General features: G+C 35.6%; 2 protein-coding genes across 5 annotated transcripts in view; one reads left to right on the forward strand and one right to left on the reverse strand.

Annotated features, from left to right (window-relative positions):
* LOC131028180 (uncharacterized) overlaps positions 1-1,503 on the reverse strand; it is a 1,987-nt gene extending 484 nt beyond the window's left edge. The window contains exons 1-2 of the mRNA XM_057958417.2: positions 1,333-1,503; positions 314-1,225 (exon numbers count right to left, since the gene is read on the reverse strand). Coding sequence (XP_057814400.1) covers positions 314-1,225; positions 1,333-1,475 — 1,055 coding nt within the window. The 5' untranslated portion in view covers positions 1,476-1,503. The remainder of the gene's footprint in view (positions 1-313; positions 1,226-1,332) is intronic.
* Positions 1,504-27,683: 26,180 nt separating this feature from the next.
* On the forward strand, positions 27,684-95,086 carry LOC131028178 (vacuolar protein sorting-associated protein 20 homolog 2). Of its 4 annotated transcripts, none has more exons than XR_009372625.1 (7): positions 27,684-28,595; positions 72,807-72,959; positions 73,312-73,464; positions 80,464-80,547; positions 85,022-85,298; positions 85,489-85,661; positions 94,743-95,086. XR_009372625.1 is itself a non-coding variant. In XM_057958416.1 (6 exons), the coding sequence occupies exons 1-6, from the start codon at positions 28,494-28,496 to the stop codon at positions 85,512-85,514; spliced, it is 795 nt and encodes a 264-aa protein (XP_057814399.1). In that variant the 5' UTR covers positions 27,684-28,493; the 3' UTR covers positions 85,515-86,000. The 4 variants fall into 4 exon arrangements, 1 of the variants encoding a protein (XP_057814399.1); XR_009372626.1 differs by having other exon boundaries at positions 94,746-95,086; XR_009102576.1 differs by lacking the exon at positions 94,743-95,086 and adding an exon at positions 85,781-86,000.
* Positions 95,087-144,179: the final 49,093 nt, after the last annotated feature.

Consider the following 144,179-nt stretch of genomic DNA (forward strand, 5'->3'; position numbering starts at 1 on the left):
AAAAAATCTTATTAGATCTTATATGAACTGCAGAAAACTCATTTTTGTATACAATATAAATCTTCAGATAAGAAAGCATGTATTCAAGGACAATAAATTTTTCTATAATTGCAAACATTTCATTTTCATTTACAGAGCCCTAAAACAGAAACAGTATAGAAATGAAATATAGCAGGCAGGTAGATCCGGAAGCTCTTAGTAAAGCAATGAGCAGCAAACTAACTACCTAGAGAAAATCAAATACAGAAATTCCTGGTTTACACTCAACTACTTTTTGAAACTTGCAAAGAATTAGACTGAGAGGATGACATACCGGATGTAGGGCTCTAAATCTTGCCATTCCCACCTTGGTCTCTCTCTAAAAAGAGCAGCGAATCGCTCTGCAGGAGTTGTGGGCAGAAATGAAACACTATATGGATGAACCCACATCTCGGCACCGAATCTCTCCACCAGAGCTTCACCCCTGAGCATCTCCATCTGGGCCTGCATGCCAGAAGGCAAATTCTGCATCCAAGCTTCCATAAAGTCATCTAACTTCCATCTCCCAGCATTCAGGAGCTGTTTGGCATAGTGCAAACAGACAAGCCTCTCACTTAGAGCCCAAACTTCAATCCCTTCTCCATTTTCTGCGGACTCGCCATTGGAAATTACTCTGCTTCCAAAAGTCTCCAAGCAATGCAGAGCAAGTTTATTTGAATACCCATCTTGCTCAAGCACAGGAAGAACAACCTCAGTTCTCAATGCATTGAGAGGCCAATCATGCTGCACAGAATTGAGAATAAGTACATCCAGAAGACAGCCCATAAATGCCTCATCAACAATTCTCCAGTACCCACCAATTTCAACCGCTGCCAGAGATTTCAAACCCTCCTTCAATTCCTCTTCGCTTGCTTGAACATTTTCTAGGAGATCTTCCCACCTGTATAAGCCCCCTGAGTTCCCCATTTCTGATTCACCTTCTTCTTTATAAGGCCTCTGTCTGAGAAGGGATCTGAGCTTCTCCAGCTTGGGCGCGACATGGGTAAGCTCCATGTGACCAGGAGCAAGTTTAATGGCAGTGGCAATGGCCTTCTCAGGCTCATTATGTGGGTTACCCTCTTGAGACAGAAAGTTTTGAGGGGGAAGCAATAAAACAGAGTTTGTAGTGGAAACAAATTTGATGGCATATGTTTTTGAGGAAGTGCAGAGAAGAGCTTCCTCGTCAGGGCTTCCCCGAATAGTTACCCTGCCAAGACACAAACAATTCAAAACAGCAATACTCATATTGCTACTAGCTATAACATAAAACACAGGAATTACAGAATAAAAGCCCGTGAAACAAAATAATGGCACCTGTTATCCAAAATTTGGTCGAAGATGACATCGTCGACCTCAAGCAGAGTGAGATCGTCGTGGGTTCCGAATGATTTTCCATACTCTACTCCAATCGATGAACTGGGTTGTACATTCAACAGCCCTTCTGCCCCTCCTCCCATTGCATCCAAACTTCCCCCTTCGATCCGACCCCAAATTATATCTTCCTTCCATATTTAGTATTTTGGCGCCAAAACACCACGGTCAGTTTTTTGCAACTACTTTGCCTTTATCGGAATCAGGCCGGAAAATTGCTGGTCTGCTCATTGGATTTGTTAACTAAAAAGTCTATAGAAAAATAATCTAATAGGTCAATGGTAGTCTGGAAAAAATGTTGGTGGCTAGATCAATTATACATCTTTATTGGTGCCCCTGATTATTGGAGTATTTGTGTATAAGTATTAGATCAATTGTGTAAATTTTGTGGTGGTCAAAGGGAATGGTCATTGGAACAAAAGAGAATATGTAGGAGACATCAACTCGAACTAATCAATTTTTTATCTTGACATGCATAACAAATCCAACAACATTGGTTTTAACTGCCAAGAAACCAAAACAATAGCTAAAAGCATTAAGTCGCATACAAAGACACCCAAAAAAATCATCAAAATATGCCCCATTTAACAGTTTAGGATGTGTGAAGTTAACTATAACCACTAGTGGTACCCTTCTTCTAAATTTTGAAAATCGAATCCATATTTTGTAGGCATTAATTTTTTTTAGTTCTAAATTTTATCTTTTAAACATTTTTTAATATAGTTTTTGGTGTTCAATATTTAACCGATAGCGTATATTTAGTGTGAGGTTTCTATTGGTAAATTATTTATTTTTAGATTGTCAGTAAATTGGAATGTTGTTTGTAGATCACACCATTTGAATATCAAATATGGTTTGATTTGCTTTTAATGCATATTTTCGCAACTAGCAAATGGATTTATGCATTATGCTACATATCACTATCTAAGTTGTGTATAAATACGATGAGCAATGTAGAAAAAAATAAAAAATAATTACAGTATATAATTCCATAGACAATAATATGAAGAATATACACAGATTTAAGATAAAAATCATTAATATGTTTTTTGTTTTTTTTCTTATTGTCTTTGTAATATATAGTATGCATTTATGTCCATAAAATATTAGTTAGTTTGTGACGCTCGTACCCTTTGACTTATCCACAACTAGTGTCTTTGTATCCCTTGTGGCAATGAGTTTGTTTACACCTTTTTATTTGTTCACGTGTGAATATTTAGACACATTACTTTGTATGGGAAAGTCGCTTCTAAAAAGGTTCATACCCCAATACTAAATGCTCATACCTATGTTTCACTAAATGAAATTTATTTGTTTCTTTTTTGCATAAGTAGTAAATGTTGGACTTGGTGTGACCTATAAATAAAAATAAATTGTATGTGTATTTTACTTTTTTTTAAGGTAAGTGCTATCTTATGGGGATAGCGCCCTATATTATGCTCAGAACAGAAATTTGAAATACATCACAAACAACTAGATGGTTGAAACAACGGACCATCCAAACACATATTGCAAATTGTACTACTACAACTACCCACCCCAAGATCATCTACCCCACATAACTCCTCTCTACCCACCTATCATTAAATCAGACTAAATTTATACAAAAGTATCAAATTCCTTTACAGAGCAGTAACAACTTCCTAGCTTGGTTAGTAGAGAAAGGTGTTGATCTAAGAAGATCACTTTACATAGCCTATTGTATTCCTGCCTCTAAATGCACTCCTTGAAGATCAACCATATAGTCGAGGTCAAGACCTTATCCTCTCCTTCATTGCCTCGAGGACTCTACTTCCCTTCTTCATCTCTGAAATGACCAAAGAATGGAGATAGTGGTCGATCTAAGTTACCTAGATCGATTTCGTAAATATGGTCAGCCACTTTGGGCCAGAATGCTTGGGTAACAAATTCATTACCTACTTGATACCCTATCTCTATCAAACTCGTGGCTTGGACAATAGCATGAAAGAATAAGTTGAATATGCGACCATCATGATAGTGCCCTTCTCCTAAGCACGAATCCAATATCATTTCAAGGGCATTAAGAGTCTGGGCATCACCAATCATGAACAACCTTCAGTATTGTTCTTCTCTGGTCTCCTCTTCACATCTGCAGCCAAATGCTTCAAAAGCCATTTCTACCCCTACTTGATTCACTCCTATCAGTTGCTCAAAATAGATGGTGAAAAGCCCTTTAAAAACACTCCTCCCCACCGGCTCATACGATTTTTCTGAGACCCAATGAACCAATCCTTAAGAGAGTTGCATTGTTCCTGTCAATATCCTGCCAATATCTCCCTGCGTGACTCAAAAGATTGGTTCGCATGCTCTATCGAACTGGATTCTCCTACGGAAAATTAGATTTGAGATGAGGCCTTGTCCAACCTAACCTTCTACCGATGGTCTAAAGATTCCCATCTCACTCTCAATTCTCAGTCTCCTATCAAAAATGTTACGTGAAACTTGGAGGGTCGTTGATGGGCCAAAAAATCAACCAATACCTGTATGAGGTGAATCCTCACCCTACCTCAAATTCTCAACAATGATGGTATTAAGCTCCTCTATCAGGGGTTCCTCTTCCAAAGCTATCACTTCCATACAGAGTTTGATTCCCTCGTTGGCAAGCCAGTCTGCCACTATGTTCCCTTCTCGATAGGTGTGGGATATGGAAAAGTCTACGAACTTCCCAAGCTTATCTAGAACAACCATTAATCTTTGCTTCAATCTCCAATTTTCTATGTTTGACTTCTACACTGCTTTGACCACTAATAGGGAACCACCTTCTATGTTTATCTGAGAAGTTCATTTTCTGAGGCATAGATCTAGACCACTCTCCAATGCCTTCAGCTCTGCTTCATTATTGGTGGTGGATCCCATGAAACCCATGATTACCAAAATCATTCTCCCTGTGTGATCCCTAATGATAGCACCAAAGCCCGCATCCCCTGGGTTTCCCTTGCTAGCTCCGTCGAAATTCAGTTTAAAACAATTCCTCCCTAGAGCCTTCCATTTGATATAGTGTCTTTTGACTCTATTGCCAAGTACACCAACCAACTCCCACCTCAATATCATCCATTTCTCCTCCATCAACTTGTCCCACTTAGTAAATAACTTTACTTTATTGTTCGTCATCTTGTCATTAACAACCTCTGCAATTGATACTTTTATCCTACTAGTAATCATTTCTAAGGAAAGATATTCATCTTTGAACACCCTCATGTTTCTCTCTTTCCAGATTTGCCACACAATGATGGACGACCCAACAGTCCAAATGTCTCCCCATTTAGACTTGGATCTCTCTAGAGGCCATGATTCACAGAAGTCTAGGAGTGATACATTCCTAGCAGACTATCACTCAGTCATCTCCATGAACCAATCCCAACATCCTTCAGCTACCAGGCACCAAAGGAGTAAGTGGCTAGTGGTCTCCTCTGCCTTTCTACACATTGGACAACAATTCAGACCTTCTATACCGATAGATTTCAACTTGGCCCTTGTAAGGATCCTACCGTGGAGGGCAATCTATAGAAAGGCACCCACTCTGGGGAGAGTACTTTTGTCCCAGCATAGTTTGGTCAGCCAACTGACATCTCTTCTTTTCCATCTCTGAACAGCATATCCAAGATTCACCTTGTATTCACCACTTTTGGCAGCACACCAAATCACACAATCTTCTTCCCTGATTATAACGACTCTCCTCTTTGCTAGAGTCTTCCTCAGCTTCTGCTCATCCCCTATGCTAATCCCATAATCAATAGCTCTCCAAACTGGTTGATATTGTATGATATCACCTATATAGTCAAAGACATATGCCCCCATTCTTTGTTCTACTACCAAAATCCAAACTGATCCTCGAACAAATCTATAATGGCTACTTCCCCATCCCATGAATCCCACCAAAACTTGGCTTTTTTCCCATTACCAATTTTCCAAGTAATGTGCTCCAAAATAATTATCCTACTCTCTCATATAAACTTCCACACTTCTAATCATTTTCCTGAATTAGCCATGGTGAATGTCCTTTCTGGATTGTTCGAGTCCAAATACTTTTTTATCATGATTTTGCACCAAATTTTGTTAGGGGATTTATATATTTTTTCAAACCAATTTGGCTCCGAGTGCAAGGTTTTGAAGATTCATTTTCCTTAGACCTGCATCTCCCTCTTCCTTGATCAAAAAATTAGTCTAACAGTTGATCAAAGGAATCCTTCTGACATTTTTAGAGCCCTCCCATAGAAATCTTTTTAATAGACTATCTGTAGACCCAATTGCTCTGGCTAAGAGTCTAAAACAGGACATAGTATAGATGGGAATAGTTGACAGGATCGATTTAATCATCGGTATTCTCCCTGCCTGTGAGAGTCGCTTATTCTTTGAGGCTTGAGCCTTTGTCTAGCAGCAATTAATAACATCTTCCCAAATAGATGATTGATTTATCCCAGGAAAAAGAGGAATGCCCAAATATTTAATAGGAAAGGAAGCAATTTGAAAACCAAGAATATCTGCAACTCGCTTTTGGTTACTTTTGCTGGTATTGAGAAATAAAACTTGGGATTTATCTTTGTTCATATGTTGACCAGAAGCCTTTGTATATTCTTCTAGAGTGGATTTGATTGTCATTGCCTCATTTACTGTAGCAACACCAAACAACACCGTGTTGTCCGCAAATTAAGAGTGAGATACATTGTCCAAGGCCAAACACTTTGTCTACACTTGGCTTTAATATTCTTACCCAAAACTTCAGCCATCAACACAAACAGATAAGGGGATAATGGGTCTCCCTAACACAAACCATTACTCGCCTGAAAAAGTCGCTAGTTGCTCCACTCACTAACACAGAGAATTTGGTAGAAAAAATACAGTGGTGAATACATTCCATCCACCTCTTATCAAAGCCAAATCTCTTCAAAACAAACAAAAGAAAATTTCAGTTAACTTGATCATATGCTTTACTAACATCAAGTTTGACCACCATACCTTTGCCATTGTCAGCTTTGATTGAATGAATGGTCTCTGCCGCTAAAATAATGCTATCAATAATCTCCCTCCCAAGCGTGAAGTCGTTCTACTCTTCTAAGATAAGCCTTCCAATGAGATCCTTAAGCCTATTCACCAAGGCCTTGGATATGATCTTATAGATGGAATTACATAAGGATACAGGTCTATAATTTGCCATAGATTCACAATGTTGCTTTTTGGGGATCAAAGAAATGACAGTATTGTAGATCTCCCTCACAAACCTCCTCTTCTTCCTAAAATCCTCTACCACCTCCAAAATGTCTCTTCCCATGAATTCCCAACACTTCTAGAACAATTCCACCATTAAGTCGCCTGGCCCAGTGGCTTTATTTGGGTGTAATCAGAAAGTTTCTCTTTTAACTTCCTCTAGTGAATATGGTTGGACAAGGAAATCATTATCTACCTGCAGTACCTACTCTTTAATGACCTATGTCACCTTCTTCCATAGATTGCAGTCTTCCTCTATTGAACCTCCTAGTAGTTTTTGAAAATGATCAACCACTGGTTTTTCAATATCCTCTGCCTTGGAGCACCAATTTCCATTCTCATCTCGAACTCCTTTAATCCTATTAGCAGATCTCTTAGCTTTGACCAAAGAGTGAAAATATTTAGTATTCAAATCACCTGAAGCTATCCACATTTCCCTAGACTTGTCTCTCCAGTACATCTCTTCTCTAGCCAACAAATTTGATAATTGCTCCTTCAGTGCCTCCTCTCTTGTGAAATCTGCATTATTCATAGCTTCCAAGATAATCTTCTCATTAAACGCTCTGAGCTCCTCATCCGTATTGAGTTTTTCAAGAAAGATGTTTTTAAACTTCTCTTAGTTCCAAATTTTAATTTTATCCTTCAAAAAATGAAGTCTTTTCACAAGGCGGAAGCTAGGTGTACCTAAAAACATATTGCTTTGTGCCCACCATTGTTGAATATTGCCAAAGAATGACTCATCCCTCCACCACATGCTCTGAAATTTAAAATATCCCTTCTTGTTATAATCACCCAAGTCCACTTTCAACTATATCGGAAAGTGGTTCGATACCAAAATAGGCAATATAGTAGATACCAAATAATGATAGCCCTCTGACCACGAAGCCCCAACCAAGAAATGGTCGAGTCTCTCCGCTATGTTGGTGAAATTGACTCTACGATTTGTCCAAGTGTATTGACCATTCTTAGGAGGAATGTCCAAAAGCCAATTATTTGAGACAAAATTTCTGAAGTCCTCCATAGTTCTGTTAATTTTGGACAATCCTCCCCTCTCTCCCTAAGATCCAAAATGGCATTAAAGTCCCCAGCAACAATAACCTTTTTTCCCACAATATTTTGAATACATAACGACACCTTCTTCCACACCTTAGATTTATCCTTAGTTTGGATTGGACCATACAAATTAATTAATGGGAATTCCAAGTTCTAAGCATTAGAATAAATAGAGCATAACATCCAAAAATCCTTAGATTCCACCAAGTTTATCTTAACAGAAAGTGGGTTCCATAAAATCCCTAGACCCCATGAGGAACCTCTAGCTTCCTGAAAAACTCCTTCCCATTTACCACAGTATTTCAAAAAGCTAAGAGCCTTGTCTAAATTGAGCTTGGTTTCCTAAAGAAGAACCACATCATTAGAACAATTCTCTAACGTGCATTTAACCAAGTGACACTTGTCAGGGGCCGATAAGCCCCTGACATTCTAGGAAAGCAATTTCATTGCTCTCCAAGGTAGACCTTCACTCCCTTGGATCTTTTCATAAAATCTATCACGTTAATAATGCCCTTTTCTTTGGCTTTGTCCTCCCGTTTTTGTTTATTACTCCTACCTCTCCCCAATTTTGAATTCCCCAATAGTACATTGTTAGATTGACAAATACACCTGGGATCAATAATATCCAGATCATCTCTCATGTACCCCTCTAAACATATCTCATACTCCATCTCAGAGTTAGAAATACTCTTATGCAACAAATCCTTGTTACCAGTGACCTCTTCCCGCACTATTGATTTGGAAGAGCCACAATCAACTCTTGGGGAAGAAATTTGTTTCCCATTGTTAACTACTAGATTAGACTCTGCAATAATGTTCTCTGAGTCATTTCCTGGACCTTCAATAAGCAGCAAAGGCATAACTACCTTCGTAACCGTATCCTCTGGCTTCTCCTCGGGGATCCATTTTTTGTTGGATCGAGCCTTGGCCCTCCAATCCTTTTCGAAATAAAATTTGTTTTCACAACGCAAGCAAAATTGCTTCCTCTCATTGACCTCTATTTGTTGAATCCATCTTCTTCCTTCTGAAGATAGACTTATCTTATCAAGCACCCTCTTAATAGCCTCTATGTGAAATCTCACGTATAAATACAAGTCCTTTTCTATCAAATCTTCATCTATATCCAAGAGGGTCCCCAAAGATCTACCAATTTTCTCCAAACTTCCTTCTGCCTAGTACACAATTGGTAAATTATACAGCCTGATCTAGATTGGCCTATCATATTGATCCAAAGGGATCAAACCAAAGTTCGAGAACCAGGGTTGCATGTAAATCAGGTTATTATCAATCCACCAAATCCTGTGTTGCATAATCTTGCTTTTTTAGACTCTTTCGTGAAGATCACAATGAAAAACCCCTTCGAAATAAATTTGAGAATCACATTAGTCTTCCAATGATTAACCACCCATGCCCTAACTGCTCTCGTGCCATATCTAGGGCCTATAATTCTACAAATTATTGCCAGATTCTCCCAAAGTTCAATATCTTCCTCAATCTCCTCTAATAGCTCTATAGAGGGAAAATTCGATTCTGCTCTTGATTTCCCAGGGATCCTTGAGTTGGATATCCCGACATCCCCTCAAACATTGCCTACAACATCTGCATGATTCCCCTTCATTCTCTCCTTTGAAAAAACCTACCATGCAAGAGGAACACTTCGTAGGTGTATTTTACTTAAAGGTCACACATAGTTAAATAATTTTGAACTTGAATTACATTAAATATGGCTAAATAAATGGATAACTTTTCTTGAAGTAAGCTCGTGAAGAATGAATTAAAATGTTAGCAAATAAAAATTCTTAATCTAAAAAAAATGTAGCTTTTATGTTTACTCATTTATCAATTCATTTTATTTCTCTTGACTTTCTATTAATTACTATCCTTAAATTATCGTGTCCTTATTTTTCTGAAGCCACAACTAGAACATTTTTAGAAGACATTATCACAACAAGAATCTTCTTTGGAATTGAGATTCTCATAAATTAAAAAATAGCATTAACTTTAGTTGAATCCCAAAGATATAACAAATTCATGTTTTCTTTAAAGGGGAAACAAAGTAGTACTTTGATTTTTCTTGAATAAGTTGTATACTATCATACCGAGCATATAGTAATCTATGATGGTCATATATACTTTAACCTCGAAGCTTTGCATTAGAAATAGAGGAATACAAATTCTCATCAAATCACATGCATAGTAAATTTTGTCCTTGTTTTTCTCAAAGCAATTTATTTTGTGGCTCTTACCTATCAATCTAAGCTAGAATATTTTTAGAAGACATTGTCACAACAAGAATCTTCTTCAGAAATGAGATTCCTAGAAATTATAAAATAGCATTAACTTTAGTTGAATCCCAAAGATAAAACAAAATTAATGTTCTCTTTAAAGGGGTAGCAAAAAAAAACTTTGGTTTTCTTGAGTAAGTTATATCCTAACATACCAAGCATATAGTAATCTACGATGAATATATAGACTTTAACCTTAAGGTTTTACATCATAAATAAACGCATATAAATTTCCATCAAATCACACATTGTAGTAGCAAATCGTGTCTTTGTTTTTCTCAAAGCAATTATTTTATGACTATTACTATCAATCTAAGCTAAAAAAAAAAATAGAAAACATTATCACAACAAGAATCTCCTTCACCACTAAGATTCCTATAAATTAAAAAATAGCATTGACTTTAGTTGAATCCTTGAGATAAAACAAAATTAATGTTTTATTTAAAGGGGCAACAAAATAATACATTAATTTTCTTGAGTAAGTTGTATCCTAACATACCATGCATATAGTAACCTATGATGATCGTATATACTTTAACCTTAAGGCCTTGAATTAAAAATAGTCGAATATAAGTTCCCATCGAATCACATGTTGTCGTAGCAAACTTTTCTATTTTACAATCTACAATTAGAGATACACTAGTAACAAGAGAAGCATATCAAATCTAACAAAACAATAAACACGTCCAATGTACAAGTCAACACATGGAAGACATTTAACTTACAAGTGTTTGCTTCCTTTAGGTTTTAATACTATAAATTTATTATATTGCTTTGTTGTCCTATTTATCATTATTTTACTTGATATTAGGTCATTGGGGTGGTCTTATACAATACTAGGGAAAACTACTTTAATTTTATAAAGTTGACTTGGTAGTAGAGCTTTAATAAATGGCGATTTTTAAAATCATGACCTATGGTATGTTGGGTCCCAAAACCACTACTCTACCTCCTGGAACATCTTCTCACTTTCATGGATATGATTGTCATCATGAAAGTAAAAACCTTCTCATCCCAAAACTACGGTTAGGTGAAGGTCAATTTTATGAGAGTGGATGTTTTATCCTATGTTTTGATCTTGTACTTAAAAGTTTGTTCCTAGAGGTATATTTTAACAAAATCAAACCAAATAAACAACTAAAAACAATAATTGCTAAACCCAGATTGCTTACTTGACTTGGAGCCTATCAACATGTCAATTAAAACTAGTTATAAGAAACCCTTATATAGCTGATGCGATTGAATGAGTATGGCCCACATGAAATAAGTTCATTCAAGGCTCTTTTGAGATTGATTCCCTGTTTATAATACAAGATCATGAGTGCACAACAAATTTTTGTTTCCTTTACTATTAATTAATATTTTTGGCTTGTTTTGAAGAGGGAGGAGGGTCAAGTGAGTCTCAAATCAATGCATATTTATTGGAAAACATAAATATGGTTCAATGAGAGGAACACAAATTGAAATCAAAAGGGATATGAGCTATGCAATTTACCCACACCAAAGATTATGAAATTTATATTATATCATGATTAGTAATCCAGAACATGGTTGCATACATCCATAAATAATGGGAGAAAGATCACTACAAAACTCGTGATGTTTTAAAAATATCATTACATTCATTCAACATAAAATTATATTTGTGATAATAAAATGTGGCAAAATAAAATCCTTGTATGTAACCGAAAGACTCTCTTGGAAACACACACAATGCCATGGAGATGTTCTATTGCACAAATCACTAGCAATGTTGATCTACTTTAGTTCCATGGGCTTGTAATCCACCTAATGAAATGAACTGGCATTTCATGGTTGACCTTTGCCACATTAGCAACCTATCAACATTTGAATAGCACCATAAAAACCCACCTCCAAAACCCTCTCCAAAATGATCAAAAATTTCTCCTTAATAGTTGTAAGACCAATTTGAAAATCAATGAAATAGATGCATTCCCTCCAAAATTATTGCCTCGGGTAAAGAGGAACCTAGAAAAAATAATTACAAATAGCTAGGAGATGGCCTACAACAATGGCGATAAGATGGAGTGGGTGAACAAGGGTCACATCATTCTCATTTAGTGCTTGTAATTTTTGAATATATATTCATATATTTTTATTTCGTCATGTTAAAAACACAAAGTATGTGTTTTTACTCAAATAAATATAGGAAGCTATATAATTTTACTCTTAAAAATATATGAATTTGATTTTTATTTATTTTTACAAACTCATTAAGGAGTTATAAGGGTTTTATCCAAAGTGATAAGGATCCTAAAAAAAAAAGTTACCAATGCAAAATGCTTCCCAACTCTCAACTTTTGAGAGGAAATAATTATGCCACCCAGAAAACAAAATTCTAAACCCAACTTCAATTTGAAGACCTTTAAGATTTAGTCTTTGGGTACACAACTAGACCTACACATACTTGTGCTTATTAAACTAAATTTGATGAGACCAACCTGATCATTTTGTGTGGAGTATCTGATGAGGATCAACGCCACATTAGAACAACCACCACTATAAAACATGCTTGGGATAATCTTAAAACAATTTATGAAGCAAAAAATTATAATTTTAAATTATCCACTTACAATGATAGTTATATTGTCTATGAATATAAAATGGTAAGAAAATAGAGACATTTCTTACAAGAGTTATAGATATTAGGACATCACTTCAAGCATTAGGAAAATAAGTAATTAATGCTTCTCTTATACCCATAGCCCTAGGAGCACTGACCCTTTTGTTTCATGTGTTGTCACTTATCTCAATGTGGTAAGTAGAACACGCTCTTTTGAAGATTTGCCAAGTTTTATTCAACAAGAAGAAGCAATTCATGGCGAGAATTGAAAATCCCAAGAAAATAAAGCCCTCATGATAAATCAAAAGGGAAAAATAACCCAAACATTGAAGTGGTTCATGAGGATCATCAAAAGCAAATAAAGAGAACTCCTCTATAAATAAATTTAAGAATGTCTCATTTGTGGAAGAAAGGGGTATAATATCAAGGATTGTTGGTACAATTCTTATGCCAATAGTGAATCCAATCATAGAAAGATATGGAAACCTTCTTAGGAGAGGCGAGAAGAAGAGTTCCCATTTGTATAGATATCCTAATAAACAACATGGTAATGTTGCTTTTAGGGGAGATTCAAATGGAGAAAAAAGTTTGTATGTTGTAGAAATAAAGGCTTCCACTTCAAATAGTTTTACTTAGTATGTTAGGTTCTGTGCATTCAAACATATGATAGGTGAATAAGAATGTCTTATGGTCTAACTCTGTTTGCCTCCTATGGTCGAGTATCCCTCAATGATGGCACAATCTATAAAGTTTAGATAATTGAAAATAGTTATTTACCACTTGAAACTCACAAATTTGAAATTAAAATGGTTCTATGTGTTTTAGGGCTTACGAAGAACTATAAGTCAGTTACTTTAGCACAACTTGAAATTTGAATTTTATCATCACAGTGGGAGAAACTTTATCTCACGGTAGATTAGATTAAAAATGTTAAAGTTATTGATCTTGTTCCATGGGTCAAAAAGACGTTTCAACTTGTTTATGTCACACATAAAGACAAGGCCCTTGTAATGAAAACTAATACACCCACAACTCTCTGGCATAAAATATTTGGCCATTTTAGTTTTGGATATCTTCTTGCATTGAGAAAGAGAAATGTGGTGCAAGGAATTCCCCCCATGCAAAAAATAGAAGTTCTTTGCTCACATTGTCTTACTAAAAAAGCAATGTTAGGCTCGTTTTCATATTGTAAAAATAGAGCCTCAAATACCTTAGAATTGGTTCACATTGATCTATGTAGGCGATTCCCATCAAGTCAATACAATGTCAAGTTTATTCTACTCTTTATCAATGGACATTCTAGGATAATGTGAGTATATCGCTTGGCTCACAAAAATAAAGCATGTGAGACATTCAAGTAATTTTGAGCCCCTGTGCACAAAGGTCATCAAGTCAATCACTCGAAAACCCTTCACTTAGACTGTGGCAAGGAATTCACAAAGAATTTTTGAGCCACCTTCATGAACATGGGATCTAAAGATTGTTGATCATTGATTACATCCCTCAACAAAATGGTGTTGTAAAGAGGTGTAATCACACTATTATATAAATGGTGCAATACATGTTGAAGGATGTAGATCTTACTCCTACATTATGAGTTGAAGTGGTTCACATGGTACTGTACTGTTAGACAACTCAGATAATCGGAGGACAACTGAGAGGGGGGGTGAATCAATTGTCAACAGATTATAGAACTTTAAGCATTAAAACCTTATTACCGTAATACATAAACCAAATACCAGAATAACAGATATAACAGTTAAGCACAAATATAAACTAAATAACATTTACCAACCATCCACAAAAGATAACACCAAGATTTGTACATGGAAAACCCAATAAAGGGAAAAACCACGGTGAGAAGCCTACCCACAGTCAGATAATACTTCTGCAGCAAGTATGTGATTACAATAAGAGGGGCCCGCACATGCAGGAAGGCCAACAACCTAGAGCGCATTGCTCATCACAAAAGGAGCCTCACTGACTACAAAATAAATCCAGACTACAATCCGTAAGAAGAATGAACTGCATGATGAAAGAATAAGTATCCGACAAACTATTGAGAGGGGGGGGGGGGTGAATCAGTAGATAGAAAAACTGATACAAACTTCACCAATCTCAAAAATCAATCTCTCAAAGTAAACTTAGAACTAACAATGTAATACCTCTGTCAAGATAAAAACTCATAAGATAAACCGATTGACTGTTACAACAAATTAACAGTAAACGACTTCTTCATTTCTCAATGCTTTCGGTTATCATGACTTATCAAAGTAGTTAAGTAAATCAACCATGAAAACATAACCACAAAACACATTCACCACTTGACACAAATATTTTTGACATGGAAACCCAAATAGGTAAAAACCATGGTGAGATGAGACTCACAAGATAACTATCTGAACTCTTCTAAAGTTCACCCTGTTAGGAGCCTAGTTTGTTAAAGCTTTACAAAAAGTCCTGTTAAGAACTGATCCTATTAGGAATCACCCGGTTAAGGGATTGACTACAATGCCTTGTTAGAAGCAATACCCTGTAAGGAGTAACCTCGATAGAGGATTTGAAAATCCAAGCTAATGGATCACTTTGTTAGAGGATTTGAATAACACCAAGCTTGTTAGAGCTTACTCGGTTCAGGGATTTCAATTCTGCTATAATTGTTAGAAAACAACATGAGTTTGCTGATATATCTGAATAACACTACACTTGCTTGATTAGATCCATTTCATGCTCCTATCTGCCTTTACTCAAACTGTAGATACATCATCTGGTTCGGCAACCACACACTCAACTGATCTGTGCCAACTCTTTGCGAACTCATTAAACTAAACAACTTCATCGACCTTATAAACAAATCAATCAGGTCGGTAACACAACAAAAACCTAATTCTCATAGAGATTACAAACAGATTGGTTCAAGTATGATCGTTGGATTACATAGCAATCTCTACACATCAATCAAGAAAACCTTGATCGCTCCTTGATCACCACTTCATCGAACTTAGTAACTCATCACGTTCTTTGCATTAGATGCAATACATTTTCTCATTCCCTAGACAAAAACCGTTACAACAACTCGCCATAATCTCTTGAAATTGTCTTCATACAGTAATCATATGTGTCATAATCATTACCGTTCATCATCAGATCATAAACTAATATAACCAATTCACCAAACTTAATTGGTTAGGGTTTATCAAAGACAACAGGTAGGGTTTACCGGTTACATCAATCGAGAAGGTTTACACCGGTTACCGGTTCACTCCATAAATTCTTCCTACCGGTTATAGTAACAATATTACAACAATATCAACAATATCATTACCGATTAATTGACATCAATGACAACATAACATATCATTAATGCAATCTTCATGCAAATGCCAACACTACAAGAATAACATCTCCTATGCCTGAGTATAGTTCCAGTTAAGCTCTATACCGGAGGTCTTAAACCTCTTTCACCAACCCAATTCGATCACCTATGATCGACCAAAACCTCTCCATATGATTACAAATTTATTCGCACATAAATAATCCCATAACCATAATCCCCACAATCTACAAAGAGATCTTACATCATATTTATACTAACCCGGGACCTAAACAATTAGGTCGGCCACCTAAAATATAATACAATAAACTCACAACATAAACCTGTAATCCAATGATAAACCAAGTTGGCCTAATTCTGAAACAACATAATCCAATCAATAAATCCAACCGGTAACGCATCGGGATCATCCACCAACATGTTACATAAACCGGTCCATAACCTAGCCGAATAAGATAGCATTAGGTCCGGACCCAAATCCAACAACACCGATCAACATGAACACAAACAAAATAACCAACAACATCCCGAAAGCCATCTAGAAGCCGCACCAACACCACTTATCATGTGCATCAAAAGATCTTCAACAAAGCTCTGTCGGTAGAACCCTTACCGGTGACCAAAAGGCTTACTAGAACAAGTGATAGCTCTCGAGTCATCAAATCCAGAACCAACTAATCGTGATACGCATCTGGATAACATGAATGAAAGATCTAGACCAAATCCATAAGCCAAAGCATATCGGAGCATCCGGGATCAATATCATAAACCAACCACTCTACCGGAGCCTACCGGAAGTCGGTAAACAACCAAGACAGTTGGTGTTGCCATCAATGACAAAACATCAATGGAACACACAATCAATTCCTCCAATTGCCAACAATCTCCACCTTTGGCATTGATGACAACACTAGATGTGAAAAACATCCAAGTGCCAAGAAATACCAAACAAGTCTCCCCCAAAGGAAGACAACCAACAATCTCCCAAAAGATGATATAACAATGAAGTAACAAACTCCCCTTGTGAATGATATCTCTGTTAAGCTCTGATCTCTCCCCTGGATGATATTCTGTTAAGCTCTGTTTTTCACATATATCTTTCCCCCTTTGACATCAATACCAGAAATCTGACATGAACATCAAAGAAAAATCATAAATCCACTGAACCACACAGCTGACTACTCTTCCTGAGCAGTAGCACCATCACATCAATCTAGAATGAATAGTAGCTTTGTAATTGCATGTCGAACTGACGCCAATCAACATTACTCAGGTCTCTACCAGAGGGGCAGAAACCCCCAATCCGTCTCTGAAGTACTCAAATGATTCCTTAGGCAATGGTTTAGTGAAGATATATGCAATCTGCTCTTTAGTGTTCACATAAACCAGTTTGACTTCATTTGCTTCCACCTTCTCCTTCAAAAAGTTATACTTGATAGATATGCACCTTGTCTTAGAAATAAATTCCAGATTCTTTGATATATCAATAACAATAGAGTTATCACAGTGAATAATGACTGGTTCATTGCAATCCACCCTTATATCCTTCAACATTTGCTTCATCCATAGAACTTGTGTATAGTTAGTAGCAACAACAACATACTCAGCTTTAACAGTAGATAAAGATGTACACGACTACTTCTTATTGATCCATGAAACAAAAAGTTTCTTTCCAAGAAAGAAAGTTCCACTGGATGTGCTCTTCCAGTCATCAACATCTCCAACCCAATCAACATCTGTATATGCACATAATGTAAAATCATCATTTTTAGGATACCACAAACCAAATTCAGTTGTTCCCTGCAAATACCTGAAAAATCCTTTTCACCGCACTCTCATGATTCTCTCTAGGATCACTCTGATATCTTGATACAATACAAACTACATTCATTATATTCGGTCTAGTCTGAGTCAGATATAACAAACCTCCAATCATAGATTTGTACCTTGTAAGATTTACCAGTGCTGATTCATCTTTCTTAGTCAATTTCTCACTTGTAACCATAGGTGTACCAATCGATTTAGAAATTTCCATACCAAATTTCTTCAACAACTCTCTAGCATACTTAGTTTGACAGATGAAAATACCTTTATCAGTCTAAGTAATCTACAAACCTAAGAAAATTTTCATCTCCCCGATCATGGACATCTCAAATTCATTCTTCATATTTTCAGAGAATTTCGTACATAACTTATCCTCACCTCAAAAAAAGATATCATCAACAAAGACTTCAACAATCAATATGTCATCATCAGTGATGTTATAATATAAATTATTGTCAGCATTACCTTTAGTGAAACCAAGCTTCAAAAGATATTTATCCAATCTTTCATACCAAGTTCTAGGGGCTGGTTTCAATCCATATAAAGCTTTCCTTAACCTGGAAACCATGTTTTTGTCATATTAAAGTGAAAATCCATCAGGATGCTCAATGTAAACTTCCTCTTCAAGATCTCCATTCAGAAATGCACACTTAACATCCATCTGATAAACCTTGTAGTTCTTATGGGCAGCATAAGCAAGAAATAATCTCACAGCTTCAATCCTAGTTACCGGAGCAAAAGTTTCATCATAATCAATTCCTTCCTTCTGAGAATATCCTTTACAAACCAATCTAGCTTTAATCCTCACAACTTGTCCATCTTCATTCAATTTATTCCTAAAAGCCCATTTAGTTCCCATAACATTCTTATTTTTAAGTCGGGGAACCAAAGTCCATGTGTTATTCTTTTCTATCTGATCTAGTTCCTCTTCCATAGCTTTCATCCAACATTCATCTTTACATGCTTCAATAACTTATGCCAGTTCAATTTGAGAAATTAAACATACCTCATCAGCTTCCAACCTTCTTCTTGTCACCACTCCTTTGTTCTTATCTCCAATGATTTGATATTTTGAATGATTTAACCTTACATACCGAGGATTCTTCTGACTTTCTATTCCTTTGCTCTGATCTTCATTTACTGTTGAATTTTCTGATACTGCCAGAGTAACTGGTTCAACATTTTGTTTTGGTTTAGTTTATGATCATCTCCATTGCCAGTTCTCTCTCATAAGTTATGATTTGATTTTTGTTCTGCTCATCCACCTTGACATTAGTGCTCTCTGCAATTCTCTGCAATCTTTTCTTATAACATCTATATGCTTTGCTTTCATTAAAATAACAAATAAATGTCCCTTCATCACATCTAGGATCAAACTTTCCAATGGAATCATCTCTTTTGATATAGCATTTACTATCAAAGATTTTGAAATACTTAACTGTAGGAGTATGACCAAACCATAACTCAGAAGGTGTCTTACCGGTGTCTCCCTTGATATGAACTTTGTTGAATGTGTATACTATCGTGCTCACAACTTCTCTCCAGTAGATATGAGGTAGATTAGCTTCCATCGTCATAGTTCTAGCCGCATCCAAGATTGTTTTGTTCTTCCTTTCCACAACTCCATTCTGCTGAGGTGTTCGGGGTGCAAATAATTGTCTCCTTATCCCATTCTTTTCACAATAACTATTAAATTCATCGGATGTGAATTCTCCACCCTGATCTGACCTTAAGCATTTAATCTTCAATCATGTCGCTGTCTCAACTTTAGCTTTAAAGATTTTAAACTTTTCAAATGCTTCAGATTTTTCCTTTAGAAAAGTAACCCACATCATTCTAGAATAGTCATCAATGATTAGCATAAAATACCTATCACCATAAAAACTCTTGATTCTAGCAGGACCACACAAATCAATATGAATAAGATGAAGAACATGATTAGATTTGTCTTGTATACTCTTGAAAGAAGTTCTAACTTGCTTTCCCATTTGACATTCCTTACATACCGGGTTATAGGGCTTCATAATCTTAGGTATATCTCTAATTGCCTTAGTATAACTGATCTTTACGGTGCAATCAAAATTCACATGACACAACCTCTTATGCCATAGCTAACTCTCATCAATTTGTGCAATCAAACATGTCTTCTCACCAGAGTTCAAATGAAAGATGTTACCTTTAGTCTGAGTACCGGTTGCAATCTCCAAACCAAATCTGTTGATAATCTTGCATTTTCCATCCTTAAACTGTATCTGAAATCCTTTATCCACCAACTGTCCTACACTCAAAATATTATGCCTTAAACCTTCAACATAATAAACATTATCAGTATCATTCTTACCATCCAGTGATATAGTTCCTCTTCCCTTGATCATGCATGCTTTTTCATCTCCAAATCTAACCATCTCCAAACCAAATCTGTTGATAATCTTGCATTTTCCATCCTTAAACTGTATCTGAAATCCTTTATCCACCAACTGTCCTACACTCAAAATATTATGCCTTAAACCTTCAACATAATAAACATTATCAGTATCATTCTTACCATCCAGTGATATAGTTCCTCTTCCCTTGATCATGCATGCTTTTTCGTCTCCAAATCTAACCAGACCGCCATCAAATTCTTGCAAAGATAGAAACTTCCTTTTATCTCCAGTCCTATGATGTGAACATCCATTGTCTATCACCCATTTGTCCTTGTCTTCAATTTTAGCAGCAGGAGCCTTTTCTTTAGGTACCAGATCATCTTCCTTGATAGCCAAAAATACCCATTCCTTTCCATTTCCAGATCCACTAGCTGAATCTTGTGTCGGTTCATCATCAGAATCAGTCACACCTTCCTCATCAGCATAGTAGCATGATTTGTCTTTGTTTCTCATGTACTTATGCTTGTTTTGATAATCATGGTTAGGCCTAAAAGATCTTTTAACTCTTTCCTCAAAGCTTGAATTCCTCTCAGGACATCTAAATGCAAAATGACCTATCTTATTACATGCAAAACATTTAAAAGGTGATTTTCCTTCATACTTACTTCCTGCAGGACCTTTAGGTACTCTTCTAGCAAATAGGGCTTCAAGTTGCTCAAACTCTTCATCTTCTTTCTTCATTTCCTCCAATTTCTTAGCATATAACGCTTTCCAATCACTCTTGCCGGTAGATGATGTAGATGCATGAAAAGCAGGTTCAAATTTTGCAACTCCAGAAGGACCGAATTCCTCAAGCTCAAAAGCAGATAACTTCCCAACCAAGGTATCCCTATTAACAGAGGTGTTTGCGATAGTTCTCAACTCATTAATTGTAGTAGCCTTCATCTTATAAGCCAATGGAAAAACTCCCAATACTTTATAAACTATTTCATCTTCGCTCAAAGATCCACCACAACATTGAATTCCCATGATAGTCTCATTAACTCTCTCCATAAAAACAGTAATCCTTTCATCTTCTTCCATATTTAGGTTCTCATATCTCACCCAGTAACCATCAAGTTTAGCAATTTTAACAGTAGGGTCACCTTCATTCAAAGTCTCCAATTTATTCCATATAGCCTTTGCAGTTGATTTGTCAAATAGTCCCATAACTTGTTGATCAGAAAGTGCACACAAAAGGGCTTCTCTAGCTCTACAATCATTTTCAATGTCCTTATCCAAGCCTGCCAGAGGAGGATTGTCAGATGCCAGATTATGAGGTATATAGACATTCTTAGTGATCTCCCAAATCTCCTTGCCAAGATATCTCAAATGAGTCTCCATCTGAATCCTCCATACTTTGTAATTTGTTCCATCAAGCCTAGAAATTTCTCTCCGGAAAACAACAACAGATGAACTTGATGAACTTGCACTATTAGATGCCATAAGATCTTCCTCAAGTGGTTAAGCTTCTGTAGAGAGGACCAGACTTTGATACCAATTGTTAAATAGCTCAGATAACTGAAGGATAACTGAGAAGGGGGGGGGGGGGGAGGGGGGGTGAATCAGTTATCAACAGATTATAGAACTTTAAGCATTAAAGCCTTATTATCGGAATACATAAATCAAATACCACTATAGCAGTACAACAGTTAAGCACAAATATAAACCACATAACATTTGCCAACCATCCACAATAGATAACACTAAGATTTGTACGTGGAAAACCTGATAAAGGGAAAAACCATGGTGGGAAGCCTACCCACAATTAGATAATACTTGTGCAACAAGTATGTGATTACAATAAGATGGGCCTGCACATGCAGGAAGGCCAACAACCTAGAGCGCACTGCTCATCGCAAAAGGAACCTCACTGACTACAAAATAAATCCAAACTACAATCTGGAAGAAGAATGAACTAGAAGAATAACATCTCCTCTGCCTGAGTATAGTTCTGGTTAAGCTCAGTACTAGAGGTCTTAAACCTCTTTCACCGACCCAATTCGATCACCTATGATTGACCAAAACCTCTGCATATGATTACAACTTTATTCCCACATAGATAATCCCATAACCATAATCCCCACGATCTACAAAGAGATCTTACATCATATTTATACCAACCCAGGACCTAAACAATTAGGTCAGCCACCTAAAAGATAATACAATATACTCATAACATAAACCCTCAATCCAATGATCAACCAAGTTGGCCAAAGACCGAAACAACATAATCCAATCAATAAACCAAACCGGTAACGCATCAGTATCATTCACGAACATGTTACATAAATCGGTCCATAACCTAGCCGAATAAGATAGCATTAGGTTCAGACCCATATCCAACACCACCGATCAATAGGCACACGAACAAGATAACCAACAACATCTTGAAAGCCATCTAGAAGCCACACTAACACCACTTATCATGTGCATCAAAAGATCTTTAACAAATATTTGTCGGTAGAACCCTTATCGGTGACCAAAAGGCTTACTAGAACAAGTGATAGCTCCTGAGTCATCAAATCCCGAATCAACTAATCATGATACCCATCTGAATAGCATGAATGAAAAATCTAAACCAAATCCACAATCCAAAGAATACCGAATCAATATCATAAACCAACCACTCTACTGGAGCCTACCGGAAGCCGGTAAACAACCAAGACAACCGATGTTGCCATCAATGACAAAACATCAATGCAACACACAATCAATTCCTCCAATTGCCAACACTGCACTTGTTGAATAAAGCACCCACCAAAATGCTTAAAAATATCACACCTAAAGAAGATTAGATTGGGAAAAATCCTTTTATATCACATTTTAGAGTGTTTGGATGTATAGCCTACATGTATGTTCCCAATGTTCAAAGCACAAAATTGTGTGGTAAATCTTTAAATGTATTTTTCTTGGGTATAATTCAAAGTGAAAAGGATATAAACTTATGGATGCAATAACACATAAAGTGTACATTAGTAGGGATGTTTTTGATGAGGAATCAAGATGCAACACCCTTTCCTTGCCATTTGCTATTAGTTCTCAAAAACCAAAGACTCTTAAAGGTCTAAAGATAAGAAACTTGATGAAGAAGCACGAGAAGAGGCTTTATTTCACCTAAATCAGTTTCCCCCTCTTTCACCAACTTCGTCTTCATCTTCCATGCACAAAAAGTTTCCTAAGTAGTACTAGGCCACAAAAAAAGGATGTTAGAGGTGATGCACTCGTAGACAAATCTATCACTAAGGTCAAAAATTGTAGCAAGTCTTGTGAGGAGGTAAATATGGCTCTTATGTCTACAATTATTTGGATTTTAGAACCAAAACAAGAACACATAACTCTTGAGTCACCACCTTGGAAAGATGCCATGGATTTAAAATATCAAGCATTATTTAGGAATAATACATGGTAGCTTATTGATCTTCCACCAGGGAAGGCTATTGGATGCAAGTGGGTTTTTAGAATCAAATATAAGGTAGATGATAACATTGATAAGTAGAAGGCCCAACTCGTGGCTAATGGATGTGAATAAAAAGAAGGTATTGACTATGATGAAACATTCACCCCTATAGTAAAGATCAAGAATATCCATTTGGTATTAGTAATGGTAGCACATTTTTGGCCATAAAGTTCATTATATGAACATTGAGAATGCCTTTATTAATGGATACCTCAAGGAAGAAGTTTGCATGACTCAACCAAATGGATTTGTTACACTTAGAAAACAACACAAATTACATAGACTTTCCAAATCCATTTGTGACCTTAAATAGGCTCCCTAAGTTGGTATATCAATATCAATGATCATCTCATTTGTCATGGATACATCAAGAATCCTTATGATCTCAATCTTTATCTCAAAGAGCAAGGGGGTGAATTGTAATATTGATTATATATGTTGACAATATGGACATTATATGAAGTTCTCCATTAATTATTTATACAACAAAGAATTATCTCAAATGATCATTTGATATAATGAATCTTGAGCTCTTATATTATTTTCTCGGACTTGAAGTGTGCAATAGAAAAATTAGATTGATGTCTCTCAAATGAAATATGTTAAGGTATTGATCTAAAAATTCAAATGGAAGATTGCGAACCTATGTCAACACATATGGAGATAGGCATGCAACTTTATTCCCATGATCCATCATCTTAGATGAATGCTTCTCTTTTATTTTAGTTGATTGAAAGCCTCGTTTACTTAACTTTCTTTAAATAGGAGCTAATCATTTCACAAGTTGGTGTCTCAAAAGATACATCAATATATAAGCCAACATTTGGGATTGGTTGCTTAAAAATATGGTTTATGAAATAAATGGGATTGGTTTCTTCATATCTGTGTTGATAGTTTCTAATAATCTCTTCTCAGTAAATGTGATTATACTAGTCCATAAACTTGGCAAGTAAAAGATAAAGATACTAAAATTTACATAATATGTATACAGTGAATGGAAAATATACACAAATAGTGCACACAAATTTTGGGGGATGTACCAAAGTAGGCAACCAAGGTTTGTCTGGAATCTTAATAAAGGAACTTAAAACCAAGCCTTAAAGGGACCCACAAAAGAAGTTCTAAAATGGAAGCTTTGAACGTGAGCTTTTGGTGGTTGAGTTTAATTGTAAAGGTCTTTGATTATTTTAACAATGTATGTGCATGATAGGACAACGATTCAACATAATGCCAATCTATTTGAAATATTATAAAGTTGTCATTAAACTTGAGCTTAATTGAAAATGATATGCCTTCATTTCCAAGACAATCACTAGGATAACCTCTCAAAATCACATTGTTTTATTTATGTTGATAATGTAAATGTCTAAGTTTTTAGGTTTTGTTTGGCAATCTGGCTTGTTTTAGTTGATCAGATTAATAGCATTAATTGAATTATAAAATAAATACTAAAATAAAAGGAAAAACTATTGTATCGTTCTAATGCAAGCAACAAATCAATCTATACTAAGCAATAAATTAAAGTTAAATTACAAAAAACAAAATTAACTAAAACTTGACCTTTAATCGAGTGTCATTAGCTAAGAGTGAATCATAGAGCCAAACTTGAAGTAAATTCATATAATATGTCCTTAAAGGAACGATGACTCTATCTTTATCATTAAAGATCTAAATAATTTGACACCTTGGACATGGAAAATTGTTTGGAGGTATGGAAAGCATATTGCGATGGGTGAATTTGGGTGTAGGGGAATAAGTTGCACACCATATGGGGAAATATTGCACAATAAATGCATCCTGAAATTAGACGAATCTAGATGAATGAGAGAAACTTAATTGTGTTATCTTAGGTGGATCAAATGTACTAGTAGCATTGATAATTAATAGATATGATTATGCTCCATTTTTAGAATAGTCATGTAAGTGTGTGTAATCTTACCCTCTATCCTCCTAAAACACGTATCTACCTTCCATTGAATAAATTAAATGAAGTTATATATGTGATAAAGGCAAATGGAACATGAGTGGATACATCTTTGCAATAGTTTTACAATTGCTACCCATGGAGGACCAATGGTTTTGCCAAAATAATTGAAAGATGAAATTTGATAGGTTATAAAAAAAATAGATTAAATAGAAAACAAAGATAACTAAGTTCACATGTGAATGGATTAAATAAGGCTATTAGAATGACTAGGCATCATTATTGTTATTGCTTTTTATGTCATAATGGAGTTTTAAATGGTTTCAATCACCACTAAAATTTTAAATTTTATCCATGCTATGACATGCAAAAATGGGTACTTACAATCGCAAATTAGAAACCTTCAACATTTATTATTGACTTTCCCTCAAGCTCACAATACTGAGAATTGGATACATAACCTTTTTTTCACTTTTATTTCTTGAATTCTTTTCCTAAAGAACTACTATGACTGGGGATTTACCTCATGGCTAATAAATATTGCTATAATATGAACTTTTTATGAGCTTTTTTATACTTCTAACTTTATAAATCTAGAAATAATGTCACATTTAATGTTGAAGTCATTGATTGTTTTTTTTTCTACATGAGAATGTTTCTCTACTTAATGTTTTTTTGTAACTATACTATATATATCAATTAATTACTCTCTTTTTTTTTGTGGAGATACTTCAAAGAGGTCCCCTTTAGCTAAGAGTCAAGATTCGAAGGTTATCTATTCCACCAAAATCCACCTAAGACATGATTAATTAATTACTTTTACTTCACAAGATGACGATGGTATTCACTTGGGAGAGCATGTGATTAGGCTTCTCCTCTATGCGGACGATCTCATTTTGATTGCTAAATCTGCTGTTGGCCTCCAAGACCACCTTTATGTTCTTGAAAGATTCTGCAAAGTGGTTGGGATGCAAGTCAATATTAGCAAAACTAAAATCATGATTTTCTCTAACAGAAGAAAACAAAACTAGCATAGGTTTTACTTTGAAGACAAAATCCTTGAAGAAGTCACTGATTACAAATATCTTGGAATTGACTTTGGCAAAAACTTGAGTTGGGATTGTTGTAGAAAGAAGAGGACTTTGGGCGGTTGGAAAGCATTCTATGCTCTTCAAAATAGATGTTGAGAAGCAGAGCTGTGGGATTGAAACACTACCCAAACTCTTTTTGGGCTTCTTGTGCTTCCAGTGGTTCTTTATGGTTGTGAATTGTGGGCCAGTAGTACTTCAGATTTACAATGGAAGCAAATTGAGCAAATTCAGAAATGTTTGATTACAAGCAAGTTCAAAATCAAAAGCACGGTTCCTTATGATATCATGCTAGCTGAAACTGGGGCTGTCCCAATTGAAGCAATGACTATGATTCGTCTGGTAAGGTACTTAAAAAGAATTCAACAAATCAAAGAAAGCAGATGGCCTAATATTGTTTTCAACGATGTTTTGTGCAAAAGAAAGAAAACTTGGATGCGACCAAACAAAACTTGATGAGTAAATGGAATATATACTTGAATGCTTGTCCCATGACCAACAAGGAGATTAAGTCTTTTGTGATGGATAAGTTTTGTAAGTGCATTTGGGGTAAAGGACAAGGGAGAAAGAAGCAGTATTATATCAACGAGTTCAATCTCACTTTTGACCTTCATCAAAAAGTGTCCATTGGTGCTAATATTATTTGGAAAGCTAAAAATCTTATTGCTCAACTTAGAACTAACTCTCATCAACTTCGTTCAGAAACTGGGCGTTGGAAAAGGCCAAAAGAAGTGTGGGAAGAAAGAGTGTGTATTTTTTGTACCTCCGAAGAGGTGGAAACTGAAAAACATATCATTTTGGAATGTGATGCATATAAGGACAACAGGGACAGTTATGCAAATATCTTGATAGCTGGCTCTTGGTATAATTTATTTAACGAGGGATTAGTGGAGAAGTTGGGGGCGCTCATCATCACCTTACATAGAAAGAGATTGGAATTGCGGAAGCTGATTTGATCTGACGGTTTGTCCCATAGACTTTTGTTAGTCTCATGGACGTTAAAATTTATTCTTCTTCTTCTTCTTCTTTGAAGATTATTAAATTATTAAATTTATAATACTTATAAAAGAGTTTCCATTGAAGTTGAATTTACTTAGATTATTTTGTAGCAATAGGAATAGGATTAGGAGCTTGAGATAATGGCTCTATCCTCGAGACTTCACCAAATCTAGAGGTCGCGGTTCTTCTTCGGAGGGAGTACTCACCGTTCTTTGAGAAATTCGCTTCTGAAGTCTTTTTTAAAAATGGACATTTCATCTCCTTCTCTTTTACGGGTGCCAGTAATATTTGACATCCCCTGTATTTGAGCATTATTCAACTACCTGACAAAAAATATTTGCCTTGAACTAAACGGCCTTTTTACTTCTTTGCATGACCGGGGGCCATACTGATCACCTACGGACTTTATGCTTTTGGCACAACAATCTATCTATGCCCAATGATTGCTCACCCAATTCATGGCAGGCTTCGCATCATAAGATCCAAGAGAGGCCAAACACAAATTGGCTCGCTCAAAGAAAATTGCTTTCAATTCTGCCTCAATCAGGCCCCCCTTCAAATTTAATCAATTCAACCCCTGAAATCACTACTGAAAATAGGACGAGGCTCGTATAAAGCCCACTGAGTTTCTCCAATGAGTGAATCCCGTTTAATAAGAGGGCAATTCCGGGCATTAGGATCAACATTCATATGTGCCTCCTGAGATATGTAGACGAACTGTCGTGTTTCTGAAGACGTCGTGGAGAGTACATGTTACCGGTCAGATCGCTGAATTTACCATAACATGAGAGTATATTTCATCTTTGCTAGAATTATAATGATCTTGCGGAGTCCCTGTTCAATGGCATAATAGTCAATCTAGGGTTTGAATCTCGGAGGGGTTTTTATTGATATCATTGTTGGAGTGTGTTTGAAGAGAGAAATGGGTAATCTATTTACAAAGAAGCCCAAGGTAACAGATGTCGACAAGGCAATATTGTCTCTTAAAACTCAAAGGAGAAAGCTTGCGCAATATCAGCATCAGGTATGTCAATTCTATGCTATCTTTGTATTCCCTCTCTCTGAAGATTTGTCATTCAGGATTTTTTTTACCCTCTTTATTTGTAAACACTTAACAGCAGCTTTTTATGGGACATTTCGACATTCACATGATTGCTGCTTGTACCAATTCCTATAAATGATAGATAATGGAATTTTAATTATATATGAATTTTAGTCTTTTGCCTAGGTAAATGGGCTCATTACTTATCGGAGAGTAAATTATCGAATTGCTGTTTGAAAGAAAGTCAAATTTTGATTTTGTTTTATATATAGCTGCATTAACATGGACGGGCTTGCCCGCTGGGTTTTGAACTTTGCTCGTCATGGAAGTTGCTTTTTGTAAAACATTGGTGTCTTTGTGTTGACAATGCTTTGAAGCAGTGAATGCACTATGTTCTTTGAGGGATGCAATTTAGTGGAAGTTGAACTATTTACTTTGAGGGATGCAATTCAGTGGAAATTGAGCAGAAGAAGATAACTGTGGCATTGAATTTTATGAAATCTGCAATGTCAAAGAAAAACAGTTTGCTCATGCATTTATGGAAAGACGGATTTTTGTAAAACATTGATACAATTCTTTGTGTTGAAAATGCTTTGAAGCAATTAATGCACTATGTTCTTTGAGTGATTGAATTCAGGCGTTGGAAATTGATTAGGAGAATATGACCGTGGCCCTGAACTTTATGTACGGATTTGCTATGTCAAGAAAAACAGGTTGCCTATGCATTTATGCAAAGACTGGTATATCCTCACCTGACAATAGGGACTTCATAAGGATGGAAAGCCTTGCATCTAGTGTGGAAAAAATTATGTTCCAATTTAATTCAATTAAAACTGTTAGTTTATTGGTTTGAGGTTCATGCTGCAAGAATTATCATCCAGCAATGGCAGACTTATCTCGTCTAATTTGATAAGTGATGTGATGATGAAATTCTGCTAATATTGTGGCCAACATCAGTTTTTTAAAAAGGAAATTTAAATATTTTACTTTATTTGGTGTGTGTTGTTTTACATGCAATTCAACTGCAACTTGATGATCCCTTCTTCCATTTATTGCTTGCAGGAGAATTGTGTGCGCTCCTAAATTCTGCTTAAGTTTTGTTGGAATTTTTTTTTCAGCTATAGCCGGTATAAAAACTGATTTTTTGTCGAGAAGGGGTTAATGTTGACTTAGTCTCTCTCTAACCTTAGTTGACCCTCAATTGAAAATTCTATATTAAGGAAGTTGTGCATATCTTGGGATATTTGCTTGAAAAGATTTCTTTAATACTGTTTTTCTCATTTTGTCTCTAATGTATCGTTTTGATCAGTAAATAAGGGAGTTGGGTCTTTCAACCATTATATTAACTAAGAAAGACATTATGTTATTTGCAAGTTTCACAAAAACTTCCTCAAAACTGAACTGAGGAAAGCTTAACCACCACTAACCCTAAGATTACAAACCCCCATCTATCCCCTTACTATAGCAAATCAGGGAATACAAAATAAACTGAAAATTGAAAAAACCATAGCGTGAAGACTTGCTGAGTACTTGGCAAAACTCGCCAAACTTGCAAGTCTCTAAGCTGGCCGAGCTGAGTTGACCAGACCCCCGAGCCGAGTCTAGTCGAGTCTTGGAGAGTACTCAGCTGAGTCCTGCTACAAAACTCCGAAGTCTAAGTCTTAGGCTCGGACTCTTTTGGCACCTGAATATAACATAGTGACATAAATTTCAAATTTTGAGAGTTTGAGGGTCATATGACATGTAATGGTTGACTTATGACAATTTGATAGTCAAATTAGATTTTTATGTTCTAAATACATTGATTTTTTTTTTGTGTAATTATGAGTTATTTTTTGCCAAGTTTGTTTCAAGTTTTTTGTGGAGTCCAAGTCAAAATTTTGGGCTGCTGAGTCGAGTCTGAGTCCAAGTTTTTGAACTATGAAAAACCAGTTTAGCTAACAACTAGAATTCCTCATACTAACTAAAGAACCATGATACTAGAACTAGCTGAATCAACCCTGGACAACCCCAAAACATGCACAGACCCAGCAAGACCATGGACCTCCATGGACCTGGAAACCAGAAATCTGCAGTAAAGTCTTTGCAGCCTGACCAGCCCTGGCAATTCTTTCACCATTCTGACATTGAGAATTAGTTTAGTGGAAACTGGCCTGTAGAGAGCAGGGAAGTGAACGCTTCAAGGTCTCCGTCAACTTCTTCCTCTACAATCAACTTCTGAATAGGCACCACTTATCTGAACTCTGTGCCAGCAATGGTGAGAAAGTGATAGGATGCCTGTCCATAAGCTCCAGTGCCACTTGCAATCCACCTCTAAGTTCAGCTCGAACAGAACTTTCCACCAAATGAAGAAGTCCTCCTTGCAGGCAGTCAAAATAAAAATATTGGAAAGAAACATGGAGGCTATGCCAGAATTGACACAGCTTCAAGCTTCCATCTCTAAACAATGTCATGTCCCATTTTCAGTCAATCTAAGTCTGTACATATTAGGTGTGTACTTGTGTCTTCCTTGTTTCTGTTTGCTGTGTGTTTCCCCTTCCTGAGTATGTTTTCTTTCTCCAACTCCACTCTTCCCATCTTGTCAAACTTTCGGACTTTCCCTTGCTGGCATGCTTGTTGCTCGATCCTCTGTGCTTTATCCTATAATTTGAGTCTTTTGATATGACTGACCCTTGATCCCCCATATTTCTTTCTATGTTTCTGTTTCCCTCCCAACTTTTGAGCATGTTTTGTATTGTTTCCAGTAGTCTATTTTTTGCACAATCACTTTCAAATTAGAATATTTTCCGCCCATGATCATTGTTCAAGTTTGAAGTTGCAGGTACACGTGGCTGACCTGATCTATTTGTGGAGGATACAAAAGAGTGAATGTTTTCATTCAGGATCATCATCTACGCTTAACCAAATTTCTTTCACAATCCATTTTGAGAACTTTTGTTCGAGCATGGGAATTTTGGGATGAAAACCCTAGTGATTTTAGAGGGTGATCTCATACATACTTTTTATTTAATCTCTATTGGGCACAAATTTTAGTTGCATTGTATTAATTCAATTTGCCATTGCTGTTGTATGAGTTGTGTGTTGATGCAGAATCATTTGAATTTAATATCAATGTTCGATGGGGATGCGTTCCCTTGGAAAAAACCACACGTTTCTAAGACAGAGATGTCCCCAAGACTTGGAACTCCCAGGGAATGTTCCCTCCATTGCCCCTCCACCACCACCATGCACCCTCTGCCATTTCTAGGATGTTTCCTTTGATATGGGACATCTTTGAGACGTTTCATGCTGGGAAACACCATAAGGGGATGCTGGGACGTCCCCAAGACTCCCAGACATCTCTTGACCTTGGAGGGGACTTGCAAGTTTGTAGGGCTGTTTAGTATCGTTGAGTTTATCTCAGGCTGTTTGACATTGTTTGGGGGTGAACATGGTCGCATAGAGTGAGTTTTAGGAGGCTTTAAGGGGTTGTTTGGACCTATTTTCCAGTTGTATCAGACCTGCATTGCCATAAACAGTAATTCAAATGTGTGTTCCCTACTTGCTATGATCATTTCAGCTCTCTTTTCAGGGCATTTTCCTTTATCATTTTCTATTGGGTGCTAGTTATAGGCAATCTAGAAAGTGTCTTTTCAATGTGCTGCCCTGTACCAGCATTTTTATCAGCTTGTAATCGTTATCAGTACTTAAATAGCAGAGATAACATTGTTTTAGTTTGCATGGTTCTTATGCTTGTTAAAAAATATAAGATCATCTAGGGTGGTCAATACACATATAAAGATGTTTTTCATGATGACAAAATTGAAATAGATTTGTGCTGTTATTTTCTTACCTTGAGCTGAAATGATAGGGGTAATTAGAGCTTTTATTGTCTTCAGGGTTAGATCTTTTTAAGATACTCCAACACAATCTTTCTACTTATAACTTATTGTTCAAAGTTCAATGCAATCATTGCAATGTCTTTACTTATTCTTTATACAGTCATACATCTTTTTATAACTATTTTTTCAAGTACTATTTTTTCAAGTACTTTTTATACAGTCTAGCATGAATGGAAATCTTTTTATAACTATTTTTAGCACCACTCCCCTGCCGCCCACTTGCTGCCCCCCAAACCCTTGTCCCCAAAACCCGTCCCCCTGTCCCCACGTCCACACATCAGGAAACTTGGTGGAACACAGTGTAATATGGTCATTATTGTAATAGGAAACAGAGTGGGAATTACATTATAATAAGAAAATCAGATGTTATGTTGCCATTTATGATCAAAGTGTAATGAAATTGTTGATGTATTAACAATAATATGGGTCTGAGTTGTCTAAGATCTGATTAAATAATCGGGCTCGATAGTGTTGTTATTTAATTAACAAGTGTTTGTGGAAGGTTAAGAATTAGATTTGCATTATTGTTTGGGCTTGGTGGTATCAAAGCTGGTGATCTTGCTAGCCTATGTGTTCAAAATTCAACTTTGCGTGTTTTTGTTTTATCTAGTACCGTGATAGGGCAACCTAATATCATTTGAGGGAGATTAGTAAACAATCCGATCTATAAAGAGTGCTAGATATCATTTGAGGGAGATTAGGAAACAAATTCAATTTGTAGAGAGTTTAGAGACTCAATTATCTCCTACAAAACCTATTGTAGAGCATAGCAGTATGGCAGAAAGAGGGAGGAGAATGAACATAAATGACAATTCAGAGGGTCAAGCTGAAAGGAAGTTTGACTTGCTGATTGATACGATGCATGGTTGCTTCACAAGATGTATAGTATTATGAATGTGTAACAACCGCCCCTTGTTTGCTACCAATTTTTTCTTTTTACATTCACACGTACCGACTTAATCAACCAAGCTTCTTGTTTTATCTTAGAAGTGTCATCCTCATAATTTCTTCGATTACCAAAGTGGCAACAAACCTACATCACCAATTAAGCTTGCACTCAAAGAGGGTATGCTCTTGAGGTTTGGATCCCTATTAGACCTAAACCTAAGCCTCGAGGGTTCATTCTAGATGACCCTGCTTATGTATCCTTTCGAGGGAAGTTAGAGGCTTCATAGTTTGTCTCCAAAGGTTAGAGAAAGTTCATCCTCTCCTCTTGTATAAGATCCTTGATCTCTCTTTAAACCAAGAATATTTGTTAAAACTAGCCCGGTAGCAATATCCAATTGCTAACAAGTAACATTAAAACATACACAATTACCTAAGGGTCATCCTTTCACAATTTTCACAAATCCATAGAGAGTGAATCGAGCACACTTCCTATTAGCACATGGTGACTAGCTTATACACATCACACATGATGACTAGCTTTGGCTTACGTCACATATACAAAGTGACTTCCACATAAGTATCTGCCCAAATTTTACAAGGTTTGGTCCAATTATTATCTACTTATTCTTTATTAGAAATTCTCTTCCTTGCAGTCCATCGGATGGCTAAGCAAAAAGGACATCCATCGCCGACATGTAGCTGGCCCCCAGGCCCACATGCTCCTGGCAGAATCTATCCAATACCCTAGATCTAAGCGGGGTATCCCTCGCTTGCATGCAACTGTCGATCACCATCTGCTAACTAGGGGGTACGACTGATAGTCTACTGGCATAGTACGCTCCTTGACTACTATCAATCTTGAGCGGATAAGCTTATCTTATGCGGGCCATAGGATTTCCATCGGTGATCACCTCAAATGGAGAAGGGTAGCCTATGCATTGAGGTATACAACCTCTACCTATGCCCTCATAGGGCCCTTACTCCATCTGTAGCCGTAAAAGTCGGCACCTATACATGGCTTAGCACTATAACTGGAAGAGAGTTTCCTAATTCAGAACAAATAGATCATAATTGACTAATCTAGGAGTATACACAAGTCTTATAGTTCTAGAATTAAATCATACAACTGCATAAGAACACTTGGATCCAATGTAAGATTACCTCTACTTAATAGATAAACAAATTGACCATAAGGTGGTCTACCCTTACACTTTATCAACTAATTATTCAAAAATACCATATATATTAAATATGAGTTATAAGGCTTTCTTCTCTCTTCATAATCTTCTAATGCCTATTCGGCCTCATCTAAAGCCTACTAAAGAGGAAAGGTCGACAAGTTAGGAGCAACCCAAACCTTGGAGTTATTCCCCCCTTAGACCCTTCCCCTACAGACTTGAAGTCACATGGGCATCCTTCACCCAAGGACCGCCTACGTTTCCTCTTCCAAATGGGTCAAAGTCACACGTAGTTCTCCTGAACCAGCTCTCCCTCAAGGGCACCTACACATAGGTTCCCTAGGTTTATCACATTGACTTAGAGCTAGGCTTATTACTCAACGCAAAGTTACCTTGGTTCACACAACCCATAGGAAATTAGTTCTATTTTAAATTCTTATAATATGTTCTATATAGAGTTCTTATGCTTAAGGGGTCAGTTGATGTCTTGTAATCATATTAAAGCCTTGACTTCAATATCTCATAGCATTCCAAAATTATAAGCATATCTTATTATCACTAAACAAAGAGGTTAAAGTGACATTAAGGAACTTAATTCACTATCTTCATTGCAATGGATTTACTCAAATGGTCCATACTTATAGGCATTTTGATATCTTCTCCACTCAACACTACATCTAATATTTCCCATATCACAATTGTCTGAAATATCATAGGTCTTACAACATAAGTTTATCCTTGCCTTAACCATAATTCCTACACAACCGTACCATCATCCAACACAACCATAATGCCCTTCCTTGGTTCTCATGATAGTTGTCTTATCAAGATGTTGGTAATCAATAGGTCAATAAACCCATGTAATCTTAATATTGAAATTATGCAAAAATAATGCAAGGGTCTCCATAATGCTCCTAGTTGGTTCCCACTTTAGTATGGTTCAATAGTATCGTGTATCACAATAATATATGGCGTCATCCTAACCAAATAGCATAAAATCATTTTGAGCCTTGAAAGACATCTATCAATCTTTACAAAATTGCATTAAGCACGATCAATATTAGAATCATATAATCCTAAGACAATGAGCAATATCGTGGGCTCACCATATATCGTGGGCTCACCATATCTTCATGTAAAGGTGTATACTTCACAATATTAGGGGTAACTGTTAATGTTAGTAACTTCAGAAGATATCATTACCTGCGGTGTTTATGGAATTCTCTCATCATTGCTCTCTTCTATTTCGTGCTCCATGTTCGTTTTGGTTTCTTTCTTCGACTGTTGGAAACTGGAAGTGTTTCAGTTTCAAATTATATCTGCCTCTTCTCATATCGTGTGTATATTTATGTTCAACTCATGTTCGCTGGTTACTCCGTTTTCTTTTCACTTTCCTTCCGTATGGCTTCGCCTTCTTGTCTTCCATCGGTGCAGGAGTTTGTACCGTCAAATGTTGTAATTGCCGTTGTATGGTCAACATCGTGGCGTGTCACCTCTCTCTGTCACGTGATTATCTTTCGTGCATTGGTTCTTTCATCGGGTCGTGTTATTTGCAATGTGTGTGCAGTATATTTCTTAAGGAAGGCATCGTATTTATATGCCTTTTTGGTGTTCAGTTGTGAAGTGATTGAAGAATTGATCGTCTACAACTATCATGTATTTGTCAGATTTTCTGTATATTTCTTCTGTGTTCTTTTGATGTATGATCTCATCAAATTGTAGAAAGGGCTTATATTGAATGTATGATAGAAGTCATTTTGGAAGCTTTGTGTCTGATACTATTGATTGTTAAAGTGATAACAATCATTGCATATTAGGATTAAAAGCTTTGTATCAGGTTTATTTTGATAATAAAATTCAATTTTGGTGTGGTTGGGTTTTTTACCCTCAGGTGGAGGGTTTTCCCAGGATAAATCCTTGTGTTTCTTGTTTTGTGATTTTTCAGATTCTGAACTTTTATCTTTCTGGTTCTATTTTTAACATGGTATCAGAGCGGGTCTAAAGAAAAGATCCAGAGCCAGATTGCTTAGTTTTGAAATAATTTTTGCTTGAGCTTTAGTCTGTTTATTTCAAGCTTTCCAACTATGGTGAATGGACTCAAAGTTGAAGACTTATTGGATTGTGTAGCTAATTACACTTCATGGAAATTTAGGATCCTTATTGTGCTTGAAGAGAATGATCTTCTCAATTATGTGAAGTATGTTGTAGATGAACCTTCAGATTACACCGAGAAAGCACAATGGAGGAAGAATGATCTCACGGCAAGAAAGATTCTAATTGATTCAGTTAAGGATCATCTGGTACCTGTTATATCCAAGTTGAATTCAGCCAAAGATATGTTCGAGTGCCTTCAAAGTTTGTATGAATTCAACAGTACCAACAGAGCTCTAGCATTGAGACGTCAACTCCTGCATATCAAGATGGCTAGAGGTGAATCTGTTGTTTCTTTCTTTATGAAGATTACAAAATTGAAGGATCAGCTCAATGCTATTGGAGACTCTATTGAGGATAAAGTTCTGGTTATGCTGGCCATGAATGGCCTTCCTCACTCTTGGGAATCTTTCATTCAAGGTATTAGTGGAAGAAATGAACTACCCAAGTTTTATCGGTTGAGAATTGATTGTATTCAAGAGGAATACAGATTGAAGGCAAGAGGAATTGGTCAAAAATCTCATCATGAAGAAGATCATGTTCTTGCTGCCCATAATTCTAGAAGAAAAGGGAGAAAAGGTAACTTCAAAACAAACAGAGATAAGAATTCTGATTCAGCTCTTGAATCTAAGAAGAAAAAAGATCTCTCTAGAGTTCAGTGCTTCAGATGTGACAAATTTGGTCACTTTGCTAGAGGATGTCCTTCTAGGCCCAAGCATCAAGCTGCTGTAACAAATGTTGAACATGCTTCTCCTCTTAGAGAATCAAGTGAAAATTCAAAGGGTTTCTTATTTATTTCTGCTCTTTCAAGTAATGTTCCCTTTGATAGTAATATTTGGCTGATTGACAGTGGTGCTTCATGTCATATTACTGGATATCTTGAACATATCTCAAATTTGATTGAAAAGGATTCTCACTTGCATGTTATCATTGGTGATGATGCTTGTTATTCTGTGAAAGGAGCTGATACCACTTCTTTTCATTTAGATTCTGGAATTCCCCTTCATCTGAGTGATGTGCTATTTGTTCCTGGAATCAAGAGAAATCTGATTTCTATCTTAGCTTTGGAAGATAAAGGATATCGGGTTGCATTTGATGAAGGCAAGATCTTGCATGGAAGAAGAACACTAGCAGCAAGACAACTTGTGATATTGGTGTTCGTCATGATAGTCTATACAGACTTTCAGCTCGTCCTATTCATGCATTAGCTCATGAGTCAATGATTTCTAATGAGCTGTGGCATAAAAGATTTTGTCATTTAAATTTCAGAAATCTTTCCTCCATGGAAAAGATGGTCATTGGTCTTCCTAAGCTAAATCGAGATCATGATGCTGTCTGCAAAGGATGTGCTCTAGGTAAGAACATTAAAAGTCCTTTTCACTCTAGTGAAAATAGAGCAAAAGAAATTCTAGAGCTGATTCATTCTGACTTGTGTGGTCCTATGTCTATTGCCTCTTTAAGTGCCTTTTGGTACTGTGTTACTTTCATTGATGATTTCTCTCCTAAGTCATGGATATACTTTTTGAAATCTAAAGAATCTGATGAAGTGCTGTCTAGATTTAAAGAGTTCAAGGCTCAAGTAGAGAATTTGTCTAATAAGAGGATCAAAGTTTTAAGATTTGACAATGGGGGTGAATGTACTTCTGGTTTATTTCAAAGTTTCTGTATTGAAGTGGGGATTAAGAGGGAATTTTGTGTCCCTTATAATCCTCAACACAATGGAATAGCTGAAAGACAGAACATATCTATTGTTGAGGCAGCGAAAGACATGATTCACAATCAAGGCCTTCAAATATTTCTTTGGGCAGAAGCTTGCAGGACAACTGTTTATGTTCAGAATCGTAGTCCTCATCAAATTCTAGACAATATGAATCCTGAAGAAGCATTCACAAGTATTAAACCTGAAGTTAGTCATCTCAGAATTTTTGGATGTCCAGTTTATATTCATGTACCTAAAGATAAAAGGTCTAAGTTAGAACCTTCAGGCAAGAAAGGAATTTTTGATGGTTACTCTGAATCTTCAAAAGCTTATAGAGTCTACATTCCGGGTCAAAAGCAGATTGAAATTAGCAGAGATGTTTCATTTGAAGAAGATATAGCTTGTAGAAGATGTAAAGAGACTTCTATGGAAATTGATAATGAAGATCTTGATATTTCTCAAATTATGGATACTGCTGCTCCTGATTTCCCTTCTGAGATTCAGAGGGAGTCTCCTGATTTAGAAGGTCCTATTGATCCTGTTGATCCTATAGATATCTCTACTGAACCTAGTAATGTTTCATGTGGCAAGAAGAGACCTTTGTGGGCCAGGCATACTATGCAAGAGGCTGAAAAGTATTCAGCTCCTCGTGGTACTTTCAGAGAAAGTAAGAGACCTCATAAATTTGTAGGATATGTTGTTTTAATGAATCATATTATTGAATCCGAGCCTTCAAGTTTTGAAGTGGCTTCAAAACAACAAGTTTGGAAAGATGCAATGTTGGAAGAATATCAATCCATCATCAAAAATTACGTTCGGGACATTGTTCCTAGACCTCAAGGTAAATCTGTTGTTTCTTCTAAGTGGTTGTTCAAAATTAAACATGCAACTGATGAGAGTTTTGAAAAATATAAAGCTAGATTTGTAGCTAGAGGTTTTTCTCAAAAGGAAGGTATAGACTATGAGGAGACCTTTGCTTCTGTAGCTCGGTACACTTCTATCAGAACTATTATTTCTATTGCAGCTGTTAAAGGGTGGAAATTGCATCAGATGGATGTAAAGACAACATTCTTGAATGGTGTAATTGAAGAAGTTTTTATTGAGCAGCCAGATGATTTTGTGATTCATGAGTGAGAATCACATGTATGCAGATTGAAAAAAGCCTTGTATGGTCTCAAGCAAGCTCCGCGTGCATGGTATGAAAGAATTGATCATTATTTATTGAGCTTGGGTTTTCTAAAAAATGATGCTGATCCAAATATCTATTTCAAGGTAATTGATGATAAAGCTTTAATTCTAGTTCTATATGTTGATGATTTATTTCTTACTGGAGAAGATGATCTCATTGCTAGATGTAAGAAAGAGTTAGCTTCTGAAATTGAGATGAAAGATCTTGCTCTTATGCATTATTTTCTTGGTTTAGAAGTATGGCAAAGATCAAATGAAGTCATATTGAGTCAAGGGAAATATGCCATTGACATTTTAAAAAGATTTAGTATGCTAGATTGCAAGTCTATGGCAACTCTCATGGAAGTAAATCTGAAACAAGTTACATGATGTTGCAGCTACTTCAGATTTAGTTGATGCTACTATGTATATGCAATTGATTGGATCCTTGATGTATTTAGTCAATACAAGGCCTGATTTATGTTATGCTGTTAACGCTCTCAGTCGGTTTATGTGTGAGCCTAGACAGATTCATTTTGTTGTAGCTAAACATATATTGAGATATGTGTGTGGTTGTTGTTTCAGCTTAGGTTCTGCTATGATTTCTTGGTGCAGCAGGAAGCAATCATGTGTGGCCCAAAGTACAATAGAAGCTGAATATGTTGCAGTTGCTGTAGCAGCTCGAGAAGCAGTGTGGCTTTGAAAGCTTCTTTCAGGATTGTTTGGGCAGCCTTTGGAACCGACTGTGATATTCAGTGACAACCAAAGTTGTATGAAGCTTTCAGTTAATCTTGTTTTTCATGATAGATCCAAGCATGTGGAGATTAAGTTTCATTATTTAAGGGATATGGTTCAAAGGAAAGCTGTTGAGCTTAAATACATTTGCAAAGATGAGCAGACAACTGGCATTCTCACCAAGCCACTTCCTAGAGTGAAGTTTCTATATTTTAGAGATAAGCTTGGCATTGTGGAGAATGATGCTCTTGCTGAGAGAGAGTCTCAACTTCAGTGATTTTTCATTTTTATGTTGTAGTGCATTTTTCTCTGTGATGGAGAAATTTGAGGTGAAAGCCCTTGTTGCTCTTTCCACTCATGGGAGTAGCCATAGTGGATGTCATGTTGAGAGAGTCCATGACAATATCACGTTGAGTGACTCCGTGATGAGAGCCTGTGTTTATTTCACTCATGGGAGTAGCCATGGTGAATATCATGTTGAGTGAATCCATGATGCCTATCACGTTGATAGAATGCGTGATTAATTTTTGGATATTTACACATATGGGTGTAGCCATTGTGTTTATCATGTTGAGAGACTCCATGACTTGAAATCAGTAAATGATATTTCCTTTGTTAAGAGGGAGTGTTAATGTTAGTAATTTCAAAAGATATCATTACCTGCGGTGTTTATGGATTTCTCTCATCATTGCTCCTTCTATTTCTTGCTCCATGTTCGTTTTGGTTTCTTTCTTCGACTGTTGGAAGCTGGAAGCATTTCGGTTTCAAATTATATCTGCCTCTGCTCATATCGCGTGTATATTTATGTTCGATTCATGTTCGCTGGTTACTCCGTTTTCTTTTTACTTTCCTTCCGTATGGCTTCGCCTTCTTGTCTTCCGTCGGTGTAGGAGTTTGTACCGTCAAATGTTGTAATTGCCGTTGTATGGTCAGCATCGTGGCGTTTCACCTCTCTCCGTCACATGATTATCTTTTGTGCGTTGGTTCTTTCATTGGGTCGTGTTATTTGCAATGTGTGTGCAGTATATTTCTTAAGGAAGGCATCGTATTTATATGCCTTTTTGGTGTTCAGTTGTGAAGTGATTGAAGAATTGATATCGTCTACAACTATCATGTATTTGTCAGACTTTCTGTATATTTCTTCTGTGTTCTTTTGATGTGTGATCTCATCGAATTGTAGAAAGGGCTTATTTTGAATGTATGATAGAAGTCATTTTGGAAGTTTTTTGTCTGATACTATTGATTGTTAAAGTGATAACAATCATTGCATATTAGGATTAAAAGCTTTGTATCAGTTTTTATTCTGATAATAAAATTCAATTTTTGTGTGGCTGGGTTTTTTACCCTCAGGTGGAGGGTTTTCCTAGGATAAATCTCGTGTTTCTTGTTTTGTGATTTTCAGATTCTGAACTTTTATCTTTCTGGTTCTATTTTTAACAGTAACAATGCTCTTAGTGTCTTAGTTATAAACCTACTTAAGCATGATTGATACCTAAGACATCCTTATGATAATGGCAATATCATATTTGTCAAATCATCTTCATAACAAGATCGCATCCAATGGCAACAATAATATCCTAATCCTTAATTTCATTTATCCTTCAGTGCAACTTCATCTTCATGTTTTAGTATATTTTCTTGACTGTATAATATTACACTATCCACTTACAATTGATTGTGATCTTCATGATCAGTAATAATGTAATGTCCCCTACCTGATCTAATTAAAAATACTAAAATTGATAGATTTTCTTCAATAAGTTATTAACAAGTGCTTGTCTATTTTCCTCACTAGCTGATTAATTTCATTATTCATAGTTCTTAATATAGATATCAAACCCTGCTACTATTTCAATTTTAAGGGAGAAAGTTTACATATGTTACCAAAGCGCTTAGAGACCAACTACAATAGGTTCCCTCAAAGTTTACAGATCCAAGTCCTAACCTATCTTGGGTCTATACCCTCAAGGCTTATGGGTCGCTGATCCCCACCCTATCATGGGACTTGACCTATTGCTTGGATTTAGACTGCCCTTCTTTGGAACATCTCAATTCCATCTTCTTAAATACCAAAAGCAATAACATGATTCAGACTATAAGTACATATATTTCTTATGTATTATGAATAAATATATATGAAATTAAGTATGACTGTCATACATATTGCAGTCCATATTAGTATTACTATTTATTCTGCATAAGAACATTATTGGGCTTCATATATTAAGCATACTTATTAATAAATATAATTTTATCATAACTGAATACTATTCATTATAATATTTAACTTAAGATTCTAAAACTAGTTTGGAAGAGAGAACTTATCTGGATAACTTCCTCCAATTTGTATACCTGACGTATATGCCTTAATGTTACAATTTGTCGTCACGTATAATCTGATTAGTCTTCAGTCTGATATATATATATTCTGATTTATTTCTCTGTCTTCACATAATTCTCTTCCTATTATATAGATTATTAATACCCCATTGTCTAAAAGCATTAGTTATATTTAAAGGTTGTGAGGCCAGACAGATCTGACATACGTCAGATATAGTCTGCCACTGCATAGGAAATTAGGAATGACTGACATACTTATTGCAATCTATATTAATATTAGTATTAAATTCTGCATAAAATATTATCAGACTTATTACTTTTTTTTAATGCACCTCCCAGTATTTCTATCTTAAATGACATATATATATTTTTTCCTACCCTTACATGGAAGGGCCACATCTCTTTGCATTGTTCACGTATCACACCCCTATGTGAATGGTCATGTGCTTCATATTGTAATTATTGATTGGCATTGGTCAACCAATTCAAACCCAATCATTGAATACTACCGATTAGTTAATAACTATCGGTTAGACTAAATATCGCTGTGTCAATTATAAAGCGATTTAATACTGCTGATTGGTAATGACTATTAGTTAGACGAAATACAGATATGTGAAATTACAACTTAATACCACCAATTAGTTAATGACTTTCGGATGTGATGAATTGTTTTATAAGTATCGGTCCATTATGGTTTTAAGTTTCTTTGATACGTGTTACCTAGTCTGTTCGATACTTGTTACATATTATCATTTAGTTTTCTGATCTCGTCATAACATCTTCACAATGGCAATAAAGAGGAATCGGGCTGTATTGTCTTCAATTAAAAAGCTATGACGAACGTTTTGGTCTGCAACGTCTTCACTGTCCTTGTATAATCATAGTATATAGTGTTGTTTCTATCTATCTATCTATATATAATGATTAAGGAGGGGTCATGACAAATAAGATATTATAAAATAATGAAAAATATTACAAGTAATGTTTTTTAACCCAATCTCAACTACACCATTACATTAAAAGATAATTTCCTTATTTAAATCATGTGATATTCTGGTGCAAATATATAGGTTTGGTTATATTAATGAGGTCTCCATCAACTCTTTAAAACATGTACTTGATATAATGACTAAATATAGAGAGCTCGTGTTAAAACTTATCCACTAGTCTTGTACTTTAGACATAATGAATAAAACCTCGCATCATATACCATGGTCATAGTCTTCAGTTTCATTATCTTCAAGATAAATACTCCACATAAACTGAGTGCATTATCCACCTATAGGAATAAATACGAATGTTAGTTATAAAGTTGTTTAGTCCCAATCAATATCCAAGTTATGTATTTGTGGGATCATTCTAATGGATATTTACTCAATAAATTTAGTAAGGATCATCATCACTAGGATCATATGGGCTTCCCAAAAAAAATAGAGATCAACATGCTTCCCTTAATATAAAGCCTTGCTATGACAATCTAGTTGCTATATTATGAATTATAAACTAAGATGTTTTCAACATGCCATATAGTCTACAATAGGATAATACTAAATTTACAAACATAATAGCAGCCTTCTTATTACCATCTTAAATAGACATGCAATGATCATTTACCACACAACTAAAAATCAATAATTATATGATCAACATGTTTAGCTAACCCAAATTATTGAAGGTCTCTTATGAAATTATTGGAGGTCTATTATGTGGGCAAACCTACGCTTGGACATGACATCTAGGTTGCTGACAAAATTTCATTAAGAAAGCAATTCATAACTAGGAGAAAATATATAATGCATCATTGAGACAAATCCAAAAACTGAATAGATCCATTCCCTTTTCGAAAAGTGAATAAATTAGAATTAAGTACTGTCTTTAGAAAAGTGAAACATTGGTGAACGAATACTCATCTCATGATGAAGATAATTCTGTTGCAAGTGTGGAAACCTTCTACCTATAATTCCAAACATTTCTAAAGCCTTTTCTTTCTTACTATTTCTTCATGTATGTCTGTCTGGGTAGTTGCAATGCCTTCCACTCACCTGGTAGGCCACTTCTCCTTCCCTTTTTCTTAGTTTTCACCTCTTCTCTCATGTTGCATGGTCTTTTCCTCTCCAAAATAGCGGGTCATTTTCCCCCCCTTCACCGTAACCTTTATCCTCCTCACGTCCAAGCTTCCTCCTCCTTCCTTTGCATATCCCTCTCTTCCATTCATGTGCCCTTTATCCACGTTTCTTTTGCTCTTCTCCCTCGTGCTGTGTCTTTCTTTCTATCTTTTTCTTTTATGGATGCCCATGTTATTGTTCTTCTACACCAAACATTTTTCCTTAACCTTTTCATGAGCTCACACAGGCTATCTTTCCATCGCAAGTAGGGTGTTCACAAACAACAACTTGTGGTTTGGCTCTTTATGCCTATCAATCACCCTTGCTAGAAAGTTTCTAAGCCTTGTTAACAAATCGGTTTTGCAATCTTAACATTCTTGGGAAATACATTACCCTGAAGATATTTTCTTTTCCCAATCTGTCATGTCCTGTCCACGATCCCATGATCACCTTCTATCTGCCTGGGAATCACCAATGAGCCATTGGTCTCTTGATCCAACCTTCTCCTCTTCTGCATAGCCTTCAAATCCCCTCTCCTTTCCTCCATGCTCCATACTCTTCCTTCTCAGGCCGTTTTCTGTATTCTCCCTTTCATCCAGACTTGTATATATTATTCTGGAGGTGTCGTGGCATTTTAAGAGTTGCCGTACATACTCTTATCTTTTCCCCAAGATTTTTCATACAGAATGGCGTAAAAGACATGAACACCATGCCTTATTAATGTTTGGCCATCCCCTTCATACGTACACCCCTCTCCTCATAATTACAAGTCATCTCCTAAAGTAATAGATCTTCCTCCCTTTTGACTAGATATCTATGTGCTTAGATGGACAACCATGCCTCTTAAAGACGGTGCCAACAAGCATCATATACATATGATCTGCCATTTCATTAAATTTGCATTTATTTTGTTTAGTTTATTCCACCATCGTCCACCATGTAGGTAGATGATGTGGGGATGTGACAGAATGCGCCTAAACAATCAATGGGAAGCAAGTGCTTTTGAGGGTAATATTCTTCACTTTGAGCCACACACAAGTACTATTCTTGTTTCAATTGCAAGACCAACTTGACCTACCTTTGTGAATATTCAAAATGAAAGGTCACTCACCAATTATATGAACATAAAGAAGTCTCAAAATAGTTGCATTCCTGAGCCCATGCTGCAAGTCTTTTAGAGAGATGTGTAACAAGCTTTGGGGAAGGTGACACTCTCCTTGTGATGGATTTAATAGATGCTTAGCTCATGTGTGGGTACATAATCTAGACACATGCCTATCCTTCATATCGATGATCGAAGATGAAGCCATCAATTTTGCCACCTTGCATTTGGAGGCTATTGCGCATGAGTGGTGGTGACACAGTTTGATCACTTAAGGTCATAAATCCATCATCTCATACGATAAATTTTGCAAAATTTTGATTGAGAGGTTTGATCAGAAGGATCTTGAAGTGTACTTCAAAGATTTGACTTTAGCTCAATGGAGAACTATGTAACAAAGTTTCAAAAGTTTTTGGTGATGGTGCCAATCATCTTGGATAAGCATAGTAAAGTATTCAGTAGCATTCCTCTAGGGAGACTGCCAAATAGAGGCTCTGAGCATGTGTTTCAGCTGCAAGGAGCCATGGTCACTTGGACATAGATGTCTTGGAAAAGGACAAGTGCATTACACTGAGGTAAGGTTTAATGATGAATTGGGGTTTGAGGAATTCGAACCACAAAGTGAAGAACTCAAATAGGAGATAGATGAAGAAGAAGATCAACCAAAAGAGGAAGGGGTCATCTTGGGAGACACTCTTGCCACTCTTTGGTACTTTTAGGTACAATCCCTTTCACATCTATAGGGTCTTGCGAGGTCAAAGGGTGACTATACTCATTGAAATTGGTGCCACTCATTACTTCATTGATGAGGGATTGTTTGGCCAAATGAGGCCTCAAGATGGAGGACTTTGAAGGATTTAGTGTAATGGTGGTTGATAGTTTCACCATTTAATGCAATAGAAAGATCGTCCAATTGAATCTTAATTTGGGAGTATATAATATGAAGGATGACTTCTATATTGTTAGCATAGGAGATATGGATGCTGTCCCAGGTATTCAATGGTTGCACTCATTAGGAGAGATCACACAAAACTTCCAAAACATGGAACTGAGGTTTTAGTCAAAGGGAAAAGAAGTGGCACTATGAGGAATGCCAAATAAAGCGCCAAAGATTATATTGGATAAAAGAATGGAAAGGATTTTTTGTCACGGGCAAGTCGGGTGGGCAGCTTGGTGTTTGGTGATTGTAACAAAACTTGCTGAAGGATAGAAGGCATATCATGTGGATGCACAAAGCATCTTGGACAAGCATAGTGAAGTATTTAGCAACATTGCATTGGGGAGACTACCAAATAGAGGCTTTGAGCATGTCATGAGTTGAAGGGCACTAAGCCCATCATTAGTACTCCCTACAACCATTCTAGGTGACATAAGCAAGAAATAAAAAAAGTTAAGTAATTGCTAGAAATGGAGCACATCAAACACTGCTCAAGTCCCCTTTATTTCACTATAGATTTGGTGAAGAAGAAAGATGGCACAATGCGGAAGTGCATTGATTATAAAGTATGAACCAAGAAGACTATCAAGAATTGTAACCCCATTCTTAAGATTGATGAATTGGTAGATGAGCTTCATTGAGTAGTCTATTTCTCAAAAAATAGATCTTAGATTAGGCTACCGTTAGATTAAAGGCCAAGAGGAGGATATTCACAAGACAACTTTTGAATGTCACTATGGGCATCATGAGTCTCTAGTCATGCCATTTGGTTTGACAAATGCTCCAACAACTTTCTAGTCATGTATTAATCGGCTTATTCTTAAACAATTGAGAAAGTTGGTTCTTGTCTTTTTTGATGACATTTTTATCTAAAACTAAATGTGGGAGGATTGATGAAGTGTTGGGAATTTCGGAAGCACAAATGCTATTTGCCAAGGAGTTGAAGTGTGACTTCATTATGACAAAGATCTTATATCTAGGTCACATCGTCAATGCAAAGGTACTACATGTAGACATGGAGAAAATTAAAGCAATTTGGATCTGGCTTTCCCCAAGGACTTTGACACAACTATGAGGAATCTTCAACCTTTGTAGATTCTATAGGCAATTTGTTAAGGGCTTTTCCCAACTGGTCGTGCCTTTAACTAACCTAACAAAGAATGGAGTTTTCTTGTGGATTGAGGATGCATGATAAACATTTGATAGACTAAAAGAGGTAATGAGTTTGTGTCTTGTGTTAGCAACTCAGGATTTCACTCTTTCTTTCACATTGGCTTGTGATGCATTAGAAGAAGGAATTGGGGCTATGCTCATGCAAAAAGAACACCCCATTGTTTTTGAGAGTTCAAAACTCACAAAGGTGGTTCTCCATTTATGATAAGGGAATGCTAGCCATATGCACACATTGGCCAAATCCAAGCAATACTTGGTGGGTGTTTTATTTATTCACAAAATTGATCACAATAGTTTGAGATATTTTCTCAATTAGAAGGATCTATATGAGTGGCAACAAAAGTGGGTGAGCAAACTTGAAGCATATGATTTTGATATTGAGTACGTGAAAGTGAAGAAGAATGTTGTCGATGCATTGTCTAGAAGATGGAATCTATGTTCCACGTCTTAGATCTTTGCGAATTAGAAGAATGAAATCATAACAATGTGTACCAAGAGTGTGTTCGTAATTGATGTGTTGGAAGGGAAGTTGTTAAATGAAAAGTACAATGTCTACAACGAACTCATCAAGGATGAAAGGAAAGATTTTGTGGGCAGTTTACAACACTCCCTTGGGAGACCACCTTGGGTATTTTACAACCTACAAACATATCAGCGAAGGTTCACATGGAAGGGACTTAAGGATGGTGTTCTCACCCATATCAAAGAATGCATCATTTGTCAAAAGAATAAAATGGAATGGACATATTTAATAGGTCTTTTGCAGCCCTTACCCATCTTGGAGCAAAAACGAGAAAGTGTCTCAATGGACTTTATCACGGGACTTTCTAAAGTCCAAGGTAAGGATTGTATACATGTTGTGTATAGACTAAAAAAGTATGCACATTTCTTTACCATCTCGTCAAATTTAAGGTGCCACAAGTGGTTGATATGTTCTTTAAGGAAGTGATGCAACTGCATGGACTACCCAAGAGTATTGTGAGTGATAGAGATAGTTGCTTCATGAGCTTGTTTTGACAAGAGGTCTTCCTTTTGATGGGAACAAAGCTCACCCTCAACACCAACTACCACTTGCAAATAGATGGCTAGAACGAGATTGTGAACAAATGTGTGGAGGGTTATTAAAGAAATTTTGTTGTTGATCAACATAGGACTTGGGTCAAGTGGCTCCACTTGGGGGAGCATTGTTACAACACCACCTACCACATGTCGATGAAGAGCATGCCATTCATAGCCTTGTGTATGGGTATAAAAATCGAAGCTTCATTGATCTCGTTCTAGTAGATAGTAGGGTATGTGAAAAATTGAAAAAGTGGCACGATCAAACAAAGCCAAGACATTTTGAAGTCACTCAAGAATAATCTCCAGTAGGCTCGAAACCAATAGAAGATTTATGTAGACTGACGTAGGACCAAGAGAACATTTGAGATAGGAAACATGGTTTTTGTGAGATTGTAGTCATACAAGCAATCTTCTTTGAAGGCAAGTGGGTTAAAAAATCTCAAATTGTGTTTCTATAGGCCTTTGAGAATTTTAAGGAGGATTGGCGAAGTGGCCTATATGAGTTGTAGTTGTTGTAGGGTAGTAAGATACATATTGTTTTTTACATGTCTTGCCTCAAAAAGATGCTAGGCAAACATTTAGAATCCTCGGATGAGTTGCCTCTGATTGATGAAGATGGCAAGCTAGTTTTGATTTCTGAAGCAATCATGGATGTAAGGGAGAAGAAGCTGAGAATCAAAAGCACCAAGGAGTACCTGGTTTGGTGGAAATACATTGTGGTGGAGGATGCAACGTGTGAAGGCCCATAGATATTGGAACATTTGAACCTGCAATTGCTTGGGGACAAGCAATTTTGAGTGGAACTGTGATGTCCCCATCTAAACAATCAAAACATGATAATGCCGCTCTAAAATAGGATTTAATAATAAACAATAATACAATTAAAATATAAAATTATATATATATAACCAAATAAGTGAATAGAATGAATTAAATAAAATCTTAATAATAATAATAAACAAGATTTAATATATAATTTATATTTATTAAATATTAATATTAATTTCATATTTATCAAATAATAATATAAATTTTGCAATATTATATTATTGATAAAATAACAAAGTAATTAGAAAACAAATATAATAATAAATAAAATTCAGAAAAACAACTATTCAATAAAAACAATATAAATAGAATAGCAATCATCCTAATCAATAAATAAAGTTAATTATTAAACTAAATATAAATAAACTGCTGGTGTCAGAGATTGTCCCCTCACAAAAGACAGTGATATTCAGTAATATAATCAAAACTAATCATCACTTAGCACCAATTGAAGGGAGATAATATTATCATCAGTCCAAAATGGGTGATACAAAGAGGATTCGATAATTCATGATCAAACTAACCATCCATTGAATGAGTCAATGAACCTTGTGAAACAATAGTTAACATCCGATTTGACTTGATATTACAGCCAGTCAGAGATAACTATGATCCTTAAACTTGGCATAACGTGATTTCCCCAGCAGCATATCGAATCAATAAATCCTTAGATCATCGAGGCACAAGAAGATCAAACATGTCTATAAGCTAAAGCAAATCCATATTTAGAAGTTGACTAATTGAATGATTAATCATAAATAAGACAACAATTTAGAATAGTTAATGTTGAATGGCGATTATGATAAACAAACTGTTTGGAAAGATTTGAATGAGAAGACACGATTTTGAGCGGTGACCTTTAGAAGTGAAAGGTATAAATAAAGGAGAAGAATATTGGTAAGAGGGGATAGATCATCGGGTCTGACCTGGGCATCAGAATTAAAGTAAGGGAATTAAGAGGAGGCTACAGCAGATATTTATGTCCAATACATGATCAGATTTAATTATTCTATTTGACTAAGCAGCACTCAGAAAACACATATTAATTGAGCATCATTTATAATTATCTTATGATGTGGAAGCTTGTTATAAAGGAAGGAATACCACGTGGGGAGTCTTTGTTTTGACAGAGAAATCAAAGTGATTTCAGTAGAAACTCAGCAATAAGAAAAGGTTTGGAGATTATTATTGTGTTTTAGCAGCAGGCCCCACTTAAGCTTTTACAAGGAATTTGTAGATTATTGTTTGTGATTTGAGCAATCAGTATTACCAATGGGTCAACAAACATTTAAGAGGAGTCAACAACATGCTGAAGAATTTTGTTTGGGTGAATTAGAGAGAGTTACCAAGATAAGTTCTACTCTCTGAATCATTCTTAAATTTTAAATTCAATATTTTAATGAAATGTGTTCAGTTTTAATAAAGTTATGTTTATTTGTACGTTACCATTCTCATTTTAATTTAAAATTGATGTCTCGGGGATTAATTATGGTAAATCCTCAATGGGGACATTACAGGAACAGACTTTTCATGTCCCCTTTCCAGTTAGTCTAAGTTCGTACATATCAGATCTGACTTGTGTTTTCCTATTATTGTCTATTGTGTGTTCCCCCGTTACTGATTATGTTTTTTCTTCCAACTCTGCTTTTCCCTTCTTGCTATTGGACTTTTGGACTTTCCCATATTGGCATGCCTGTCGCTCGACTCCTGATGCATCCTTCGATAGATTGAGTCCTCTTATAGATCGAGTCTTGTGATATTGTTGACCCTCGATCCTTGATATTTCTACCTATGTTTTTGGTCTCCTAACTTCCTAACTCAAGTTGTATTGTTTCCAATAGCTTGTTTTTGGCACCATAACTTTCGAAGTGGAATCTTTCTTGCTCATGATCAGTTTTCAAATTCGAAGTGGTGGGTGTACATGGTGATTTACTTAATCTGTTTGTGGAGGATATTAAAGACCGAATGTTTTATTTGAGGTTTTCATCTACACTTAATTAAATTCTTTTCATAATCTGTTATGAGCACTTGTGTTCAAGTGTGGGAATCCTAGGATGAAAACCCCGGTGATCTCTGAGGAGGATCTCATACAAAGTTTGTATTTGTGCTTCATTGGATGTGGACTCTTGCCACATCACAGTGATACGATTTGCCATTGCTGTTGGTATGAATTGCTGTTGTAGTTACTAATATTTAAGAACTATTTGAATATAATACAATCATTACCATAATAAGGAAGAGATCGGGATTTACACCTGTTATTTTCTGTTCATTTTAATAAGAAGATCAGGAGTTATTTTTTTCATTTTCTGTTTGAATTGTCATGAAATTGTTGATGTATAAATAATAATTTTAAGCTGAGTTATCTAAGATTTGAGTGAATGCTAGGGCTAATAGTGTTGTTGTTCAAATAATAAGTGTTTGTGGAAGGTTAAGAATTGGAATTGTTTGTGGAAGGTTAAGAATTGGAATTGCGTTATTGTTTTGGATTGGGACATTAAAAATAATCAACTCCCAACACCACCTTGATGATCTGCTCAATCTGAATGTCCTGAATGAAGAAAACTTTAATCAGCCTTGAGTCTTTGATTAGATCCAGAAACATCATTTCTCTTTTTTGCATAGAGGTGGAATAGTGGATCCATGGAAAACTGGTAGATTAAATTGCAGAGAAGAAACTAGAAAACATTTACTGCTTAAGGATTTCATGGAGAAAACAACCCATAATCCATGCCATTCAAAGAAAAGCACACGACTACATTACCATACTAGGTGTAAATGACACACAATCCAAGGATATCAATCCATTACAAGGAAAGTAAATAATGAGCATATGTCAAAAGATTTCATTCCAAATCAAGGAAAGAATTTGCTATTTCATTTAGAGCCCATGGAGGGGCTAAAACTTTCAAACCTCCCCATCCAAATCATTGTCAATGATGATTTCATCTCGAGCATGTACACAAAAGTTTGCCAAAATCTTGGCCACTTCATCTATTTCTCTGATGTAGTGAGAAGACAAGAAGACTCAAGCTTATACAATAACACTCAATCTTGGCTTAATTTTTTTTTCAGTTTGCAATTGGGAGATCTCTTGTTAATGTTTAATGTCCCCTTTTTGAAAATGGGATTTAATAATAAATAATAATAAATTAAAATATAATAAATAATAAAATAAAATAAACATAATTAAAATTTAATTAAGTTTAATGAATGGTCAAAAGGCATGAACCGAAAGGTTGCGATTCCCTCAAGAGTAAGATATAAAAGGGAGATCATTTCCTTGGGAGGAGATATATAAGAAAGGAATAAAAAAACTATGGAGCATATGAATCAATGAAGGGTTAATAGAAAGGAATGGGAAGAAAATAAGGAAGTGACTGTTTCAAAAGACAGAAATTATGAAAGGTTGTACTCTTTCAAAGGCTGGTAATTGTGAAAGGTTGTGACTCTTTCAAAGGGCAGAAATTATGAAGTCTTTTACTCTTTCAAAGGGTGCTAGTTGTGAAAGGTTGTGATTCTTGCAAGGGGCAAACATGATGAAGACGTATGACTTCTCCCTCACATTGGAAGATATAAAGTGGAGAAGGTTTCATTTGTGGAGAACATGCAAGCAAGATCAATTTGGAAAATGATTTATTATTCTCAAAGGCAGCAATGAAGGGTGGTGACTCAATTCTTATGAATGGTGGTGACCCATTCACCAATAAAGTATAAAGAAGAAATCATTCCAAGCAATGAAGGATCACTTATTGATAATCACTCACCATTGCATCAAATTAACACTCATTCAATCATCACTCATCACTCTATGAATTCAACATTCATTCAATCATCATTCACCAATATATCAAATCATCAAATCAAAGGAAATCATTCAATCATCCATCAATCATCAATTGGGAACAAAGGAATCAAGCAAACAAACCAACAATCAATTCTTCCATCAATTCGGTAAGTGTAATATCTATCATTCAAATATCATTCAAACATCCATCATGCAGACACCCATCATTCACACATCAAGTATTCAAGCATGAACCATTCTATCATCAAATCATTCAAATATTAATCACTAAAGCATTGATCATTCAAGCATCAATCCATTTAAGTATCATTTAGCCATCAACTCATCAATCCTATAAGAAATGATGATAAAGAGAAATCAAGCTATCAGTGATACTCTAGAAAACTCCTTGAGAAATCAGTTTTGAATTTAAGGAAGTGTCTTGCAAATAGGAAAGATGGTCCCCCTTCCAAGTCCACAAGAGATGAGAGGATGGCCCCTCTCAAATGCTCTTATAAAGTATGCCATCTAGAGATTGAATGGATGACTAACCTTCCATGCTTGTGGGCCAAGAGGTGGAATGGATGTGATGCAGAGCATCCAAGGAACTCAATCAATAGGGGAATATCTTTCTCCCAACTCACCTATACAATAATGTGATAACCCTCTAAAACCTCACAGGACCCCTCACAAGGTTATTGGTACTCACAAGGTACAATACATCAAAACCACACTCATGCTTCCTAGCCCTCATCCACTCATTGGAACATGCTCACATAGACTTTTCCAACATGTATGAATCCAAACCCCAAGTCCTCCAACACTCCAACACCATAAGAGAACCTACTAGTCACTCACCCTTAGTACATGCTCAATTAGGACTTTTAAACTCCATTCCAACATACAAAGACTACTCCAACCACATATACTCTTGGAAATCCCTTCAAGGACTTCACAACACTCCTGCTCTTGACTCTATACCCGCCCAACCAACCCAACATGGTTACTCTTCATTCACAATCAGTACACTGCTCATTAGGACAGTCTTGACATGTTTTATGACAATCATGTAATTTGGGACAGTCATTATTACACAAAGTGTTCTCAACCGCTCAAATGCAAGTGGTGAAGATGAGAATACACCCTACTGCCCTCTGATATCCAATTCAAACCAAGTTCACCCTTAAACATGTAAAGTGCAGTAGTTACAAAGTACTGTCAAACTGTGACAGTCATCATGAGACTTAGGACAGTCACGGTTGTGGTCTTTTGAATTGGTTCTTTTGGTGATCATTACTTGGTTTTTGTTTGGGACACCTCCTTACACCTTCCAACTCTCTCACCAACCTGCCAAACCATTTTTGATGCCCTTACTTCATTCAACTTCATTTAACCACTGTGTTCTCAGACTGAAACACAGAATTTCAGTCCTTTATCATGATGATTACACGTGCCGAATGCTTCATGGTACCCTGCAAAACATAGAAAATAGAAAACACATATGTACAAAGCATTTCCACCCATTGGAGTGGCTTATTTGACGTGAAAGCAAAACAAAAGCATTTTTTAACAGTCTTGGTTTACCCTAGATAAGGGTTTAGACTGATTTTACAAAATTTGAGATATCTTTCTAAAAACTCAATGAAACTGAATGATACGAAAGCCAAATCAGAGGTAGTTCATTCCTCTCTCATCTCCAATGGTCAATCAGTGCAAAATGAATGAATTCTTCAATGGAAAATGCCTTTTATCAGACTATCACGTGGGAGTTCTCAGGAAAAGTGCAGTAAACAATGAAATTTTGATTGACTTTCTTCTTTCCAACACGCATCAACCCCTCCTCAGGCCGTGGAAAGGCTTATTTAATGGTCTTCATGCCTTCCCCACTGGTTATAACCAGCATTTGATCTTTTATTACTAACCAACACCTAATCACCCCTTTAAACACAAAAAGTTGCTTGAGAAATTTTTGGACAACATAAGCAACTTTGGCTAACTTTAATCCTAGACCCAACCTATGACTTCAATGACTCAACAATGACACAAATAGGTCCAAATAGTCCATAAAGACCCTTAGACATCATCAAACATCATATTTGACATATGGAGGCATACATCCCATATTAGGCCAATTTTGTCAATATGTGCCAACATGGCCCCCATTAAGACTCAACATACAAACCATTAGTCTCAATGACCTTATTACATCATATATGGACTTATTACATCTTGTATGGCCTTTCAAGACCTTATTACAACTTTCATACTTCAAAACACAAAAGATTCAAAATTTGCCTCAAAGAGGCTTGATGGTAGCCTAGGTGCATCCTGCACCAGGATGGCCCACCTTCCATGCTTTTGGGCTTGATCAAGGAGGATGGCCCTACTCCAAGGTGGATTTGGGAATTGTAATGATGGCCCCCCTTACTCTTGGCAATAATGAGGATGACCCACCTTAATATTACTATTTGCAAATATTTCTAAGAAATTCACAATATGATTCGCTATGAGGAATATGCTATGATGTCTTGATCCTAAGATTAATGATGCTATGATTTATTGATCTGAGTTTTATTGATTTTTGACAAGACAGCCCGAAGCAGAGTTATTGCAGAAAATCAAGATAAGTTCTATCTTATGAATTATTTGTAGAATTTCAAGTTGAATATTATAATGAAATATCTTCAGTTTTCATAAAATTATATATAAATATATTGCAATTCTCATCTTAAGTTGGAATTGTTGTTTTAGGGCAAAATTCAGGAATATCCCAAGAAGGGTCATTATATAATGATTGCTTTGGTAATGATCAACGAGTCACCTTTAATATGTAGGTTCAAAATTCCACACAGGGCAGCTATTTGAAGCATCAAAATCAAAGGTTGGGCATTGACCTCATTATTAGTGCCCACCACCAACCTCGTAGGAGCCACTCTAATTACAGATCCAGCAAAATCTCTAATTACTCATCCAGCCCCTAACACTTTGATTGCCCCTAGAGGCGCTATCAAATTCAGTTTGAAGATTGCAGCAGGTGGTGGAACCGATTAGCCAAAGCCCTACGAGCCTGAGAGGAGTTTATGTGTACCCTATGCTTACTTTCTTCTTCCCTTTAATGGGAGAAATATTTCTACTATTAATTCTCAAACTTTTATTTTAAAAAAGAAAACTTCTCTGGTTTTGTTTAGCAGGGCACACGACTACTATGTGTGTAGCATTGAAGTTGCTGAAAAAATAGGAAATAGGGATATTCTTTGAGATTTGCCTCCCATTTCAAGGCTGTGATTTCCAGCCATATTATTGAGACTAGGACTTGACTCAGACTTGACTGGCACATTTCAGATTTGGATTTGATCTCAGCAAATGCTCAGCATGACTTAGAAAAACATAAATCTTATCATTAATTTGATTTAGCCTTCAGCCTACAAGGGATTCACATACATCCTCTATGTTATTATTTTGGAAATGTATTTAAGATTGTATGCAGTAGAATTGCCTTTCAGTGTCTAATAATTCACTAGTGATGGCAGCAATGAAGACAGATGTAATGTCCCCAACTCAAATACCTTTGTTTTTCTGATTTCTTTGCACTTTATTGAAATCTTGCAAAATCAATGCTGATCACAAATACAAACTACTGGAAATGGATAATTCAGACAAATAACGGAATTTCCAAATCCTAGGTAGACGTTTAATACCCAGATCTGAATTGTAATGAATGCAACATGCAAATAGTCACACCATATGCCAAAAAATATGAAATAGGGAAAAAATAGGAAATAGAGATATTCTTTGAGATTTGCCTCCCATTTCAAGGCTGTGATTTCCAGCCATGTTATTGAGACTAGGACTTGACTCAGACTTGACTGGCACATTTTAGATTTGGATTTGAACTCAGCAAATGCTCAGCATGACTTAGAAAAACATAAAACTTATCATTAATTTGATTTAGCCTTCAGCCTACAAGGGATTCACATACATCCTCTATGTTATTATTTTGGAAATGTGTTTCAAACTGTATGCAGTAGAATTGCCTTTCAGTGTCTAATAATTCACTAGTGATGGTAGTAATGAAGATAGATGTAATGTACCCAACTCAACCACCTTTGTTTTTCCGATTTTTTTGCACTTTATTGAAAATTTGCAAAATCAGTGCTGATCACAAATACAAACTACTGGAAATGGATAATTCAGACAAATAACTGAATTTCCAAATCCTAGGTAGATGTTTAATACCCAGATCTGAATTGTAATGAATGCAACATGCAAATAATCACGCCATGGAAACCTTAGTTTTATTTATTGCAGCAATTTGGAAATTTGCAAATTTGATAAATGGACTGAAAACACCTCTGGGGTTTTGTTTTACAATGTACAATCAGTCACTAAGGCCGCACAGCTGTACGGTGAGCAGATATGAAAGGAAGAGTTGAAGAACCTGAATTTTTTGTGGTGGATCTGGATGGTACAAATGTGAACAGATTGGTATGGCAGGTGCAGGTGGCTGTACAACCACCAAAAGTGCAGAAATGGAAGGTAGGGAAAGCTGCTGGAGGTGTGGTGGCAGTGGATGACTGAATTAGGGAAAAAATGGTTGGAAAGTGGTATGCAGGAGTAGAAACTGGCCTCCCAGGTATTGGTATGGCTGGCACAGGTTTCTATGAAGCTGATTGCCCTTCACAACATTGAAAATGATGTATGAAATACCCAGGAATAGTATGACAGTGTCAGAAGCAGCAACCAATGACTGAAAACTGCCAATGATGAACATCCTTGATGTTGGAAAAATATTTGTTTGCAAATCTCAATTGCTGAACTGCTGGAAACTCACATAAACTTCCCCAATTGCGCTCCAATGCTCTTTGTGAGAATGCCCTTGGTGGATGCGAGGATTTTCACCCTTAAATCTGGAAATGAAGATTCAAGAGAGTTTTTATCCTCCTAAACCCGTGGAAACAGCCAATGGTTTTCATCCTTGGATGCCAACTTGAACGCGGAGTTCCAAATGAGAATGCCAAATTGAATCTTGATGATGAAATGAATCTAGGTGCCTCCTTGATATACCTTCCACATCAGGCCCTTGGATTTAAATTTCTCTCTAAGTATTTAAAAATACTTATTATTTTATTTAATTTTAAGCATTTAAAAATACTTTATTTTAATATTAATTTTCAAAAGCATCTTTTATTTTAATTAGAACAATATTATTGGGCTGCCTCCAAAATAAAAAATTACCAGACCCAATTTAAAATAATATTATTAACTATTTTAGTCCAAAAAAGGGGACATGACAACAGAGTTTCAAAGCCATAAAGATTAATCTTACAGCTGTCTTGAATTTCTAAATGGCAATTAGTCTACCAGTTGTAGACTGCCTTCCAATGCACTAATCGGAAATTGGTGCCCCTCAATTTACATTTAATGTCAAACCAGTTGGGTTCATGCTTCTCTTGATAGAGTAGATTATAGCAGACTGTACTGATCATACTGTTGAGACTTGGGAAATCTCGGTGAGGACTTGTCAATCTGAGACTGAGTCAAGTTCAGCAGGTCTGTTTTTAAAAAACCACAAAAACATTTTTTTATAGAATATATATTTTTAATTGCTGAGTTTGTATCTGGTACAGCCTACAGGTATCATTGTATAGGTAGCATCCATGTACAGATGTTTGATCTTGTTCAGTACTTTTTAAAAGGCAAGATTCCAAAATATTTTTTAACCGTTGAACCATAGTATTGAGTGTCTGCCTTTAGCAGACTAGCAGACTGCAGCTGATAGAGCTGGCAATGTAGCAAAGCAGTTAAGCAGTGGTGGCTTGAGAGTTGAGGAGGCAAAATTTACTGCTGTCGTCTCGCAGAGACTCAATACTAGGTTCCCAACTGACTATCACTTCGTGTGTAGAATTCTGTCCTAAATCATTTTTTTTATTTTAATAAAGCAACCAAATAGTTCAGTTAGTGTCCAAGCCTCTTTTTTTTGGCAATCAGAAGCAATTGTCAACTTTAGCTACAATTTCTTTCAGCCATATAGAATGAGAAATTGATATTATGGATTTGGGGTTGGGTTTGTTTCTCAAGGTCTGAGGCAGATTCAAAACTGTTTATGTTTGACTTCTCTTTTCAGCACTGTGACAATCTCTATTATTATGTCCCTTATTTTACCTTTACATTAGGACCAACTCCTAAGATGCAAATCTTATTTCTCTGTTCTCTCCTTTGGTGGGTTTTTAACTCTCCAGTGTCTACTGCTGTTCTCTTGAGTCTCGTTGCTATTGTTTGGAGGTAAAATAGTATTTCAATTGCTCAATCCAACAGGTTGCCACCTAATTATATTTTTATGGGTAACTTGATAGTGAATTCTTTAGTCTGTTTCATGGTTGAAAAAATCTCGTGCTTCAAAACCCTAGCCAATCCACTCGTGGTTTAACTCAGCTCCGATTTAATAAAAAACATGTGGCATTTATTAGCGAAAAAACTCACAATTGAGCGATTTAAATCCTAGAGCTGTGAAAAACTCGTTGGGCAGTAATAAAGTTAATTTTAATAGGAAAAGGGACTTTGTATTTCACGTTTTTGTCATTTTTCTGCGATGGACAGTTGGTAGATTTAAAATGATTTGTATTGAAAAGTGTTTAATTTTTTAGGATTTTAAAGTTATTTTCTACTAGCAAAAAAAAAGTGTGACTGAGGGCCGACGTGGGAGTGCGGGTTTACGATTGGCAAAAAGAGATGCAGTGACTCAGGGCCGGCACAGGAGTGAAGGCTTGATGATGGCACAGGAGTGTGAAGTTCGAAATGTGAACTGTGACCATCGTCTTTCTTTACCTTTGAAGAATGCCATGTTATGCCGCATCGTCTTTTGGCTTGATAATAACATCACCACTCCCAACACAACTATGTAAGTGAATTACACCAGTGACAACTGGAATTTTTTTACGTATGAGCAGTAGTGGAAATAACACATCTCACAAACAACCACAAAAACATTAAACAGCCTCTTGTTACCTACATGATGATGTCAAGGATCAAATACTATCTATCATGTGCTCTTTTCTAAATGGTACAATAACAATTATATGCATTTAAAATCAAAAGAGGTGCTCCCCATTTATCTCTGTAGCATCTAGACTGTAATTGTCCGTTTTATTTGGTTAAAACAATCACAAAAACCAATCTGCCCCATCATATTCTTGTTTATGCTTAGAAGAAGAGCATTCTCTTGTTAATATTCTACAAATTCAGTGTTTTTTTTAATTTATATAATAATATTTTCAGAAATTATGTATTTTCAAATGTTTGATAAATTTGCTGAGTTATTGTCGAGTCCTGAGGTTTTTAATTTTTTGGACCTGTCGAGTTATTGACAAGTCCATGTTTTTCAACTATGGTGGTCGGTCTATTGATTTGTTCAAGCTTCCAAAGTAGATTCATGTATAAATTTTTAAAACAATAGCCAAATGGTATAAAAAATACATTTTCTTACAAATTCATCATACATTGCTGGGAGCCTGGGAGGCAAATTTTTGCCTTGATAAACCTGAACAGTCATGTGTGGTACAGGTTTTGCCCCTATCAAATCTGGAGAGAATTTGCCATTTTAAATATTTGTTTTACATTTTTACTTGGATGTGTTTGTTGTTGGTCACGTTTTGCTTCAATGTCTGCCAAACCTTTCTTCATTTGATGTCATGGGTTTGCCCAAAGATTATTCCAAATTGAAAGACAATTATTTATGTTTGCATCCAATTTAAAAAGATGAAATATGTATAAATTCTTAAAAGTGCTTTTCTTTCTAAGAAACTCTGCATACAAATTGATTGTCATTTTGTTGTTCTTGATGAGTTTGAGGAACTTTTGCCACTGAACTTTAGAGCGGATGTGCATAGATCTTTGAAAGATGTTGGAAGACAGCTATATGCAGTGGAGTATAGAATCAAGAGTTTTTGATCTTACATTTCATAGAAAACTCGACATTTATAGACAGAAGTTCCAAGCAAATCCTTCTTTAAAAAATGCCTGCAAATTCAGAGGGTCCTTCTAATTACATACTTTTACATTCCTATTTCATATGCTTATGCTAAGCATCTCTGAAATGAATAGATGCTTACCTTGCATGATTGTGATTATTAGCGGCAATATTCAATAGGACTTATTAATCTGCTTCTTGAATGCTAATAGGTTTTGAATTGCACATCAGTAGTAACATAAGTACCTACAATGGGGCAGGCATTTTTTTGCTTATTTTTAGTGTTCCACGGGCGTTGGGGACGGGGGGATGCGTTTCCGGGACGGGGGGACCAAGGGCCTAAGTTTGGGGACGGCGGGGGGACGACAGTGGGGGGGTGGCGGGGTGGTGGTGCTGATATAGTTATACATATACATATAGTACTTGAAAAACTAGTTTTGAAAAGATGTATGCCAGTATTACAGTATAAGAATTACATTTCAAATGAGACTATAGGAAATTTGAAATACTAAATCTAAATACCAAGATTTCTAAGTTGTGTTGTTATATGGAGCCTAATCAGACTCAGAGGTTAGATTTCCCCTACTTCTATCGGCGCGGTTTCCCCCTATATTTTTCAACGGGGGTTTGGGGGCAGCACCCCTTGCGCGTGTTATTTTTCTATTGGTTCATGTCCAATTAGGGTTACCAACTTACCCCTTAACCCCCCAAAAACTTAAAAAGTCACTTTTTTTTAAAATTTTAATTTTAAACATTGCATATACGTGGGGGCGACAAGAGATGTCTGGGCGTCTCCCCGTCCCTTGAGAGACGTCTGCACGTCTCTCGAAGACGGGGAGACGCCCAAACATCTCCCAAGGAGACATGGAGGCGTCTCCATGTCTCCTTGGGAGACGTGGAGACGTCTCCCCGTCTCCACGTGGTGGGACGGTGGGGGACGTCGCGTCCCTGTCCCCCCGTCCCGGAGACGTCCCCGTCTCAGAGATGCAGCCAAAAAGGGGGGGGGACGCATCCCCGTGGAACACTGCTTATTTTCAAAGTAGGGTTGCATAGGGACGTATCCTTTCCCCCAAACCTCACATCCTTGACTCCTAGGGTTTCCTTGGGATGTGTCCCCTCAATGTCTTCTTAGGAGGCCCTATATCGAGGGGAAGTTTGGCTGTCTCAGTGGCTTCCAGGTCTCTCCTTTTCTTGGCTTAAAAAATAGTAAAAGTTTGTAAACAAAGGAAAAAAGGATTAGGGACTTCCCCAATCCCCCCATCAAACCCTCATAGCTAACACACACTCATTTGCAATGTCATGCCCAAAATTTAGGGCAAAAACGGAACAATTTTTTTTAAAAGATACTAATTTAATTAAAAAGCACACTCTTGCGACAAGCGCTGGAGAAAATTCCATTAATAAATTCGAGCTCATTCTGAAACGAACGAAGCATCGACAATCAGTTATATTCTAATTGCGGAATAACCTACTGGTTTAAATTTTATCTCCAAAAGATATTTAATTAATAGTTTTATTAAATTAATCATACTAAAAGTATTAGGAGAGATATTTTAATTTATTCCCCACTATGACTATATAGTCTTAGCAATTTTAATTAATTTCTTCTTTATAATTTTTTTTTAAATCAATATTGTGTACATATAAAATGTACATATATACATATAGATTATGCATATATTTTGTATATCAATAATTTAATTTCTTAAATCAATAAAACTCAAAAAAACATACATATATATACATATATATATTCCCATATAAATATATATGGAAACATATATATTTATATATAAATATTCTACTTATATACCAATATTTTAATCCTAATCTCCTAAATCCATTGCAATTTTCTAAAAATCATCTCTTAATTCCCTCAACCCTAATTAGGGTTCTAAATTCTTATTTAACCATTACCTAAACCCGAAATACATATTTTTTTTTTTTTATTTTAAAAAACTAAACTTCCCTAGCCCCTATCGGGCTAGGGTTTAACCCATATTTCTTTTTTTTTACAGGTGAAGATTCATGCCGGGCCGAAGACCCTACGGCGGCCATGTCCATATTTACTTGCAGGTCGCGGAGGTTTCAAGTGGAGGCTGGCCGCGCGCACCACTGTGTGAGCGCACAGTGGCGCCGTGGCACCACTGTGTGCCCACACAGTGGGCGCCGCTGGCGGCACCGTGTGGCCACACAGTGGGAGCCGCAAGCGGCTCCACTGTGTGTGCACACAGTGGGCGCCGCGCGGTCGTCCACTGTGCGTACACACAGTGGAACCCGCGGGGTCCCCAACATATATTTTTAAAATTTTTTTTTAAAACAATAACATTTAAAATATATATATATATATATATATATATATATATATAAATATATAAATATATATATATTTATATATATGTATATATATATATCTATGTGGTATTTACATAAAATTTACATGCATAGATTAAGAGATAAATTTAAATTCCAAATAAGATTTATATATATTTTAAAAGAGAAATATTACATGCAAAATTTTAAGCTAATATAATAAAGGAAAAGATAACCTTAAGTTAAATCAAAAATATAAATATACATATATATATATATATATATATATATATATTTATTTATATAAATTTAAATGCATCAATAAAACAAGCTTCTAAATCATTGTATAACAAAAAATCCAATTTAAAGTATTTCACAAAGATATATTATACGTTTCCTTTTTTTTGTAATAAGAAATCCATCAATATTTTTTTTAAATAGATTATTCACATAAAACAACTTCTCTTTCCATCTAAAATACTTAAAAAGCTTTCAGTTTAAATAAACTTCTAATTTGACTCAATTAAAAATACAGGTAAAAATCTAAAAGAAAACAGACTTTTTATTTCTTTCATAAAACAAGAAGCTTTGCATGCATCACTAATTTACTTTTCTTTTTCAATTATACTAGAAGTAAAATCAAGCCTTTTCTCATTCTTTAAAACATCTCTAATATATACTATCAAATTTACAGAATGTTTTCTCTGAACAGTCACAACAATAAGACTTCAAATCTATTATTACAAAATTACAACTTGCTTCTTCTTTTTTTTTGAATGAGGCATTTACTCACAACTACTCTAAAACAACATCTGCAACTGAATTCAAATATCTTCAAAATTCCATCTTCTGAATATCTTTCATGAATTTTCTATCCTCTTTCCTCTGGATTTCCTGCATAATAGAAAACACAAAACTGACCACGGAGTGCTCACCTCCCAGCCTAGGCTAACTGGTAGCCACCCCCGAGCTCGGAGAACCAATTCCTAGACGGGTAACAAACAGGCAAACACAAAGAAACAGAAAGCATACAAATATTCCAGACACATTCCCAACCTGGCTTTCACAGCACCACACTTTGGTGGTGAACATTTTCAAGGGTGGTAGTGGACCAAATACCCTGAGGAGAATTCTGCAAGTATGTAATAACAAGAAGCCACCTCATGGCATACATAAAATATCAAGAATCTCAACCCCATAATCCTTATGCCCCCCAAAGGCATTCTAGCCTTATAACCCTCCTTATGACCCCCATTGCACAAACAGGCCATGCAGCAAGGGTCACACATAGATCCCTTGTGATCGCTCTCAAAAGAGAGTCTCTCACTCGAGGGCTGTCACTGCTACCACCCTCAAGATCCTCTTCTCTCCCAAGAGAAAGAGATCTTGAGAAAACTCCCAAAACACATTCATTCATAAAACAAAACCAAAAGATTTTCAAACATTCATTTTCAAGAATACAGATTTTCTTATTCAACAACTATCAGAAATAAACAAGAACAAGTCATTAAAAGTAAAAATGAAACCAACCTTAATCTGCCCAAAGGTTATAATGATATCTGAAGAAGAGCTGCCCAATCCACAATTCTTTATTTTCCTTAATAAATTTCTTTATCCCATAACATTTTTTTTTCTTCCAAATTTTTCTTCTGTCTCCAAAAATGGAGAGTGGGTGATTAACCAGCTATTCCCCAAAAATCTTCCTTAAGAAGCTCACTCTCTGAGTTCTCACAGGATTCTAAAAAAAATCAACAAAAAGAAGGAAGAAAGCAAAAATGCAAAAAGACTTTCCTTCCAAGAGGGAAAAATCTTGATTTGATTTCACTTCAATTTTCAATTTTCGCTCAACTCAAAAAAGCCAATTTTTAAAGCGTTAAAAAGATCATTATAAAGTAGAAACTTGCCTAAAATTACCCCTAACCCCTAGGTATACCTTATGGGCTTCAGGAAACCCTAATAAACTACTCCTAGGTGTTCATTTAACCCATTTTAAACCCCTCTGAAGTTTATTTTCGGGTCAAACATAAGTTGACCACTCCAAAATTATATTCCCAAAATATCTTTTTGACAACACATTATTTTATTTAAAATTAATTATAATTTACACTTTCCCATCAAGAGACAAAATAAAATATTTAAATTTAAATCCACACATGTGTCAAGTGACACTAATAAAATACTTTTACAAAAATAAACATGAAATTGTCTCTTGAGGTTTTTTACACAATAAATTTAAATAACACATAACACACATGCAGCATATACTGATACGAATAAAATACAACACAAACGGGGTGTTGCCTCTCCAAATAGACAAACCCTGGCTTTACGAACATACATAAGTCTAGATTTGATTCTCCGTAATTTTCCATGGTCACATGGTAAATTTCCTGTGCATCTCAATTTACACATTAGTACTCCCAAATATTCATATATTATATAATTCAATAATACAACAATGCACATCATTACTTGCATACAATTTTCATCTGCACAGATTGAATACATCTTTTGTCAAGCAAATTCACATAAACAATTTTCATCCCAATTCACATAAACTAAACATACATCATAGTTCTATATTCAAAGTAAAGTTCTGCAAATTCAATAACGACATCTATCATTGCAATATCATTCTATCTAATAATCATGTAGTGTTCTATCTCATAAAGCATGTAAGTAAAACATCAAATCATAGCAATGTTATCCAAATCCTGAAACCATATAAGTTCTAAGTCTCAAAATGCATCAAAACAAAGTATCCATAGTAGTCTAAAATATAAAATCCACTGAATGTCAAACTGAGTCGAGGTGAGGCCTCACATGCAACCCACAATTACCACATTTAATGTGCATTTTGTACTTGCAGCTGTCAAGAGTATGGAAAAATTACTTATCATCAGCATTTGTAAGCGTCATGTGTGTACTCATTGCCAGGTAAGCTACAATAACCATTGCTGAAATACAGATTGCTTTTTTCATTTGTTTTTGAATTCTGTCAAAGGTCTTAAGCATTCTTTTTGCTGTTAAATTTTGCTTTGCCAATCAAAATTACCGACATGGTTTCTTCAAGTGCTGAGTACGAGGGGAAGAAGTGAATGTCAATGAAGTAAGTTTTGGGCATTCTTCTGAGAATGCAAGTGCTATAGGGAACTCTTTTGGATGCCCTTCAGATTGTCAAACCTCAGGAAAAAGGTCTGTTGAAACCAACAAAACTCTAATTGTGGTGTGTGATCATTTTGAATGCTAACTGTCAAAGATTTTAAGCACTCTTTTAGCTGTTTTTTCATTATTCTGTTAAATATTTATTTACAAATCAAAATGACCAACATGGATTCTTAAAGTGATGATTATGATGGGTAAAAGTGAATGTCAATGAGGTAAGTGTTGGGGGTTCTTTTGAGAATGCAAGTGCTATAGGGAACTGTTTTCAATGCCCTTTAGTTTGTCACACCTTAGGCAAAAGGCTTGTTGAAACCAACAAAACCCTAATTGTAGTGTGTGATCATTTTGGACAAAGACAAGTCCAAAAATTAAGTGCAGAACAAACTTTGGTTGTGTCATACAGGCAAAATTGATTTCCATTATGATAGGGTTGATCAACAATTTGTTAGTTGCAAGTGGATAGAGGGTTAGCGCTTGAGGAAACATAACCTTAGAAGAGAGCTGAACTAGCTAGGTGGCTATGGAGTGTGAGGCAAAAGCTATAAGTTTACCTCTAGAATCTATGTTGAATTATTTGAATGTGTTATCTGCTGCTAGGATGAATGTTGTGAGGGGAGAGGGTTCTAGAAGAGGGAAGAGGAAGGCCATTGGTGATGAAAAGAATACAATTGTAGGGTATTTGAACATGCAAGCATATGAGGAGGAGGATCCTCACATGCCTCTTGGAGAACATAGATTGCATGCCAGATTCCATGACAAACAATATTCTAGGGTAAACTTATTGATGGAGGATATGAGACAAATGTTGATAAGGACAAGCTACTCTATTATCATGGATGGGTGGACTAGAATTAGACAACAACTATTCACTAATATTATTGTTACTTCGGGAAGTGCAAGGATGTAGACTTACAATTTCATATTTTGATGGAGGCCATAGGGGAGGATGTGGCTTTAAATGCTCTGTAAATTGTGATCGATTTAGCTTGTGTGTGTAAGTTAGATGATCTGATGGTGGAGAGTACTTTAACAAACATATTTTTTGGTGTTATGTTGTAATGTCCCACCCTAGGTGGAACCACTATGAACAGTTCTGTAGCAACCTGCTGGCTAATTTTTAATTAAACATACCATGTTTTCTTTTCTTTTTTTGTTTTCTTTCAGAGCTAGACAGAAGTTGCAGAATGATTTGTTTTTTTGAAGTTTGAACAATGATACTGACTATATGAGCTATTTTTGCATTCATGAAACAAGCTGAAAACAAATTGAAAATATGCAACCAAGTCCTTGAAATCCAGATTTAGATAGGGGCTAAGTTTTACAACATTTTCTGATAATAATGATAACGCAAGACTAGAAAATGCCTTACAAAACTAATTCAGACATACCTAGAAAGTTTACTCCCAAATCTGGTAGTTGATGTGCTTGAGAACAGCAGATAGGGAGATCTGATTAATGGCAAGGTGGCAGCCAAGTAGCTCACCCAGAAATATGTTTGCAGCACTTTTAAATCTGCCTCGTTCTACTCAAAATATTGCCCAAAATATAAGGTGAATATAAGTCTAATCTAGATGCCAAAAATGGGTCAAACTTGGTTCACCAAACCCCAACATTTGGTAGGAATGAAGCTCCAATACTCTTGAGCTGTACGGTCTGCAAATGGACTGGTCTTTTGTGTTAGAAACCCCTTTAGTGACTAAAAATGGTTGAAGGCTACTCCACACGTGCTGAGGATAGAGTTCTGATGATAACCAATGTTGGAGAAGCAAGTTTGGGCTTCAAACAACTTCAAACTGTCAAGGAAAGGATGTGGCTAGGCAAGCAAGCACCTGCTTCAGATTTCAACCAGCAAAATCACCTCTAAACTGATTTCTTTTAAGCACAAATCAAAGCCCTGCAAATAGGATTCCCTTGCACACTTTGAGATGGTCTCTCACAACGGTAGGTGTGTTTACTTATGGAGGATTTTGTCCCCACAAGCAGCTCTAAACCCTAGGGTTCAGACAAGCTCCTCTCAGGAGGCAAAGGTAAGAAAATATTTCACCAAGACGTGTTCAAAATGAACTCCAAGTTGCTTTTAAACAGTCTCCCAAAAGGTACACCTTAATTAGGGTTTCTTCTAGTGCCCAACTTATAACTTTATTTACTTTTACTTTCTCCCTTTAATATTTCACTTTATGACTTAATAGTCCCAAATAAGGTGGCATCCAAATTGAGTTAAATTCATCCTTTATTATTTTCAATGACTATTATAAATTCATTTCATAATTTAATAATTGACTTTCAAGTCACTTTTAATATCATTTGTAATATTACAAATAACCACAAATTGTAGTGAGCTCCACTTTCTCTCCTAGGATGCCATACTCTCTCTCTAGAATCATATCATAATATTTACTTTCGAGGAGTCTTAAATAAGTTAAATATTGATTTAACTTAGCAACCTTTTCTAATATCACAAAATAATGCCTTGATATCTCCCGACCACTCAGATATGTTGTCTGAAACCTAAGAAAACCAACCCTAAATGGTTCCTCTGTCCATCTTGGTAGTCTACGAGGAATCGGTGATAGACTAACCTTGATCGGTAGACGCTGGCTAAGAAGGGGACATTACATATGTTGTGAAGTTTTAGTAAACATAATTTTTTGTACCCAACATTCTTTTTTGTTGCAGGTGTTAAATTTGTGATGACTACATCATTTCTTGCCAGTAATTTTTACATGCTTTGAGGTAGGAACTTTTGGTTACGTATTATAATTTTCTTCTCTTATGTCATGAAGTTGAGTATTTTTGAAGATTTGTGCTCTTATGAAGGGCTAGAGGAGGAGGTTGGAACTATATGCTTCATTTTGGCTTGTTCATTGATCTTGACTACTTGTCGATTGGCTTCTTTTAATGTTTTTCTATGGTGTGAACTCCAAATCAGCTTGTATGTATTGATGAAGGCCACTAGTATACTTCAAGTTTTTATTTCAAAGTAATCTTGATGTGTATAGAGTTCATGGACCTTGTTTATATGATTTGTAACTAATTTTCCCTTTTTGTCTCAACAATTGAAATTTCTTACACATCATGTAGTGTTTGAGAGGTTAATGTTGATTAGGGTGCACCTTAGTGAACTTGAACTGTGTGTTAATAGGTTCAAATTTGCTCTTTTTCTTCATTAGAATACTTTTAACTATGATAGCATTGGATTGGACATCCTTCAGATTTGTGAAGGTGATCTCCTTTGTGTCTATGAACTTTTGAGAGTGTAGTAAGCCTTCGATTTTCAAGGTCATTGATCCAATTTTTTGAGGTCAATCTTTCCTTGGAACACCAGGATTTCTGGATTGACTTGCACCTCAAATGATCTTTGATGATGATGAAAACTAGGAGTAGCAATAGATATTGAGGGTCATAGTTGGTGCATTAGGTCATGGAAATGTGAGAAACATTTCTTTCTTTATTCTTCCTAAGCTTCTTGGACGATTCTTTGAACATCTACTGAAATAGGTTTCTTTGCAGCGATAGACATTTGGTTTTGTGGCAAAGAATAGATTGAAACAAAACTAGTCTTCATGCCTTCTTTCTGATACTATGAACAAGTGGTCCTGCACAACTAGAGTTTGTTGTGGAAACTAAGTGATAGGATGACAGATGATTAAATCTGCTCTGATACCAATGATTAGTGCTGAACCCAGAAGTTACATAGAGTACAACCACAACCATCAATGGAAACGAATGAACAAATGTGGACGCATCAAAACATGTTCAAAGGAGTTAAGGTAACAAAATAAAGCTTTTCTATTTGTCAGCAATGGAATGTGATACATAAAAGTAGCTACTGGACTTGGATATCAAATTGTGATAGTCCTATGTATTGAATCTTGAAAAAGATTATATTACAGTGAGAATGTGTACAAAAGAGGTACTTGTGTCTCTGCATTAATTTTTCTTGAATTGACAAGATGAGGAAAATATGATTACAATCAATTTTAAGATTGAGTGGTTGCAAAGATTGTTGTTGTTCTGACCAGTTAAACTTCCTATGCCAATGCTGGACTGGGAAAGTGAAGTGTTGTTGGATGATGTGGGCCACATTGAGGATCTACCTTGTCAAGTAGTACTTGTGAAGCCCAACCTAGTGATGTGCATTTTGCAGGATTTGCAAAGTTTGCAAATCACAAGGCTTTTGTTGGGACAGGTGCAAGTTTGGCTGCTAATGGTGTGAATATTTCTTGGGAAGGTTTGAACCCCATCCAAAGGGGGCTTCTGGTTGGGATCATTTTTCCCATGTTCTCTGTGTTTAATTTTTAAAGTAGTGCAAGGTTCAACTATTTGGTTAAAAAATGAAGCATATTGTATTAGGTTTGTTTGTGGTATTGATTGCATTAACTCATCTGCAGTTCTCTCCACGTGAGAAAAGGTAAGATAGCTCTGGTATTCAATGATTGAAAGTTATTTGCCAACCTAGGCAACCTTTCGGCAATGATCGTCCAAACCTTCTAGTTGAAGGATCCATATTGAAATAAAAGAGTAATGATTCTTTTAATAAATGAAAATAATGAAATTTGTACCCTACTTTTGTTGAATAGAATTCTAGCACATTAATGAGCTTTAAATCTTGAAATGCATTGGATTGTTAATTTAGTTAATCTCACTTTTCTCATCCTGCATTTGATACATAATAAAGGATCACTATAGAAGACAAAATCAAATAGTTTCATATTAGTTGATTTGTTGTGCAATAAATTTAGACTCTTAAAGGTGACATTATTCCATCACTAAACACATTACTTATCAAATTGTTCCAACTGTTGTTCAAAGTTGTACAAATTTGACTGTTTATAATAAAAAAGGCAATCTATGTAAAGAAATAGTTCTTTCAAGTGTTTCATCAATCTTTCCAATGATAAATTGATTTCATAATTTTCTTTTTGAATGCCATCCTTTTTTATGATATTGAAATCAATGTAAAATTAATCGAAGAACTATTTTGTCCAGAGGTCCATTACTTACGGAGGTTGGTGTTTGTAGCTTTATCATCGTTATGCAGCATATAACTGATATCCTGATGTTTTCTTTTTGTCCCATCAAATGATTCTTTGTTGTAACTGATATATTGATTCTTAGAGGCATGTAATTTGAATTTGAAAATGCTCCAATCTTTGTGTGGGATACACATGGTTTTTGAATAATGGAGGGATCTAATCCTGATGCTTTAGTTCCTTGATTAATATTTGCTTCGGAGGGAAATACTTCAGGGCAATTATTGTCAAGCTAGACAAATTCTTGTTAAAGGTATAAGTCATACAGCATACTACATTAGTTTAGACCAAATCGCACCATTTAGAAAAGAATGTTAATATATCTTTTGCTAAGAATGTTTGACCTTGAACATTTTCTCTATCATAGATTAGTTGCCAATATAATGTTTTATTTTTATCTTGGGAGCTATACATTGATGTTATGTTTGACAATGGTTTGACTGTTCACTTAACTTTCAAGACAAAAAGTTCAAATATTTTATCCTTGATGTTTTGCCTATGCAACTTGACTTGAAAGTGACACTTCTATTGCTTGCCTATGATTTTGTAAATTACTTGAAGTATTTCTTTTGTTGAACATATTTTAATCACTTGGGATCAGGCTAACTCTACTTAGAACTTAAAAGCATGATTACAAGATCACATTCTTAATGTTTTTGTTGATTTGAAACTCTTTTCAGCTTGAGGCAGTGATTGAAAAAGAAAAACAAGTGGCTCGAGATTTGCTAAGAGAAAAAAAGAAAGAGCGAGCATTAATTGCATTAAGGAAGAAAAAGACTCAGGAAGAGCTTTTGAAGCAAGTTGATACCTGGCTCATTAATGTTGAGCAACAGGTTTGTAATTGTAAATAGATTAATTAAACTGTAGTTTGCTGCTAATTGATTACCTACAAATGTGATTGTCTATCACATGATTGTTTTGTTGTAGTTTCCATAGATTTGATTTACTTAGCTAGACTGCATGTGCTGTCTCAATCGGTCTAACTGTTTTATAAAAGCACACATCCTGCTTTGTTATTAACATAGTATGCTGTGGTGCCTATCTTCATGATTGGTCCATGAATGCTGCTTTTCCTGCTTGGCAGTTAAAGGAAAAGGGAGGGTAGCATGAAACTGAATTTAAATTTTATTTTATAATTTTAGTTGAACTTCTAAATGTCTCAACTATTTATGTATATGGTTGCAGCTAGCAGACATAGAACTAGCAAGCAAGCAGAAGGCTGTATTTGAGAGTTTGAAGACAGGAAACAATGCTATTAAAGCCATTCAAAGTGAGATCAACTTGGATGATGTTCAAAAACTTATGGATGATACAGCTGAGGCTAAAGCATACCAAGATGTGAGTTGTTTCTATTTCTAGCATTTTCTCTATTCCTGAAGATATCCCTTGTATTTCTAACTTGCAGATTCCTTTTCATCTTCATGTAATTTAAGACATAAGTTTCATATTTAATGAAGTTGTTTCCGTCTTGTTAAGATTTTCCTCTTCTGGTTTTGCCCCATGTGTTTTTGTTTTGTTGCCGTTGTTGTGCTTTTAGCTTTTAATCTCTAATTTCTTTTAGATGTTTGAGTTTATTTTTGATCTCTCACTGCTGTAACTGGCTGTACTTTTGAGTCCCGCTAACCCACTTTTGTCATTTATGGACATTATTTTTCTCTCTCCCTCTCTCTCTGTCTGTCTGTCTGTTTCTCCATTCTAGTAAATGGTCACATTTTTTAACTTTGCAATATAGATTGGATGCTTATAAATTCCTACAACATGGTTTCAAGACAACTACATTTTTGCCTCATATTTTTTATACATAGTTTTTGATACATTTTCAGTTCATGTTTTGGCAATAAAAAGAGGTTTTCTTTCATGACAAGAATGACACAAGATGTATCTGCTGCACTGAGATGGACCTGCAAATGTTGAGTGTAAGATGGATTTTGTAATCTGCATTAGTGTATCTCCTATCTTCTGCTCAAGATTAAACTGATGCAAAGCTGAAAATGCATTTCAGGTTTGAGAGAAGTTTCTTGAATAATATCTGAACAGATCAGCAACAGGAGACAACTTTTAAGTTCATTTATATGAACCCGACTTTAACATTGCAGAGTATCTAAATGACATTTGACGACTTCAAAATTTCTTCCAGATGACAAGTGAAAATGGTTTGACCCATAGTTTTAAACTTGTGAATAGGTAAAAACTCGGCAAATAATAAAAGTACTTAAATTCATTAATTTAGCAAAACTCAACAAGACTCACCAAAATCTTAGCAAAACTCAGTAAAACTTTCCAAAAACTCAACTAGGTGAGTCAATGGGTGGTTTTCACCAATAAGTAGGTGTTTGCCATGTGACCTTAGAAAGCCATTTGTGCTGAAAGGACTTATCATTTTGCCAAGTGGAGAAGTCTTTGGGAAATTTTTTTCTTAGATTGAGAAATTTTGTGTACTTTATCCTCAAGGAGAACTATCAAACTTTTCTGTGTATCCACACAATTTGCTGTCACTGCCATCCACTAGGAATTTCAGTGATTGAACTACATGTCTACTTCTTCCAAAGGTGTTGATGAACTTTTTCCCACTAAGAAGAAAAGGTGTGTTATGAAGATACTAGTATGCAGTTTATCCTGATGCATTGTTTTTATAGTATGATTCATCCTGAAGGCTTGGTGCTTATAGTAGTGCTTGAATGCAAAGGTGAGCTCTTTTCAAACTGTCAATGTCCACCCTCCTGCAATGTAGTCTCAAAAAGGTGCCATTTTTGTGTAGGGATGTTAGAAAACAAACAAGTATGTTTGCACTGATTGTTTCCTTCACAAAGACTACAAGGATGAAGATTGTAACATTGTTTGTTTGTATGACCGTTGCATTTATAGTGGCTACATATGGTCAGCATGCAAAATGTGTGCTTTTATTAGAGTTGTCAATGACTGGGGTGCTATTGAGATGTACATTGTTCTTAGCATCGTTGTTGCATGCTCAAACTAACTTGCAAATGAAATAACCAAGCATTTGAAAGCATACACAACAACATCAAGGGACCATGACACAGTTGTTTCATGTGGATAAATCCAATGTGGGAGAATAACTCCAGCTAGGACTCAGTTGAATGCCTAGTAAATATGGATCATATTAAAACTTTGTATGTCAAAGAGATAAAGCGTCAACTAATAGTCTCCTTTATCAATTTAGCTGATACAATTTTTTTCTCTGCTCCTCCCAGGCTGACTCCTGAAATTTGTCAAAACGAATCAGTAAATTGCCTGCAATGTTTCCTCCTTTATCATGTACAGAGAAGGTAATCAATAACCTTCTCTTGTTTCCTAATGTCTGAAGACAGAAGAATAATACCCTAAGAAGAAAAGAAAGTGCTACAAAAAACTTTTCATTTTCTAGCTTTCACCCTGTATATAGGTCCATTTACCCCTTTACCAGTTATATGTTTGTCAGTGTGTATGTTGGTCATCCCTTCGCCAGTTATTCATTTGCCTAGGCATTTGCCAATTGCCAGGGGAAAACTCTTGATTCAACCTTTTTTGCTTGCAGCATGTGCAGGCCATAACCTTTGCACCCAGACTCAAAATTAGATTTTTTCTTTGAAATTGCACTTTTTCTTGAGGCTATCTGATTATGCAATGACATCCAACTTTTAATTCCATTTAGCCATTCATTTTTCCTTGTAATATAACTGCATTTATGAGGCTCCAAATGAGGAGAATCAAACCGAGAAGATTTCTCATTTGCCATCAAATATTTTGAAATGTCTCATGCCATCCCAAAACATCCATAAGCATGAACCGATTTGGTCAATGTCCAGAATAACACTGTTACATTTGTTTGATGACAAAATCTGCTATTGGGCTTTTGGCAACACTCTCAGCTAGAATGACATGACCTCGATGATCCAGACTTCAAATATCTACCTAGTTGATTTTTGTATCACTTCACCTGTATTGGAGCCAATTTATCCTAGATGAATGTGCTCCTCTCTGTCTAAAGAGGAGTTGTGATGCCTTAGTCATTTGTTCCCAAAACTTGAGCATTATAAAATAAAAATATTTTTTTTAGCAGCTTCGAACCAGTGCTTTTGGCCTCTCTCAAAGCTACCAAATGAACGTGACACATTATATAAAAAAACAGGGGCTTACAAATACAAGTCCTTCATGGTCTATATATCACATCATTTAGTTGAATGTTTAGCTGCATTGGGATTTGTTTTGTAGCATGCAAATTTTTACACTCTGTATGAAGTCGCAGCAGTTCTTTCTCTTTGAAAGTTAGCTCTAGTTGGAAATTTTTCATGACTTGATTGTATCTTTCCTTGGTTTGAATCATCAACTGTAGGGCCAACAAGATGAGCTCTTTGCATCATAAGGTCTAATAGCTTCTCCATGCTGAGGTTGATGGTTTTCTCTTCTAATTAGATTGTATCTTGCAATTATTGGTTCTTTCTTTTAGGATGTTGAATCTCCTTTAGCAAACATTGGTTCTCATTTGGTGGCTTTGAAAGTGTTGCTTTTGTCTGGTGATTGTTTGGCTTCTTGCTTAGTTCACGATGTGTAATTGTTGAGTATCAGGTTAAACAAAAATTTAGTACTGGTTTTAGAAATCGGCATGGACACCGAATTCTAGAATGGTGCAGGAGTCATTCTATTCATGCTCTAATACCTATGATCCATGTTGTGCCCAATAGACACGTAAGGGACACTCCACAAACTAATTAAGGGGTGGGCCTAGTTTAACTAATTTGTGAACCATGCAAAACATGTAATGGAAATGTTAAAAAGAAAAGCAGAAGCATTGCTACACATTGAATGGAGACAAGAGGTAGAAAATGAAGCTTTCCTTTCATCTTTAAAATGGTATGTTCTTTGAGTATGTAATGCTAGACTTAGTATCCAAGGTAATGTTATTCTCAGTTTTGTTAGGAGACTGATATTGGTATAGGTATGAGAGATGGGTTCTGGACCCTGGTACAGGTACACCATTTAAAAAAATAAGAGACAGGTACTTGGAAATGCCATATATATATATATATATATATATATATATATATATATATATATATATATATATATATATATATATATATATATATATATATATATATATATATATATATATATATATAAATATAATACCAAAATAAAAAAATTGAAATATATAAAAAATATTGTTAAAAAATTAAAAATAAATTATTATATTATTATTTAATATTTATATTATCAATTTAAAGTTTGTAATTAAACTTTTTAGTTTAAATTTAAAATTTTTTGATAATAAATGTAAAATATGTAAATAATAAAATTTTAAATAACTTATTTTAATTTAACTAAACTTTAAAGTGTTTAAACTTTAATTTAACTAAACTTTAAAGTGTTTAAACTCTAATTTAAGTTTTTATTACTTAAAAACTAAAGTTTGAAAATTTTGTAAAAGTTAAAAAATAAAAACTTAAATAAAACCTATGGGCTACGACAAAATAAAAGAAATTGAATGCAAGATGAAACAAAGACTGCAAATGAAAGCAATATATAAAAGATATAGCCTGCAATGACCCGTCTACCATATAATTAGAATAACACTGATATTATTTGCGTAGTCTGACGAGTATTGGCACAATTTATTTTCACCATCTAATGTTGCGATTTCTATATCCTTGCTAGTATTGACTTGTTTAGCAAGGTCATTAATTTGAATAATATTATTTTTTAACACCAAGGCAGGCTTAGGTTAGATGTTTTTTGCAGATTCAGCATAAGATGCAGCTTTAAATTGAGTGTGTATTTGATTCAGTGCACAATCCTTTTATTCAGAATATATTTGCTATTCCCTGTTCAATTGCTCTTGTCTAGTGACTGGCACTTCAAAGTAAAGTTTTTCAGCTGTTCCAACATTCATTTTATAATTTTTAGTATCTATGAGTGGATTAAATTATTGGTCATGTGCACAATTGTATGCTTTTAATGATATAAGATTTCCACAATCCATAATTTATAAATTGGTGCTGCTTCTGGATTAGACTGTCTGAGTTTTTTTAATCAATGTTTTGGATCACATTCCGTGATCCATCATCAGGATGAAAGAGAGCTAAGAGAGAAAACGAGTGCCTTTGATCAATGTTTTGGATCACACTCCATGATCCATCATTAGGATGAAAGAGAGGTAAGAGAGATAATGAGTGTGATCCAAAACGTTGATAAAAAACTCAGACACAGTCTAATCTAGAAACAGCATCAATTTATAAATTCTATGCTTGTCTGCTAAAGTAACTCTTGCTGTTATATGTATGCTTTCCCAAAAGCCTATTGCTTCCATGATGATGAGCTTAGTTGACTTTATTTCTGATATTGCTGCAATGTAGCCTCAAGTGGTACCACATGCCATATCAGTTGATCTATACTGTATTGTTGGTATTGCTTCCATGTAGCCACTGATTTGTACCCCATGTCATATCAGTTGCCTTATACTGTACTGCTGATAATGTTGCCCTGTAGCCACTGAGTGCTACCACATGTCATATCAGTTTCCTTATACTGTACTGCTGATATTGCTGCCCTGTAACCTTTGAGTTTGTTTATGTTTTTGAGCAAGTTCTTCTAAAGCTAAAATGTCAGCCATATGAATTTTCTGAAATATATCTTGCAGTTGATATTGGTTGCCTAAGTATAGCACTGCCTAAAAGTAGATTCATCCCAGGTTTATATCTGACTCTAAATTCATCCTGGCCATGCTAGAAGGATTTTGGTCCAGATGGGTTTGTTTATGTCTTTGAGCAAGTTCTTATGAATGTAAAATGCCAGCCATGTGAAGTTTCTGAAATATATCTTGCAAATTGTTCTTTGAATTGTAGTTTCTTTCTTGAACACAGTGGTGAGCATAGATATATGATCTCATTTTGAGCACTATCTTTCTTTAAGAGAAAAATGGGAGAATAAGGCTAGCTGTATGTGGCCTGACAGAAATCTGTATGGAGAACATCGATAATTATTTTGTGAGGTTAAATATATCTTCATCATGGAGTGCCCAATGCATCTTAATCACAAATGGAGTTTATAAAAATTCTCAAAAATAGATTTCAAAGAAAATTCTAGGTCAAGTAGATACAATGGCCGACCCTCTGGGAGCAGCTACGTTTCATTCCGGAACCTTTAATAAGCAAGATAAGCATTCCTTATTCTATGACCACAGGTTTCCGTCAAACACAGGATGGAAACAGTAAAATTAGCAACTGCAAGGCCAACTTGCCACCAGCCCAAGTAGCTCTATATGGGATATCATATGTTTAAAAATAGCAATTACAGCTGGAAAACTAATTATTCATGTTAGTCATCAAACTGAAGATGGTCTTTGGGCAATCTGCATTACATTTTTTTATTCTACACTTGGACTTTAAATAAATGGATTTAGATTTTTTCAATTCTGAACTATAAGTAAGAAAGAAGATGTTGACTTGCGATTAATTTTCTCGGTCATCTACATTGTTAGTTTACTTTCTACTCTCAGGTGTAGAGGACAGTTAGTTCCTCTAGCTATTCTCCTCAGATTTCTCTCTGGTCTAGAGTTCCTGCTGGTTTGCCTGGCCCAGAGTCTAGATCGTAGGAAGAGGTCCACATTTTCAGTTTTATCCTCACCTTTAGAGATTGTCAGGGCCTACCCTTTTACCTCTTGGGATTGCCCAGTCAGATTCTCTTATTTGGAGCCATTTTCCTATGGATAATATAAGACCATGCATTGCTCTTTATGTGGTGATTAATGATAAAGTTGTCGGTCCTTTCAATCTAGATTTTTCCATATTAGATTTAGCTTTACTCTCTAGTTTTGATCAGCCCTTCCTTTCGTATGGTTAACTATACTTGTATCATACACGCTTTACCTTTTTTGACTTGTCTATTCTATAACTTTTTCCTGCTGTGGGTTCTACCTTTCTAGTTTGGGTTTTTCATTGTTTTACTGTCAGTTACTCTTCTAGTAATTCATGGATACTAATGCAAATTCTTTTTTTATTTCATGTTTAGAGTTTGTGTTTTAATGGTATGATATTTTGTTGAAAATTATATGTATTTGATAAAATCAGACCATATACCATGATATAACCATAGCTGACAATGGGAAGCTCTGGAAACTCGGAAACATTGTCTATTTTTTTGGTATTTGTTTCATAACATTTTTCTAAACATATATTTCATTTTTTTCTTCTTTTACAAATTTACATATAGTTGGAGAGCATTTTTTCCTTTTTGGTAATGACTTGGATTTTAAATTGTTCACTTTTTGTTTCATGGTCCGAGTAATGATGGCATGTGCTGCTTACTAATTTTGGTAAAACATTGTTTGTCCATGTACAGGAGATTAATGCTGTACTCGGAGAACGTCTTTCTGCTGAAGACGAAGAAGAAGTATTGGCTGAATTTGAGAATTTGGAAGTAGAGGTGAATATAAAATTTCCCTTTAAATGGTTAGATAGGATTATTTTATTTATTTATGTAAGCTATCTGACTGTTTTCATTATTATGTTCAAATTTTTCCACTTTTTCATAGGCATGCATCCTTCTTGATTATTGAACACCTAATAAAACATAATGATATTGACTGATGACTTTCATACCGTTTTATCATAGTATGGACATTAAATTTGAGACATAGCTATATACGAGAATTTCCTTTAAATGGCTAAATAGTATGTCTAGTATTTCTTTCTTTATGTAAGCAGTTTGACTATTTTTTATAGGCCTAGATTTTTCCACAAATTTTATACACATATATCCTACTTCATTTATGAAGCATAGCACAACTTAATTAGAGATTTTTATGTCATATCTGTATAAATATTATATGTATGTGTGGTTTCTAGACATGTATATTAGCTAACATTCAGATGTTGCCAGCAAACTGCTAATAAAGTGGACAAACTATAGTAAGAAATATGCTTGGCTTCAGGACTTAGGTAAACTCAAGGAAATTAGTTCTTGTTTCATTTGTAAACCAGCAGCAGCAACAATAGGAAGGTCATATCAATAACAAGTCAATCCCTTTAATCCAAAAGCCCTGTGGAGCTTAGGATAAACACAGATTGCAAGGAATGAGATTACCCAAATGGCATATTAATCTGATTGACTTGGGTAAAAAACATTTAATCCAAAATAATCAAACCATCCAGAGTAGTAGAGATCTTAACTCTTATTGGAATGACTCGGTCCTCATTGTTTTGATTTAAATTATTGCTTGAGCCAAGATGATCAAAATTGGCATGTCTGGTTCTTTTGGGGGATAGATTTATAATAATCAATATAAAGAAACTTGCCTCGAATGATCTTGTATTAAGGGTACATATATTAATATCATAGTACAAGAACTCATGGTTAACCTTGAGTAGTCACAACCAACCTCATTTGCTGTGCCGTTTCCTGAGTTTTTCAAAAACTGGATTTGAATTTTTTGATGCATACCTTTCTTTTTTGGCTAATTTTTCCAGTCAGGAGAAGAAAAATAAAACCATGAAAGATACAAAATCATTAGTTTAGGGTCAAGGCTAAGGCATTCCAACTTTCAGGTTAAAATTTGAATACATTTGAGCTAAAATTTTAAACACTGATGAGGGTTTTTGTTTTGATTATATCCTAATGAAGGTTCATTATAAAACATTGGGCCACCCCTAAAAAAAAGCTCATGTTCGATGATGATAACCCTTGCCTTCTATTGTAGGAACCATTTTATGTTTTTTACATAACCCCTCTTGGGTAAAATTAAAATATTTGTATTTAGAAAACCTATCTATTTTTAAATTTTGGTAACAGAATCTTTTGAATATATTATTTTTATCTCTAATATCTATGCAGTATATTTGACATAAAATAACAAAATGAAAATTTTCTATTCTTACAATATAATCTGTTTTTTAATTACCTGAGCATTTAGTGAATTTTTCTTGTTTTAAACTCAAGAGTTGAATTTTATTTGCACTTTTTCCATGCCATGTAAATGTATGCAAGTCAGGTCTCTTTTCTATTGGGATAAGAAGATCCTTATGAATAGATCCCCCCAAAGATCTGGACATGCTAAATTTGATCATCTGGCTCAAGCAATAATTTAAATCAAAATGATAATAGGGTTGAATGGTGAGAATAATTTATACCATTCTTGAGAGTTTGATTATTTTGGATTAAATGCTTACTAGCCAAGTAAGCTTACAAATTTAAGCCTTTCGGATCATTGTATTCCTCTCTCTGATCTTCTAAAGGCCACACAAAACAACACATTAGCAAAACTCAAGGGAATTCAGATTTTACGTGCAAACATATAAGATGTTATATATCCATGTTTATTAGGCCTTTTGTCCCTATCTAATAGATAAAGAATGATATGGAGTGTTTGCAAACTGCCAAAGAATACCAGTATGCTTCCATATGTAAAATTTTGTGTTCGGTGGAATAAACTGACTATATGGTCTTCCCCTCCAAACAAATGTTATGTCCAAACTTTTTCTAGTATTATTAAAGGAGAATTTCCCCCTTTCAAAATTCGTCAATGGATACGTGCAAAAAGGGGCTAAGTCGACAGCTTTCTGTTTCACTTCACGTAGAATCAAATTTCCTTCAGTATGACTTCTATGTATGTATGCAAGCATGCATGTATCATATGTAAAATCTGAATTCCCTTGAATTCTGCTAATGTCTTGTTTTGTGCAGCCTTTAGAAGATCACAATTCAATGGAGAATCGTAGTTGATAGACACAAATACAGTTTCTCAGGACACTAGATTTTATCCACTGTAATATCATAGCCACCATTTTTGATTTATTGTAGTCCATTTGTAATTTTGTACAATTGCCGTTCCTCAAAATCAGTTCAGTTGTCTATATGTATATTTTGAATTCCCTTCAATTTTGCTAATGTGTAGTCTTGTGGGGCCTTAAGAAGAGGACAATTTAATGGAGAAGAGTAGTTGGTAATCATAAATGCAGTTTTCTAAGGATGCTACATTTTCTTCACTGTCATAACATAGCCACCATCTTGAATTTATTCTAGTCCATTTATGCTGTTCTCAAAATTGGTTCAGTTGTCATAGATTACCTTAAATTTTTTTTTTTTGTAAGTTCTAATAAATTCCAAGATGCATGGAGGCATCCAATGATTGTAAAAAGTTGTCTGGATTAAATATGCTGATTTATTTCCTATGAGTTGCAAAAATTAGAAAAGGCTATACTAATGATTGTCAAAAGTTGTCTGGATTAAACATGCTGATTTTAAATAGCTAGTATATAGTAGTATGTTGAAAGACAAAATAACCTCGTTATCACAAGCCTTTTTGTCCATCCAGTCGTAACCTTCAGGGGCTACTAAAGTGTTAAAGTTTTTGTTAACGTCAAATCTTTATAGTCAATTCTTTATAACTAAAATTCTATTCTACATGGGGTTTTGAAGATTAGAGCAATGGTTAACCGTGGTTTTGTGCTAGTACATCAATTTCTTATTTATGCATGAGTTTATGGTCCAGTCACCAGTGTAATATGTTTTGTTACCAGAGGGTACAATGGTGAAACAGTTCAATGGGTGTCGTCTTTACTATAACCTTCACAGATTAAAAGTTAAAACGGAATTCACTTTGTAGATTTGTTTGGTCAAGCTTTGGAATGAAAGAAAAGAAGCCATAAAAACTATAAGACTCATCTGAGCGAAGGAGTTTAATTCTGATATAAGACTTAGCTTGAAACCAAACTGATTTGATTTATTAAAAGTTCAGACCAATTTGAAAGCTTAGCACGAAGTTTTGAAACTTCTTTTGTACAACCTGATGTTTAGAAACAACTAATGCGTTTTTTTTTCTTTACACCAGTTGGCTCAGAGTTTAATACAAGTTGATAATGATATCTTTTAAAAATATAATAGTATTAATTAAAAATGTCATTATGATATCACAAATCAATATATTAAAAAATATGGATACAATAAACCAAGTGCTCTTGAACACTTAAATTCAAAATGTCCAAAGAAAATAATGCAGTCATTCTAAAAGTTTCCTGTTACAAGGATAGCATATCAGTTTGATTCAGAAGAAGGGTAGTATAAGAAAGTCATTGCTTAGCTGTGTGTCAGTGGTCCCTTTCAAGGATGACACTCATTACAGGAAAATATTATAGTTAATAATTGGTTATAGAAGAAGATTTCATGATGCTTTCTACCGCATAATTAAGGGCTATATTGGCAGTTCATGTCAGTAAGTGTACAATGACAACAAGAATTATAAAATTTATTTAAATTTTCTTAGTAAACTACAACAACCAGTTACAACAACTAGGTCAAAACTTTTAAAGTTCATTTTTAATTCTTGATCTTGTTGTGCGACATTTATTTGGATTGCTTATATATGGTTCAAGCAAAACACAATCAGGATTTTTATACTCAACTCCTAATTTGCAATTTGCAACTCAACCAGTTAAGATACATTCGACATTCTTTTAAAATTTTAAGTAATAACAGCCAAAAACTTCAGTATGAGCCTTAGTCCTGCGTGAATACAACTTCAGCCTTCATTAATAGTCATATTTTTATATGAACATCAAGGAAGCAAATAATTTTCTTAAATTCAGTTTACAATTAAGATGCCCCCACCAATACGTTCATAATCATAATGTTATCATTCATGGGAACTAAGCTAGTTTATTTTTATGACTATTTTTTTTTATGTATAAAAACTTGATCATCACATGTTTGTATTTTTTTTTCTCTTTTCTGGACGAGAAGTTTCTGCTACTTTTTTGACTTTCTATCCAATGTTAGATGAAGAAGGCTATATGCTTTTTAATGGTTGTGTTGTTTATTTGTTCAATTTAATGCTATTTGAATCAGTAATTTGAAATACTTGTCAGATGCATGAGCTTGATTGTTTTTTGTTTTCTCTTCCTAGATGGCTCTTCAGGGTCTACCATCTGTGCCAGACACAAGCATAGATTTAGCAGAAAAAGAAAAGACCAAAGCTCCATCCAAGAAGATAGCAGCAAAGGGAGCCATAAAGGAGGCTGTGGAGGAGCCTCGAAGGAATCAAGTGGACACTGAAAAATTATCAGGCAACAGCTTGGATGTTGATGCTATTACAACAGATGAACATGATGAAATATTGAATCTTCCTGATGTTCCAACAAAGGTGCCAATATCTCTTGCTTCCAATGAAGCAAATGCAAAAAGTAAGAAATGTAGCTCTTACTCATCTAACCTTGAATTATCATTCATCTTTTCTAGACTGCACATATGCAAATACACTTAGAACATGCTTTTATGTGCATTTAATGATTGATTGAATACTTCTCTTGTTTCTTTTATTTCTTTTGAAGTATAAATAAATTAATATCTTATTTACTTGTCTTGATGGTACAGAGCGAGAAGAGCCTTTACTGGCATAATTGGGATTATGTCATGCTATTGGAATATAATAGAGGATATAAGCTACAATTCACATGGGAATCATCTTAATCCATTCCATTCAATCATACTTAGCAACCTCTGTGTTGACAGTCTTAATTATAATCAACAATGTTGTCAGTTGTCTGGTATGTATGCTCAAAACAATTATTTTTAAATTTGACTCTCTTCGTTGTCATCAACTATTTTGTCACATTTTTTGTTGGTATTGTTGAAATAATTAGTTGTAAAGATTTATTTTGCACAGGATGAAGAATTGGATAATTCCTGGTTACTAGTTTTGTACAATAAGGCATAAAGTTACTGAAATTGTTACCCCAACATACAGTTGATTCATATGTAACTATTATTGTGACAAACTACTTGTGTGAGATTCATATGGTCACTGAAGTTGTGTATTTACCATCGTCAGATTTTGTTATTTATTATTTTTTAGTTATGATATACTAGCAAGAAAGTTCACCTCATGGAATGTAAATATCATCAGTTCTTTTCTTGGTTTCATTTATCGTTGACATGCATTACCTGAATACATAATAATGAGCAGCAGGTTATCTCACATTTGTGGCCATTCTAGTGACTCATTTATCCAGAGATCTTATCGATTGTCCTATTTACTAGCTCTTGCGCCAAAAGGAGGTGCAAGGGTTGCACCGATAGAAAACTATATATAAGTTAATATGTTAGAATAAAATTTTATATGTATATAAAAGATAGATTAATTTAATTTACAATAAAGTGAATTGGAAGAAATAGTTTCAAGTAGAAAGAAATAAGGTCAAATCTACGGACAAATGTGTTGTGTAATGAATGAGCCAAACTTAACAAAGAGTGTGCCTATTGTCAAATTCCACCATTACAATCATGCGCCGAAGGTACTTCATTGTGGAAATCAAAAGGGCTAGAGGTGCGGAGGATTTATATGATTGAAACTAAGGAAAAATGATAAGAGAAAGCCTTAGATTTGAATAAAAAACCTTCCTTTATTGTGTATGCTTGAGAAATCTGAAACCTGATTTCTACAAGTATTTCTTGCAAACACAAATAAGAGCTCTTATCAGTCAAGTGAAGCAACAATATCTTGCACTTGCTTGAAACTTAAAAAGTATCAAAGCTTGGAGGTGGCTAATATGATTAAGTCCATTCTTTGTAATTTTCGTGGTGTTTCACAAAACCCACATGCGGAACCTTCTTGTATGGTGCCACCTACAACACAAATCCCTCAATTTTTTTTGAAACAATACACAAATTTCTTCATATATGAAGAGAAAACCCAAATATTTTCATGCTCAATCCCATGCTTATAGATAATATATTCAAAATGCAAGCTATTGTAGTCACAAATTCAATAACAATGGCTTCAAATAATCTATTGCTTGGTTTCCTTACTATGTATGTCATTAGAACCTTCTCAACTTCTTTGTCCAGAAGTCTACAACAACCACCAATATTTGTTTCAAAGGCTTTGCCTATAGAAATTATTCAACAATATCCAGAACTTAGTGTGTAATCGAATTCATATAACTTTTAATATTTAAGTTACTTTTACCCTGCTTTAAGTAATCAACTATGGAAATTGTTTTTGAAAATATTTAATCTTCTATTCTAAACCAGACAAAATGGGACAGATAATTCCTTCCATAGGACCAAGTCTTTGTGAGAAGATAGCTATAGTTAAGTCATTTTAGCTCTGTTTTGGTTAATTAAGTGAGAAATCAACAATTGCATTTGGGTTGCTAAGCATGTTGCCTAGAACAATTATTAGAATTGTCAAAAAGTTTAGAGTATGTGGCGAGTGCCACACTACAACCAAATTTATCTCCACCATTGTTTTAAGATAAATTATACTTAGAGATGCAAACCATGTCCACCATTTCAAACATGGACAATGTTCTTATGGAGATCACTGGTGATGCTAAATAAAAAAAATAATCAACAAGGAAAAGTGAGTAAAAAATATCTATTCTAGATTTTAGAGAGGTCTTTAGCTAAGATTTATATACAAGAAGGTGCATATAATCAACTTTAAGGGGAAAAAAAGGACACAACAAGAAGTTGTTGATGAGTATAATCCAATTTGTTGTTTTCATGTACTGCAAGAGGGAAGAAGTGATCTATGATATATTAGCATTAATGTACAACTTTTAAGTGACTAGTTAAGCAGCATACTGGTCTAATTTCATTTTCATTTACGCTCCTAACTTTGCCCCAAAGGAGCCATAGTTTTGGATGCCTGACAGAATAGAGAGTTATAAATAGTACATGTTAAACTATAAATCCCAACAATACTTACTAGTAAAAAAATGAAAATAAGCCTCCCCCGTGTTGAAATTTAGACCCCATTGGCAAGTACTAGTAGTAGATTAAAATTTTGACATCCAGTTTCACAATGCCAGATAATAATATAATATAAATCGGTTCAGGTGATAGCATAATCTAATTTAATTTTGCACCTCTTGAAATATTTCTATAGTTTCTCTTCTATGGCCAGGTGATTGCAGCTAAGTTGAAATTCAAATAACTCAACAGTCACTAAAATTTGAGCGATGACCTTAAATTGAAAGTTGCTTAATGTGCAGAATTTATTGCTACATGTCAAATTTTCAACTTCATAAAATAAAATTTGCATTCTTATTGCATATCATATGAAAAAAATATAAAATGATCTGTAGAACATGTTTACTTATTTAGAAGTTTATTTCTATGAATGTTAAATTCTACAATGAATTTATCAATCCGTTTTTATTGTCTTGAGCTAATATTTCACATACCAATATTTTCTTGTAAATGTTTAAAATTTGTTTAATAGCATTCAAATTTCACACTTATTTTTTGGACTCAGACTATCTTCATTAGGGATCCTCTACCAGTTTCACCATGTAATTTGTGTACTGTTCCTTTAATTTGCAATCATGATTTTTTTTTTAGGCTGGCTTCCTTATGTAAGCAGGTGGCAGCTTCCTTATGTAAGCAGGTCGCATACTCTAATTTGGAGTTGATGATATTGCTATTATTCTTGGAACGAAATATTTTTATCTGGTTTTTGTAAATTTTTATGATATTTCAAAAGTGAGCAATGATTTTACTTAAATGTTGAATATTTTATCGTTGACAAAATAGAGAAAGTATTTTAAAGGTACATATAATACAAGTAAACAATTGACTTACAAATCTGGCAAAATGTTTCCAAATTATAATGGACAACGAGCTAGTAGCTTTACCACTGCAACTAAATAACAAGAAAATTATTATTAATTTACTAATGATAATTAAGGATAAAGTAAAATAAGCATAAGCATTTATTTTACAAGACAAAATATAGTGCAGGTGTTATTATCAAAGCGTGGGGAATTAAAGAACTGCACTTCTATACTTCAAGTGTTCAATTAGTATATAAAAGAGAAATGGCTTTTGGATTTGAAACAAAAAAGCCTTATTTTGTTCAGTCATAGAAGTAAAATGCTAAACAAGGGAACACAAAGTGAAACGTAAGCACCTAAATTGTTGGATATGAATGTAGAATTGATAATAGATATTTGTCACTTAAATCTAGAAGCGTTGTGATGAATTTTATGGAAAAATAGTGCGATCAAAGAGACATTTAAGTTTAAAGGCATATGAAGAATTCTTTCAGAAAGTTAAAAGTGAAGGAAAACAATTTCCATCCTTGAATATGTAGCTCAAGAATGGGTTTTTAATATGAACAAATTCATTTTTATGGTTAGGTCTACTTGACACAGTTGGTCCCTGCATGTTATATGGTAAAAATGTTGAAAGATTGAGCTAAGAATTGACATTGAAAAGGTTTTGTCTTTACTATATGTAAGGTTTCCATGTGGTCTATGGTACTGAAAATCCAAGTTAGGCTTCATTCCTACTTCGTGTTTCTTATTTCAGTACACATCTTAATTTGATAGTTTGGTGAAGAAGAATATGAAAAATAGGTAAGAAATGTTCACTAAAGTGCTCAAATAACTAGTTTGGGAATGCTATAGACTTATTCAAATCTATTTGGAAGGAATCTACATCAAATACATGTTTCACAATACTAAGGAGAAACTGTGATAGGTTGTAAAACAGTGGACTGAGATGCTTGAAGATGTCCGAGAATTTGGTCTATGGAAATATAAATTCTTTGGTTTATGAGTCACTTAAGCATGATATTTGAAAATTCTTTGTTCCATTGGGACTATCCAGTATATGTTAGGAAGGATTGTTAAGACAAGGAGCAGGAAGCATTCAAAATGTTTATTAACTCCCCAAAGTTCTTAGTTTTTGCGATATCAGATAAGACATTACCTTTGCGATCATTTTCAAATAATTTCACTTTTTATCAGAGAGAGATGTTCCATTGTAGGACATGGTTCATTATTACACATACTTTCAACATCAATGGGGAATGAAGTGACACTTGAGGAGCCAAATATTGACATTGACTGGGCTACTGGACAAAGTGAAGGAGTGGATAATCCATCAAAAGGTGATAAATCATATGAATTTGGCTCATTACCAGAAACTGAATCATTTGCTGTCGAAGATTGTTAGAGACATAAATGATGCACGTTTCAGTTGGGCAAGAGGTGACTGTTAGGATAGTAGACGTGAATTGTCTGACAAAATGCCTCAAAGAGACGTTGTGATTGGAGGATATGAACAAAATGGATTTTGTCACTTTTAAGCAAACGCAAATTGACTGACATAAAGCCAAATTCAACAATCTCTGCCTACATCCTTCCAGTCCATGCCAAAATGGGAGCTTTGAAACAGAGTTGAACATCCATTAAAGCGTATTGGAGGCAGTTTTTCTTTTATCAATTGTTGTGATCACAAATGCCCTCATAGACGTATGTGAAATATGGAAGCATAGACCTGGCACACACAAAATGGATCTGTTGATAGGGCTTGAGAGGCTTTCAAGCAAATGACTTGGCAGGTGTGAAGACAAATACCACAAGCCTTTGTCAACATCCAGGAGTTTTGGAGTAGGGTATGGACACCATCGAAGCTACATACATCCACCAATGCATAATGAAAAGGCCTGAGAAACTTTCAAACAAGTGACATCATAAACCAAATTTCATAACCCTTTCGCAGTCCATATGGGAGTCTGGGAATAGGGTGTGTACATCCATCAAAATAAGAAACTTTCGAATGAAATGTAATTTGACAGGTGTCGAGAGGGAAAGATCAAAAAATGCTTTACATCAAGTTGCCAAAGTATGAAAAAGGCACGACGGTAAGGTGAATAGAGGGAATAAGTAATGTAATAATGGTAGAAGCCAAGAAGTGTGTGTTGGAAAGATCAGATCAAACTTGCGATGGGAGTAAGGACTTGGCATGAGAAGGTGAATAGTCAAGGTGTGTAGGAATGCATAGAGAAATGGTTCGATTACACTTCCAAAGAAGAAATTGTAGATTCTGGTAAACTTGTTTATTTAACTAAAATTGTATATACTGGGTATGGATATTGAATCACGCTAAGGGAAGCTGGTACATTCAAATGATTACGCAGGTATTCTAGGCTCTAGAATTTTCTCCCACAGTTCCAAGGTGGGTACCTCACCATTACTAGTAGCATGTGAAAAACAGAGGTGGAGGTGTGTGGGCTTGGGCAAAAAGGGCCTAAAGGATAGAGGCAGCCATGAGAAGCTATTTGTAGAGTTGAGTGGCCAATGAATGGTCATTTTGTAAAGAGTTGTAAATGCATGTAGTAATGTGTTTGCATGTAGTTTTGTTTCATTGTTGCAATCCTTGTGTTGTTTTGAGCAGAGAGTCTCTGCTTGTAGTTGTTTTCAAGTTTTTTTTTTTTAAATTGAGAGCTGGAGAGGAGTGTTCCATTCTGCATCAGCCTATGCTGTAGAATTGTAGAAGAACAAAAAAATTTAATGAGTATTGGACATGCTTACTTAGATTTGACCTGGGGCTATGCCGATCCCAATGTTGATGCCACTCCTGCAAATACCAAAAGCTTCAATCAACATTATGCTCATCTTAAAAAATTGAGAGAGTTTGCAGTGAAAAAATATTAGGGAACCCTACCAAAGCAAAGTTTGTTTGAAATGGATGAATCAAAATAGATATCACCACAATTGTTGTTTCAATAAATTTGACTTGATTGCTGGAGATCTGATTTGATTCGGAAATCAGGTTTCATTTGATTTTATCATTGCATTTATAACAAAGATATTTGTCAGCTTGTTTACCGGGGAAGTTTGTGAGACAGAAGACCAGTTTTGTAGTGTGAGACAGGGTTCAAGTGAAAAGCTCACACAAAATATAGCCTATCAGCTAATTACAAGTTTACTAGGCAGAACTACTGTTGTGTAGTAGATTGAAGTACAACTCAAATCCCTTGTGGATGTAAAGTGAAGCTTTTGGCATTACGCAAGGTATATTTATTAATTGTATTTATTACACATGAATTGAACAATACTAATTTCTAACATAAGATTTTAAGAGAAAAATGGAAAGGAAAGATTGGCTTATTCACTTCTTTGATACCATTCAACTCTACTCCTTTGGATGGGTTATGGAAACCATTAAGGAGAAGGGAGGTTTAACTAATTTGACAAATGGGTTTGTATATAGGTGCATTCTAGATTTTGATCCATTCAATGGACCATTTTTTGGCCAGGGTTGATATCTTCCAAAATCATCTCTTTTGTTTCTCCCTGCACCTTTTCAAGATAAGGAAAATTGTGGGGCACAAAAGGAAGCCGTATTCTAAGCTTAGCAAAATATGGACCCTGCTATCTCCCATCTAGACTATAAACCTCAGCTACTAGATGGAAATCAGGATAATGAGGAAGACATCTTTATGGATTGGGAGACAATTCTTGATAGCGAGGACCTACTGGGAGAAGCCTGTTGATTGTGACTTGTCTTCACCTTTTGTAGGATTTGCAGCTCTTCCTGCGTAGTGGTTTAGCCACTTGTTCTTTTTTTTAATGTTTTGATATTTTTACATAAGGCCCTGCCTTACCTAGACTTTGGGCTGATGCCATTCCAACTTTTAAAAAAAAGCAAATATGGTGTATATACTTATTTAAGCAAGTAACATCTAAGACACTTATTCATAAATTTTTTTGAAGGGGCTTTGACTAAACCCCACTTGATGTGCTTTAGATCAAACTCTCAATTGAATGAGTGCTTGACTTTAAATAAGATGCTAGTATGTTCAAGTGATGATTTAATTTATCTACTTTTAAGTTGCTAGTATGTTCAAGTGATGATTTAATTTATCTACATATTTTGTAATGGGAAAATTTTCATATTTATGCCATTTCTTGATTAGTTTTTTTTTCTTGTTTTGAAGGAGAGTAGTAATTGATTTGTATGCTGGCAAATGGTGTAATCTTACATAAAGTTGGTCCCTTCCTCTATGCTATTTAGTCATCCACTTATCCCCACACATTTATCTTTACCGCATATGTATATATTCTGATGCATTCATCCAAATCATGCAATTATTATGCCTTTTTCATCCACTTATGTCTTGTCTATCTTGAGCTAGGCCTTTTCATGTCAAATCAAATCCATAGATGCAAAGGCTTGTTAAGTTAAACCTAGGCAAGAAAAGAATACGTGGGAGTATGCTAAGACTCGATTTTTGAAATTTTATGGGTTCAATTTGCAAGTAGGAAAGGAATGGGTGGGAGTAGGACAAAATTTTGAATTTAAAAAATTTAGAGGTTAAATTTATATACATAGGGTGTAGTTGGCCAAAATTTGAAAATTGAAAATTTAGGGGTCAAATTTGCAAATGTAGAGTTGAGCCCATTTTTTTCCCATGGAGGGTTGACTTTGACTTCAAATTGGTGCATTTGACCCTTCAAAATTTAAAATTTAAATTCAAATTTTGGTTGAATGCCACATCCCTTTCTTGCTTAGGCTCAACATAACACAAGTATGTACAATTTATTACTTTGTACTTGAATTTAAGGACACTCAATTGCATTCATTTCACAAGATCATCAAATAATATCATGCACATTTAAAAAGAGGCATGCTAGATACACTTCTTTAGATCACTTAGATGAACCTAGATTTGCATACTCATTGTAGGAGCATTTGCACGGTTAAAGATATCTCTGCTCCTTTTATGAGAAAATGTCCCCTTTGCAACATAATGGCAATCCTCCAAATGTATTTTTATATACTACTAATGTAGACAATAGGAGACGTGAATCCATCAAAATTTAAGAGCAAAATGATACAATTAGTAAGATCACATTCATTAGTAAAGGACATATCTGCAACGTTAGGAATATGTTGCCTCAACTTTGTGATTATAAAATGTTAATGTTGATAAATATATTGGGTGGTTTTTGAAGTGTGGGGTTTTTCTTCCTTAAGGGGGTTCTCCACATAAATCACTGTGTTGTGGCATACATGTTATTTATGTTTATTTTTGTTAAGTTTTTGTAACTACTGTAAAGATTTAAAACGTTTTGCATAACCTTCCTCTCAAGGTTACTGTAGGAAGAAGTTTCACTATCTTAACTTCCTTTCAAATGGTACAGACTTTGATCACCTTCGGTTTTAGTTGTGAGTTATTGGGTTTTCTAAACTAATCCAAATTTAAGTGGGAGTTTGTGTAGAAGATACTTTGTGATCTTGTTGTAGGAATTTTTAGATAGTAAGTTCATCAGTGAGAATAGAGGTAGAGAAATTTTCTAGAAATGATTTTGAGATGTGGAAGTTGAAGATGTAGGATTTGTTAATATATTGCATCTATGAGATGTGCTTGATGAGAATGTCTTCAGGCTTACAAAGTCTACTTTGATAGCTCAATATGATGTTATAGACCCTAAAGACAAGGGATTAATTAGATTGTGTTTGGTTAACTTTGTTTCAAACAATGTCCATGAAGAGTCCTCTGCAAAGAAGTTGTGAAACTTGATGAGATCTATTAAGCCAAATCTTTAATAAACAATATTTTCCTGAGGAAGAAACTTTATTCCTTGAGAATGGAACAGGGTGGACAAATTACAAACCACATGGAAGCATTCAATATGTGGGTGCTCAATTGGCATCTATTGTTGACAAGATGGATGAGGAGAAGAAATGTCATTCTTGATGCAATGATGTTACATGCGTGCATGATCTTGCTTTGATCTTTGCTTGATTTGTGGGATTCTTTTGTTATAGCTATCAAAGTACTTTTGTTGTTTTGAAGACTAAAGATGTGATGGGTTTTTTGCTTTTAGAAGACATGAGGAGGAAGGTATCCATCAATGCTAAAGAGACCCTAATGTTCATGGAAGACCTAAGGAAAAAGGCAAGAAGAATGAGAAATGTGAAAAATCCAAGTCCAAGGAGAGATCCAAATTTCTTCGAAAATCTAAAGTTATTTGTTAGAATTGCAGTTAGCCTGGACACTTTCATAAGAAGTGCAAACATGAAAAGCTGAAAAACAAGAAATTTGATTATACTTCTAAGTCTGAGAAAGAATATTGCGATGCGTTTATTGCAACTTTGGCCACTCGTGTAGGTACTAATGCATGTTAATTGACTCAAATGCATCTGACCTTTAATAGATATTGGTTTTTTGAATATAAAGAATTCGATGGAGGTAAGGTGTACTTGGGTGATGATTCTCATTTAATATTGTTAGTTGTGATAAAGTTAGAATGATGTTTCTTGATGGTAGAATAAGAACGATTAATTGTGTGTTGCATATACCTCGACTAGCACATAATTTATTTTCTATAAAAAACTAATATTTGTGAGCTTGCATTTAGTCTTTTTTGATGCATGACGCAAAATGGTGAGAGGTGCTATGGTGATTTCTAGAGGTGTTAGATTTGACACATTGTATAGGTTGGATGGATACACTATTGAGTGTAATAGTACTTATGTGGAAAACAAATTTGTAGCTACTTTGTTGGAAGAGGTAAGGGTTACACCTTTAGTGAATTGTCATGGTTTTTGGGTATCCAAGGGTGCTTTTTATGTGAATCAACTTTACCTACATAGAAGTCTTTATGGCACCAAAGACTTCGCCACATTGGTAAGAAAAGTCAAAGGATCTTGAAAAATAAAAACCTTGTTAAAGTTTTGATTGAGTGAGATTTTGATTTTGATCTATGTGAATATTGCATCTATGGAAAATAAAATCACATTATGTTTTACTTGAGTTCTTATAAATCTTATAGTGTGTTGGATCTTATTCATTTTGATGTGTTTGGTCTTGTAGATGTTCCTTCTATTGAAAAATTTGCATATTATGTTTCATTTATTTATAATTACAGTGTTGACTTATTTTAGTCTATGGACTAAAATAGTTTGTAAGGGTCTTTTATTGAGTGGTTTAGAATCATTTGTCATACTGGAGTTTAATTTGAGCTTTCAAAATCCTTGTTATCCCTAAAAAATCAAATATATATTTACCTTTTGAGTTTGAAATTATTAAAAACCTGATCTCCAAGCTTACATTGATCAAAAGAGGGGAAAATTTTGGTTGGAAAAATCTGTCATAGTTGTTAAAAGTCAAGTTTGTGCTAGTATTTTAGGGTCGGGTTGTTTAATCTTATTCAACACTAATGTGGAAAAGGGAAAAAGACACCCTGCTATCGTTGAATGGGTCACACTACAAAGAACATAAAGACTTGGAAAAATATGATTGAAACATGTGGCATTTACAACTATTAGTTTCGTCAAAGCACTAAATATTTGCATGCAAGAAAACAAATAGAGACATGATACTGTTGATATATACCCAAAGAAATCTCAGAAAGACCTCACCATTTTCATGAAGTATAGAACAATGGAGATAGCATCGGGTGACATTGTGTCTTTGATTGATTTTGAGACGAGATAATTCAACCCAAACATGACAAGTTTTAGTGGAAGAGGAATTTCTTGCGTGGGCTAAAGAAAATGCATAAAATCAAAAATTTGAAGGCCTAGGAAAATTAGGTTGAAAGTTAAGAAACAATATGGAAAATTATTAGGGGATGACCCTGCAACGTGACGATAAGTCACGAGTTCAAAACGTGCCTTTCATCCGCAGGTGCCCATGACGAGGCACATGCTGGCAACATGGAGTATGGTTGCTATTGATGAGGCGACGATGACGGCAATAGCGGCAACTATCATGTAAGCGGTGGTGACAACGGAGGATATGGTGGTGGTGGCAATGGTGGCTATGATTGATGGGGTTTCACCTAGTTTGCTCAACACTTCACCTAGTTGGTGTTGCTTAATTCCACCAACTCTCCAGGCCTAATTGCATTCTAGACCTCCAAGTCCTCCTCAATCTCGTCTAGGGCTTGCTTCTTAACCATTCCAAGGTGTTTGCTTCAAGTGTTTTAGCTAGGAACCCTACCAAGTTACAATGCTTCCCATGTGCTCAATTATGGCCTTCTTGGCTTAAACTTGTCAAATTGACCTCCTATTGTTGTGGGTTGATGCAGAGGTGTGGAGGTGGCTACTAACATGTTTTGAATGCCTTCTGGGTCCATTTGAGGTTTGCAACCATTAGCTTTCTTACTGATTTCAATATTTTGTCTAGAAAAGGGCTACAAGGAATTAGCCCTATTAGGCCTCCAAAATCCGGTTTTTTAGGGCTTGAGTGAAAACAGTCCAAAAGACCCCATAGCAAGTTTGGATTTTCTTCAATGACTCATCTAACCTCAAGTGATTTTTGTGGTTTTGGCTCCTTACTCCACCGTACAATATGCTAACCCCAAAATGAGGGTTTTGAAGGGTTTCTAGGCCTTCTAGTCGACAGTGACTGGTCAAGTTGGTGTTTGGGCATCAAATGACTTTGTCAAGGCCTCTCCTTGCATTGGCAACTCTATCCCAACTTCATGGACCCCTCCAAAAGCTTAGATGGTGGTTTGGCATTCACCCCTGCACTTTGCACATCAATTTCACCTTGTTTCTTGTAGTCGGGTTGCTCCTGGACTCGCCTAGAACAAGGTGACAGTCATATTGAAAATCATCTCCAACACTTGTCCCTGCATATGTACACTGTACAAGTGGTTTCCCTTCATGTCCCAACAGGCCGTGATGGTAGCATGTGTGGAATTCATGGGGCAACCATTTTTCATAAATTGCTATATACAAGCCAAAACTGGCTGTTTGCAAACCAAAGAAGAAAACAACAATACAAACTAATTACAAAGCTTGAAATGGAACCTACAACACTGCAACACACTAAAGAAACTCAATCCATTGCTGGATCAATGGATTCAATCCATTTGCATTTACAAAAATGAACAAAACAAGCCAAAATGCTGCCAACTAGTCTGAAAATGAGTAGTTTCAGATTGTTCAACTTACAAAACACATTTTCCAACCTTGGTAACCATGCAAGAGAGGGTTCTTATAGAATTTCCCACGTGTGGAGTCTTTCTAGGGCGTTGGACAATCCCTAACTCCATCGCTAATCAAATTAGGACAAAAGTTGTCATGAAACTTTCAAAAGTTGTCATGACAACTTTTTGCAACTTTGCACTTTTTCATTTTTTGGCCTTCTCAACCTATGAGGCCCATTCTAAGTCATCACACATGACTTTTAAAACATGTCTAAGACTAATTTAACCCTCCCTAATGCCTATACCAAGTTTTGACACTTTTGACCATCAAGAAGGTCAACTACCTACTCAAACCACTATTTAGCACAAAATGCAAACCTAAGAAGAATGAACTCAACCTAGGCCTACATTGACTCTAAACACTATCTCTTGGACCCTCCTGGAGTCCTTATTCACTAACTGACTTGGCTAGGGTCAGTACAAGCCAAAATTGAGAAATCACTACTAGCCTAAGTCCTGGGTGCTCCTGCACCAATGATGGTCACCGAAGTGGTGGTGGGGGTTATGGTGGAGGAGGCCGTGAGCAATTTGAGTGTGGTTATGGTGGTGGACGTGGTAGACAGAGAGATAAGAAGATGCCTGCCTGTAGGTAATGAAGAGATAAGGTGGTAGACACGGGAGACATGAGAAATAAGGAGATACCTGCATGCAAGCAATGGAGAGATAAGGTGACACCTACTGACGAAAAATAAGGTAACCACTTACACGAGGCAAAGGAGATATAAGGGTGAGTTGCCATGTGCGTGCAATCGAGTGATAAGGTGGAAATGCCATGTGTGCGCGATGGCAAAAACATCTCCGAGGATTAGGTCCCTCAAAAATGTGGCCTCAATGGTTCATCGCTCTAGTAAAAAGCATTATCAATTTCGGTCCCTTATCAATAAAAAATAAATGGAAAATGATTCAGAAAAAGCATTCAACTTATGCCCAAAAAGAATATGGTCTCATGGAATGCAATTATTTCAGAATTTGACATAATGCCAAAAAAAACTAAAAGTGCAGAGAACACACTCGAACTGTTTGCTAAAATGTCATAAATAAGAAGCAAGCATTAAGTTGGTGTTGTCTTGGTGAGGGTTTTCTATGAAGAACAAGCACATTTGAGAGGAAATAGGGTGTTAGGATAAGTTAGTGAAATAAAGGATTTGAAGCATCAAAAGATATTCAAATATCTTCATTTTCCCAATGCCGAAGACGTGAGTGGCATCAAGTTGCCGTCGTGAAACTAGGATTAAAAGTTAAATAATAGAGCAAATGATTTTAGAGAGACAACGTCTAAAAGAGAATATGAGTTGGACGAAGCAATTTTGATGAAGCCAAATGGAGTAGAATATACAATGTCACACAGAATGTGGGGAGTGAATTTCAAATACCCGTTGAAGTCTTCACGTATCTGCACATAAAAAGATGTATGCAAGTATGGAGAGGTTGATATTGCGCAACGATCTAGACAAAGAAAACTCATAAAATGTGGTCGAGCTATGTGGGTCTAAGCCGATTCATATATAGTCAAGCCTTATGGGTGAAGTTTAAGTCGTCGTTTCCATTGGTGTTGACTCTCATTTAAATATTGTTTATGAAAATCATGAGAAGCCACTTGGTCAAAGTCTTCACTAATGCAACATTCCCATTGCATAATCTTTTAACAATAAGTAATAGCGTGTGAAATAGAGGATATGAAGTTAGCAACCTTCTGCGCAAGTGTTGAAGAGGTATTTATGAGGAATGTGGTGTCATGGTATGCTATCATTTTGGGATATTCCAGAAAGAAGGTGTCGACATCCATGTATGCAAATTGTGGGGTCATAAACTAGGCATGGAATCGTTTCACAAAATGACTCAAAGTAATTCAACGTGACACATTATGCTTCAAGAAGTACCATGTCAAGGAATGCAGGAAGCTGCTTTAAATGTAGAATGTGGAAGATATGCAACAAGAAGAGAATGCAAGCAAATGTTGGTTTGTAGATTAAACTCCTAGAAGAGAAAGGGATACGACTCAAAGTTTTGAATGATCGAGAACGCAAGGTTCTCATCATTCCTTTTGTCCACATAAATAAGAAATAATCTGACATTGCTCAAGCTCCTTACTAAGTGGTTTCGCAATTAGGAATGGACATATGTACTTCTTTAGGAATATCTCAACTTTATGTTTGTCTGGCTTTTTATTCAACAACAATCATGTAAGAGAGGTACATGGAATCAATAGAAGATTGGGTTGCGGTTTGGCCACAAGTTTCATACTATGAAAAGATTATTTATGAAGAGAATGTTGTCAGTAATGTCATTGAGATCTATGACAGTCCAAGTAGTGCAACACAAGTAATGATCTCAAATAACGATTCTTGGTTTGTGTATTAATTGTGAATACTTTTTTATGCCACGACATAATTGCTGTTAATGGACTATCAATCACATTTATATCGGTCCAAATAAAAAAAAACTTGGATAACGTGTTGCGAGCACCGCTCATGAAGATAGGCATGTGAAATGTCAAGTGACTGATATTGCATACAAGTGTTAGCAGCTACTTTATGGATTTCAAGATAGGAATCATGGTATTGAATGAGAGATTTTGATGCAATCCTTTAACCAACAAAAGATAACATGATAACAAGGAGGAATATTATGCAACATTTTAAGTCGAGTTATGTGCGTTTAAGTTGATTCATGAATACTCAAGTCTTATGGGTGAAGTTTAGATCATTGTTTCCATGAGCGATGATTCTTTTTTTTGGTCGTTAAATCACTTCTAAGGGGCAGCACCCATATATTAGTGAAACAAAATTTAAAATATAGTTTTTCTGTATTCAACATTCATCTATACGATTCACCTTGCTTTCTATTCCTAGCATGAAGTAGTAGTAATAGTCAATACCTCCTATATCAGTCTCCATAGTACAAAATTGGAGACATACACCATACATTATCTTCACCAGTTACCACAATCAAAATGGTGACTAAACATCATCCTAAATAGTATCTTTTATGATTTTTTTCTAATATTGGACAAAACAAAATAGGAAATGCCATAAACCGAAATTAATCTTTCTCCTCCATCCTTAGCCTTTTGGTTGCAAAGACTCTGGCCACCACAGGGTATTTTGGTCCGCATGCAGCATGGGCAACACTGTTCGCCATCTCCACAGGGTCGCAACCATCATTTTCCACCCGCTCTTCTCCTTGACTGGAAGACCCTAAGTCTAGGTCCTCGTCTAGCTCTAGCTCATTCTACACTAGCAAACCCTCTTTCATGTAGTCCTTCACCCACCCCTCCTCCAGATTCCTCTCCATCTCCTTCTAGGTAGTTTGGCTCCAATGTTTGAATGAGAGGGAATTTATTCATCTCACCATCCCGGTCTCTCTTCATGTAGTAGTTTTGTGGCATTGGAATGAGCAAATTTTTCTCCACATTGTCCAAAACCATGTCAATCCCTCCTAGAAAGGCATGATTGAACAACTTTTGACACAACACCTTAGCTTTGGCCTTCGACACACCTACATACAACACAACAATAAAAAACATTGCAGTAACATCTACCTATTTATACCTGGTGACGATGATAGGCCATGAGGAATTCCTTACCCAATATGGCCTTTACTGCATGGGAAACCACAGGATGGCTTGGAGAAAATATTTTCGCCAACCTCTTATCAGACGCCACCCCCAAGAATGACATCTGTCGCTGGGTCAATTCAAGCAATATCGGCGTGTCCATTATCACTCATTGCCACTCGCAGAGAAAGGCATTTCAAAATGACTCATGCATCGCTGCCCCCACCTTTATTTAGCAACTTGCCTTGTCATCATCTAGAAATTTATGGCTCATCATCATATTGCTTTGGTCATCCAAGATAATCTTTCCAAATCTATTTCCCACTTTGGGAGATTCACAGCTAGGTTGTTCCGCACACTTCCTTTTCGGGCCCGTTATATCATCATCAATTATTGACAATCTATCTCTAGGTCGGAATTTGTCCTCCAACTCTAAATCATGTCCAAGATATAAATGCTTAGCACACTTCGATTGGGTCGGTGTAGTCCTTGCTCGTCCTTTTCATCTCATTTTTGAGTGATGTGTGTTCCTCAAAAATTCGATAATGTGTTGCGGGCGCCACTCATGAAGATATGCATATGAAATGTGAAGTGACTGATATTGCATACAAGTGTTGGTAGCTACTTTATGGATTTCAAGATATGAATCATGGTATTGAATGGGAGATTTTGATGCAATCCCCTAACCAATAGAAGATAACATGATAACAAGGAGGAATATCATGCAACATTTTAGAGAGCGATAGTGTTGAAAGTGAAATTGTAAGTTTCAATGAGGAATGATATTCCTCTTAGAAATATTGGAAAGGCGAGTGCAAATGCTGAATGGGCCTTACAAACAATGGATGGAAAGATGGAATCTAGGGAACACAAGGAGGCTGAGTTGAATGGTGTAAGGGTTGCAATGCATAGATTTTATGCGGAGTTAGCACACTCTAGAAAGAAGATAGTAAATGTAGAGGGCCAATTGAAGTCTTTGATGGATAAGGCTGAAGAACTCAAAAAGATGATCCGATAGTCTAAACTACATGCTTCAAAGGCTTTAGAAAAGGCTATGGAATTTGAGAACCCATTTGCATTATCTATGTCCAAGGCTAAGGTAAAGGAAGAGTTTTGGGTTTCTCTGTTTAATGGGATCTAGGGTCTTCATGGAAAACTTCATTTGAAAGAACAAATAGAGGATGACATTAAGGAAACAAAATCAAAATTAATAGCGATTTAGAAAAAACTTGAGAGATTCCCAAGAACAAGATTTAGAATTGAAGGAAAAAAAAAGATCTATAGAAGGTATTATAGAAGAATTTGTGAAGAGTCTTGAGTGTGCATCAAGTAATCGAAGTATAAATGAAGGAATATATTTTAGTTATGGAGAGATGGTGCGAAAGATTTGAAGAAAACCTTAAACTTAGAGTGGTTGAAATTAATGAACTGAATAATAGCCTACACGTAGTAGAGGTGAACTATTTTCTTGAGGATAATTTGAAATGGGAAGAGCTTAATCCATCAGGTTATCTAGAGGGTTTGGAGAGAAGAAGAGTAATATGTCAAGATATTAAATCTTCTAGTTGCTCAACTTAAAGTAAAAATATCCGAATTTGAGGAATCTTGTGTCAATTTCTAGAACTAGGCCAAGGTTTCTGAAAATAAGATTAGTATTTGCTAAGCTTCATTTGATCAATCTTCAACAAGCAATTATTGCACAAATGAAGTGAGTTGATCAAAGACCATAAATAAAGGGAATCCTATATTACACCTTCATAAAATGATCAAGAAAGTTGCAAGAAGATAGGTGTGTCCTATGTTCATGTAAAGAGCTATGTGAAAGGATTCATGACTAGCAATGATAATTGTGACAAGTCCATTTAATTTTGCTACGATGGAGTTTTTGTAGGAGGATGGGGTTTTTGTAAGAGATTACATAGGACATAAGTTTCCAATGATCGAGTTTTTGTAGGAGATTAATTAGGAAATAAGTTTCCAATGCCCAAAGTTTTCTTTGACTAATAACTAATAGTAAACAGAAATTTATTCCAAGAGCACGTGCCTTATTTTCATTCATGTTGGTTAAACATGCCAAAAGTTAAAAGGGACTCCTTGTTGGCATATTACATTAGATAATAGTGTTAGTTTTTGTTTACATGAATAAACTACCGCCTGGTTAGTTGTCGCGGTTATGTAACAATTTTGGTTTGTTTGTACTTTCTATTTAAAGGCGTATATTTTGAATCAATTATCATCAAGTGTTCACCATTTCACTTCTTCATATGGTATCAAAGCCAATGGAAGGTATCTGTGACTGTGTTAATGCATTTTCTTGGCAAGGTGGTTTGTCCAATGATGAGTAAGTTTTCGTAAATTAAAAATCACCAAATGAATGGTATTTGATGAAGTGAAGAAAGTGCCAACCTATGCAGATAGCGCCAAGCTGTGCAAATAGCAATCACCTTGTGAACATAATTTTATTCAAAAAACTATTTTTGAAGCAGATGCATGGGCGTCAAACTAGCTTGTTATTGATTGTTTGCAGGCCACCACTGTTGTGCTAGAAGTTGAAATTTGAAACAAAGGGCGATAAGTTCGATGGTGTCTGATATTTTTGAAAGACATTAAAGGGTAGTTACAAATTTTTTTAAATTTTTTATTGATTAATTGTTTGATATCTATTTTGAAGCGTGTGGATTGATCATTGTTGAAAGGAGAGGAGTTTAAAATATTTGTAGTTGGCATAGTCATCACTTGTGCAATGCGCAGAACTGAAGTTTTCTTTTGAGACTCGTTTGAATGGCATTGAGGATATTGTTCTGGTACCTAGATCGATTGAACCAAAATATAAATATAACACAACATGCTGATTCATGGCCAGGTCATGAGTTTCATGTTGAAGTGGTGGTAGTTTTCAACATACCTATGTGTGATGAATAGAGGCATGAATGTATTGTAGACAAAGGCGTGTAAGGGGCAATTTTAGTGGCATAAGGCATGGTTGGAGAAGATGAGGTAGTACTATGCAAGAGCTGTAATCATGGCTTCGAGGAAGTTGCTGCCAAAACTTCCTGCTAAAACCATTGAAAGAGATTGACAAGGTACACCTTTGAATGATTTTCTGAATTAAATAATAGATAGCAGTATTTTGAAAGATAAATCATTGTGGCATAAGCTAAGATAACTTTTTTGTAAATGTGGAATAGATCAAGGATTTTGAATGGTGTGATAAGGGTGTGTTTTTTTTTTTTGGAGGTGTAAGGTTGAATAGCGGGTCTATTATTGGTTGAAATCGACATTGTCATGGCTACACATATATCAAGCATTGTTTATTCATTTTGAGGTATCATTGCATTCCAAAATTATTAATCTTTGATCAAGTTTTGGCAATAGTCTCTTGCTAGTAAGAAATAGTAAATGGGTATAATGTGACATCCAATGATGTCACAATGTCACATTGGAGGTTGGAGGTCAATGGAGGTAGGAGGTTCTTTATCATCCCAAGCTAGCTTCTCACTTAGGGATGATTCATTGCATGAGAAGCACCACATATGTGTCCCTAAAGAAAAGAGGGGGCTTGGCATTATGTGTCCCTCCAAGGAGCAAGGAGGGGCAAGATTTCTTGTTGGTGTACTTGGTGTATTCACTTTTGGTTGGTCATTTGTACAACAAAGGTAGGATTGTTATCACAACACTTGAGGAGGCATTAGACACACTCAGAGAGGAGATGTGGAATTTTAGAGGAAAGGTGTCTCATATGCAACACTAGAGGAGGCATTAGACACACTCGAAGGAGATGTAGAATTTTGGAGCAAATGTGTCTCATTATGCTTGGAGGGTGGGATCACTTTTATGTTCTCTCATGTTATGTAGATGGTTGCAGGTTGTACAGTTAGGAGATCCACTTGTATAGTATGAAAATGGAATCGGGTAGAACATAAGACCAAGATCCACTTTTATACCAACATTGGAATACAACATAACCTAGAGGAGTGATCATATTTGAGTAACTCTTATAAAAAAGATTCGAATGACACTTCTAGGGTTTTTATTCTTTCACTACTATGATAAGTGAATGAACTATGAAGAATGTTGAAGTAATGCAAAACTATGGCTAAGGTATGAAGAAAGTACACATGTAAGTTGTTGCAAATGATTGGCGGATAATTAGAAATGTGTAACAAACATATAATTGAGCATGAAATCTGATTGTGCATATGCGAATACAATCTAGAGCTGAATGTGTGGGACCAAGACGCTCAAAACACCCTAGTCCTCTGAGTATGAGCTATCATTGGGAGATTCGCAACCTGAAGTTGTATGGGATCTATTTGCAAAATTTGATGAAAAACATTGAGGACAAGGGTGTCCCCAACGTACTGGTCTAGACAACGGCACCCCCAGTACCCTGGTCTTGGAGAATTAGGTTTGTGCTAGCTTCCTAGTGCTATTCTAAGTTTCCTGGCTCTATCAAGTACTTGTAGCTACACACAAGAGGAAATAAAGGGTGTCGTGGATAGGGATTTTCCTTAGGTCAAACCCTGGGTTTGGCCCTAATTGAAATAGAAATGGAATTGAAAGTTTACCTTTTTAGGGCAGAGGCAAGAGTTTGAATTGAAAGGCTTGAATGTAGATGATTATAACTTCAATAGTTGATGCAATGCTCTTAGGATAAATCCTCCATGTGTTGATGCAATAACATGATAAATCACATGGATTCCATCATGAAATCATAATTGAAACATAATATGAATTTTCCTTGATGTAGTTTGTCGCTCCTTGAATTAGATCTGCTCCTAAGGAAGAATAATTGCTCTTGAATTGGATGATAATGTTAGCATAAGAAAAGATGATCGTGGATGTCCAAATGAATTGAGATAGATGCCTTATATAGGGATTTCATAATTAAAATCACATTTAGGCTGACTTAGATTTGATATATTTTCGCACAGAGCTAGATATGAATTAGATGAGACTGCCAAATTATCCTCCCAAAATTTAGGGAAAAAAGTAGGGGACCATGTAGCTCCCATTGACCTGGTCCCCACAATATTTTTTCACTTTCTAGGGATGCGAGATAATAGGGTTTTAATGCCAATTCTAGACCAGTGGCTCAAACCATAATGTATAGATATGCAAAATATGCTATAAAAGTTGGAACTAGGGTAAGATTAAGGATAAATCAAGATAAAATGATAGAGGGCACACCTAGAATTAAGTGCCCAAATATGAGTGTTATGATGTAATAAAGTGGAATAAGACCCATAATATTAATTTAAATCATTAAAGGTCCCATAATGCATAGAGGAAGGGGAAATACTAAAATAGGTGCTATGAGAGTGAAATTGGATACACTAATAAAGGCGTGCAATTTATGACGCTACATTTATCTCCCACTTTAGCGGAAGTATAATCTTATAGTCAAAATCTCGATAAAGTAGAATGAAGAGATAGAGCATCTGAGAGAAAGACAAACTAGGGATAGGATAATGTTGAGGAATAATGAAGCCCCCAAGCATACGATCCTATCAATCCATGCAAGTAACCTTCGAGTATAAACAAAAGCAAACAATGTTAGTACTAAAACACAAAGTTCCAAGTCAACTAGTTGAAGAGACCTCGGCAATCAAAATGTTTCAACCGCTAATATGATTCTTGACATGTTATTGCAAGAGCACAAGTGGAATTATAGAAAGAACAAGGACGTACACCAATTGAAAGCACATTAAACCATGATCCAAAATTAGCAAAGTTTGTTATGCTATGGGTTCATGGGAGAGAAAGAAGGAACATGGATTCCACGAGCCAGCAAATTGTGTTATGCTAAGTGATCCATGTAGGAAGGAAGAGTTGGAATAGTCTAGCAAGTTGTGTTATGCTAGTTCCACTCATCTTGCTAAAATGTCATCCGGTTTCAGGAGTTAAGCATCTTGTATAAGAGTTAGGATTGGTTTCGAGCACGCCACAACTTGTATAAGACATATAATTGAAAAATGACGTGTCTGGTTTTGGGAATGATAACATCTCGTCTAAGACTTTAGGTTTGGTTTCGAGAATGCACACCCTGTATAAGACATGCAAGAGGATTGCATTTGGTTTCGAGAATGAAGCATTTCATATAAGAGTAAGGTCTGGTTTTGAGAATGTACACCCCATATAAGACATGCAATAAGGACAACCAAGCATGCATTATGCAAGGAAATCTGCAACTTGAATTGAAAAATATGGTACAAGGAGGGTGTGATGTATGACCCTCCTCCCTCTTAAGATATCAACATAGCCCTATGTTGATGTCTTGAGGAAGATAGAAACATGGATACACGCCTTCATCCCCAAGGAGATACCCTTTAGGTAACAATGCACATAACTGCAAGCTAAAGAGACATGACTATTATAAGCAAGGAAAAGACAGTTGTATAAGATATATCTCACAACAAGTGTAAAGGGATCCTTTTGACGAATAAAAGGAGGAAGAAATATTATCCAAAGACATCCACCTACGAAAATAGAGGGGATAAAGATAAAGACTTTTCACACCTTCTCTAATGTTTAGGAAATAGTGCATTGTTAGTGAAGGATTGCACACTCTCACTAAGGAGAGATTTTTCATGAAAGATGTACCATTTCAAACTAAGAATAGGTCCTAACCAAGGAATACATGTGTACTCGCATGAAGGAAAAAAATTGTGCAAGAAATGACATCAAATGAAGGATGCAACTCAACAAAGGAAAGGTGAATCCTTGGAAGAGAGAAGGAGAATTGAAATACTATTCTTGCCCCCTAAGCATGGAGACAAGGACGCCAAAGAGATCATTTATAAAATACACTATCTTCTAAAATAAAGAAAACATCCTCATCAAGGATTCATTTTCTGAGAGGAGGGATGAGATCCCAATAGGTAGATGTATGTCCACAATATAGAAGGGCTCATTATTAAAAATACAACTCAATAAAGAGAAGGATTTGATGAATGATTCTAGACTTCCAAAACTAAGGAAGAGGTCCCAATTAAGGATATGTACTTATAAGGAAAGGATAAGATCCTCATTAGGGATATTTGTTCCAATAAGAGGGAGGAGAATCCTCGACATGAATATACACATCCACAATCAATAAGAAATCCTTATAGAAGACACTACTTCACAAAAGGAAAATTTAATTTTAAGGAGAGATGTTTGAAATCATTCTTGCTTCCCAACATAGAGACAAGAGAAGGTACAAAATAGGCTATTATGTTGCTATCAAAGTATGATTGCACATGAAATTGTATTACCATGAATGACAATGAGTCCCCAATAGGTAAGCTACTAATGTCACATAGTGAGGAGCAACATAATAGCCACTAATGTTATTTAAATATATGATAGGTTGGATGAACAATTTGAATATGACATGTTAATTGCTCTACAATCAATGAAAGTAAAACCATACATAAGATGATAAGCATTGGAATGTCTTGATCAACAAAGTAATCTCTAGGAGAAAATAGGCCTCTAAGTCATGTTCCTCTTGCACACAAACTTCCTCATGCATAAAAGAAATCTTAAGAGAGGGACAAGTGTAATTCATTAGGGCCTCATTTCTAAGCGTATCTTTCAGTTTGTTAGTAAGTTATGTTGGTGTTCTTGAGCTTCAGAAGGGAAATGATGATGATTCTTGTAATCCAAATCGTTGCTGTGGTTTTTTACGTTGCTCGTTGGTGTTTCTAGATTGTGTGCTTTGCGTGTTGCTAGTTCACATTGATCGTTGTGCGCGTTATTGAAGATTTTATTGGTCTGGTGGTATTCTTCATGTTATACGAATTTTTGGCCGACCCGATGGTTCTTGCATGTTGTGGATGATCTTGGCAAGATATTCAGTGGTGTTGCCTGTTTGAGGTTTTGATTTAGGTCCATGCTATGTCCTTGCCGACATTGTATTGGTCTGCATATTGATTTATGTATCGTATGATGTAATTTTGTAATTAGGTCTTAAGAGTTGAGCTGACCTTGAAATTAAGGTTGATGATTTGTATAAATAAGAGTAATAATCATGTAAGATGGGTGTTTGCATTGTTTGAGAGTGTTGTATGTGCAAACAAGCGAATTGATATTTTGTAAGTGTGAAGGAGAGCAAAAGAGTGTTGCAGAGAAGACTGAGCTTAACCAGAACTGTGATCGGGCATTTGGAGATGCTATTCCTTCAGTTCATGTAATCCAGATTGGTGTCTGATCTTTGTAAGGCAGTGAGCCTTCCCATGGTTGTAGCCCTTTGTTGTTTTGAGCAGTGAGCTCAAGGCAGTGTGCCTGAATGCATGCACATTCCCCATTGTAATATTTACAGATACTATTGCGGAGTATTATCATATTGTGGGTAGGTTCCCACCATGGTGTTTCTCTTAACCAGGTTTTCCACGTCAAAAATTTGTGTGTTGTTGATGTGGTGTTTATCTTTGTTATTGTTATTCTTGATCAGATCTTAAGTTGAGGTTAATTTCTTTAAGTTTGGTGAAAACTGATTCCCCCCCCCTCTCAGTTTTCCTGTATTGTTGTTGCCAACAATTTTATGATTTTTTCAGGACATTTTAGAAGACAGTTCCTCTAATTGTAAGATGTCAACTATCCCAACCCACTGCTAAGGTTGAGGAGATGCCCCAATGAGGGATACTATTAGCTTATTATGTAGGAGCAACAGGTGTGCGGGTCATGAAAAACAATCCACAAGCTATGATGGGGGTGGGAAGGTTATTATGGAATGGGAGGGTAGATACAGATAGGGCATAATCAAGTAGAGTACTGAAGGAAAGAGGAGTGAAATTTCTACGCATGGCACCATTTTTCACCATGGTACTTGCCCAAGGTTCCTGTTTGCTAGGTTTTCACCAGTGGACAAATTTATTTTTCTTTATGTTTTTTATTTTTCGCTTTTTTGTGTCACAAGGCACCTATTTGCCAGGTTTTCACCAAAGTTATGATTTTATTTTTCATTACTTTTTTATTTTTATTTTTTTGTCTCACAAGGTGCCTATTTGTCAAGTTTTAACCAAAGTGATGATTTATTTTTCAGGCCTTTTTCTAATCTTTTTGTATTTTTTAGGTCTTTTCTGATTTTTTTGTATTTTTTCATGATCTTTTCTAATTTTTTTTTTTGTATTTTTTCCAAATCTTTTAAAGAAATTCTCTAAAATACTTAGGCATAAAACCTGTAAAGGTGAATGCTATTGATTGGATCTTCAAGTGGTTCACCTTCTAAAGTAACTAGTTGATATGCTCCCGATCCATATGTAGCAATAATGATATACATATCTAATTAGTTAGGTTCAAACTTGCCTTTTTCCTTCTCTTAATCTTGCTAAGAAACTCGATATTTGACTAGATGATGTGCATATTTGTCTTTTGCCTTCCTTGCTAAAGAAATTAGGGTATAATTACTAATGTGTGCCCCACATAGGCCCATATGTGTATTAAGTAAAGAGGTTTGGGTAACTTTGATAGCAAAGCCCTTCGAAGAAGTTCTGCCAAAGGTCCATTGATGTGACATATCGCCAAGAGGGGATGGATGTGTGGAATAAATGAATGTGAGATGAAGGTTTAGGAGTGTAAAAAGAAGTGAATGTAGTATGACATGATGGAGACTTAGGATAAACAAGTATGCCTTTTGACTCGTAACTTTAGAGCTTTTGCCCCCAGTTATTTTAGTATTAGGGGAGATCAATTCATGTTCTTTGTTCTTCATAGGATTTTTATCCTTGACTTTTCTTTTTGTAGAGTCCAATAGCTTTTGAATTTGATTTGGACTAGAGAACTTTTTCTTATTTTTTATTTTTGAATTTTCTTTTCATAGCTTGATTTTTTTTTATCTCTGGTAAGGGATTTTGTAATTCTTGTTGATACAAGTCTAGAAGAGGAGTAGAATTGGAAGGAGTGGATGAGATGGTAAGGTTATATGAGTTATCAAAAGGGTTGGCAATATATTCAATATATTCTTCGTCAGAACCAATCTTAGGACTATTGATATTAAGAGTTTCTTGCACCTCTAGAGGAGATTTGCATTCAAGATTAGTAGCCACAACATTAGGTGATTCATACCCAATTCCTAGACATTATGAATTATCTTTCTTTGCCATTTCATTCTGAATTATCTTGCTTTGCCATTCCACTTGTGGTTTGCCATAAGTTTGAGGAGACAAAGGTATCTTCCCAATGTAGAGAGCATGACTCATCAAATATTCTCCTACCCCTTGTTCTTTCACTTGTATTCTTATCCCAGTTTCATTGGATTTAGAGGTAGATGCTTTTAAGGATTCAAGATCAACATATGCTTGGGAAGGAGGTGCTTCATGATTGTTAGGAATGATGGATTCGGTCTTAGAACTCAGATTGTTGCAATACCTAAAAGGGTTTGGATCTCTTGGTATAGTTACTTTGACACCATTGTGCATAAATTTAATACATTGATGGTAGGTAGAAGGTACATCTTGCACTGCATGGATCCATGGCCTTCCGAGGAGAATGTTATAGGTTAGAGGGAGATCAAAGACTTGGCAAACCACATTCTTTACCACGGGTCCCACTTTTATAAGTAATGTGACTAATCCCTTAGATGAGTGTTCCTCTTCATCATATGCCTTGATGGTAATCTTTTTTCTTTGGATCAACTCCACTTTTAGTGAACCCTAGTTTTATGATCAACTTCAAGGTACAAATATTAAGACTTGCTCCTCTGTCTATCAGAATTCGCTTGATCTAGACTTTGTGGACAAGGACTTCAATGTGTAAGGGTGCATTATGTGGTTGTTGCATCGACGAGTCATCATTTTTTGTAAAAGTGAGGGTATGAGGAGAGGTGATATGTCCCACCATAGCTTGAAATTGATCTACATGCAAGTCGGTAGACACTGTAGCAGTAGCAAGCGTTTCATCAAGAATAGCTTTATGTTCAGGGCATAAGCATAGTATCTCAAGTATATAAATTTGTGTGGGTGTCTTCCCTAAATGTTGTATAAGGTTGTAATGCAGAGTTGGTGTAGCGAGTTTAGAATTAGGGCCCTTAAGGATAAATGTGCCTTTGCAGGTGGTAACATTACAATCAGGTTCTTTGCCATTTATGATGAAAGTGTTCATATGATTGTCAGCCTCATTGATGTTGTTTATGGTATAATCATATTTAGCATTGGTATAATTCATGCCGTCACCAAAGTTGGGGGCCTTCCCTTTATCCTTGTCATGCTTAGGAAAATGATTCTTGAATATCTCATTATCAGAGTTACCAGAAGAAGTATGTCCATCAACTGAAATCTTTCCCTCATCAAGAAGGTCTTGTATCACATGTTGGAGTCTATTGCAACTGTCGGTCTTGTGTCCTTTGTGTCTATGTTAGTCGCAAAAGTGATCACCATTCCACCATGGGGGCGGATTATATTCTCTCATTTCAAGCAACACTATAAGATTTTTATCAAGGAGTTCTTTCAATGCTGACTCGAGTGATTGTCACAATAGTATAAAATTGCATTTAGGGAAGTCTCTTTGTTTCTCTTTTCCTTTATCTGAAGATGAATCTTTAAGGTTGTAAACAGATAATGATGTTTTAGAATTTTTCACATCAACAACTTTGTCATTAGCCATATTCTTGTTCTTAGCCCAAAAGGGTGTTTTGTGGTTTGAACTGAAGCCTTTATGATCTTTATGATTGTTTATCTTTATAGTACCATCATCAATAAGGATTTGTTCAATCCGAAATCCCATTTGGATGACCTCATCAAAGGTGTTCGAACACTTGAGGCGAAGTTCTCTTCTAATTTTCTTGTTTAAATTGCAACAAAAGAGGTCAACAAGTTGCTTATCGAGAATGTCATAAGGTGCTCTTTTGGTTAAATGTCTCCATCTTTATAAAACTGAGACGAAGGATTCCCCTTGTTTTTGTTTGGTATTGAAAAGGTCCATCATGGACACCTCATGTTCACAGTTATAAGCATAGTGTGAGATGAACTTATCAACCAATTCTTAGAAAGATTTGACAGTAGGAGGTAATCGGGAAAACCATTCCATAGCACCTCCTCCAAGACTACGAGGAAATAATCTAATTTAGTAAGTTTCATCTACTGTGAATTCCAAAGTAGCGGCAAAAAATTCTCTCAAGTGATCTCTAGGGTCCCCTTTTCCTCTATACTTATCTAGTTTTGGTATCTCCCAATGAGTAGAAAAAGGTGGCATCAGAATGCTTGGATCAAAAGGATAGGGACATATGTCCTCAATAGAAAACTTGTGTGACGATGCCTTCTTATTCTTGAGAGTGTCTAACTCCTGTCTCAACGCTCTCAATTCACTTAAAACAAGATCATTGGTAGGTATAGGTTTTGATGTTTTCGTAGACCTCTTGTATCCTGGTTGCAAATAGAAAGGTTTGTGATCTTTTATCCTCTCATCATTGTTTGTCTTTGTAGGTTTAGATTCACTAGCTCTCGGTTTGTCACTAACTGTGAGCAATGATATGTCAAAATGAAGTGGCAATTTAATTCCATCGTCAACAAGGGCTTTGAAGTATGCTCGTGGATCATGTTTAACCATCTCTTTAAGAAGTTTAGTAAATCTATGATCGTGAAATGCTTCGTCAATGGTGGATTGAGTTATTTATTCATCTCTCATTTCACTTGTTTCACTAGTCTCTGTTAGCACATATTTTTGTAAAATATTCTATGCTATTTGTTTGATGTTTTATATGTACATTTTCATCATAAGAGCATTTACTGCTGGATTGAATATGTAGGAAGTATGTTGCAGTATCAGAAGGATCCTACTGTGACTACTTTTCAAAATTGAACAAGTACCGCATGGGGATACCAAGGTGAATCACAATTGGGGTGACTGGTATGTATGCCAAGACTACACATATGTTAGAGTTTTTGGATTTGAGGGAGCCCCTTATGTGCTACCGAAGCCTACCCCTGACAGAATTGCCTACTTGGAGATTGTGAGGCAAATGAGTGTCTCAAATGCACAACATTTTGGGGGTGCCCACAAGCAAGTTTTCTTGCCCAGGACTTTACATTTTGGTGATTTCACTATTGTATCAACAAAGGCATATGAAATCATTGACAAGAGGTTAATAGAAGATTATAACCTCTATGAGCACAGAAGCCGAAAGAATTATGACCCAGAAGGTTATATCCACCAGGGTAGAAAAGGACATATTTTGGGTGATTATTTTCATGAGCACATTGAAGCCTTGGATATCTTCAGAAACAAGGAATTCGAGGAGGCTATGCAGATCTTTCAGGACTTGAACCAGGAACTGGAAGAAAAAAGGCAAATACTGAAGGAGATGGAAGGAGAAGAAGAAGCTGAGAGTGAGTCAGGAGAGAATGAGGCTGTCTCAAGATTCGGGAGACCTGAAAGGGAGGAGGAGCCTGAAGCACGGGACCTAACTGTTGCAAGGATAAATGTTGATGTTGATGTTAGGTTAGAAGAGCACACTTCTTTTGTGTCTAATGATGAATTCATCAAATCGAAGGAGTTTAAATCCTTCTTATATCACTTCAAAGGAAAGAAGCTAAGAGAAGCCATGCTTGATGTAACCCCAGAAAATGAGGCAGAGATGCTTCGAAAACTGAAGGCTGATATCAATGCAAAAGTAGAAGGCATGACCCCTCAAAGGGGAAGGTAACTCCTTATAGAAGCAGGAATAATTATGTTCCCAGGCTGGGACCTTAGTGCGTCCTTCATTTTTGATAGTTTATTACATTCAGATAAGAAGGACTTCAAGTTAGACATTCAGGGTGTGAATGACATCTTCATTGGATCAAGATATGATCCAGATGATGAGGCTATGCGTTTGTGGGCCCTCTATCCTCCAAATAAGAGGCCAAAGATCATAGATGTAGACAAGGCTTTTGGACACATGATGAAGTTGAAGGTCGGTGAAGTGGATCACATGGTCATGGCAGATATGGGAGTTGATATTTCAAAATTGAATAAAGCACAGATGAAGATGCTGATGAAAGAAGCAGGAAAATACAAATTGTTGTATGAGGAACTTTTAAGAAGCAGGGGCCAACCTGTACCCCAGATAGCAGATGAGTCCAAATTGAAAAAGAAGTGCGAAGAACTGCACAAGGAGAACAAAAAGTTAAAGGAACGAATGCAGAGCATAAGGATAGACACAACATGTGTCCTACTGTCTGAACGATTTGAGAATCTGCAGAAGATACTGGAGGAATTCTGGACTGTCTACCAGAGAAAAATGGATAACACAGTGTCGCACCAGAGGATCCTTGATAGGTTAAACATGCTACTGCAAGATCAGACATTGAGTTACAAAAGGATCAATAAGGTTAAAAAAATGATTGACACTGATGAAGGATTCACAATAGAGTTGAAAATTGAATATGAGGAGTGTAAGGGTGTTGTCAATCATGTATTCCCAAGTGTGGTAGATGATACGGGGGTAATAAAGGACAAAAACCAGTGGATTACCGAATGCAGATCCCTACTTCGTTCAGCCCTTAGCGTTGCATGTGTGGATACTCTGGATATGTATGAAACAGGGGAACAGGTTGAGAGTTTTGTCATAACAGAAATAGCAGTCATAGACATTATCTTCAACGCTTGCACATATAAAGATGAGGGATATCCTCGACATATCTAGAAATGTGGTCAACGGTTGGATGGAAAAAAATAGTCTATGTCATTGTTTTGTTTATAGCAATTAGGGAGTCAGTTAAGTTTCGGTTAGTTTTAGTTTGTACTAATGAAAGGGTGTGTCCTTTCAATCATATCTTTTGAGTCATATATATAGAGTCATTTTGTATTCTAGGGGGGACAAAACGACAAGAAAATTGTTATTTTTCAAGATAGTCTGCTGGAACCAGTAGTGTTATGTAAAGCAGGTCTGTAGAAATGAAAATCCATTTTGTGCAAGCAAATGTATCATGAAGTATCTGTGAGTCTGCAGTTTTTGTATACCCATTGTTCCAAGAAATTATTATACAAGATTTACTGCTTTTTATCTTCAGATCGTTTCATGTTATATGATGTTGATGAGTTAAAATCCCTTGGGTAAATCTGAATAAGGTTTGTTGCAGTGTTTTATCACTTGTTGTTATACAGATAACAAAATTGTTTTTGTTGCTCTTATAACATACATTGAAGTCATTGCAGTGATAGTCTTGCATACCTGTGAGTTTTCTCAAACTATCTCCAAGAAACACAAATATTTGTCCCTTAAATAACATGTCAATTGTCAGATAAGGCACTGGTCTGTTGTTGGTTTTCTGTGAATAGATTTTGGTGTACACAAATTCCTCACTAGAGAAAAATATTACGAGTTTCTATTAGCTTTGTTCTTTCATAATTACTCAGGGTTCCAACAACATTCTTCTATAAGCTTTGTTTGTTATCAATTATACTCAAGTTTTTCAGATTAAAATAAGTGAAAAGCATATCATAAAGCATAGTTGCAGGAAACCGTTTGTCATTCCTGTAAACAACTAGATTCAATAATTTAAATTAACTATAAATAAATCTCTTTATGCTTTGGAGATTGGGGTATACCCACCAAAGGTCTAGTGGAACCTAAAGTGCAGAGGAATTTGGTCTTTGACCATTCCTATTCGTTGGCCAAGGCTGATTGCATTAGTTAGGGATTTGGCAAGTCTCTTTGATTTCCAATCTGTGGTTTTGGGAACCAACAATCTCAACGCTAATGTGTCCTTCCTCAAAATCAATAAGGTTGTCTCCATCTTGAAATAGACGATTTTGAAACATTTTGATTCTCATGTTAGGAGACGTAAGTGATTGTTCTGATCTTTGACCTCAGAATAGAGCTATGACAATGTATGAAACTTAGGATGGAATGCAAACCCTAAAAATGCAAACTCAACTATATGATAGGATACCTATGATATGAGGTTCTAAATAAGGTATCGACGACCAACGGTGAACCTAGTATGATAAAATGAAAGGATTAAAGGCAACTCTAGGTCTAAAGAAAATTGTGATGCAAGGTGTTACTTGTGCTATGATGGATAGACACAAGGACAAGTGATAAAGAGAGAGTGTGCTAAGTAGGAGATGATGAACTCCAAGTGGACCATCCAACTTAAAGATGCAAAAATTTTCCCTAACCAATGTTTGCTTTAAGACCTTTTAAGAGTGACCTAGATGCAAGGCTAAGATTTGTTTGACCAATGAATGAGTGCAAGGACTAAATATGCAACGAGATGAAGCGGTCTAAAGGATGCAAAGACTAAAAATTGTGGTGCAAGGACTAAATGTATGATTGAATGGGATGATCTAAATATGCAAGGATTAAAGGTGCGACTAGGTGGAATGATGTGACTATGCAAGGACCTAAAAGGTGTGACAAGCTAGAATGATGTGACTGTACAAAGACCTAAAAAGATCAGAACATCCCAAGACACATGGAAGAGATGTCTCTACAAGATTAGTGGTGTTGGGAGATAAGATGGTCAAATGTATTGTCCTTTGTTATGTGCTTGTGATAAGGCTCTTCTAAAAAAGAAAGCTTGTCATCTCAAAGGTTCAGGTTCAAATTTTATTGTAAGACCATTTTGGAAGTCTCGATAACAATGTAGAAATGTACGATGTTGCAACAAAACTTAACAATTTTTGTATAAGAATCATCTCCTCTTCTGAATAACCTTTGGGTTCCACTGCTTTTTCCTAGGATGACGGTATATAGGACTTCTTCACGAACTTGTGGGATTTCCGGATGTGGGGCATATGAGTGTTGCTATATGGACCAATGAGAGTACATGTTTAATGTTTCAGTTTCAAGTGTGGTGTTGATTGTGAAATATTTTTGTTTGTTTTGAACACACACAAAAAACATAGCAAATAGAATGTTTTTTTATTTTTAATGTTTGCAATAAAAGCTCATTCAAGTACGAATCCTATGCTGGCAAGGACAATATTTGTTGATTCCCACTTGGGATTTCTCCCAACTACACCTATTCAAAGTGGATGACCTAGGAACTTGGTAGCACTGGCTCTCCTCCACAACACTCACTTCTCGGGCATACCAAGTTGCGAATTCCCTAAGACCACAAGGATCTCAAGAAATTTTCCATCTCTACTAAGAACCGCGAAAGTGTGGGACGAATCAGAGGTTCGATCTCCTGCGCCAACAAAGAGAAGGTTTATGGCTATTAAACAATGAGTTTCTAGTAAGGGCATCCATTCAGGTGGCCATATGTGCGACGTTTCACTCAAATAAATGAGGCCTCCCAACCCTTGCGTGTTTTTAAGCATCACATAGATGTTAAGGGAGCCATACGTCAGTATGACACATTGGCACCTATTGCCTGCAAGTTTCCTCATAGACACATTTATTTATAGTGGCTTGGATGGGCTTGGCCTTAGCCTTGTTACCACTTGGGTCGTTCCCTCTCACCAAGACTTAAGGGCTTCTCGCGAGGTAGGCCCTCTAAAAGGTAAAACATAAAGAGCCTATTTCTCAAGACACAAAAGACACTGGTTAATTTTAAAACACCAATTGAAGTGTTTGCTATACTAAAAGACAATCGGTTTCAAAATCAAGTCTTTGTCAAATGTCCTCCACCACATGTCATTAGTAGTTTAAAGATTATGGTGTTTGACAAACGAAAATGGATGCTCTACACAAGACAAAATTCAAAAGATTAACCTCCAAGTTTTGAAACAAACACAACAAGCAAATCAAACCCTATAGCTAACAGAAAAAGTCAACTAATAACTGAGAAATCTATCTGAAAACAAGCTTGCTAAACTAAATAGAAGGAAAAAGAAAGTGAAAACAAACCTATGTAATATGTTACTCAGCTAATCTAAGCTAAATTAATCTAATTTAAGCTAATTAAAGAAAAAAATAATCTAAGATCTAATTAACAAAACTAAAAATTTAACCTAAATAATGAAAAAAAATAAAAAATAAAAATAAACCTAATTAAAAGTTAATTTCAAACCAAACCTAATTTAAGTTAATTAACAAAACAAACAAACTAGCTGAAAGTTAGTATAATTAAAAACTAACTAATGTAAATTAAAAAAATAAAATTGACCTAACAAAATCAATTAAATCTAAAGTGAACTAACTTAAATATAAATTAAGTTAGCAAAATCTAAATCTAAATAAAAATAAAAAATAAAAAAATCTAATTTTAAAACAATAACTAATCTAACTCTAAATTAACCAAACCTAACATCAACACAAGAAACTCATGCATGCAACCATAAACTTCAATGCAGAGATGATTGAAGGTATGCTCAGTGGATTTTGCCAAAATGAATCTTGCAAGCAACGTGGGCTGGCAGGTGTGTGTGCAAGATGTAAAACGAAGAATTCAAAATTGCAGGTGAGCATAGACAAGGTTCCAAAAATATGCATTAACTACTGCTTGCAGAAAACAAAACTTGGAGCAAAAAGACAAGTGGCGTGGATTATTTTTGTAGAATATTTGTGCAAGGTGTGGAGGTTTATGAATGATTACATGAGATGTATGCAAAACGTGGCAGCAATGGACTTAAACCATTCAACAAAACACACCAAAACAAAAAGCCAACACACCAAGATAGAATACAAGCACACATATGATGTTAAAATAAAATACCAACACAAAGATGATGTATTAAGTAGATTACATGGCTGAATCAAAATGTATTAAGCAGATTCTGAATTAATTATGCATAAACGTTCCTGCAATGCTATGCGCCAAATGTCTAAGCTCTCACAATGTTTGTGTGAAAAGGAGGGGTGCAATAAGGGGTGTTGCGTTAGAGGGAGGAGAAGTATGGGCATGGAGTGACAGGTGATGTGTGGGAAGGGAAGAGTGCATGGAAGGCATAGGGGGGTGAGTGAGTGTAGGGAGCAGAGAGAGGAGTGAGAAGAGAGGCATGGGGGATGCGTAAGGGAGGAAGCATGCGTGAGTGGATAGGGGTAGAAGCGTGGGGAGGGATTTTGTGTGGGGTGTGGGTAGATAGGGAGGTAGGAATTTGCATGGGAGAGGTGTGGTTGGACAACAAGGAGTCGGATACGCAAGGAGAAGTGTGCGTGTGTGTGGAGCGTAGGGGGTGAAGAGTGGTTTTGGCGTGATGTGTGGTTGAGTTGTTTTGGTGTGGGTTGAGACCGTAGAGAGGAGGTAGGTGTTACATGGGAGAGGGGAGTGTAGAGGACACTACAAAAAGGTAGAGAGAGAGGTGCATGACAGGGTGTGGGGGTGTGCTGAGAGCATGGTGCAAAAATGAAAGGCTATAGACAATGTCTCCAAATGCCAAATGCCTTTAAATTAAAAATACTGTGAAGAGTATGGAGCTAGTAAAGGGATCTTCTTCAAGCAATCTGAAAATGAACCTGCGCATAGAGTATTAAAACCTTTTATGCAAATCTGCAACCAATAAAAACGTAAAATCCTCAAGCAAAACCTGCAACAAAACAAACCAGAAAGCTAAAATCCTCTATCAAACGAAAGCAAAACAATGAAAGGACAGGGCTATCCCACTGGGGCCACCCTTAAACAACACACACTAAGCTTTGACTGCTTAGGTGGCTGTGGGCCCATTCCTTCCCCTGACAGTTCATTCCCATCCGTTTCCGTTTAGGAAACAATCACCGTTAAGATTTTGAATTTTGAATTTGAACACTGTTCCCGCGTGCTTCATTGCATAGAATAAAGCGAACGGAGAGAGCACTCTCATCTACCTCGCAGCTGTCATGGAGTACCTCGTCATTGTGATATTTTCACAACCTTTCCTTCTTTATGCAGCGGACAGAAGAGATGGGCATCCTCACAACGCAGTCAGTGCAGCAAACAGGCTTCCATTCCGATCAGTCTTATTTGCCAACGTACTCTCTGCCTGTGCTAAAATGGGAGCTTTGAAACAGGGTATGGGCATCCATCTAAAGGCACGCGAACTGATTGACAGAATGCCTCAAAGAAATGTGTTCTCATCTGAACGCTCTTGATTGCATGCTATTAACAAAATGGAGTTTGGGTTATCTTCACGGATTGCAAAAATATCCAAGGATGGTCTGTAAAAACAGACCAAATGTTTGAAAACCTTAAATCTTTACTTTAAAGATGGTCTGTAAGTGTTCCTAGATATCATGCAAGAGTGGAGATATCATGCAAGAGTGGATTGAGGAGACATTTCAAATTTCTCATCATGCAAAGTATAATGCACTAACTATTGTTGAAGGCATCTAGACTTAACTTGGATCCTAACTTATGATTTAAGGTTGCCTAAGGTGCCAATCAAGAGTAATTTTCAAACATAAATTAACAATTTTCAATCCATTTTAAATATATTAGTATGAAATCAAAGTGCTAGAAATTTTTAACTTTGGATGTTCAAATTTGTGACTTTCATCCTTGAAAATAAAGAAATAAATAATTAGGAAAATCTGATTAGTGACACCTTACATAAGACATTGTTGCAAGTTCAAGATGCCAAAATTTCTATATGACTTCATATCTAGTTTATCTTATAACAAGGAAAGCTCCTTACCTTGGACTAGTTAAAGTTGGAATTATTGTCCTAAGGAAAAAAAGGTTTATGAATCCTATCCTTAATTAGGCAAGACAAAAACATTTTAAAAAAGGATAAAAATGTTATGTTCTATTTGATCAAATTGATAGAGAAAATATAAAGAAATGTCTATCTCTAGAGGATACAACTACAATTGCAAAGTTAGGAAATTGGTTCATCTAATTTCTAATGTTTGCATATAGTTCCCACATATTTCTTCTACTCCCCTACAAACTTATGTGCAATATGTTCAAGATGCCAAGAATAGGGGAAAGAGTCAAAAGAAGGCGATTCATCTCTTGCTGAATTTTTAACATGGCCTAATATCACTACCAAGAAAATAAAGAAGGTTTTTAAATCTTTAGTAATGGATTTGCAAACAATTTCAACAATGTTATATAAACCACCTCAAGAAAATAAAAATATAGTTATTTATTAATTTATACTAATACACCATAGTCAAGGATTAAAAAATTGGTACTCTAATTGTGGATAAAGATTTAGAGATCTCCGACCATCTGATTATCAAGTGTTGAAGGTTAATTTGGGAGTATAGATAAGACAATTATAAATTGAGAATAATCTATCTATCATTACTTCTATCATTTGTAAAATGAATAATAAATTAGACCAAGCATAAGCTAAAAGAACAGGGGCTTCAACTGACCTCTTATATTAAACACCTAGTTAAACCTCTTCAATATTCTCAAGTGTTATTTTTTATACCTACGATTATCTCTCATGAGCATGCCTTAGCAATTGATGAGATGAAATATATTGCTAATGTAACAAAGTAATGACGCATTGAATTCGTAGCTCATGGGTCCACATGGTTATTAAAAATTCCACAACCATACATTAAAGAGTGAAAAATATGATACTTTGGCTGAAGTTTTAATTTTCATAAAATTCATTGCTCACTCACTTCTTACTCGACTTGGAGAATACTCTCCTCCTAGGGTTTGGTAAAAAAAATTGCAATCACAAATACTTAATGGTATGGACTTCCCCTTTGCATCCGCAACCTAGAATATAGAGTCACTTCTCCTAAACAATTGCCATTAGAGCCACTTAATTAGCAAGCAATTCCTGGGCATAAGGAAACTCATGTTCAAATTCAAACTCGTCATTGTTCCCGTGCTACTGTAATAAGGTGTTTGATCACATAAAAAATGGGATAACCTCTTATCAAATATGATTATTGTAGCGTATATAAGACATTATTTGTGATAAGTTTAGCGCGTATATATCCACACAAACTATTCTATAGGATACCTCAAATAAATGTGATCTCATGGAATGTCATGATTATAGGATATACACAAAAGAGAGTTGTTGAATAGGATTCAAAAACTTTCAAGCAAATGCAATTGGTAGGTGTAAACACATAATCCAAAACCTTTTCCAACATCCTCCCTTCCTATGCCAAAATGGAGCTTTGGAACAAGGTATGCAATCAATCAAAAGATAAAAGTTAGAGAGACTTTATCATATGTATGAACATCCATAACAGCTTAAAGAAAGTGCCCAGATATTTGTCAAATATTATCATTTGAAATTCTCTAATAGACATATATGGATAATTGGGAAGCATAAACAAGAAACATAAACTATTTGATAAAATACCTCAAAGAAATGTGGTCTCATGGAATACCATGATCACATGATATGCAAAATTATGTGAAAATATTTGATAGAATGTCTAAAAGAAAAGTGTACTCATGGAATGCACCCATTGAATATTATACACAAAATCAAATTTTCAACATTCTTTAGGAACATTCAAGAAAATGTAATTGGTAGGTGTAAAGCCAAACTTTGCAACCTTTTCTAGCATCCTCATAGCTTGTACCAAAATTGGAGCTTTAGGACATGATATGGAAACCCTTCAAATCATAAAGGATAGATCAATATTAGATGTTGTGGTTAGAACTACCCTAATAGACATTTATGCAAAATGTGGAAGCATAGACAAGGGATGTGAATTATCCATTTACAAGGAATTATCCATCCTTATTCTATTCTTTATTTCTTTTAAATTTTTAGCATTCTTTGATTGTTGTTATCTATTCTACCTTTTTCCTAAAATAATGTAGGTAATATAGGCATGGTTGCAATCTATAGGTGTACCAACATCCTTATATCAAAACTAGACTACTTGCACACTCCTTAACAAATAATGCCTATAAAACTAGGCATGGTTATAATCTACAGGTGTGCTAACATCATTATATCAAAATTAGACTACTTGCACACTCCTTAACAAATATCATCATCACTTTAAGACATATCGTACATATTAAATCCACACTCATGTCCCTTTACAATATAGTTCTTATACCTTCATCCCTCTCTTCTACCCAACATCTTTTATTTTTCTTGTCACTCAATATTCCTCCACCTAAATTTTCATGTCTACTCATCCAACCTATGCGCTCTCTCTCTCTCTCTCTCTCTCTCTCTCTCTCTCTCTCTCTCTCTCTCTCTCTCTCTCTCTCTCTCTCTCTCCATTTAACTATGATCTTGTTCTTTTAAGAAACCACTTTATCTCCTACCCCTATGTGTCATCCTCTTAATCCTTACCCTTCACTTGTCTTGCTTCATTCTCTCTTTCCACTATTGTCACCCTCTATTGTCACCCTTCATCCTATCCTACCCTTAACCTCGCAACCCTTGACATACTTTTATCATATAACAAAATAAATAACGTCTCTTACCCTCATATTCCCAGCCTATCCCCTATATCTATCATTTACCATCGAGTTCAATAAATGCTAATAATTTTAAAGCTATTTATCTATTATCTCACTATCTTATACCTTGGGGGACGAAACCTTAAACCTACTCCACAAAATAATATATTAGGCCATAATAAATCATTCGTAAGATTTGTATTTCATCATGCTAAACATTGACATATGTATGTAATTAATTACATAAGTGATCCTAACATACACATTCAATCCTTTATAGATCAATGTGCATTAAGTACTACTTTGATGTTCAATTTATAGCTAATCCTTTCCTTACTTCATTAATGAAAAAATCTTAAAATGTTTCTACTCTTTAGCTACCTATTATATGGGTTTCTTTCTTTATCTCACTTATCTTTTCATGGAACACATTCAAGTCAATATAGGATTGTAGGTCAATTTCATCAATGATGTACTATAATCAAGGCATAAATGAGGATGTTATGGATGTTATCTTCTATTATTAATGCCCTCTATCATATATCTCTTATCTTCTTTTTAATTGTAATATCAAGAGGGTATTTATTATGAATATTTTCCAAAGCTTTGCTATCAAAATATCTTGCATAAATATCCAACTTTTATAACACTTTCTACTGCCTTGTGTTATAGGTGATAGATCACTTTAAGGTAATCTTTTTAACCTTGATGCCTCTATTTTTTGATAATGGCCACTTCTTAGGAAACCCATAATTCTACAAAGAACATTAATACCTTAAAGTTTTCTCCTTAATCCAAGCCTAGAATTGACTAAACTAATTAAATTTTCATTACTCCTCTTTGTTAAAAAAATCCTTAGTTATATCTTTCACGAGTTTCTTTGAATATTATCCAACTTCATCCTATCCAACCATTGAACCCCAACCTCTTCTTATTCTACAAATTTCACCAATTATTTTTAGTATACAAACCTATTTTTATTAATTATCTCTTTGGAATTCCTTATCACTGAATCATGTCCCCCCTTTAACTAAATATTGTTTTTTCATCTTCACCTTCATAAGGTTCTCCTAGGATATGTTTCTATTAATCCAACCCTAGTAATGTTCTACTGAAGTTCTTTTTCTCTATTTTTCTTGAGTTTTCCTTTTTTTTCTCCTTTGTATTAATTTTAAAATTCCTTTTGTCAATGATGATTCTCCTTTTCTACATTCACTTTCTATATTTGATTTGTTTTCTCCTCTATTTTAGCATCATAGGTTACATTTCGACTAGAAAATTATTCATTGTCTAATCATTGGTGCCAACATGTTATTATAGAGCTATTCAATTTGGAAGAATTATAAATATCATGTCTTTTATCACCATAAAATTATATAAATATTTTCCTCCTTTTTATTATTTTTCACTTATTAGCATAATGTCCTAGTTTACCATAGTTATAATATCTTGGCCTTTTGTTCCTTTGTTTGGTACCTCTATTATTACCATGGTAACCTCCCTAGAGGTACCATCTCATTAATAGTTATCATGGTAACTCATGGAAGCTCATATATATTGATTTGTAGCACCATATACTATATATTGTTATGTGGTCTTATACTTTCTCTCAATTAAAGTTCCCATAGCCATAGGCCAAACAAACATTGAAAGCTCTTATAATTAAACCCTGTGTTCTCTCCATACACGTCAAAAAAAATTCTTCCCTAGTCAATCCATGAACTATTGGTTCATATTCTTCTTCTTCATGAAGTAACATTGGACACCTATTTGTGTCATCTTTGTCCCACTTTATACTTTATGATATATAATTTCTATCTTTCTAGAGAATTTCTCAAGTTCTCTTACTGTGGTAGCCCTTTTCATGCCTTTGATTATCAAACATTCATTCCTTAGATTTCTTCCCTAATGTGGTTTTTAAACTAAAACTCAATTACTTCCTCTAGGTGGGGGAGAAGTATCATCTTTCTCACCTTCCATTATAATTTATCACTTCAACATTACATTTATGAACTCTAATTGAATTGATCAATTTCATCTATTCCTACTAAACCATTCTCCCTTATCTTTGACTATGATTCTATTATGGCAATCAATTGTAGTACATCCTTATATCAAGAGAAAATCTTCTCATCTATTTCTACTATAATGTGAGAGGTTAACCCTAAAATAAAATAATCAATTAATTTCTTTTATGTCAAGGTATCTTCTATCTTTCTAACCACACTTTTGAATCATTGTTCATAATATTCTATTGATTCCTCCTTAGTTTTTGTCATCTTCCATATTTTGTTTATTTTTGTTCATACATTAGGTGAATGGAAATGGGTTAGGGATAATAAATGTGGTGTATCTATTGCTAGAAGAAAAAATAGCAAGGGAAATAAGGTGAAAGACTTTCAAGGTTTAAAGATTGGTTTTACCACATGCTTTATACCTTTTGGGTATGATGGTATGAGTAATCCTACAAGTATGGGTTCCACAAGAAGGAAGGGAGATGGGAAGTGGGTTGAGAAAAATGAGTAGGGAAAATAAACAAACCCAAGTTTTTTAGGCTTAAAGGAAAAGTGAATCCTCAAATTAGAAGGATGGTGAATACTTAATGATAAAGGAGAGAAATCATGAAAATTGTAAATGGAGAATAATTGAGGCTCGATGATTAGTCTTTTAGCTTAATAGGTACATAAATCAAAATAGTTTGGGATCTCTATCATGCGAGGAACCCCCACCTCTACCTTGGAAATCTAGAAAATCAAAATAGTTTGGGATCTCATTAAGGACAAACTCACAGTACAGTTTTCTCAAAAAGTATTGGGGTACCTCATGATTATTGCATGGGGGATGATCAAATACCATCCACCACCTATCCCAAAAATTGTTCTTAATCCGTTCATGATGACACCAATGAATAGGGAATCTCCTACATCCAGGGTGTAAAGGTTGATTCATTCGGGGGTCCGTAAAAAGAGAACACAAGTCAAATTTATTAATTTTCTTTTTCTTCACTGCTGCATATGATAATTTGTCAGTATAAATTTGCTTTTGTTCTTCCTTCTTACTGGACCAAAATTTATTTGCCCACTCACAGATTGTATGTGAGATACAACAGATTGCAAAGAACTGGCAAGGTTTGTCCTATGGGAGTTTGTTCCAGTGGGATCTTTTAGCCTTGTGATTAAACCTTCAAGCTCTTTTTGGCTATTTTCTATTTGACCTAATAGGTTTTCTTGTGTACCTATGGGATGTCTAGGGATTGTAGGAGGTTCTTGATGTGCTTCTTCTTCAATATGGTCTTTATGAGGAGGTCATTGATGTGCTTCTTCTTCAATATGGTCTTCATGAGGAGGTGATTGAGTATTTTCAACATTTTCTTGTCTAATCTCATTTCCTGATAATGAACATAAATTTAAATCAATAAACCTAGTTTAATCTTCAAATTAATAAAAAAAATGACAATAAGAAAATAAAAATACATACCTCTTCGATGGCGTGGTGGTATTTTGATGAGAGATGGACAACTTAGTGCCCAATATCAAGCTTTTACAAAGGGCGAGCGCAAGAAAATGGCACCCAAAATCGCCAAAACGCGGGTTTGGAATGTAGAATGCATCCAAAATGTGGAGCAGGGTTTTTTTAAAGTTTAAAATGTGCATAAGGTATATGCACATTTTTCATTTTTTTTGAAGTGTGGCACCTTTTTGGTACCACAACTTCGTGCATATACCCAGCTTGTCAGACTTAAACCAATCTTCAATCTGACTTCCGGTATAAGAAAATCATTCACTGCAGATTGGTACAGTGACTTGGGTTTCCATCAATGACAACACCTGATAACCTGTGCGGTGTCTCTTGCCAACATGACTCACTATTATGTGTTCACCCTAATTCATAGACCCTTTGCACGTTTATGCATAATTTTCCCCATCATAGAAATTGATTTGAGAGATCTTCAAATAGGTTCCCTTTTGTAAAAAATATCTTAATTGTTGTTATGATTTAACTCCCATGTTCCTACCATATATTGCAAGTTTCAAAACCCTAAGAAAATTTTGTTGATGGTGTATTTTTTATATTTTCTACAAATTTCTAGACTTTTAGTGGACATCAAAACTTCCTACTTGTCTAATGTTTGGTTCTAGTGTCAATTCCCACCTAAAATATCTATAAGGTCTATCACTTTCTTTAATTCTTCCATTTCTCTTCGTTCCACTTGTAGATCTAGAGATTTCTCTCACCCTTTATTCCTCCACTCTATTATGTGATAATATTTCTACAAACTCTATTAATCCCTTCCTTCCTTTAATCTTTGTTCTTTCCCTCCTCTATGGGATCCTAATAGGGATTCAAATATTTGTCCATCCTATTGTTCCCATACCCACTTCTACAAAATTTTCTTACATTCTCTTCCATTTCCCTTTTGTGGACTTTTCTCTTGCTACTAAGCATTTGGCTATTTTCTCTTTTATAAAAGGCCATTATTTTATCTTAAAATAGGGTGACATCTAAGAGATGGGCCTTAAGACAAGATTTAATATAGGTTGAACCATCAAATTTTAAAAGAATCGATATGGGAACACATGGCCGACTCCAATTGGTACATTCACACATTCATCAAATCCCAAGCTAATTTGACAAGCTTTTAGTTTAAGTTTGTGACATCTAAGAGATGGGCCTTAAGACAAGATTTAATATAGGTTGAACCATCAAATTTTAAAAGAATCGATATGGGAACACATGGCTGACTCCAATTGGTACATTCTCACATTCATCAAATCCCAAGCTAATTTGACAAGCTTTTAGTTTAAGTTTAATAATTAAAATTTATTTTCATAGGGTTAAGTTTAATATAAATACATGACATGCACTAATCGTTAGGTTTCTTAACTCTCAACATATTTTCCACAAACATATTATCGATCCTCATTTATTTGGGAGCTTGGTTTTGGACCTTAAAGGATATATCTCTAGGTTCTACCAACCTAAGAAGCTTATGAACTTTAAATAATATGTGTACTTAAGTTTGAATTTACTAACAAACAACTTCCAATCCTCAATTATCTATTAACACATGTATTTAAAGATTCACTCTAGTAGATTATTGGATATATATTCAACTAGGGCATCAACAGTTAGAAAATCCATGAGCACTTGCCACAAATGTGGGGACTTAAAAATTTATTAGACATGTGTAGGCTCTTAGTTCCAAAAGTAGCATGAAATTATGAAAAAATAGTATACCATCATGGACATAAGAATTTAATTTTAAATTACTAGAGCGCTCAATTTCAATCTTGACCCTTCTTTATTGTGAAAACTCCCAATGAATGTCAAATACACTACCCATCCAAAACTATTGCATCAAATACACAATAGACCTTTTTAAAAAAAGACTAAAGAAAATAAATAAAATTCTATGTCATTGAGACATTCTACATAAGGGTCATTTCAAAGCTTTGTTGTGAAGGTTTGTTGTGCATGTAATTGCAACCTACTTCTCCTATGAGGAACCTAAGAAGGTCAAGATTGTAAAGCCTTTTCAACAAACCCTTCTACTAATATCCAATAATGAGGGTGCTCCATTAGAAGAGTGTACTTTAAGACATTCTATCAAATAGTTCTGGATGCATTTTTTTAAACAATTCACATGCCTTGTTTATGCTTACACATTTTACATACATGCTTCTAAGGGCAGCAAAATTCTTCTATTATTCATTTATATACAAAAAACTCTATAATGGCAAATAATAATTAACTAATTTAAATTAATTAATCATAAATATTAATCAATTAAATAAATTGACTGATATATTTTGAGTGGGTTGTACTATAAAATTATACTTAATATTAATTATAATTATTAAAATTATTTGAATTAAAAGATTAATTATTTGAATTAAATTATTAAAATTATTTGTTGGATTGAAAAGATTTAAAAATAGTAATGGTAGAGAACTATTTTTGACAAGAAGAAAAAAAGAAGTTGAAGTATGACATTGAAATGATTTAAGAGCAAAATATGCATATTGTAGTGCTATGGAGTTCATACTTATATGTAAAATAAAGTAAGAAATGTTAGAAAAAGGAAATGAGCGATCTGAGAGCAAAATGTTTTTTTTTTTTTGCCTTGTCTCAGATAAAATCTAGCAAACCACAAGAACAGATAGACAACAAAAATAAATGGGCTATGCAGAGGAAGGGAACTGACTTTCAACTTTAATTGAACAGATCTTTCTTCTATTCATTTGCAGCTGGGCTTGTCTAAAATAAAATCTAGCAAGCTGCGTAGAGGAAGAGGGCAATCTTTCAACTCCAATTGAGCACATCTTATTTCTGTTAATTTGTAGGAAGGCTCTTCTAGTCTTGCAGCGGCACAAAAATTCTTAGTCCTTACACAAGTGTTGTCCATTGCCTATCTTGAATGCAATCTTGTTCGGTGTAGGTTTTTGGGTTCTACTGATCTCTTGAGCGCCAGACCAGTAAAGTGTTTCTTTAAGATCATGTTCCATGACTAAATGATAAAAACTTTTATAGATGTTCATACCTTTTCAATAAATCCATTTTGTGTATATCCTGCAATCATGGCATTCCATGAAACCACGTTTATTTGAGGCATTCGGTCAAAATCGCTCACGCGCCTTGCCTATGCTTCCACATTTTGCATACATGTTTATCAGAGCGTTTCTAACTATGACATCTGAGAAAATTCCTCTATCCTTTATGCTTCTATGGATACCTATACCCTATTCCAAAGCTTCAATTTCAGCACAGGCTGGAAGTAGGCTGGCAAATGTAAACTGATCCGGTTGCATATGGTGACACAGTGCGATTGCCTCCTGAAGACGCCCATGCCTTCTGTTTTCTGCCCCCATTTTTGCACGGGCTGAGAGGATGCTGGCGGAAGTTGCGGACTTTAGCTTTACACCTGCGAATCGCATTTGTTTGAAAGTTTCTAAGTCCTTTGAACAAACACACATTGTGCATATCCTGCAATAATAGCAGTCAATGAGACTGAATTTCTTTGATCAAACAGTTCACACAGCCTGTCAATGCGTCCACATTTTTGCATACATGTTTACCAGAGCATCTGCGACTATAAAAAATCTGGCAATAATTGCTTCAACGAATGTCCATATCCTATCCCAAAGCTCCCATTTTCGCAGAAGCTGGGAGTACCTGCACAAATGAAAATTGTTTGGTCAGAAACCTGCTTATGGAGATGTTACGGGCGAGAAAACGGTTCAAAAAATAAAGTGCGTGTGGAGGTAACGGCGAACGGAGTAACGGAAAGGGGAACGACAAATGGGACGACTTGAGGGGCCCACACCAGCTACCTAAGCAGTCAAAGCTTAGTGTGTGCTGTTTAAGCCATCCCTCCCACTGGGCATGCCAGATGTGAATGAGGGAAAATGATTGTGATCTTATGGAGTCAAGATTTAGATTTTATCCAACATTCTCAATAGAGTACCTACAAAACACACCCATGTAAACCAAAAATCTAAGCTAGAACACACATGCATGTTACAAAAACCTACTCCATTGTACTCCTTTTCTTCAAGATTTTGTATTTTGTAACAATATTTCTCTTAGAAGCACATGCACAAAAGGCTATGAAGAAACAAAGATTTGAAAGATGAAAGCAAAAAGATAGAAAAAGCGAAGTGCAAGAGAGAAAGAACACAAGGATGCAAAAGTGAACTAATTGCTAGATAAATTGAAAGAGATAGAGGTTGGGTTTAAATAGTTGTCCTCAAGGAGAAATCATGCATCGGGATGAATATGGGATAATAGGGGATTAGTGGTATAGGAAGAATGAGTGGTAAGGAGAGAAGATAGGTGGTAATGGGAAATGGTAAGTGGTAAGGGGTGTTTATTGTTTGTTTTAAATGCACGGAATTGATAAATAATAATAATGGAATATATATTTATTTAATGGATTTCATGAATTAATGATATGAATATTAATAATATAATGAAGAATGAATATATTATAATATAGTGAAAAATATGTATAATGGATAATGGAAATAATGGAATAATGATACGGTATTATGGATGATAAAATTTTATATGATAAATATCCACCCGATGATTAAAAAATTTAAGATTGAATGCGAGGATGATTTAATGGAAAAATTTATGTGTCTACAGCTCGGACTCATGAGTTCGAACAACATTAAATAAAAAGACACAAAGGGAAAGAAATCCTGATTTATACTTGGGTATGGGAAGAACCAACTACAAAACCCTAAAGCAAGAAAACTCAAAACAAGAAAGAAAGAAATGATGACATACCGAAAAATAGAAGCTTGTAATTCCCCTTTAGGTCCAAGATCTCCACAACTTCAACCAAAAATAGTTCCAAAGAAACATCAAATGCTAAATGATAAAAAAGAAATACAAAAAAAAAATTAAAAAGTGAGAAGAAACCAAACAGGTTTCAATGACTTAGTCAATAAAAGGCATCGTGCGAAATAAATGTGTATTTTGGGGTTGTAAACCCAAAATACACCAGGATGTGTATTTCGGGTTTACAACCATGAAATACACATTTTGGATGCATGTCCATGCACAGGTGCAATTCAGACTTAAAAGTATGATTTGCTCCTAAAAGAAAGAAGAGGTCTAATTCGGACTTGTAAGTCCAAATTGCACCTAAAAAACCAAATCTAGTGTAAGATCAAAGTTTAACTCTTACATTGCACCATTTCAGAAAAATCTAGAAAGAATACTTAAAGTTAATTTTTTAATTAACAAATTTAAGTAGGATTAGGGGATAGCCACAAAAATCCTAGTAAGACATATCAAAGTGAAAATTTATCTTGAGAAACGAACTTAGAGAGTTGAATTACAAATTCGAACAAAAAATTGTAAGGGTTATCTTGGTTTTTGTAACAAAAACAAAAATGAGGATAATAGCTGGCTCTAACTAGGGAACATCTTTTGATCACTCTTAGAAGCAATCAAAAGGAGTAGAACCTCAGATCTCTAAGTGCCTTCTTCTATTCCATTGGGCCACAGAGTCAAGCGACCAAAGACTCAAAAGACACCAAAAAAGAAGACACAAAACTGTACAAATATTTACAAAAGACTTTCAAAACTTTACTGAGTGAAATATTTGAGATGTTGTCCACTATAAGGAAATGCAAATGGATTTCCATCTTGATATGCTAAAAGATAGCTTTCTTCTCCACACACTTGATGAATTTTGAAAGGTCCCATCCACAAAGAATCAAACTTCCCATGCATGCCTTTAGGTTCGTGCCTCTTGTCCCAAAGAAGAACAAGATCACCGACCTTGAAATATCTCTTCTTTTTTTTCTTGTCAAAGAGAGCTTTGACTTGCTTTTGATGTTCTATAAGTCAACTCACCACCTATGCATGTTGCTCCTCTAACTAAGTAAGGAACATGATCTGCTTATCAAGGGAACCTTCATAAGTCTCATCCTCAACAACTTTTGCCAACTTCAAAGTTGGCAATTCTAGAGTAATAAGAAGTTCAGCATTGAGTCCACACAATAGCTGAAATGGAGACAAACCAATGGCCTACTTAGGTGTGATGTGATCAGCCCAAAAAGCATCATACAAAGCCTTATGCCACAACCTTTGATTTTCGTCAACTAACTTCCTGATAATGCTCACCAAGTTTTTATTGTTGGACTTTGCCTGACCATTGCCTTGAGGGTAATAATCAGACGAATGGGAAAAGTTAATTCCATATTCAAAGCAAAATTAGGTTACTTCATATGAAGAAAATGTAGTTGCATTATCCACCACAATTTTGTGGCGAACACTAAATCTACAAATTACGTTTTTTTTAAGGAATCGACATACAACTTCTGAAGTTGCATGCTTCACCAGGGTAGCTTCCACACACTTGGTGAAGTAATTTGTTATTGTGATAACATATGCGTGACCTGCACTTGAAGATGGATTAATAACAACTATGAAATCAATTCCCCATTGCTTGAAAGGTTCTTCAATAATGACTGGTTTCAAAGGAAGAGCCACCAATTCTTCCCATCAAATTGCTGGCAAAGGTCACACCTACCTACCCACTTGTACGCATCTTGAAAGAGTGTGGGCTAATAATACTTGGCCCTCAAAATCTTATGAGCTATTACAGGTACATAATAATTCCCACCGCTAGCCAAGTTGTGAAATGACTCCAACAACTTCTCTTGTTGCACCTTATCAACACATCTTAAAAAGGTACCATTTATATTTATTTTGTACAAACAATTGTCCCAAAAAAAAAAGTTTGCAGCTTTGAGCTTGATATTCCTCTTTTCCTTGTAGTTCAAGTGGGACAACCATTCTCCGTATGTAAGGAAATGAACAATATTGGAGTACCACTCTTTTGTGGTGTTAACAAACAATGTAGTAGGAAGATGTTCAGGAAACTCTTCATCTTCCTTGTCTTGACTGGATGAATTACTTTTAGCTATGGGTTGACATAAACCTTTTCCGCGAACAATCTTCGTAGGCCTGATCCCTAGATCATACTCTTGGATCTTTGCAATCCAATTGCCTCTCTTAGTGTTGAACTCTTGTTGAGTGAGAATTGACTAAATAGTTGTATCAGGAACCAAAACAAGAATATGAGAGTTAAGGATGTAGAACCTGAAATATTTTACTGCCTTAACCAGAGTGAAAGCATGTTTCTCCATTTAGGACTATTTCAACTCATGAGACTTCAAAGGATAGCTCATGAAAGCAATAGGAGACTCAATCGCCTCTTTATTCTTCTGCATCAAAATAGCAGACATTGTATGTTCTAAAGCATAACTATACATGATGAAGTCCTTAGTGTAGTCGAGACAAACCAGAACTGGATCATGTGCGATGACCTCCTTAATTTCATTGAAAGCTACTTTTCCCTTTACATTCCACCAGAAAGTAGCCTTACCGTTCCCAAAGAAAGAATGAACAGTTGTCTTATTGATAGGCAAAGAAAGATTCTGAATTGACTTGACCCTTTTAGGATCAATCTTGATCCCTTCTTTGGACACAATGTGTCCCAGGAGCTTTCCTTATGTCACCCCAAAAACTAACTTCCTGGGATTGAGTGAAATACCATACTTTCGACATCTCTCAAGCACTTCCTATAGATGATAAAGATAATTCTCATGATCCTTGGAGAAAACTGTGAGATCGTCCAGATAAACAGCAATGAACCTACCAATGATACCTCAGAAGGCTAAATCCATAGCTCTTTGGGAAGTACCCCATGGAGTGGTAAATGTAGTTTTGTGTTGATCAACTTCACTTACCTCAATATGCTTATTTCCAAAAAAGCCATTCAACATGGACATCATTTGAGATCCTGTAATTGTTTGTAATATTTATCCATTACTAGCAAAGGATAATTATCCTTCAATGACAATTGATTAAGGTTCCTGAAATCTACACAAATACAAATTTATCCATTCTTCTTGCACACCAAAACTATATTTATTATCCATGTTGAATGATGAATAGGAAAAATGATCAAAGTGTTCAACATTTTATGGATCTCAGAAAGAAAGGTACCTGAAATCTTTGGATTGTATTACCATTTCTTTTGTCTGAAAGGAGCTACACCGACTTTGAGGGGAATACCATGTTCCAACTCCTCTGGCTGAAAGGACTTGGGATCATAATTTAAATATGCCAATACTTCAATGTATTGACGTAACAACTGAATGAACTAATCTTCATCCTCTGGAGTACAACTTTTAACTATATTCACATATTTTTTTATCATATTCTGATCCAAAATTGTATCTTTCATAATCCATAGAATAATCTGAATTCACTTATTGTCTTTTGATATAATGGTCACGTTTATCAAATAACTTCTCAAGTGAAACTAAACCCTTAGGGATTTCATTTCCCTTCAACTACATGAATTCTTCACCCTACTCGGATTCCCTATTTGAAGTTTAATTTGAAGAAGAACAATTACTTCCTTCAAAGTACAAATTATTAAAGTCATCTTTAACTTCAAGAAAGTTAATGATGTGCTTATCATCATTAAAAATATGCGAATGGTCCCAGTTATCAGGAGCACTGGGCCTTGAGACTAACTCAATAGTATACTTATCTTGGCTAAAATATTTATAAGGAATCGAAAGAGTAGCGGATGTTGCAAGAGAATCTGTCTTGTCATTGAATTCTCTAGGAACCACTAAAATATTGAAAACATCAAAACCTTCAAAGTTATTCCAAACAAGATTTCAATAATGCTTGAGCCTACCATTCCTTGTTTGATATATATTCCTGACTTGGCACACTGCCAATTCAACATCCCCTTGCACATGGAGATTCTTAATTCCCATTTTGTTTGCAACTTCAATACCCAATAGCAACGACTCATATTATGTCATGTTATTTGTATTGGAAAACTACAACTTAAAAGAATAATGAATGATTTCTCCTCGAGGATAAATAAGAACAACACCTACACTGGAACGGATGGAAGCACAGCTGCCATCAAACTCCTAGGTCTAGACATCATTGGAAGTGCTATCAAGAGCACCAATGGAAGTATTTGAAGGAACACAATTAAGTCACTAAGAGGGGGGGTGAATTAGTGAATCTTTAAATCTTTTAATCAAATTGTGCAAACACTAATAATGAAAATAGATCAAAGACACATGCACACAAGAGCAAACCACATAATACAAAGTGTATGAGGAAAACCCACTGTGGGGAAAAACCTCGGTGAGAAAAGTTGTCGGAGTCTATTGCTCCAATCCAGCCTCACAATGAAAAACTGATTACAACATTTATGGGCACCAACCCAAAGGAGCACCAACCCCTAATTTTATCCTACCCCTGCTCTGAGAACCTATTCAGAAACAATCTTCTGATCATTATCTCAATTTCTCTCTCTCTGATTACTTTATCTTATTCTTCTCAAGAACCTCACCCTTTTGTACACACTTAACAATGCCTTCCAAGCTCTTTCTTTTCCGCACTTCTATTTTCTGAAACCACACTCCTCCCTATTCTTAAACACTTTCTGCTTCTCTGCTCTTTGCTCACAGTGCTGAAGTCTTCATCTTCTATCTTTTATACTTTTTTATTTCCTGCCTTTTGTATTAAACCTTCACTCTTCAGTATATCCAATTTTCTCTACTTCTGCTGCCTTTTCATTCTGCACATGCCTCACTCTCTTTCCTTTATCCTCTCTGACAATTTATTACAGTGTGAATAGTCATTGTGTTTATAACACTTTTCTACTCTGCTCTTGGCTCTCTTTCCACTTGCCTCTTTTTCTCTCTCTTTTCACTGTCACACATCTTCTTGACTCTATCTTTGCACCTTAATTCATCGCACACTCTTCTTCCTGCCTCAATTTTCACACTTGGTAGACATCTCTATTCATTAATTTCTTTCCCTCCAAAAGAATTCAAATGTACTTCTCGAGCTCATAAGAAATCTATCCTTGGCAAGATTGACCACACTCATTAAATACATCTCCTTTTGTTGTTGTATTGACCTTTGAGACTAGTTTACAATAAAGAGTAATCTCCACTTGCCCCTATCATGTTGACAGTGATAGTCTGATAACCTTATGACTGTGAGATCTTGTTGACAAAGGATTTTTTGATCTTTCTGGAGCCACAAAATTGTCTGCAACTCATTCTCCATTAAATGCATCCTTCATCCCTACCTGCAACCAGATCTGATTGGACTGCAAACTACTCGATTTGGTGTATTCATAAATCTTTTCTTTGCAAGCAAACTCTTACTTTTCATCCAAGTGGAAATAGACTTGTGCTACACACTCTACATCCTCTGCATTTCCTTCTTTTTCATTGGGTCAACCATGGTCAACTACCCACGTTGACCATTCATCTATCAACATCCATTGGCAAGAAGAAAACCTATTATTTTTGTTGATTTATACTATTTGAAGTATTTCGCCAAGACATCACGCCTATCACAAAAAAATGGAACTTATCACTATAGTTCCAAGGGGTCTGCAAGAAACATTTTGTGTTATACTGAAAGTTCATATTGAAAAAAAAACTTTATGGCGAGACATGTTCTCATGTCATGCCAAAAGGAACACTATGTCAGTAAGACATAATGCAAGTCACACCGACAAGGGTCTTTTCGGTGTATCTCCCATGGGCCGACAAGATGCAAGTTTAGTCTTATCGAAAGGCAAGGTCTTGTTGAAAAAGATAGACGTGCCCCACATGAACAACTCACTGCCAGGGTGGATCGATGAATGATTGTCGACTGGATATCATCGAACACATGGAGGAAGGGGGCCTGGCAGAGATGGTGAGGTCACACGAGGCAAAAAGGTATGCCACCAAGACTTATTGCCCATCACACTGAACAAAACAATATCGATATAGCACCAAAGACCAACAAGAGGCAAGAAGGGTCTTGCTGAAACGAAAGGTCACACCAAAAGAAGAGAGCCTCGTCACTAAGGGCCCCATGCAAACAGATCATAGCACGGGTGGACCAATCAACACTTGCCAAGAGAGAACCAACAAACATCTGGATGAGGTGGGCCTTGCCGAGGTTGAAAAATCGCATTGCACAAAGGAGCATATTAGCAAGAGAGTTTTCAAGTCATACCAAAAGTATTATTTCAGTAAATTTGCAATGGCCGCAAAAACAAAAAGCGATTCTTGTCAAAATGCAGGGTTTCATTGAAATAGAATCAAAGTCGCCAAGACCCAATAGTATTCACACCGAAACATAAGAGGGATATCTGTATGAAGCATATAGTCTACAAAATCTGATGGAGGTCTTGTTGAACTGCATGGTCACACTGAAAATAGACCTTGTCACCAAGACAACAACCCAGTCACACCGAAAAAAGGAAAGTTGTCGATATAACATGCAAAGGCCAATAAGAGAACAAACGGTTCTTGGCAATAGACTATGTCTTATCGACAAGGATACATGTTGTGTTGGATATTGTTGATGCTAGGATATGTTGTTGTCATTGATGTCAACATATTCCTTTGTTTTGGTGTTGCAGAGAGCTGTTTGGTGATCCGGTTATTGCAGTGAGTTAATCTAGGTGGTTTATCTATTTGGGATGTTGAATTGACTAGAGATACTTCATTCTTTATTAGTTATAGTGATCTAAAAGCTTACTTTATCATATCATTTGATTCAGATTGAAGGTTAGTTTTTAGTGTTCAGTGTTGCAATGTTCTGGTGATTGATCCGTTGTGTTTCGGTATCATCATATCTTAAGTTGCAGATTTGGGAGAGTGTTTTGGATGTTCATGTGTATCTTTATTTCAGATGGTTCATGATTTAGTGCTCTGCAAGTTATCATTCTAGTCTAAATTGTTTTTGTTGAGCATTCTTGAGTGTTAGCGTGTTGATCGATGAAGATTTGATTAGGTGGTGTTGGTGCAATTATTGCAGATGGTTCTAATGTGCTTATTGGTGTTTCCTGATTGTTTCCTATTTGTTTTGATGGTCCGCATTGATCATTGTGCGCATTCTTGAAGATCTTTAGGATCTAGTAATGTTCTTCGTGTTATGCAGTATTTTCGGTGGTGTAACGTGTTGCGATTGATCTTGGTGATATTTCTAGCGGTGTTGCGTGTTTGAGGATTCGATTTGGGTCCATGCTATATCGCCTATGACATTGTATTGGTCTGGTGGTTTATTTATGTATTGGGTGATGTAATATTGTAATTAGGTGTTGAGGGTTTTGAGTCAACCTTGTAGTCAAGGTTGATGAATTATATAAATGGGTGTTATATTCATGTAATTCATGTATGGTGGTTGTGTCTGCATTATTAGAGAGTGGTGTATGTGTGAATAAGTGAATTCATCTTTCAGTGTGATGTATCGAGTAGAGATTGTTGCAGGGTAGACAAATGAGCTTAATCAGAACTGTCATCAGGCATTAGGAGATGCTATTCTTTTAGTTCATCTTAATCGGATTGTAGTCCAAATATTATTGTAAGGTAGTGAACCTTCCTTGAGGGTTGGACCCTTTTGGGTTACCAACAATTGGTATCAGAGCTAGATCCTCCAAAAGAAGCTTGACCGCTTGAGGAGATCTGGGATGGCAACTTATGTGTTCAAGAAGAAGAGTTTGATATTTGATCGAGATAACTACACCGTATGGAAGGACCAGATGGAAGCTCATTTCAAATGTCTTGGAGAAGAGTATTGGAAGATTACAAAGAATACCTATAGTGTTCCTCAGATTGGATCGGTTATTGCTGCTGAGATCAAGGATGCTGAACATAACATAAGAGCTAAAGAAGCATTGCTAAGTGCTTTGACTAATTCAGAAATGACTAATGTGATGAGTTTGCAGTCTGCACATGAGATCTAGGAGAAGTTAGAGACCTTGTATGGAGGAGATAAACATGTCAAAGTTTCTAAGCTATAGAGTTCGAAAGGAAAGTATGAGATGGTGAAGATGGGAGAAGATGAGAACATATCTACCTTTATGGCTAAGGTGAATGAACTTATCCTAGGTATCAGATGTGCCGATGGAACTCTTGAAGAAGATGAGATTGTTGCTAAAGTGATGATATATTTGCCTCCTATTTACAAGCCTAAAGTAGCTGTTCTTGATGAGATCAAAAGTGTGACTACTGTGACAAGGGACATGTTGGTTGGCAAGCTTGCCGTCTTTGAGTTGAGAGAGTTTGGAGAATCACATGGAAAATCTGAGACTGCATTCAGAGCTTCTGTATCCGGCAAACATAAGTATGATCCAGGAAGAAGTTCATGTTGGATATCCAGATATGAAAGAGAAAAGAGAGAGATGGAAGAGCAAGAAATAGAATTGGATGAGCTTGAAGCCTTTATTGTTAGAAGGTTGCCTAAGGGAGCGGGTAAGTATAATGGAAAGTTACCTTTGAAATGTTTCTCTTGTAAAAGGTGATTCCGATAAGACTCCTTATGAGTTATGGTTTGGCCATGTTCATTAAGTTAGACATTTCAGAGTTTTTGGAAGCAAATGTTATATCAAGAGAGATGAGGATATAGGAAAGTTTGATGCAAGATGTGATGAAGGAATCTTTTTGGGCTATTCTACTAAGAGCAGGCCTACCGGTGTTACAACAAAATACTGAGAAAGATAGTAGACAGTGCAAATGTGAATGTGGATGAATGTCATGGAAAGTAGATCAAAGCATACAGATATGAATCTAATGATCGAGACATTATTTCAAAGTCTGTGCAGACTAAGATCTTAAAGCAGAATGCTCCGATAAAGATAGTTAATCCGAATACTGTTGTTGTCGGTGAAGAAGTTCAAGAGCCTGATAGTAAGAACAATCGGAAGACTCTAAGGTATGTAAGATTGAACCATTCAGAAAATCAGATTATTGGTGATAAAAATAAAGAGATATGCTTGATTTCCAATATTGAACCTAAAGATGTTACAAAAGCATTTAAAGATGAAAATTGGATAAAAGCTATGAAAGAAGAGTTGAACCAGATTGAGAAGAATAAATGGGGGCTTGTTCTGAGACCTAAAGAAAAGAATGTGATTGACACTAAATGGGTGTTCCAAAATAAATTGAATGAAGTCGGTGAAGTGGTTAGAAACAAAGCAAGGTTGGTATGTAAAGGGTTTTCACAGATGAAAGGAATTGATAATGAGGAGACTTTTTCTCTGGTAGCTAGGATTGAAGCTGTTTATCAGAGTTGTTTATGATGAGCTCACTATCACATATTGTGATAATTCAAGTGCTATTAATATTTCCAAGATTTCGATAGTGCATTCTAAAACAAAGCATATATTAATTAAGTATCATTTCTTGAGGGAGAAAGTCAGTGATGAAGAAGTCAGATTGGTGTATGTATCTACTAAGGATCAGATTGCAGATGTTTTCACTAAAAATTTGCTGACAGATACATTTTTCTATTTGAGAGACAAGTTAGGGGTCGTTGCCCCTCTTGATGAGAACTAGATGCATGAATATGCATTAATCTGGTAGACTTTATAGTCTTATCTTCTAATCCAGGTTGATGAGTTGGTGCTGCTTCTTAGCTAGAGTAGTCAATGATTCAAATGTTAGTTTATCCTATGGAGGAGAGATTATGTTGTAAAGGGGAGAGAAGAATGATTTGTTCATATCTTTGGCATTGTTATCAAAGGGGGAGAGAAGCATAAGAAAAGCTACCTTATCCTTGAAGCTTTGAGTGCATGATCTTAGGGGGAGTTTTTTGATGTTGATTTATTCCTTTGCATTGATTGTTTTTGACATTCATATATTGCCATCAATGCTAAAGGAGGAGATTGTTGGATATTGTTGCTGCTAGGATATGTTGTTGTCATTGATGCCAACATATTCCTATATTTTGGTGTTGTAGAGAGTTGTTTGGTGATCCGGTGATTACAGTGAGTTGATCTAGGTGGTTTATCTGTTTGGAATGTTGAATCAACTAGAGATACATCATTCTTTATTGGTTTCAATGATCTGAAATCTTACTTGATCATATCATTTGATTTGGAATCAAGGTTAGTTTTCATTGTTTAGTGTTGCAATGTTCTGGTGATTGGTCCGTTGTGCTCTGATACGATCATATCTTAAGTTGCGGATATGGGAGAGTGATATCTTAAGTGACAGATATTTCATGTTATTGATTGATGATTACTCTAGGATGATGTGGGTTACCTTTCTAAGGGAGAAATTAGAAGCATTGGAAAAAATTCAAGATATTCAAAGCGAAGGTGGAGACTTAGACAGGGTTGAAGCTGAAGTGCCTGAGATTTGACAGAGGAGAATTCACATCTGGTGAGATTGATTCTTTGTGTGAAAGGAATGGAATTAGAAGACAATTATCTTCTCCTACAACCCCTCAGCAGAATGGAGTTGTTGAAGACAGTTAGATTACTGCTTGCATATGATGCTTACAAGAATTTCAAGGTGTATCAGATGGATGTTAAGTCAGCCTTTTTGAATGGTGATTTAGAAGAGGAAGTCTATGTTGGCATTGCATGAAGATTGCATTGATGAAGTATAGTGTTGTCATTGATGTCAATAGCAACTGATAATGAAGTTTTATTGCAACTGGTAATGATGCAGTAATGCAACCGGTGGTAAAGCAGTGAAGGAAACCGGTATTAGTATTATTATTGAAGCAAAGTGATCAACCGATAACCCTAACCAGTTGATATGCAAAACCCTAACCGATGAAGCTTGGTGAATCAGTTGTGATGGTCTATGACTAAATGATGATCGGAGATGAAGATGCCAAGTATGCATGATGCATGTGATGAGTTTTGAATTGGATTTGGCGCGAAGATAACCGTTTATCTTGGGAATGAGAAAATGCATAGCATGAAATGAAAAATACATGATGAGATACATGATCCAATGTGCGGTGATCCAAGAGCGGTTGAAGTTATCTAGAACAATGTGTAGTTGATTTATATGTAATCCAACGGTTATGATTGAATCGATATGTTTGTAATCTCTATGAGATTTGTAGGTTTTGTGATGTGTTACTGACCTATTGTATTTTCTTATAAGGTCGATGAGTTGTTTTATAATTGTGCTGACAAATTTGTTTAAGTGTGGTAGTGTGACTATTGCCAAACTAGAAGAAGTGTCTGCAAAATGTTGTGAAGGCTGATAGGAGCAGAAAAGG

The sequence above is a fragment of the Cryptomeria japonica genome, chromosome 5 (genome assembly GCF_030272615.1).
Source record: "Cryptomeria japonica chromosome 5, Sugi_1.0, whole genome shotgun sequence".
NCBI lineage: Eukaryota > Viridiplantae > Streptophyta > Pinopsida > Cupressales > Cupressaceae > Cryptomeria > Cryptomeria japonica.

Coding starts and splice junctions, on each gene's coding strand:
- LOC131028178 (XM_057958416.1), top strand. CDS start 28,494: ATGGGTAATCTATTTACAAAGAAGCCCAAGGTAACAGATGTCGACAAG. Junction 72,960..73,311: donor TCATTAATGTTGAGCAACAG/GTTTGTAATTGT, acceptor ATATGGTTGCAG/CTAGCAGACATAGAACTAGC. Junction 73,465..80,463: donor AGGCTAAAGCATACCAAGAT/GTGAGTTGTTTC, acceptor GTCCATGTACAG/GAGATTAATGCTGTACTCGG.